The 144,179-nt window shown below is 42.4% G+C and overlaps 2 protein-coding genes and 1 long non-coding RNA gene across 3 annotated transcripts; 1 reads left to right on the top strand and 2 right to left on the bottom strand.

The window, feature by feature from the left end:
- Positions 1-8,469: 8,469 nt before the first annotated feature.
- LOC109900919 (kelch repeat and BTB domain-containing protein 11) lies at positions 8,470-15,410 on the bottom strand. The gene is made up of 2 exons (XM_020496813.2): positions 15,038-15,410; positions 8,470-14,598 (listed from the first exon to the last, which is right to left on the bottom strand). The coding sequence occupies exon 2, from the start codon at positions 13,964-13,966 to the stop codon at positions 11,843-11,845; it is 2,124 nt and encodes a 707-aa protein (XP_020352402.1). The 5' UTR covers positions 13,967-14,598; positions 15,038-15,410; the 3' UTR covers positions 8,470-11,842.
- An 8,171-nt stretch (positions 15,411-23,581) lies between these two features.
- LOC109900918 (uncharacterized) lies at positions 23,582-86,026 on the top strand. Its single transcript, XR_002256662.2, has 3 exons — positions 23,582-24,223; positions 84,167-84,273; positions 85,415-86,026. It is a non-coding gene; the product is annotated as an uncharacterized LOC109900918 (long non-coding RNA).
- Positions 35,835-130,275, bottom strand: LOC109900917 (disks large-associated protein 2). Its single transcript, XM_031837413.1, has 10 exons — positions 129,073-130,275; positions 96,581-96,807; positions 85,534-85,711; positions 84,180-84,399; positions 56,778-57,151; positions 50,915-51,000; positions 48,684-49,102; positions 47,248-47,339; positions 45,109-45,273; positions 35,835-44,841 (listed from the first exon to the last, which is right to left on the bottom strand). The coding sequence occupies exons 1-10, from the start codon at positions 130,204-130,206 to the stop codon at positions 44,626-44,628; spliced, it is 3,111 nt and encodes a 1,036-aa protein (XP_031693273.1). The 5' UTR covers positions 130,207-130,275; the 3' UTR covers positions 35,835-44,625.
- Between the last annotated feature and the right edge of the window lie 13,904 nt (positions 130,276-144,179).

Raw genomic sequence — 144,179 nt, 5'->3', positions numbered from 1 at the left:
TCCAGTGCGTCTCCTCGGCCCGGGTGATATGGCACCAGCCCTACGCACGGTGTCTCCGGTTCGCCAGCACAGCTCAGTGCGGTCTGTTCCACCCCGCCGCACTGGCCGGGCTACGGGGAGTATCCAGCCAGGAAAGGTTGTGCAGGCTCGGTCCTCGAGACCTCCAGTGCGCCTCCACGGTCCGGTCCATCCGGTGCCTCCTCCACGCACCAGACCTCCGGTGGCAGCCCCACGCACCAGGCTGTCTCTCCGTCTCCTCCTCCTCCTCTTCGGGAGCCGCCCTTCACTCCGGTGCTGCCGGAATCGCCCTTCACTCCGGAGCTGCTGGAATTGCCCGTCTGTCCTGAGCTGCCAGAGCCGCCCGTCTGTCAGGAGCTGCCAGAGCCGCCCGTCAGTCAGGAGCTGCCAGAGCCACCCGTCAGTCAGGAGCCGCCCTTCACTCCGGTGCTGCCGGAATCGCCTTTCACTTCGGAGCTGCCAGAATCGCCCTTCACTCCGGCGCTGCCGGAATCTCCCATCTATTTGGGGCCCGCTGCTAGGGTCCCCAGTCCTAGGTTGGCGGCGAGGGTCGCGGCTCTAAAGGCGCCACGGAGGCGGGTAAAGAGGCAGAGAAGGACTATGGTGGAGTGGGGTCCACGTCCCGCGCCAGAGCCGCCACCGCGGACAGACGCCCACCCAGACCCTCCCGTATAGGTTCAGGTTTTGCGGCCGGAGTCCGCACCTTTGGGGGGGAACCTTAGTTCCTTTGTTAATGTCTTTGTTTTAGTATGGTCAGGGAGTGAGTTGGGGTGGGTAGTCTATGTTCTTTTTTCTATGTTGTGTTTATGTGTTTGGCCTGGTATGTTTCTCAATCAGAGGCAGGTGTCGTTCGTTGTCTCTGATTGAGAATCCCACTTAGGAAGCCTTTTCCCACCTGTGTTTTGTGGGTGATTATTTTCTGTTTAGTGTTTTTCGTCACCTTACAGAACTGTTTCGGTTTCGTTTCATTCTCTTTGTTATTTTGTTTAGGGATCTGAGTTTAAATAAATGTATATCATGAACACATGAACACGCTTTGGTCCTCCTCTCCTTCCACCGAAGACAACAGTTACATTTTCACAGCTGGATTGTGCAACATTTGCCCATTACTCTATTCAAAACTCTTTAAGCTCTGTCAAAGTGGTTGTTGATTATTGCTAGAAAACTGCGTTTAGGTCTTGCATATATTTTCAAGTAGATTTAACTCAAAACTTTACCTCGGCCACCCAGGATACTTCTTGGTAGGTAACTTGAGTACTACTTAAGTAGTTTATTTGGGTGTCTGTACTTTACTATTCATATTTTTGACAAATTTGTACTTTTACTTCACTCTATTCCTAAGGAAAACAATGTACTTTGTACTCCATACATTTTCCCTGACACCCAAAAGTATATATCCATTGTGGTCCAATTCACACACTTATCAAGAGAACATCACTGATCATCCCTACTGGCTCTGATCTGGAGGACTCACTAAACACAAATGATTTGTTTGTAAATTATGTCGGAGTGTTTGAGTATGCCCCTGGCAATCTGTAAATTAAAAAATCTACTAGAAAATTGTGCCGTCTGGTTTGCTTAATATTTTCTGGGTGACTTTTACTTGAGTCATTTTCTATGAAGGTATGTTGACAATTGGGTACAATTCCACCACCGCTCAAGTGTATATTTTCCCTTGTTTTTTGAAGTTATTGTCCTGCTGAAAGGTGAATTAATCTCCCAGTGTTTGGTGGAAAGCAGACCGAACCAGGTTTTCCTCTGGGATTTTGTCTTTGCTTAGCTCCATTACGTTTCTTTTTTATCCTGAAAAACTCCCCAGTCCTTAATTATTACAAGCATACCCATAACATGATGCAGCCACCACTATGCTTGAAAATATGGAGAGTGGTAGTCAGTTATGTGTTGTATTAGATTTGCCCCAAACCTAAAACTAGGTGGTGTGCTCTAGCAGGAAGTCTACTGTATGCAGCGCACCCTGCACTAACATAAATAACATGAGCATATTTACTTTTGCTAAGCTTCCCAGTAAAGCAATGAAAACAAGTAAGTATCCCAGGAAAGTGCTCAAAATAGCCCACGTTGACATATGTACAGTAGCTTACGAAACAAGGTTCATGGTATCAATAATTTGCTAGTAAGAGATCTCTGAAACTCACTTAGATAATACCTTTGATGATACAGTGGTAGGTTATAACATTTACAAAAAAGACAGAAATTTCAGTGGTGGACGTGTTGCTGTAGATATTCAGAACCACATTCCTGTAAAGCTTAGAGAGGATCTCATGTTAAATACTGTTGAAGTAATATGGTTACAGGTTCATCTGCTTCACCAAGTCAATTATTGTATGGACCACAAAGTACTAACAGTCAGTATCCGGATAGCATGTGTGAAATGCTTGATAATGTATGTGATATCAACAGAGAGGTATATTTTCTGGGTGATTTAAATATCAAGCTGCCCACTCAAGAAAAAACTTCAAACTGTAACCAGTGCCTGCAACCTGGTTCAGGTTATCAGTCAACCTGCCAGTGTAGTTACAAACAGCACAGGAATGAAATCATCAACATGTAGTTTGCTGTTTCGGTGTCTTTAGATATTTTTGTCAGATGTTACTATGGAATACTGAAGTATAATTACAAGCATTTCATAAGTGTCAAAGGCTTTTATTGACAATAATTACATGAAGTTGATGCAAAGAGTCAATATTTGCCGTGTTGACCCTTCTTTTTTTTCTTTTTCTTTTTTTTACCCCCAATTTCGTGGTATCCAATTGTTAGTAGCTACTATCTTGTCTCATCGCTACAACTCCCATAGGGGCTCGGGAGAGACGAAGGACGAAAGTCATGCGTCCTCCGATACACAACCCAACCAAGCCGCACTGCTTCTTAACACAGCGCGCATCCAGCCTGGAAGCCAGCCGCACCAATGTGTTGGAGGAAACACCATGCATCTGGCGACCTTGGTTAGCGTGCCGGCCCGCCACAGGAGTCACTGGTGCGCGATGAGACAAGGATATCCCTACCGGCCAAACCCTCCCTAACCCGGACGACGCTAGGCCAATTGTGCGTCATCCCACGGAACTCCCGGTCGCGGCCGGTTGTGACAGAGCCTGGGCTCGAACCCAGAGTCTCTGGTGGCCTTTAACCACTGCGCCACCCGGGAGGCTGACCCTTCTTGTTCAAGACCTCTGCAATCCGCCCTGGCATGCTGTCAATTAACTTCTGGGCCACATCCTGACTGATGGCAGCCCATTCTTGCATAAGCAATGCTTGGAGTTTGTCAGAATTTGTGGGTTTTTGTTTGTCCACCCGCCTCTTGAGGATTGACCACAAGTTCTCAATGGGATTAAGGTCTGGGGAGTTTCCTGGCCATGGACCTAAAATATCTATGTTTTGTTCACCGAGCCACTTAGTTATCACTTGCCTTATGGCAAGGTGCTCCATCATGCTGGAAAAGGCATTGTTCATCACCAAACTGTTCCTGGATGGTTGGGAGAAGTTGCTCTCGGAGGACGTGTTGGTACCATTCTTTATTCATGGCTGTGTTCTTAGGTAAAATTGTGAGTGAGCCCACTCCCTTGGCTGAGAAGCAACCCCACACATGAATGGTCTCAGGATGCTTTACTGTTGGCATGACATAGGACTGATGGTAGCACTCACCTTGTCTTCTCCGGACAAGCTTTTTTCCGGATGCCCCAAACAATCGGAAAGGGGATTCATCAGAGAAAATTACTTTATCCCAGTCCTTAGCAGTCCAATCCCTGTACCTTCTGCAGAATGTCACATCTGTCACAGATGTTTTTCCAGGAGAGAAGTGGCTTCTTTGCTGTCCTTCTTGACACCAGGCCATCCTCAAAGTCTTCGCCTCACTGTGCGTGCAAATGCACTCACACCTGCCTGCTGCCATTCCTGAGCAAGCTCTGTCCTGGTGGTGCCCCGATCCCGCATCTGAATCAACTTTAGGAGACGGTCCTGGCGCTTGCTGGGATTTCTTGGGCGCCCTGAAGCCTTCTTCATGGTTGACAGAGGAATAACAATGATTCCAAGCACCACTCTCCTTTTGAAGCTTCCATTCTGTTATTCAAACTCAATCAGCATGACAGAGGGATCTCCAGCCTTGTCCTCGTCAACACTCACACCTGTGTTAATGAGAGAATCACTGACATGATGTCAGCTGGTCCTTTTGTGGCAGGGCTGAAATGCAGTGGAAATGTTTTTGGGCGATTCAGTTCATTTGCATGGCAAAGAAGGACTTTGCAATTAATTGCAATTCATCTGATCACTCTTCATGACATTCTGGAGTAGATGCAAATTGCCATCATACAAACTGAGGCAGCAGACTTTGTGAAAATTAATACTTGTGTCATTCTCAAAACTTTTGGCCACGCCTGTAGATGTGGAAGATGATATTGAGGTTATACAGCCCCTACCAGAACATTTATTAGCACAACAATTAGAATTATTAGCTCTGAAAACAGCTTGTGAATTGGGGGAAGGGAAGGCCCTTAGTGTCTACTCAGACTCAGCATATGCTATTGGGGTTTGTTTGTCCTGGTGTGGGGTTTGGAGAGCAAGAGGGTTTACTAATATCACAGGCACACCTATTAAAAACAGACCTTATGTTGAACAGTTGATTGAAGCTATGTGATAACCTAACAAATTGGCTATTGTTAAGATTGAGGCACACAGGAGTGATTATGCTAGTATTGGTAACAGCATAGCTGATGAGGCGGCCAAATTGGCTGCTTCCTGTTGTCACGCACATGCATTCTATTTTGGGTCGTTTGTGTCATCTGAAACTACTGATCTTGAGAAACGGCAGCAGGCTGTTATTCTCAATCACCAAGTGTGGAGGGAGAGAGGGTGTGCTCTCTGTCCTAGGTCTAGCTTATGGCTACATATTTTGTCTGGCATGCCCTGTTTACCGTCAACCATGATCTCTACTGTTTGCCGATTGGCTCACGGAGTGAGTCACTCGTCAAGGGGGGGATATGGTAGAGAAGATTTCGGCCCAATGGTTTTGCCCAAATTTGAATCAGCACGTAAAACAGTTCATTTATGTTTGTTATATAACATATACAAGGGAACTCCACTGCAACCAGGGAAGTTCCCCACTACAAAATGATATTTTAGTCCACCGTGCTATGGATTTCATAGACATGTTAGAGCGAAAAGAAAGCAAGAGATGCTGCCTGGTGATAATTGGCAGGTTCACCAGGTGGGTGGAAGCGATGCGCGAACAGTTGCAAAATTGCTAGTCAGGGAAATTATACTCAGGTTCGGAGTGCCTGAGGTTTTGTCTGCAGACAATGGCACCCATCTCATAGGAGATGTGGTTGCCCATGTGACCAAAATGATGGGTGTTGACCAGATGTTTGTGTCCATCTATCACCCACGGAGTAACGGGGTTACAGAGATGGCTATTCAAACGATCAAAGGGGGGCTTGCAAAATTCTGCCATTCCACAAAAATTTGCTAGGTGGAATGCTTTCCCCTTGTCCTCATGGAAATGCGCAGCAGACTTAACAAAGGTATGGGGTGTACACCTTATGAGATGTTAACATGATGACCCATGAACACACCAGGTGTTCGACCTATGACTGACCGACAGATAGACATAACTGAGGCACAGTGTGATCACATTGAGTACATGAAAGAACTAACCTCTATTGTCAGGTCTCTCCACTCGTCCCACAAGAAAGCAAATGAGGTTCCCCCAGGTGAAGACCCTGAAGAGCTTCCCATAAATGTTGGAGACTGGGTGAAACTCAGAGTCCACAAACGAAAATGGAACCAACCACGATGGATGGGTCCGTTCCAGGTAACCATGGTAACACCAACAGCCCTGTGAGTGGCGAAGAGGTCTGGCTGGCATCACCTCTCCCACTGAGTGCACCTCCCAGTGGAAGCCATGGATGAGTGACTGGAGGGAGGGAGAGCAGGGCCCCGAGAACATCTGATGGAGGAAGAAGGTTTGAGCCAAAGGACAGAAGCAGAGGACCCAGACCCAGACCGGAAAGAAAGAATGAAGAAGAAGGCTCTAGCCAACGAGCAGAAGAAGGAGACATCATTTCACACTCACACTCAGGTTCTATAACTAGGAAACAGAGACTACACCGGGTGTGGTGGTTTGTTTTCCCCATCATCCTTTCCATGGGTCTTCTTGTCCACCTCAGGAGAGGTGAGTCAGTCTTCACGGTAAGAACTACCCACTGTGTACGTTGTAATTATCCCAGCAGGCACCTGTGGATAGAATTGTTAGGAAATGGAAGCTTGAGCATCAATCCCATACTGACCTCCCGAAGCCTGATGTCACCTCCTGCCCTGTGTCTTTGTAATAATGGGAAGGAAGATATGGGAGATACTTGAGCTTGTCGTGTATATATGGGTCAACTTTACCTCCTGGATTGGGGGGGATGTTGTTATTTGGGGAGAATAGAAATGTACATGTTAAGAATTCCAGTCACCGACCTTTTCAATGAGACAGGTCAAACCAACTCTGGGGAACTGAAGCTCGCCAAACGACTCATCCCAGACAATCAGGAAGCCTATGGTCATGTCCTACACCCGGGTGAGATTTTTGGTATGTCAGTCATAGCCTCCTGGGGTGTGGCTGTCCTGGGAAAGTGGGTAAACAATTTAACCTACTCTTTACAGGCCCATATGAATTTAACGATCTGAGGATTTAGCCAACTCTCATTAAATGTCCAAAATCTGAAAGCAGTTGTCGGCCGCCATGACTTGGCTTTTGATGATCTTTTGGGGAAGGAAGGAGGACACTGTAACGTACTAGGTATTGTTGATCCTGACAATTGTGTTATGCTCCTCCCTGACTCCTCTGAGAATATGACTGCGATAATTGATAAGATTGCTGATCTTATTAAAACGTTCTCAAAATCAGAAAAATCTGTCTTTGACCAAATGCTACATTTGTAAATGTAACGGAGAAAGTTACGTTAACTTTGTTTCCATTGTTTACTCCTTTTCCTTTAGGAGGTTTGGTGATTTGGCTACTGTTTATATTTGTAAGAAAATGACTGGAACTGCTCTTGAACATGCTGGAGTGATGGTGTTGGTGGAAGCTGATGCAAATCGTGCTGAAGGTGAGGCTGGTGCATTTCTGGCTTCTCTTAATCCCATTGTCTATCCAACTCGGGAGGTTCTTCCCAGGACTCAGGAGGGATTGGAATATAGACAAACTCACCCCACCCCACCAGCATTCCAGGAACCTCAGGAGTTGTTTCACCCTTTAGCAGGCCATCCCTGGGATCAAATGGATCCAGGGGATTTGCCAAATGTTTGATTTCAGAGGAGAATATTATGAATGAAGCTGTGAGACTAATTAGTCTCAAAGGGGGGAATGATGGCTTTCACTTTGGGGTCATGATAGGGGCTGCACCAAATGATTGATGTATTATAATAATTGATTATGCTTATGTTGTATTAATAGAAGGGGAAGGGCTATACATACTACATTTATTGGGTCCTGGACCACAGATTAGCAATATACGCATTATAATGTGTAATACTGTTCCACAGTTTCTAGTCTCAGTTTCTAGTCTCTGCCGCTTATAAGAAACGGTCTGAGAGATGTGTGAGCTATTGCAGTCAAAACAGGGTGTCTGTGAGAAAGCGCCTCAAGGCTAAAAGAGACACATAGACACAGAACCCTTCCAATGGAGTAAAGAGACAAGTCAGACATACCACTGTAAATCACATGGGAATGGAAAATTACTTCTGAGCCCTTAGAAAACACTGGACTACTGTTTTCTCCTGCAAGTTTGTATAACTGTATATGCATGGGCGTGGTCTCATGAGTAGAAGGTGTTGACATAGGCAGTTACATCACTAGGGGTTGACTGCAAGCATATTAAAGCAACTTTGACCTTTTTTATTATGCAGAACTTACTCTGAAACATGTGTGCTGTGTTTCCTTTGTCAACTTCTGTCTGCAATTGCTTTCAATAAGCCAATGATTGACAAGGAACCTAACCCAACAGTTCCAAAGGCCTGGGCCTAATATAGTGTATAAGAGGTCATACAATGAGTTTTGTAGTGATTCCTATGTTGTTGATGTAAAGAATATTTGCTGGTCCGTGGTGTGTAATTAGGAGCAAACAGACGCTGCACTTGACACATTTATGAAATTGCTTATTCCAGTTAGTAATACTCATGCACGCATTAAGAAAATGACTATAAAAACGGTTAAATCTCCATGGATTGATGAGTAATTGAAGAATTGTATGGTTGAGAGGTAATGAGGCAGAAGGAATAGCAAATAAGTCTGGCTGCACAACTGATTGGCAAACTTATTGCAAATTGAGAAATCATGTGACGAAACTGAATAAAAAGAAGAAGAAACTACGCTATCAAACAAAGATAAATGACATAAAGAATAATAGTAAAAAGCTTTGGAGCACCTTAAATGACATTTTGTGAAACAAGGCAACCTCAGCTCAATCATTTATTGAATCAAATTCATCACAAAACCAACTGATATTGCCAACTATAATGATTTTTTTAATTGGCAAGATTATTTAGGCATGACATCCCAGCAACAAACGCTGACACTCCACATCCATGTATATATTGGGGTAGGCCGTCATTGTAAATAACCATTTGTTCTTAACTGACTTGCCTAGTTAAATCCCAAAAATATCTGACCAAATTATGAAAGACAAGTATTGTAATTTTGAATTCTGTAAAGTGAGTGTGAAAGAGGTGAAAAAAGTATTGTTGTCTATCAACAATGACAAGCCACCTGAGTCTGACAACTTGGATGGAAAATTACTGAGGATAATAGCAGATGATATTGCCACTCCTGTTTGCCATATTTTCAATTTAAACCTACTAGAAAGTGTGTGCTCCCAGGCCTGGAGGGAAGCAAAAGTAATTCCGCCACAGAAGAATAGTAAAGCCCCCTTTACTGGCTCAAAAAACGGACCAATCAGCCTGTTACCAACCCTTACTAAACTTTTGGAAAAAATTGTGTTTTTGTTAGACTTCAGTGCGACTTTTGACATAACCAATCATAGTCCGCTACTGGAAAAATTTATGTGTTTTGGCTTTACACCCCCTGCTATATTGTGGATAAAGAGTTACCTGTCTAACAGAACACAAACGGTGTTCTTTAATGGAAGCCTCTCCAACATAATCCAGGTAGAATCAGGAATTCCCCTCGTTAGCTATGTAGGCCCCTACCTTTTTTCAATCTTTACTAACGACATGGCACTGACTTTGAGTAAAGCCAGTGTGTCTATGTATGCAGATGACTCAACCCTATTACACGTTAGCTACTACAGTGACTGAAATGTCTGCAACCCTTAACAAAGAGCTGCAGTTAGTTTCAGTGTGGGTGGCAAGGAATAAGTTAGTCCTAAATATTTCTAAAACGAAAAGCATTGTATTTGGGACAAATCATTCACTAAACCCTAAATTAAATATTGTAATAAATAATGTGGAAATTGAGCAAGTTGAGGTGACTAAACTGCTTGGAGAAACCCTGGATTGTACACTGTCATAGTCAAAACATATTGATACAACAGTAGCTAAAATGGGGAGAAGTCTGTCCATAATAAAGCACTGCTCTACCTTCTTAACAGCACTATCAATAAGGCATGTCCTACAGGGCCTTGTTATGTCGCACATGGACTACTGCCCAGTCGTGTGGTTAAGTGCCACAAAAAGGGACTGAGTAAAATTGCAATTCGCTCAGAACAGGGCAGCACAGCTGGCCCTTGGATGTGCACAGAGAGCTAACATTAATAATATGCATGTCAATCTCTCTTGGCTCACTTGTATTTGTGAGAGGTATTGGTGGCCTTTTTTTGTGAGGCATTGGAAAACTTCCCTGGCCTTTGTGGTTGAATCTGTGTATTTGAAATTCCCTGCCCGGCTGAGGGATCTTACAAATAACTGTATGGGGTATAAAGATGAGGTAGTCATTCAAAAATCATGGTAAACTCTGTTATTGCCAACAGTTAGTCCATGCAACTTATTATGAGTCTTGTTAAGGATATTTTTACTTCTGAACCAATTTAGGCTTGCCATAACAAAGGAGCTGAATACTTACTGACGCAACACATTTCAGCTTTTCATTTTTAATTATTTAGTAAAATTATTAATTCCACTTTGACATTATGGGGTATTGTGTGCAGGCCAGTGGCAAAAAAAAAATCTGAGTGTAACTTTTAAATGCAGGCTTTAACACAACAAAATGTGTAAAAACTCTGGGGTGTAAATACTTTCTGAAGGCACTGTATGTGGAAAATGCATTGGATTTGAAAAAAGTCACTGACTGTTGTTTTGAGGATGGAATTTAAAACCACAGGATTATGTCATTATGGTAACCAAATTTAAACATAGACAAACCTTGTATAAAATGTGTTCAATTTGTACCTTTCAGCAATGTCAGATATTCAACATTATAACTTTATTTTATTTATTTATTTGCACAAAAGAAAACAAGTAATAGACAAATATACAGATGAAAACAAATTAAAAAATTAAAACCGGTGTGTGTGTGCAGGTGTGGTTGGAAGCCCAAGGGTTTATATGAAAACCACACCACAAACAAACAATATACAATACATAAGTACAAATATAATAAAGGTTTGTTAAAACAGATTATCCTACTAATTATAAACATACAAATCAACTGATCAGTATAATATCTGCTATCAGAAAAAAATATATAGGCTGGGCGGAACCATAAATCTAAGTTAAAGAATAGGACTAAATCTAATCAAACTTTATTTGAAGTGCATTTAAAGTTTGATTTGATTTAGTCCTACTCTTTAACATAGATTTTTGGTTGAGATGGAGACGTGAATACAACATATCAATTATTAATTTGTTGACAAACTGGGATAAAGCCAGACTAAGTCAGTGGCACTGATGGAACTAACCAAGCAGAAGATTCATCTCCTTCAAATGTTGATATTTGGTTGCGTTGACAACTAAACCCAAAATTGAAATGGAAGAATAGGATTATGACAGTGGCTCGGATGGAACTATCCAAGCAGTAGATAAATATCCTTTAAATGTTGATCATTGGTTGTGTTGTCAACCAAACACAATTCAATATTACTTTTGAAATACAGTAAATAGCCTAAAGTTAAGGCTATTTTACAGACCAATGTAACATTCAATCTTAAAATGAGTAACTCATCCATGGCCACATTTGAGGTTACTGTAACTATAAATGTATTCTTATTTAATTATATAGACCGTGCATGGTCAAGATAGCATGCATACTGTCGGTTGTTGCAGGTCTGCGGAGATCTTCACAATTGCTATAATAATCTGTGCAGAATATCGAACGGCATTGATCACTTGCACCATGTACTTATAATGTAATTTCAACTGCAATCCAACTTTTGTTCTGCTGTTAGAATGAAGCACAGTGATAATACATGAATCTGTTGTATAAATAAACAAAATATCTGATATTGCGTTCCCATTTGAACTTTGCAGCGCTTTTAAATGGTTGAAACGCAGTGATAGCCATTTGGATGGCAACCAAACTAAAAATCAGACATCGTTTTTCCATTGGAATTTGGTTGTGCTTTTAGATGGTTGAAAGCATAGTGAGTGATAACACGTTGGAAATTCAACTCACTTTTGACTGTCTTTTTGAGTGGGTGAATATGGGTTGTAATCTCATTTATCAACTTCTCAACTAAATATTACCCAATTATCCATGTTGAAATGATGTGGTGTGCACTGTGGGTATTTTATCAAACACAACATATTTTGTCCTCATATGACAATTCTGAGGCCACTTTTAGTGAGTCTCCAAAGAGGTCATTATTGTGCATTTGTCTCAGGCTGTCTTGGGAAGAGCCAGGACAAATGGGACAAGGGCACCTTTTGCCTCTACAGGTGATTTGAGTGTCAGTGCCTCAGGCAAAAACTGTTCATTCTCCTCTTCCACAACAAACTGCAATGTTTGGGACTTGTTCACACAGTAAATGGTGTTGCCAATGACAGCACAGCGAAAGGGCAAGGGGTTGGTCTGCTCCAGGGACGCACTGTTGTGCCATATCTTTACCACGGTGTTGTATTTGAACACGTTCACACCGTAGTCACGGTTGACATCAAACCTGTAGATGAAGTTTTTGAATGCCACCATGTCGGTGGATTTCTTCCTGCTGTTGTTGAACGGGCATTCCTCCCAGTCGTCTCTTTTAGTGTCATATCTTAGCAGACGATAAAATAGAGAGCCTCCGGACACGAACATCTCTCCATTACAGGTTGTTGCCTCGTGCGCAATAGCAAAAGCCCCTTTTGGTAGTGGCGCCACTGGGCGCCATCTATCCAGGCGAGGGTCATATTTCTCCACGGTAAAGAGACATTCCCCTCCGATTGCAAACAGGTAGCCGTCCATGGCCACCAGTTTGAGCTGAGACCGACCCTCGGTGAGCGGTCGAATTTCGCTCCAGCTGTCAGTGAGTGGGTTGTAGCAGAACACCTTGTCCGACACTTTGCCTTTGTCCTCCTGCCTTTTGATTCCACCTGCCACGAATAGGTAATTGTACATGGTGCATATCCCAGAGCCCTTTGTGTTGATTTCATCTGGCATCTTCGTCAGCACTTTCCAGTCCTTTGTCTCCTTGTTGTAATAGTAGATCACACGATTCTCATTCAGGGACACTATGGATAGAGGGCTCTGAGGGCGACTGTTCTCACGACTTGTAGGTCTGCTCCCGGCGCCGTCATACACCTCGTTGATTTCAGCCACCATCAACGCCCTCTTTCCCTCCATTCTCCTGGTGATAATTAGTTCTCTCTCCCCTCCGGTCAAACGCCCATAGACACCGGGATCCCGCAGTATTTGCAAGAAATTGTCACTCATGTACTTGTAGGCTTTCTCCTTCAACTCGCTGAGACGTTGCTTTTTGGCTATTGTCAAAATATCATAGCAGTTCTCGGCGGTAATCTGCTCCGACATTGTATCGAGAGCAGCTTGAACCGCGCAGGGGATTTGTAATATTTTAGCTCCGGTGATGACCTCTACAATATTATCCTTACTAACCTCCATTCGGCATGAGTAAATGTAATCCACCAAAATGGTCAAAGTCTTAAAACTCACCCCCTTCACTCGCAATACGTCTCGGCACTGCCGCGCCTTGAAATAGTCACTTTTCTCTGCCAAAACGGCTTTATGCGCTCCAAGTTTCTTTCCAGACACTTCAATCACTAAATCCGTCTCCTCTCTAGAAGCAAAGACTCCGTTTCCATATCCACATCCTTCCTGCCTCGACTGCAGTGCTGAGTTTCCCTGTGTAGCGTCTGGGTCGCTTTCTCCGCACACAGCATTCTGTCCCGCACTGCCTGTCTGTCCGCGCTGATGTATTGTCAGCGCTTCTGCAGCGATACAATAGGTGACAGACGCAGAGCTCCCCTCCTTATGCTCCACCTGGGAACTCGCTTTATCAATCAGACTGTGATACTTCACAGCTCCTCCGCCGACTTCACACACGAAAGGGGTGCTCTGTGCTTGCGTTTCGTCATCCAGGCAGCAGAGGGAATATCCCAGGCTGTGCGCCACGTCAGCCTGTGCGCGGCAATTATCCTCTACCGCATCGCGCTCTATTGAACAGGGCTGCTCTTTGTTGCGCTGTGGGGTATTACAATGTGTTAATGACATATGCTTTTGATCATCATTTGCATTTCCTGAGCCATTCCTTGGTTGGCTACCATTATAAAATCCAAGACCCATCACTCCATTGTCCATTTCAACAAGTGGTCTATTAGTCTCCGTAATACACTGGTACCCAAAGTTTTGATTCTCGTCTGGATCTGTTATCTCGGGTATATTTCCAACGAAGTCCTGCATCAGCAAAGCCATTTTGTCCACCTGCTCTTTCTCGTGACAGGCAGGTGGTGTATCAGCATCAACACTGTGTAGGCACAAGTCTGGGATGCACTGGGCACTGTTATCCATTATCAGAACGCACGGGTTTCTGGTCTATGTATTTTTAAAAATAATATTCTAGTTAAATCAGACAAGTCCAGTATATTGAAATAAAAGGCAATATAAGAGTCAATAGGTTTGATGGCAATCACCACTTAATGATCTCTTCCAGTCCCTTGGGCTAGGCCCACTACAGGCAATACAATTCATCTCCTGCACATCTCTCACTCCAGTGTTTATTTTGCGAAATTGTAATTATTTCGCCACTACGGCCTATTTTTTGCTTTTCTATTGTGTTATTGACTGTACGTTTGTTTATCCCATGTGTAACTCCGTGTTGTTGTTTGTGTCGCCCTGCTTTGCTTTATCTTGGCCAGGTCGCAGTTGTAAATGAGATTTTTTTCTCAACTGGCGTACCTGGTTAAATAAAGGTGAAAAAAATCAAATAAAAAATAAAACTCTGGATTGTCACGTATGCTATCTCCTCTGGTCTCTTATTCATTTTCATTTGATCAGAGGGAAATATAAAAGAAAGGCATTTCCCTTGCAGCAACACGGCGGGTGGATGATGCCACGCAAGGAAACTGGGGATCACCGAGGACACAATCCTGTTTTCCTTTGTCCATCTTCATTTCAGGGTTCAACAGGTGCTGGTGCATCATCTGTGGAGAGGTGGGGAAATTATGCGCATCTGCATCGAGATGTATTTACCTCTTCTAAACATAATATACACAACAGCGACAAATGTTTGAGACAGTGGATTGTGGATGTGGCTATTAGCGTTTTCACCACTGTATTCTGACTTTTAAGAATATACTTATATTGATAATGATCTATTTGAATTATACCATCTAATGTGTGCTATAGGCTATCAGAGGATTTGTGTTGATTGTGTAATGACTTTTGTGCGCCATAATATGTATACTGTGAGCGGCTTCATTTTTATCCATGGAACCACTTCAATAATGAAATACTTTCTTCCTTATCCTATTATTGCAATCAACAATCTAGTTTTGAAACAAACAATACGATTTGTAACGAACTAAAGAACAAACGCATAAACTACAAAACTACAAAAGCCAAAGTTAATGACATACTTACTCGTACAATAGGCTTTACTCCCCAGCTGCAAAATATGGTGCCTGATGCAGTCTGGTTATAGCCTATCTGATGCAGTGTAGTTTTATAAGGGCTTCCCCGATCGCAAAACCGCTTTGCTTGAAGAAAGAGCGAGTCGAGCCCCGAAACCTTAGGCTACTCGCTGCCGCAGACGACCGTGGCCTGTCAGTTTCGGATTGAGATAGGATGAAAGACTATTTTTCACCTTTAATATTCCTTTCAGCATAACTTCGAATCCCATCCAAACCAAATTTGAGAAAGTAAATTAGAAAAACAGTTAATGATTGAAGATTTGCCTTGCTCCTAAACAAATTTTGCGGATGATGTAATATAATGAAGGGATTCTGATTTGTACATTAAACCCTCCCCTTTTTATTAACCCTTCACAGAAGTGTAATCTAAAGTATATCATTTATGACTGGAATGAATGCCAGAGAAATGCACGCAGGTCAAATGGTTTAACCTATACCCCACCCCGTAATACATGTGGCATTGGATTATTGTTCATTTATGACTGCATCCGTAAATTACTATAAGAAAGACAAACACTTACAAAAGAGAAGTGTGGGGATGGATAGCTAAACAAAAACGTAGGAATCAGATTCACACAGTGTACACAGCGCACAGTTTTTCCTTAGCAATCTAGACACAATACCCCCATAATGACTAAACAAAAACAGGTTTTTAGAATAAAAAGAACTACAGAAATACCTTATTTACATAAGTATTCAGAACCTTTGCTATGAAACACGAAATTGAGCTCAGGTGCATCCGGTTTCCATTGACCATCCTTGAGATGTTTCTACGACTTGATTGGAGGCCATGATTTGATAAGGCACACATCTGTCTATATATGGTCCCACTGTTGACAGTGTATGTCATTGTGATTGTGTCGAGACACAGATCTGTGGAAGGATGCCAAAACATTTCTGCAGCATTGGAAGCCCCCAAGAACACAGTGGCCTCCATCATTCATAAATGGAAGACGTTTGGAACCACCAAGACTCTTCCTAGAGCTGGCCACCTGGCCAAACTGAGCAATCAGTCGAGAAGGGCCTTGGTCAGGGAGGTGACCAAGAACCCGATGGTCACTCTGATAGAGGTCTAGAGTTCTTCTGTGGAGTTGAGAGAACCTTCCAGAAGGACTACCATCTCTGCAGCAGTCTACCAATCAGGCCATTATGGTCGAGTGGCCAGATGTAAGCCACTGTAAAAGGCACATGACAGCCCGCTTGAAGTTTGCCAAAAGGCACCTGAAGACTCTCAGACCACGAGAAACAAGATTCTCTGGTCTCATGAAACCAAGATTGAACTCTTTGGCCTGAATGCAAAGTGTCACATCTGAAGGAAACCTGTCACCATCTCTACGGTGAAGCATGGAGGTGGCAGCATCATGCTGTGGGGATGTTTTTCAGCAGCAGAGACTGGGAAACTAGTCACGATTGAGGGAAAGATGAACAGCGCAAAGTACAGAGAGATCCTTGATGAAAATCTGCTCCAGAGCACTCAGGACCTTAGACTGGGTCAAAGGTTCACCTTCCAACAGGACATTGACCGTAAGCATACAGCCAAGACAATACAGCAGTGGCTTCAGGACAAGTCTCTGAATGTCCTTGAGTGGCCTTGAGAGCCTGGATTTGAACTCGGTCAAGCATCTCTGGAGAGACCTGAAAATAGCTGTTTAACAACGCTCCCCATCCAACCTGACAGAGCTTGAGAGAATCTGCAGAGTAGAATGGGAGAAACTCTCCAAATACAGGTGTGTCAAGCTTGTAGCTTTTCAAGGCTTTAATCGCTGCCAAAGGTGCTTCAATAAAGTACTTACTAAAGGGTCTGAATACTTAAAAAATACATCAATTGTATTGAACCTTTATTTAACTAGGCAAGTCAGTTAAAAACAAATTCTTATTTACAATGACGGCCTACCCCGGCCAAACCTGGACGACGCTGGGCCAATTGTGCGCTGCCCAATGGGACTCCCAATTACGACCGGATGTGATGCAGCCTGGATTTACTTGAGTAAATGTGATATTTCAGTTTTTTGTTTTGAATACATTTGCAAACATTTATTAAAACCTGTTTTTGCTTTGTCATTATGGGGTATTGTGTGTAGATTGATGAGGGGAAAAAACAATTGAATCAGTTTTAGAATAAGGCTGTAACGTAACAAGATGTTGGAAAAAGACAAGAGGTCTGAATACTTTCCGAATGCACTGTATATCCAGATTATCCAACTCAATATTGAAGGCACATAAAATGGATCCGTGGTATTGCAATCCCAGAGGAATTAGGCCTACAATATAAATGGGTAAGGGCTATTACATTTTCCTACTCTCCTTCTGCCAAATGTCTTGTTTCATCTCAAACTCAGAAGTGTGTCTTGAATGATCCCCATGTTGATAGCAAGTAGAACAACCAGCAACCGCCAACCAGCACCCAGGCCCTTTAATGAGAGTCTATTTTAATAGACCCTGCCTTATCTTCAGGAGAGAGTGCATGGCTCATGACCAGATAACCGCATGGGAAAAGCCTCCCCTCTGCACAGTTAATCAGAAATAGCTGTTGGCACAGGAAAGCAGAAGGTCATTTTAAACGGCTCAGAAACAATGGTGAGAAAAAGGAGGGAGAGGAGGGCCACAGGAAAGATGAAACCTCAGTTTCGCCGGGCCACAGTCTCTGATAGGATAGATCAATGGTTGCCATCCAGGGGTACTAGGACCCCTGGGGATACTTTGCCAATTCAAAGGGGGTACTTGAGAAGACCCATGAGACCATAGGCCTACTGGTAAAATGCACATGAGTGGGTACTTCAGGGGTACTCCGGTCAGAGCAAAATTAAATTGGTGGCACAGCACCAAACAAGGTTGGGAACCACTGGGATAGACAAAGGAGCATGCAGATGGGGCCCAATGGAGGTCAACACACACACACACACACACACACACACACACACACACACACACACACACACACACACACACACACACACACACACACACACACACACACACACACACACACACACACACACACACACACACACACACACACACACACACACACACACACACACACACACACACAAAGTCCTGCAGTAGTTCACTGATGCCTGACCTCACTCTGACAGCAGAGATGAGCTGGTGAAAAAGGGATATTAGACATTATAAACCCTCTGTCATGATTTATGATGCCACACTGATGGAGAGTGGGCAGCAAGCTAAAGGTCACAAACACGTACTTAATAAGTCTACAGCCATTCTAGTATAAATTGTTGTTATGGGGCATTTATTTCTAATTTACGAATTCTCTTTGTTTATGAGTGGGCAGGATGAAGATGACCTCTTCCCGCAGCTCCATTAGTGTATTTCAGTATCCAGTACACAGACCAGAAGGAGTAGGACTCATTACCAGGGACATACAGCATATACTTCTCCGTGGAGGAGACCACTCCAGAGCAGGCTATATATAGGCCACTGCAGTAGATGCAAGGTAATAATAGCGAAGCAAAAGATGGAATGAGAATAAGAATGAAGATGCAAGGGATGTGATTAGTCCCAGGCTGTATGTTATTTGCATCACTGGGTTTTGTACATGAGAAATAACTTTGAGTGAGATCTCGAGGGTAGTTTTAGCTATAAGTCCCTTGGTATATTCAGTCAGTTTGTCTGTGGGCTTACCTGGATTGTTCTTACCTGGCATGCAAGATCAAAGAATGGTATTTTTTTTACAGCTCTTTATCGTAAAAAGGATCTTGATCTTGATATCTTGCGGATATGTCTTAAAAGGATAGTTCACTCAAATTACAAAATGGCACATTAGTTTCCTTATTCTGTAAGCAGTCCGTGGACAAGGTATGACAACAATCCATACTTTGGATTTACTTCCCTAGCCGTTTTAGCATTTGTGGTACACATCCCATTCGAGTTCTTAGCAATTTTCGCACATCATGCCCAAATCACCCGAAAGTATCTCAAATTGATTGTGAAGCTCAACAAAGTCACTGATAGATGATGTGAACATGAGGCACGGAAAATGCTCATATCTGTCCCATGACGTGAACGGGATTTTTACCACACATGCATTTGGAAACTGTGCCAAGGAAGCGAATCAAAAGCATGGATTGCTGTCATACCTTGTCCATAGACTGCTTACACAGTAAGAGAACCAATATGTCATTTTATAATATGGGTGCACTGTCCCTTTAAGGTTGGACAGGAGGAAGAATAAGGTATCGTCATCATGCATGCAACCCCACTGAAAAGAGAGGTATTTTAATGAATCCCCGTGGCAACTCTACCAGCATGTCTCATTGCTTTGGACATCTGAGATGGAACGCTGAGAAAATCCCATCAAGAAAGACACATCACAAGTTTGAAGTGGGCGTAACATTATTAATGATAATCAATCATCAAGTGGAAACGGAGTTACATCACTGTATGGTTCCCAGTCTTGTGGACAAATAAACAGCAGGCATCTTTTCCTAATTAGGCTTTAATCAGCGCTAATGAATCTTCCAGAGCAAAGCAGCAGACAGTGATGTGAATGAACTCACTGTCCAGTCCCAAGGGACAGCCCACAGTACTGATGATGAAGCCATAGGCAACTTCACTGAGTGACACAGGAAGTTAGACATAACAGCAGTTTATATCTACACCATGCAAAAAAAACCAGTATGCTGTACTGTAGACGTAAGCAGAGTATGTACTATATAGTTGCCAACTATAACCTGGCCGGTTCCCCTCTCTCCACTGGGATTCTCTGCCTCTGGTGCTCTTCCATGCCGTCCCTAGGAGGGGTGCGTCACTTGAGTGGGTTGAGTCACTGACATGGTCTTCCTGTCTGGGTTGCCCCCCCCCCCCCTTGGGTTGTGCCGTGGCGGAGATCTTTGTGGGCTGTACTCGTCCTTGTCTCAGGATGGTAAGTTGGTGTTTGAAGATATCCCTCTAGTGGTGTGGGGGCTGTGCTTTGGCAAAGTGCGTGTGGTTATATCCTCCTGTTTGGTCCTGTCCGGGGGTATCATCGGATGGGGCCACAGTGTCTCCTGACCCCTCCTGTCTCAGCCTCCAGTATTTATGCTGCAGTAGTTTATGTGTCGGGGGGCTAGGGTTAGTCTGTTATATCTGGAGTATTTCTCCTGTCTTATCTGGTGTCCTGTGTCAATTTAAGTATGCTCTCTCTCTTTCTCTCTCTCGAAGGACCTGAGCCCTAGGACCATGCCTCAGGACTACCTGGCATGATGACTCTTTGCTGTCCCCAGTCCACCTGGCTGTGCTTCTACTCCAGTTTCAACTGTTCTTCCTGCGGCTATGGAACCCTGACCTGTTCACCGGATGTGCTACCTGCCCCAGACCTGCTGTTTTCAACTCTCTAGAGACAGCAGGAGCAGTAGAGATAGTCTCAATGATCGGCTATGAAAAGCCAACTGACATTTACTCCTGAGATGCTGACCTGTTGCACCCTCGACAACTACTGTGATTATTATTATTATGAACATTTGACCATCTTGGCCATGTTCTGTTATAATATCCACCTGGCACAGACAGAAGAGGACTGGCCACCCCTCACAGCCTGGTTCCTCTCTAGTTTTCTTCCTAGGTTTTGGCCTTTCTAGGGAGTTTTTCCTAGCCACCCTGCTTCTACACCTGCATTGCTTGCTGTTTGGGGTTTTAGGCTGGGTTTCTGTACAGCACTCAGCTGATGTAAGAAGGGCTATATAAATTAATTTGATTTGATTTCAACTACATAGGGCAAATGTCATAACCCTCCCAATGGAAAGAAAACTCAAAATGGACTCATTATTTCTCTGCAATAGTTTCTCAAGGCTCTGCTTCAAAGCAGACATGGTTGCAGGAACTGTTATGATATGCATGCTCATGACTATCACATAAAGGTTTGACAGATAGCAGCGGAGGAGAGGAGAGCTTTAATTTAAAATATATCTTTCCTGAAAGAGAAACACTGTGCTGGAAATATGAATATGAATCCCAATTCTCTTCTCCATGATGCCATTCATTTGAAGAGTTTGCAAGTGAATTTCCTTTCTTGCTAATGCAGGCAGAATTGCTTGTCTATCTAGCTAGCAGAATCACCTCAAGTGGTTCTTATGTGAAGTAATGTGACTACCTATAAATGGAAGATAAGACATTTTCAGAGAGTAAAACGGATGAAATGTCATATTCACAAGTGAAAAGATGCACGCAAAGCCTCAACAAACATGACAGTGACTCTAACAGTTAACTGGAAGTTGAAGTCGAGCAAATTTACAGTAATTTGCTGAATTGAAGGCAGACTTCTCCAGTACATAGCTTTCGGCCTCATCAGCCACCCTCTTTCCCAGCCCAAGGCAGGACACACTGAAAACACACACACACACACACACACACACACACACACACACACACACACACACACACACACACACACACACACACACACACACACACACACACACACACACACACACACACACACGCCTGCTTACAATATCTTCCACTGCTTCGCATTAAAACCAGACTGCTTACATTTGCCTCTTTAATAAGCAAACTTCTTCCCACTAGTGCCAGAACAAGACTAACCCTAATGTGTATTGACTTTGCGTGGGTCTTTTACCAATGTGAAGAAAGGGGATGCTTGGATTGGTCACGTGTACGTATGTTAAGTGTCTCTCACTGGCCCTGCAACCACGTTCATTACTCATCAAGACAAATATTTGTCACAGGAACGTTCAATACTTAAATGGATGATTGAGGGTCATCGTACAGCAGTCCCACTCTGGTAAAGGATGAGATCTATTGAATGTATTGGTGCTTTTTTTTCACTAGATTCACGCTGATTTTTAACCAGAAGTTGAAACAACCGAGACATTCATTGTGGCAGATACTTCTTCAAGGGCTTTCTAAAGGAGGCCCTTCCAGGAATTCCAAGTGTTCCAAAGACATATTGTGCTGTGCAGAAATCTGCTGCCGTATCTCATTCCACATGGTTAAATATGAGTGAGACGATTACATCTCATCTGGAAATATTTCTCCATGCTCCTTTCCCCAGGGCTGGGGACCCCCCCAGCAGATCACAGAGGAGGGGAAGAAGAGAGAAGAAAACAGAGTGGAAGACTGAAAGAAAGGAAGGAAGCCCCATTGGCCAGTGTTTGTTCCTGTTGTTCCTCTCTCCCTCATATTTCCACCCTAATGAGATCACCATTACCCTGCCTCAGCCACAGCCACCTGCAGGGGAATATGTTCCCAGCTGTCCCAGTAGAATCACAGCTAGCATACCGAATGGCTAAGTTAGCGTCGCTATTGTTTGCTACTGCCTTCCTGACACCTGAAGTACTATCACCCCAAATCCAGAAATACAGTATCTTGGTAGAATCATATCTACAGCTCTGGAGGCTTTAATAGATGCCCACGCCACTCACTCAATGCCTGCAGAACCAAGAAGGAATCCGCTGTGTCCAGGAAGAAAATAACTCGGAAGGATACAAAGTTGTTGCGAATCAATGTCAATGTGTGCGTCACAAATGGCACCCTAATCCTTATGTAGTGCACTACTTTTGACCATGCCCAAAATAGGGCTTTGGTCCAATGTAATGCACTAGGTAGGGAATGGGGTGCCATTTGGGATGTACACACTCCTACTCCTACTCACAATCAATACATCTGCCTATGCACGGCTGAGCCTTTACTCCATGACCCTTACACTCTGAAATGACTGTTACAAGCTGCGCTAGCTAGACTCTCTTTCCTTCTATGTGTCGCTCTTGCCACAGTGATTATATAAATCTCAGGGGTGGATGAGCAGATGTGTAATTACAGAAAACACTTACCAACTGGTCTTGGTGTGTGATTGCAGGAAACCCTTGCCAACTAGCAGGACTTAATAGACCTGATGCATTCCCTATCCCTGAGCTGGCTCAGTGACCAACCACACAGAACGAGACAACCAACGTTAGGGCAGCAAATTGTGTGTCTGCTGCTTCTTTGTCATTTGCGTCACAATATCTTTTGAGAATGTGTATCTTAAAGACACGTTAATCTGAGCTGATGTTGAGTCATACTGAGATATTCTGAAATGTTACAGTGAAGTAACTATACCGTCACCCACTAATATCCTCTTGGGTAATGCTTTGATGCAATTTGGTTCCAAAACCTGTCTACGCATCATACAAGAGGACCGACCGCTCTGATGATAAAATAGCAGGATTGAAAGAGACAGATTGTGGCTTAATGGCCCTACACTTTTGAGGTGAAAGCCAACAAATAGCATCTGAGCTACTTTCAACATAGAGTACAATTCCACGGCCAAACATAATTAACCTGCCGTGGATCAAAGCAGGGAAAAGGCTAGACAGAAACAAAGATGGTACTGTCTATTAGTGATAGGGCATTGACTGTGTCAGTGACATCAACAGTGTTTGTTGTCCTCAGCTGTTGCCACACGGCTCATAGAGTAACAGGCAATGGGAAGGGGAAGACTTTACTTTTAAAGCACACTCACTTCCTCTGCAGCTGTCTTTCTGGCCAGCTGACTTCCTGTGTATAGCTGATGCATCCCTGCTCTGTAGCCTTGTGGTGTCTCAGCCCACCAGAATCATTGGTTCCGGGGCCATGTGGAAAGAAAGCTCATCGCAACCACCCACTAATGGAATTACATTATAGGTGAGACACGACCTACTCAACAGTTAAAATAATCAACAAACGCTTTCGTAGCACTCACGTGGTGTTTTGTTTGGGCAACGGTCAATGAGACATTCTTGAACTTTTGGCACGTTCTGGAAGAACTTTCTCATGTTGTAACATGGCATGTTGTTGTGCTGTACCCACTGATGCCACTCAGTCGCAAAAATTGGACAGTTTGTACATCTTTGTGTGCACAGGCCTCCTCATCCAGTAGGACATTTACTCTGCTCTTATAGCCCTGGAAACCAATCAAAACAAACAGAGAGTATACTGCATGACGCCAACCCTGCCTCTCTGCTTACTTCCTTTAATTGTGACTGAACCACATGGTTGTGCAAAACAGCATGGGGATAGCAGCTTGCAGTTGTTATCTATTGTCACAAAGTGTTATCAACAAAGGAATGAATCCACTGGAAACAAGATAGAAGACACAGCACATATGCCACAGTTTACACAATGGAAAACAGTCATCAAGTCTTTCCAAGTGCATAAGGTAGGCTACTGCATGACAGCAACCGGATGACATTTTTTGTTATCAGAAATATTTTGATGGTGACCGACCAAGTAGAATTTGGTGGTTGTGGATTATGTAAAAATAAAAACAAACTGAGAGATGCAAGAGTTATTTGGGGGAAACTAAGTGTCCATCTCTTCACAGCAGTGGAGGATCCTCAGAGGAAGGACAATTCTCATCAGTGAATTTCATAAAAATGTGAATAGTAAAACATTTAAAAAGTTATCTCTTTTAGAAAAAAACGATACTAAATAAAATCACGTCACCAAGCAATTGATTAAAACACACTATTTTGCAAAGAAGGTCTACTGTAGCCTCAACAGCACTCTGTAGGGTAGCACAATGGTGTAGCCGGAGGTCAGCTGCTTCCGTCCTCCTCTGACTTCAATACAAAACCTAGGAGGGTCATGGTTCTCACCCCCTTCCATAGACTTATACAGTAATTATGACAACTTCCGGAGGACATCCTCCAGCCTATCAGAGCTCTTGCAGCATGAACTGACATGTTGTCCACCCAATCAAAGGATCAGAGTATTGATCTAGTACTGAAAGCAAAAGCTAGAGCTAACTAGCACTGCAGTGTATAAAATGTGGTGAGTAGTTGACGCAAAGAGAGAGAAAGACAATAGTTGAACAGTTTTGAACAAATTCATTTTCTCCAAAATGAACGAGAAGCAAGAGAGATAAATAGAGAGAGAGATTTTGTCATTTCTTTTCACTTTCAGTTTCACTTTCTTAGCTAGCAAATTCAGGTAGCTAGTTTAGCCTACTGAAACACCCTGCTCAAACAGAGGGTTGCTATGTTAGCTAGCTGGCTATGACTATCCAACACAACACTGGAACTCTTCCAATTCAAGGTAAGCTTTTGGTTTTACAAATTTATTGCCACCTTGGCCCGCAGGTGTAACTGCTTATTGACTGTACACTAACGTTATTACATGATTGCAGCGGGTTTACTAACACATTAGTTCTATTAGGTATGCAGACTATGATGTTACTTTAGCTAATATGGTGACAACGATGTAGGCTGTGTGTAGTGGTTATGATATGTTTTGGCTTGGAAACTTTTTTTCGCCTGGTCACATACAGCTGATGTGTTGTGCATTGAAGTCCACAAGCGAAATGTGAGAGGAGGAGAGTGCATAGAAGGAATACAACGTGGCTGCTATGAAAGTGAACTATTTTTTACGCGTGTATTAATTTAGCAGATTCTGTTGAAAAACAGAAGCAAACGGAACAAAACGGGGATAAACATACCTGGCAAGAGTCAAGGCAACATTGAATGTCACTGTCTGTCCATGTGTCACTGTCGGTAGCCTCAAATTTGTCTCTCAAACTGTGTGCACCTACGTTGTAAACTTTCGTTCATAGGCTAGCTTGAAGCAACCTCATGATAGGTAAAGGGAAATTTGAGTATCATGTAGTAGCCTAAACCTATCGCTGTTACATTGAACTGGGTGAATGGAACATGAATGAGAGTCATCCAATATGCTGTAATAGAAAAAAATCATCCTCCCTCATCTTAAATGGCACTGACCGCCACTGCTCCACGGTGACATACAGTACCAGTCAAAAGTGAACATATCCTCTTCCTTTCCTGTGGCGGTCCTCATGAGAGCCAGTTTCATCATAGCGTTTGATGGTTTTTGCGACTGCACTTGAAGAAACTTTCAAAGTTCTTGAAATGGTCTGATTACCTCATGAAGTTTGTTGAGAGAATCCCAATAGTGTGCAACGCTGTCATCAAGGCAAATGGTGGCTACTTTAAAGAATCTCAAATATAACATCTATTTTGATTTGTTTAACACTTTTTTGGTTACTACATGATTCCATATGTGCTATTTCATGTCTTCACTATTATTCTACAATGTAGAAAATAGCAAAAAACTAAGAAAAACACTTGAATGAGTAGGTGTGTCCAAACTTTTGACCGGTACTGTAGGCCTGAAGTTACATTACTCAGAATGCTCTCCGTGGGTTGTGTACACACACACAGGCAGAGGGGCTTGTTAACACTGCTCAAATAAATAAAATAGTTCATTCATTTAAATCACAGTCAAAATGGACAGAGGAAAACTTAAATAGACCACATTAGACATTTTGTTCAGAGGCAGTAGGGGGAGGTTAATAAGGAGTGCCCAAGGTCACTGAAGAGAGCTGCAACCTAGACTCAGGGATAGATGTAAATCATTTAGTATGTTATGTTATGTTTCGTATGGTATGTATTCATCTGTAGATGTTCAACATTCATTTTGTACGATATGTTACGAATTGCAATTTGTACAATATGTTACAAATTTTCTATACGCATGATATGTTATGCATTCCACTTTCCTGTGTCTAATGTTAGCAAAGCTAGTGGTGAGGGTTAAGGTTAGGGTTAGGGTTAAGGTTAAGTTTAAGGTTAGGAGTTAGGGTTAGGGGTTAAGGTTAGGGTTAGAGGAAGGGTTAGCTAACATGCTAAGTAGTTGCAAAGTAGCTGAAAAGTAGTAAGTAGTTGCAAAGTAGCTGAAAAGTAGTAAGTAGTTGCAAAGTTGCTAATTAGCTTAAATGCTCAGGTTGTTAGTGACAGTCGCATAATACGTCCACAAATCCTCCCCTGACCAAACTCCCTCCTTTCGTTTTTTGGCTGAAGTAGCAAATCTGTCTTATGTAACATATCATACTAATTTGAGTTGGTGTCACAGGTTAACATTTCGTATGTCAGAGGCCTTGGCTGGTGGAAAAAGGAAAACCCGAGCCACCTCACTACAGCTTCTGAGAGCTCTGACCTTGACAATAATGATCTACTGTAAGAGAAACATTCCAACCGAACCTTGATTTACTGCAAGGATATAGTGCTGCTTGCAAGTATTTATTTCCAACAGTAAAACACAAACAAAGTGCTCTTGGTTGATATTGGGTGTCCAGGCATTTTTGCTAGGATTTGTGAATCATGTTAACCCTAAGCCTCCCGTTAGATTCAGGTGGTAGAAAAAAAATAGTCACTGACGGATTTCTACCATACAGATGAATGTAAATATGCTTTTCACAGATAATTATTTCTGCAAATGTCCCTTGAGGGCCAAAGAAGCTAAACACTCTCATGTTTTGGCACTAAATAAAACGATGATAACCAAAAGAGCATCAAAGAAGAAGACAGGATAGAGTGTAATAACCTCAACGGATTTAAAGTGATCTTAGGCAAATGTTACTTATAGGAAATTACAGATGTCCCATTGGAAGACTTTGTAATGTTTATACACTCTGATACACCTAACTGTAATTCTGCTTATATGAAGAAACACTTTATTGAGTTAAATTCTATTGTCTGGCCTTTTGTTTTAGTGTCGGGCTGAAAGCAGAAGGGTACGCTGGACTTAAGAACATTTTGACTTCTGTTTCTCCTCATGATGAACAACATCACCAATTCTTCCTCGAAAACATTCCCAGAACCGCAAGTGACAGAGCAACATTCCCAGAACTCTGCGGGAAAGTTATTTTGTAAATAACTAAAGGAGAACTTTTAGGGAATGTTGGGAGTCCTCATTTCTCATTATTCTGTGAATCTTTCCCCAGATCAATAAGACAACAGTTACCCAAACTTATAAAACATTGAGAACACTCTCAATAAATCCTATATTGTCACTCTTCATCATTTCAAAGTATGTACTGATCAATGTTCACAGACAGCAGCCAGATACTAATGACTGTGCCTATCCTGAAAATAGCCTAATTGGCTAATTGATGGATTTTGAGTCAGCAGCAGCAGCACTGTAGATGGATGGGAATTGAATTTGAGGACTGGTTGAGGGAAGGATGTTTATACACAAGGCCAATCAAATCTCTTGATAGCAATGTCTTGAGAACCAGTTAAATGCCAGTTTGGACATGTAGTAAACAGAGGAGGTCCTTCATAATGCATTCTTGGCAGAATTGTGTGGCTTGTCAGCAGAACGAAGTTCATAAGATTATGCAAATCATAGCTGAATGAGCTCTCTCTAGCTTGATGTATTTAGCAACCAGCCTAGGAAACACTTGTGCCTAATATTTAGAAAATGTGTGTGTGTGTGTATGTGCGTGTGCGTGTTTGTGGTTGATGGGGAATTAGGCTTCACAGGGCACCCTTGAGTGACAGATCACAGAGATGTTCAGTGTCAGCCCTCAGTGGGAGTATAGACCAGGGGACACGGAGGGCAATTGGTGTTGGGAGATCCAGGAGAGCTCACCACGCAGCCCTCTTTGTGAGCATCATCGCAGATATGTAGTATGTGCTGTGGCTCCCGTAGAATCTGAGTCAAGGTACCGAAACAGCATCTGTGTGTGTGTCTGTGTGTGTGTGTGTGTGCACACGCATGCGTGCGTATGCTTGTGTAAGGCAGTGTGCACACTTTGACTGGTCTCTCCAGGTGATCCCATGTCACTGGCACATTTCATTAAATCATTCCCCCAAAAATGGTTGAGTGTTTTTGAATATAGTTTTGCTGTTGTCATATTTGTATACCCCCATCCTTAAGTGTTCAGAACAGCATGAGTCAAAATAGACCGCTCATTAGTAAAACCACAGATCCCACTGTCACCCTGACGAAGACCCTGAGGGCCGTCTTGTACAGATGTGTGTTTATTTTGTTCAAAAGGAAACAGCTAGGATGTATGTCATTCTGTCACTGAAATCCCCCTGTCACCCTGTCACTTGAGGTCACGATGTCACTGCACTGTATGTCGACAGGTCACATCTCTATGCACTGAGGTGACAGAAGTGACACAGTACTTTGTTTTCCTTTGGTGGAGATGGCTCCAGAACAGAAAGACACAGAGATTTATGACAACAATACGCCAATCAGGAAGAATCTCTCTCCAGTGAGGTAAAGCATTCAGACAGGACTAGCACATTCCATCAGCATAGGGAGATTTCCTCTTGCAAAAGGTTGCTCAGCTGCTCTGTGAATCAAGGCCAGTACATTCCCCACATACTGCCTGAGGTAGAAAATGGAGGTGGGTTTGGACTAATCGAATGATATAGTATTTTATTGGAGTTATAGAGGGCAGAATTTCCCTGAGAACCGACTGAGGTAAACCTATTTTGATGAAATGCCCGAGGGTATCGATAATTCATTTGGAGGAGACATGACAGCAGACATCAGGTCAGACAATCAGTGGCTCTTGTTGAATGAGGTCATATAACTTTGATAATTCTGCATGTACCTCAGCAGGAAGGTGTATAGGCTATTTACCTCTGCACAGATTTTGCCTACACACCTCAGAGCATAAATAGAAAGCAGACCTACTGCTGCAGCTGTTGTTCTGGGACCATATCTAGTCAGAAATGGAACAGCTCTCATTTCCTCCTCTCTCTCACTCTCTCTGTCTCTCCCTCTCTCTCTCTCTCTCCCTCCCCCACTTTCCAACTGTTTTCTCTTCTACTTTTCTTTTCCTACTGTCTGTTATATGATCACTCTCAGGAGTGTAACAAACTATTCAACTAGTACAGAAACTATTTGTATTGAACAACTATGGAATATCAACAATTAAAAGTCACCCCTCAACTTTCGCTCCTCCTGGGTTGGTACAGACTCAGCACACCCTCCTCGTGCTGACAAAAGACACATCCATTCAGCTCATTTACTGCATTCTTGAGTCTCGGTTAGACACCTGAACAGAATAGTTCACAAATAGGCCAGGGCTCTGTTGATATTATCTCCCAGGCAACCAAAGATGTGAGTGAGAAGCTAGAGTTCTGACCTCCACTCTAACACAAGATGGAGATGTAATCCTATCATGTGAGCCCCAGATCAGTTTACAGTCTGCATTCAATCCCCCAGCTTTTCCTTCACTTCACATTGTTCTTTGTTAATTCATTTGTCATAGATATCTTTATCGAGATTCTTTTGTTGCCGAAAGCTGCAACCACAGCCAACAATTAAAAATCCTTAAGAGTCTATTGACACACCCGTGGGTCAATCTAAATAATAAAACAATCCCCACCTGTCAGTTTGGGCTAGAGATATCAGTTTCTTGCATGGGCTGCGTCAAATGTTATTGGTCACATACACATGGTTAGCAGATGTTACTGTGAGTGTAGTAAAATGCTTGTGCTTCTAGTTCCTACAGTGCAATAATATCTAACAAGTAATCTAACAGTTTCACAACAACTACCTTATACACACAACTGTAAAGGGATGGAATAGGAATATGTACATATAAATATATGGATGAGCGATGGCCGAGCGCCATAGGTAAGATGCAATAGATGGTATAAAATACAGTATATACTGTATATATGAGATGAGTAGTGTAGGACATGTAAACATTTATTAAAGTGGCATTATTTAAAGTGACTAGTGATCCATTTATTAAAGTGGCCAATGATTTGAGTCTGTATGTAGGCAGCAGCCTCACTGTGTTAGTGATGGCTGTTTAACATTCTGATGGCTTTGAGATAGAAGCTGTTTTTCAGTCTCTCGGTCCCAGCTTTGATGCACCTGTACTGATCTCGCCATCTGAATGGTAGCGGGGTGATCATGCAGTGGCTCGGGTGGTTGTTGTCCTTGTTGATCTTTTTGGCCTTCCTGTGACATCGGGTGCTGTAGGTGTCTTGGAGAGCAGGTAGTTTGCCCCCGGTGATGTGTTGTGCAGACCGCACCATCCTCTGGAGGGCCTTGCAGTTGAGGGTGGTGCAGTTGCCGTACCAGGCAGTTATACAGCCCGATGCTCTCAATTGTGTGTCTGTAAAAGTTTGTGAGGGTTTTAGGTGACCAGACAAATTTCTTCAGCCTCCTGAGGTTGAAGAGGCGCTGTTGCGCCTTCTTCACCACACTATCTGTGTGGGTGAACTATTTCAGTTTGTCCGTGATGTGTACGCAGAGGATCTTAAAACTTTCCACCTTCTCCACTAATGTTCCGTCGATGTGGATAGAGGGGCGCTCCCTCTGCTGTTTCCTGAAGTCCAGTCATCTCCTTTGTTTTGTTGACGTTGAGTGAGAAGTTGTTTTCCTGAAACCACACTCTCAGTGCCCTCACCTCCTCCCTGTAGGCTGTTTTGTTGTTGTTAGTAATCAAGCCCACTACTGTTGTGTAATTCACTGCATCCGCTTATGTCGGCCTTATTCATCTGCGGCACAATGTGGTTGAGCTACAACAGTGTTTGTCACTAAAACGTCTGTAACGCCACAAGTGTCATGGGACTCATCTGAAGGTAACCCATACAAACAAATGGAAGTATGGAGGTAGTTTTGTGCCAACAAAAATAAAGGGTTATATATGCATAAAAAATATATATGCATATACAGTTGAAGTCTGAAATGTACATACACCTGAGCCAAATACATTTAAACTCAGTTTTTCACAATTCCTGACATTTAATTGTAGTAAAATTTCCCTGTTTTAGGTCAGTTAGGATCACCACTTTATTTTAAGAATGTGAAATGTCAGAATAACAGTAGAAATAATTATTTATTTCAGGTTTTATTTCTTTCAACACATTCCCAGTGGGTCAGAAGTTTACATACACTCAATTAGAATTTGGGAGCATTGCCTTTAAATTGTTTAACTTGGGTCAAACATTTTGGGTAGCCTTCCACAAGCTTCCCACAATAAGTTGGGTGAATTTTGGCCATTCCTCCTGACAGAGCTGGTGTAACTGAGTCAGGTTTGTAGGCCTCCTTGCTCGCACACGCTTTTTCAGTTCTGCCCACAAATTGAGGTCAGGGCTTTGTGGTGGCCACTCCAATACCTTCACTTTGTTGTCCTTAAGCCATTCTTCCACAACTTTGGAAGTATGCTTGGGGTCATTGTCCATTTGGAAGACCCATTTGCGACCAAGCTTTAACTGATGTCTTGAGATGTTGCTTCAATATATCCACATAATTTTCCCTCTCATGATGCCATCTATTTTGTGAAGTGCACCAGTCCCTCCTGCAGCAAAGCACCCCCACAACATGATACTGCCACCCCGTGCTTCACAGTTGGGATGGTGGTCTTCAGCTTGCAAGCCTCCCCTTTATCCTCCAAAAATAATGATGGTCATTATGGCCAAACAGTTCTATTTTTGTTTCATCAGACCAGAGGACATTTCTCCAAAAAAGTACGATCTTTGTCCCCATGAGCAGTTGCAAAACTTAGTCTGGCTTTTTTATGGCGGTTTTGGAACAGTGGCTTCTTCCTTGCTGAGCGGCCTTTCAAGTTATGTCGATATCGGACTCATTTTACTATGGCTATACTTGTTTCCTACAGAATCTTCACAAGGTCCTTTGCTGATGTTCTAGGATTGATATGCACTTTTCGCACCAAAGTACGTTCATCTCTAGGGAGACCGAACGCGTCTCCTTCCTGAGCGGTATGACGGCTGTGTGGTCCCATGGTGTTTATACTTGCGTACTATTGTTTGTACAGGTGAACGTGGTACCTTCATGCGTTTGGAAATTGTTCCCAAGGATGAACCAGACTTTGTAGAGAGGTCTACAATTGTCTTTCTGAGGTCTTGGCTGATTTATTTTCATTTTCCCATGATGTCAAGCAAAGAGACACTGAGTTTGAAGGTAGGCCTTGAAATACATCCACAGGTACACCTCCAATTGACTCAAATGATGTCATTTAGCCAAACAGAAGCTTCTAAAGCCATGGCATAATTTTCTGGAATTTTCCAAACAGTTTAAAGGCACAGTCAACTTAGTGCATGTAAACTTCTGACCCACTGGAATTGTGATACAGTGAATTATAAGTGAAATAATCTGTTTGTAAACAATTGTTGGAAAAATGACTTGTGTCGTGCACAAAGTAGATGTTTAACCGACTTGCCAAAACTAGAGTTTGTTAAAAGGAAATTTGTGGAGTGGTTGAAAAACAAGTTTTAATGACTCCAACCTAAGTGTATGTGAACTTCTGACTTCAACTGTATATATTTCCTGAGCTTTCTTATATCACCAGTCTTGTTTTTTGTTGCCATTTATGATTGTGTTATTCAATGCCTTTCTATGGGCTATAATAGTAAAGGCCAAATTCAATATTTCATCTAATGTTTTTTTATATGAGAATGACCACATTGTTTTTTACGGGTAAGATAACTGAATGCCTCAAACCGCAAATAAAAGAGTTGAACTCCCGACGTTGACACATTTGTTGCAGTAGAAGCATAGTGCCGGTTCGTGCCGCAGTCTCGACGCATCTTATTGAGATATTTTAAGAAAACATCCATGTCATTGAACAGTCTCAGGAGATAGGCAAACCATGTTTAATATTTTGAAGAATTTGGATTTTTTGCAATTTAGACAGCTGGCTTGTGGGACACTGGCTTGTGGATTATCATTATATGCACCAATACTCTGAGCCAAATATCCAAATGCAAGTCTCCACAGCAGAAACCGAAGTAGCATGACCAATGCTCCTCTCCAATCCCCACACAGTCCTCTACCCTCTGACAAGGGAGACAGACAGTATGCACTGGGGGCTGCCCTGCTGGTAGTCTATAGTAGCCCATTCAAATATCAATATCAAATATTCAATATCAAATATTCAATATATCCTGTACAGTAGAACATAAGTGGTGGGAATAGCTAAATATTGTCCTTGTGCGGCTCTAGATATATATTGGTAAGCTTTGCTGCAACATGTTCAAAGTGTGTGACTGTGCGGTGTTGTGGATTAATGTCTGTAAAGGGCTTAGCCGGTTCCGTTTCAGTCCTACTGCTACTGAGCTGGCAACACAACCAAATCCGCTGCTTCGAACACCACAGACAGAAACCTTTTGAGCTTTTATCTTTAGAAACAGCTGTGGTCCCTTTTACTCCCGGACAGATAAGGCAACCCACAAACATGACACTACTCAATTCTCTTACTCTACCATGAGATTAACTCTACCTACATGTACCCCACTAACCGGTGCCCCCGCACATTGACTCTGTGCCGGCAACCCCCTGTATATATTGTTATTTTACTGCTGCTCTTTAATTACTTGATACTTTTATCTCTTATTCTTATCTGTATCTTTTGGAAACTGTACTGTTGTTTAGGGGCTTGTAAGTAAGAATTTCACCGTAAGTAAGTATTCGGCGTGTGTGACTAATAATGTTTGATTTGATTTAGAAGTTAGCAACTCAGAGCAGATGGTAGTAGATGCCGTGTGTGGTATTGCGTAAGTCTATCATGGCATTAGAGGCAGTATCACTTAATCAAGTGACTTTATTTGTGTAAACTTACCTTCGAAAGTGAATATCAAAATACCCCAAAACATGCTAGAACTCACAAAAGATCTCTAAGCATTAAGTGTTGTATGTGGTTGCATAGGAGTAGCCAGTTGGGCTTTTGAAACATGTTGTTCTAGGATTTTGCTAACTGCTTTAAGTGGGGTAGACTTTCTTTATTCACAGTTTCACAATGGTCTTTCAGATGCAGGAAGGCAGGAGTATGCCCTTTAACCGTTACCATAGAGACCTCTGGGGGCTATTGTGACTTTGGCAGCTAGTGACCACCCTGCAGAGCTGCCTGCAGAAAAAGATTCATGACGAAATACGCTAACCTGCTCCCGTAACCAGGGTTGTCAAACTCATTCCATGGAGGGCCTAGTGTCTGCTGGTCTTTGGTTTTTCCTTTCGATTAAGACCTAGGAGGAGAGTTCCTTGCTAATTAGTGAACTTACTCTTTGTTTTAACAAACGCGTCGTGAGCGGTGGCCATGGCAAGTGTCCACGTAAAAGAAAATGAAAGGGTGTGAAAGAGAGGTTGTCTGTTTTTAAACCAGAGCTTTTTTTATTGGAAGGAGCAAAAACAAGCAGACACTCTGGCCTCTGTGTAATGCCTTTCAGCATGGTTATTTCCATAACATTTTCCTCCTTAAAGAAATGCAGTCTTTTTAATTGCATTTTTAAATCATCACTGTATGTCAAGTGAAGCACTGTGTGTTCATTTCATGAAAATAAAATATATTTTTTTATATTTACATTTATTTCCCCGACCCTCCTTTTGCCATTGAAACGTTGTCTGGTCTTGCAGGCATGTTGATACAAATGAGTCTGCCGCTACAATGTTACCTTGCAAAATGCTCTACATCGATTTGCTCATGTTGCCAAGAGGCATGCTAGAAAGATTAGGAATCACTGATAAATAGGCTTCACCAGACACAAATATGCAATACTGGTACGGGACTGACAGATGAACAATATGGTCACATTTACGTTACATTTCGACAAATTCAATGCTGAGGGACAACACTCATAGCGATGTTGTAAACGTTATGGATGTATACCCTAATTCAAGTAAAGTTTTACCCTGAAAGGTATACTGTCTAAAATGAGGTCAATGGAAGGTTTAGTGTTTTGATGGTCTGTAAAGGTTGAACATGAACCTGAGCAAATACCAAGCTGAGATGTTTCTGGTCTCGGAGTTACACCCTCCGGTCAACACAGTTGGATTTCACATTGGCTGAAAGAACAGGTTATGGCGGCTTAAAAAAAATGGCGGATAGAATAATAACTTCAATGAAGTTAAGGGACTATCCACCTTAATATGCATTGTTTCTTCTCATCATAACACCGACATGTTGCTTTTCTCTCTAAAATTATATATGGATGGAAATATTAAAATACTTTCTCTCCCCAAAAAAACAGAAGCAGTTTTCTTCCAAAAATGTTTATTTGCAGAACTATTTACAAAAGATGGTCATTAGCAATACTTAATTCAAAGAGTCAGATTGATAAGTTATAGCATAAAAATACTGAAGCACATTGATAAAGCAGGAAAATAATCAAATCAAATCAAGAGTTCAAAAACTCTTATTGAGAAAAGAAAGGTTAACAATCATTTCAGATAACCAAATCTATAATTTAAATTGAAATAGTAACTTAAACAGCAAATTAGTCAAATACAAAACAATCTGTAGAATGCTGCAATACTGAACAGCAATGAAACATCAGATAATACATTCATACATACATTTCACTATCAGGCATGCTGTCTTAAGTCCTTGTAAAAAAAAAACAGACAAAGGAAAGTTCAGACAACAAAAACATGGTCGACTCAAGAGCGGAAAATAGTTTAAATTAGGCATGAATTTATATATGTATTTTTGTATATTTCTGTACAAATAATGAATATTTGGCATTATATTCATCCTTATTATTGATGTGATATCTAACAATTCAAAATAGTTTAAGCTAAACATCTACCTTTATCCAATCAAACTCTTTCTTCCATGTTACATTCCAAAACCCATGAGAGGCCATTTATTAAATATACCCACAAAACAATCAATTCTTCACCATAGGTAAGTAAACATACAGTGAAAAGCTATCTCCCCTCGCAAAACATTTAGCAAAAATAAAAAATTGCACAGGTAAATGATGCCCTTTCTTTTCCCTGTGAAAGTTGTATTGGCTTTTAAAGGCTAAAAACACAACGACTGTCAATGTGAACAATGAATTCACATCTGCCCCGAATGTCCATATAGTTGAGTTACAGTGCCTTCAGAAAGTATTCAGACCCCTTCACTTTTCCCACATTTTGTTACGTTACAGCCTTATTCTAAAATGGTTTAAATAAAAACAAGCCTTAGTAATCTAAACATAATACCCCATAATTACAAAGCGAAAACAGACTTTTTGAAATTTAGGAAAATGTATATATATATATATAAAAAAAACAGAAATACCTTAACATAAGTATTCAGACCCTTTGCTATGAGATTAAAAATTGAGCTCAGTTGCATCCTGTTTCCATTTATCATTCTTGAGATGTTTCTACAACTTGATTGGAGTCCACCTGTGGTAAATTCAATTGATAGGACATGATTTGGAAAGTCACATAACTGTCTATATAAGGTCCCACAGTTGACAGTGCATGTCAAAGCAAAAACCAGGCCATGAGGTCGAAGGACAGGACTGTGTCGAAGCACAGATCTGGGGAAGGGTGCCAAAAACATTTCTGCAGCATTGAAGGTCCCCAAGAACACAGTGGCCTCAATGACTCTTAAATGGAAGAAGTTTGGAACCACCAAGACTCTTCCTAGAGCTGGCCACTCGGCCAAACTGAGAAATTGGGGAGAAGGGTTTTGGTCAGGGAGGTGACCAAAAACCCGATGGTCACTGATAGAGCTCCAGAGTTCCTTTGCAGAGATGGGAGACCTTCCAAAAGTACAACAATCGCTGCAGCACTCCACCAAATATTATGGTAGAGTGACCAGACGGAAGCCATTCGTCAGTAAAAGGCAAATGACAGCCCGCTTGGGAGTTTGCCAAAAGGCACCTAAAGGAGTCTCAGACCATGAGAAACAAGATTCTCTGGTCTGATGAAACCAAGATTGAACTCTTTGGCCTGAATGCCAAGCGTCACGTCTGGAGGAAACCTGGCAACATCCCTACGGTGAAGCAAGGTGGTGGCAGCATCATGCTGTGTGGATGTTTTTCAGCAGCGGGGACTGGGAGACTAGTCAGAATCGAGGCAAAGATGAACGGAGGAAGTACAGAGAGATCCTTGATGAAAACCTGCTATATAGCGCTCAGGACCTCAGACTGGGGTGAAGGTTCACCTTCCAACAGGACAAAGACCCTAAGCACACAGCCAAGACAAAGCAGGAGTGGCTTCTGGACAAGTCCCCCAAAAAATGGACAACCTGTTTTTCCTTTGTCATTATGGGGTATTGTGTGCAGATTGATGAGTGGAAAAAAACAATTTAATACATTTTAGAATAAGGCTGTAACATAACAAAATGTGGAAAAAGTCAAGGGGTCTGAATACTTTCCAAAGGCACTGTACATGTAGGCCTAGGTAATTGCAGGGGAATGGGAGACCTTGTAGGCAGAACCCTCCATTGGCATTGACTAAGGAATAAAGTGTTTGGGTGGCAGGTCAAATTAGAAGGCCATACTGTAGATGTTGTGATGTAAAAGCTACAATGCATTGAATGAAGCTTATTGCTAAACGGGCAGTGGGCACATTCAGTCCATGTGGTTTTCAATGTAAAGCAGCTCTGATTCGCTAAAACCTTTTAAAATTAAAATAAAATAACATTGCCTCAAGGAAATTAAGAAAGTGCCCATGGTATTTTGTGGAAGGTCAGTGGCCAAAATCAGTGATAATGATAAAGAACAACACTGTGCTCCTTATTGAATCAAATATTTTATGAGGAGAGAGAGAGACATTCTTAGAGTGCAACTGCACTGGAAAAAAGGAAAAAATTGAAAGAAAAACTCAAGCAAAGTTTACAGGGCCATAGAAAATCGTGTTGGTGTCAAAATACCTCAAGATGAATTGTTCAAAATAAAGAATTTAGGGTGCCATCTTGAGGACATTTTGTCTTACTGCTGTGTAGTGTGTGTGTGCGCGTACCTGTGTTTGTGCGCTGATTGTCAGAATAAACCAATCTCTGTAATTCTTGAGAAAGAAAACAAGAAAAAACAAGTTCAATTAACTTCAGCACCTTTACTGACTTCTTTGAGGTTTATAGCACAACAGCCCACCAAACACATTTGCCCAAGACGATGTAGCAAAAATGTCACTCATGGAACATTGTACGTTTTAGCCCCTAAAAGAGTTCCACACGTAAAAGGGCTGCAGAACAAAATATCACACCAAAGAACTTGGATATGATGCAATTTGTTATTCTAAATGTCTGTTTATATGTGTGTGATTAGCGTTTAAGTCTTGAAGAGCATTAAAAGGAGGATATTTCCAATCGTTAAAATGCAATCAGGAAAGCAATTCATCATGGACATACTGCATATTGAGGGTGATGAGGGTGATGTACCGTGTGTTTAATAGAATACCAAGCTGCATTCAGAATGACCTGGCCAGTAAGTGTGCAAACACCAACGTTTCTGAAGATAGATCAAGATGACTGAAAACGTACTGAGATTTGAACTGTGCACAACAACTCAATTCTTCAACCTCCTTAAGACAATGTCCACTTCCATAAAGATCAGCAAACAAAGATTGATTTCCACTGGGGCCATCATGCGTTAGAGGGAATGTCTGTAGAAATGGGGACATGATGCAGGCTGGCAGGACTACTGCATAGGACACAGGCGTGTGGTGGCCGTGTGTTGTCACTGTAACTGACTCTCAAACCATGAGGTAAATAGCTGTATGTGTGCCTGCCTGTTGTATGAAACACTATTGCACTTTTTAGCAGGTCAAGTTTAGTCAGTCTCTAGTTTGTGGTAACGATAATAAGCCATAAAGCATTGAGAACTGGGACGAGGTTACGATATCATAGCAAGGAAAAATACTCCCTGGGATGTTGTTTTTCTCTGCCATCCCCCTCCGAGCCACACACACACACACGCAGGGCACACACAAATGCAAACACACGTACACACATAACCTATGTTTGCTCCTGTTACATTGATTCAGTTTGATTCTGATAAAAAAATTCTACGCTGCACTTTCTGTTGGTCAAAATAAATCAAAGACCATCAACATACAAGATTTCATGATGATAAATGTGTGTGTACACAGTGTGTACCAATCACGAAGACACTTGCATACCGGTGACATAACGTAAACTTGGGGCATGTACCAATAGATATGAATCACCAAACCTGCAGATTACACCAAAGGTAACATGTCCCCCCCCCCTGATTAATGGGAACAATCTCTACCTGTGAGAATGAATGGATGCCAACAATGACAGATCTTACCAAAAGCATAGTTTAAACAATCACACAAAATGTATCAATTCAATTTTCACATCATCTCATCCTCTTCAATTATCAACTTGTGCTGCAGTCATACAACAGTATAACAATTCAAAATGGTCCAATGCTAATCCAAACTACTAATATCAAGGCATTTGGATGAAAAAAACAACAAGCTAGCTTTCCTCCCAAACAGCCCTTTGAGGTGACATTACAACTCAATCAACACAACCAGAGATGGCCAAGCACTCTGCATGGCATCGTATTCCAACCAAAGACCTCAAACTAAGACATTCATTCATAGATTCTTGTAAGTCTGATTTTAAGGCACCTAAGGATTTTTTTCCCCCATCGTACGTAGTTGCCAAACTTGCAAACCCTCCTTAGATCATGAGAAAGTATACGGTATGGGACAAACATGATAATAGAGTATGTTTGAGATTGGAGAAAGGGCAATTCACTTTCTACGAAGACCCAAAAAATTGCTGTCTCAATTTATGCACCTAATGTAGAGGGCCATACATTATAATATCACACAATATGAATAACTAAAGACTAGGAAACGATAAAGGGGAAAGAAGAACGTGAAGATCAATGAACTATTTGCCTTGGCCAATCTATCATGTTTAATATAATCTTCAATTTGGTGTTATGTATCAGTGTGCAAATTGGTAACTGTGGTGAATAAGTTACGAGTACGTCACTATAGCAGCAGTTGTTGACCCTGTGGTTATGAATCTCTCAGATGAGACCACCACGGGTGTGAAAGTGACGTCATTTCAACGATCATACTCTAATCTAATGGGAACCTCTGACTGTTTAAAAAAAAAATTGAAATCTCTTCATTAAGCTATCAATGTCTCTCACTTTCTGCTGTTACCTCACTTAGACCAGACATGGACTTTGTGTCCACATAGAATCACAATACTGTACTGTTTGCTGTTACACAGCACCTACACATCTCCTATGACCTTTTTGTTGTTGTTGCATTGTTAGTGACTCTACATTCGTATATGATTTTGCTTTCGATGTGTTTAAGGCCGTCTGGTACGTAACGGTTTCATTGAGGTTCACAGCAGAGAGAGGCCGATGTCAGGAAATGAAATTGGAGACGTTGAGTGGTTTACCAGAAGCTATAGAGGAATGAGGGAAGTCCCAGTTTATTCAACTACTTCCCACCCTTTTTTAGCAAAATATCTGGCAACGTATCTGACCAACTGAACTGTTGCTTATTGTGTGTTGCCCTTTCAAAAGGTCGCAATTAAAATGGTCTTAATCTAGGCTATGTGGATATATAACAGCTCACCCTGTTTTTGCATCACATTCTATTGAAAATTCCTAGTCGACCACTGGTGCTAGAAGCTTACAACCCTAACATAACAAGTATATGGGAATAAATGAATTATACTAAAGAAAATCCAATCTACTGTTCATATGGGTAAATGGATATACTATATCAATGACACGCAGTACAACACAAATGCCAGTATATCATGTCATCTAGTATAAGTACAGTCATTTTTTGAAGGAAATATACAGTTTATTGAAACAATAAGCTCCAAGTGTGGTGTTGACGAGCACCGCCAAAGCAACGGAGTGACGTCATAAAAATGTAAATGCCTTGCTCTCTCTCTCACTAGAATTCCCTAGACCTTTGACTATGGCTACTATTACAGCAACCCTCTTAGCTCATGGCAAGATAGGGAGTAGAAATACCTCATCGTATGTATTGTCAATAAACAACTTTTAAGCAAAAATGAACAATGCAAATAGACATTTTGCAAATATGTTTTTTTCTTTCTTCCCGCAAGTCAATAGCCACCATCTTTAATTGCAGATGCTATTGGCACCATTTTAGTAAATCTCTGTTCTTAAAAAGTCCTTGAGTGTGTGTGTGTGTGTGTGTGTGTGTGCGTGCGTGCACATAGGACTGGGTACAACCGTTTCAGGTAAAAAGCAGCACCATTTACTAGTAACTGGATAGTGTTAAAGTGACATTTGCACCTGTCTGTCCCACACTACTTCTGTAAAAAATACTTGATTGTTGTGTGCCGGATGGGATAGAATGTGTGTGATGTGGTCTCTAATAGGTATAAGTCATCTGTCTGTTGGGGCACTGCTCTCTCCACCCCATCGACAGTCATTCTTTCACAGCGTCCACTATGATACAATTCAAGTTCAATGTAGTTTGTGATGTTGGTCATTGGGTATATATGTGATAGATTACATTATTTATCACCATTATTATCATTACAATAGTACTGGACATCAGGGGACACAAAACTCAAGGTGCAGATTGATGCTGTGTATAGAACAGCACCATAGACATATTCAATAGCAAATGTTCCATTTTTTTGTCCTTGCAATTCAACTGCAACAATATCATGTGAGTGTCATTTACTACATTTCCCTTGGAAATACAAACATGAATAGTATATATATAAGGTGCAAAAATGCATTATATCATAGTCAACTTCTTTTTTTTTCATGAAATGTGAAACATTTTTTCCCTTTTAAGTGTTTTACAATAGTGTTGCAATGGAAACATGGATCAGACGAATAAATGCACTGTACAACCCATATCATAACCATGTTTCAACCTTACGACAAAGCCGTTATCGTAACTGAAAATGCATAAATGCAGCCCTAAGGTACTGTCCCAGCTAGCACATTACGTTCTGAGAACCATAAGTTTCTTAGAGCATGGTGACCGGGTGGTTGTCCCATGGTTATTTTGCATTCAACCTTCCCACAACTTTCTGAGAATGGTACAGGATAGTTGCTTGGCTTTGGAACCTTCTCAACACATTTAAGGAACTTGACAAAAAAAAAATTATTTTCTTGTTATTTCATTACTTTAACAGAATGTTTCCTAAAAGTTCAAACATGGTTACATTTAACAAAAAAATGTGTAATGTTAAAGAAATGTTCGTCAACATTGGGAATTATTCTGAAATAGTTCTGAGAACGTTAAGAAACAACGTTATTCTGTGGGAATTTCAGTACTTTAGTGTAAAGTTTTCTGCAGGTTTCCTCACGGTTCTATTTAAAGCCATTGTTTTAAGAACATTAAGAAAATGTTACATAAGAACCACAAGAAAAAACATTGTAGCGTTCAAAGAACATTATAATAATGTTATTTAAAATCTTATACATCTATTCTCAGTGTCAACAAAACTCTCTCTAACCTCTTTCTTCGTAAGTGTGTTGAGGTGTATTGGCTGTCCCCAATAATTGGGCGCCCTGGTCTTAAGGAGTTTCCTTTGAACTGGGGTCCGTTGGAATATACTAAAAATTAACATCTTTGTATGAGTTTAAAAAACATGGCATGCTACTGTAGCGCCATCCTGCTGTCGCAGTGAACTAATTCCATGGACAGAGAACAGAAGATCATAGGTTTGAATCTCACTGACGCTGTGCCAATATAAAAAAAATACATGTGTTTGCATGATTCATTTCCGTGTGTCCTATCTCCTTGGAGTTCAAAACAGTTAACCTAAGCTAGCAGTCTTATTGAAACGTTCAGTGAACGTTTTAAGTGATTAAAAAACCTCAAAATAACCTTAATATTTAGTTCCAAACATTCACAATATTTTGAGAATGTTCTCACAACGTTATTTGATCACCTTCAAATAACCTATAATTTACGTTAATAAAACCTCCCAGGAAAACTTTCAGGGAACCGTAGTAAAAGGTTCTCAGAACCTCCGTGCAACCTAAAAATGTACATTCCCAGAACGTTTTAAAAACGTTCAGTTTTACCGATCAGGAAACTTATGGCTTTGTTCCCAGAATCAGTTGGAAACCAAAAACTTCTGTCCCACAACTTCCAAGGAACTAAATGTGCTAGCTGGGTTACTGCTGCATGTCTTTTTCACATCCCATGTCTCAGCAATGTTAGGCAGTGGCTGCAGCAGCAAGCCTGGTAAAAAGTGGTGTGAGTACGTCCCAAGAATAACAACGGAACTACTATACCCAGGATGCTGTGCGACCATATCAGATGTGATGACTACTCCTTGGTCTCTACCATAGAAATAGAATAGACCCCATAGAAATAGATTTTAATTCTATGTCTATGGTTTTTACCCTAGAGTGCCCACTGCAAGACTGAGGTATTTCAATAGCAGGTGTTGATCAATCGCACTACATATTCCCCCCACTTTGACTGACAACCCACAAACATGGGGGAGACATTTCCAGACTTCTATCTTGACAGTGAGTCATCACCACCTCTGTGCTACCACTGGGGAGTAGTAGTTTCCGCACAGGGTGATTTAGCCCAAGACCACTGATGCTGGTGAGATTCTCCATAGAAAAGTTGCACTTTGTGATTCCTTTTGAACACGGTGGGAAAATACTGATATTACCCTTACTTTACCCAGAGGCTCATAATACATGATGGCAATGCGAAAGCTCTTGGGGGGATGAATACATTTCCAACAAGAGAATTTGTTACAGTATAGAAAATAATCATTTTGCTTGTAATTAGCCAAATATAATTGTGATGGTGGATCAGTTCGGTTAAAGGGGAGGTTGTAGTAGCAGCTCATTATAATGGGGTGGAGGGGTGGTGAATATTACCTCCGTCTTAAAGGGGAGAGGACATCAGAAGAAGGGCAATAGATGGAGAGAAACAGTAAGAAGTGAAAGTGAGACACAGATGAAAAGAAAGGGGGAGGAGGGAGTCTGGGTGACACCCACTGGCTGGGTCTGGGATATGGGGGCCGGAAGGAGGCAGAGCTGGGGTCGGGGTCAGGCTAGAGGGGTAAATGCTTGGACCTCAAAGGCGGGTCTGGGCCTCGGGGATGTAGATCTCGATGCTGTCCGCCCGCTCTGTGGCTGAGTTCTGTCTGAAGGAAGCTGCCCGCTTAGCTGCCATGAGGCGGCGCCGTGCCTCCTGACGCTGGCGGTCCTGCAGGTCCAGAGAGCGCTCCCGCATCACGCCGCCACGCCCCTTCGGAGGCCTCTTTGGCAGCGGGGGAGGCCACTTCCTCTCCTTTATAGAGAGTGAATGGGAGATAAAGAGAATGCGAGCGAGAGGATGAGAGAGAGAGAGAGAGAGAGAGAGAGAGAGAGAGAGAGAGAGAGAGAGAGAGAGAGAATGAGAGATTTGAGCCATGTAATTTTCTGAACAAGGGCAGGATAAAACAATACAAATAAGTAAGAATTGGCCAATACCATTAGACAATACACCTCCACAGTCCAGTTTGCTAGCTGTGAAAAGCTATACAGCTAAGCAAGGGTAACAAATCCATTAACATACCTGTAATGGTGTCTTCTTCTCGGGGCTCTCCACGGGCCTCCACTCGTTGCTCTTGATTTCCTGCAGCTCGTCAAACTTGGCAGTGACGTCGTCGATGGAGAGCTGCAGCAGGTCCCAGAATCCGGCCAGGTCCTGAGAGGTGGGGCGGGGCATGGCGCTGGGGTCCTGAGGGGTGAAGGGTGGCAGGGAAGGGAAGGGGGGGTGACCGGAAAAGTGAAAGGTGGGGGAGGTAGAACATTTTATATAGTTATCAACACCTCAGTGTCCATGAGAACGTATAGTCATAACTGTTATAGACTATAATTGGGATTTTTTACGTGCTTGTGTTACATCACCAGCTATTGCATCTTCCAACACCTGCCTCCACACCCCCTCCTCTAAACTGTCCAACCACTAGATGTCCTCCTTAACTCTTTAAAATAACAGATGCATTTCATGTCCTTTTGCCAGCCATGAGCTCCATTTCATGGAGCAAATCAAGGCTACATCCATGTGGCGTTCTACACTATAAAAGAGCATTCATCACTCCCACTTATCTGTTTGTGTGAACATTCGACGCATAATTACACATAAAGGTCGGCAATGACTCAGCACACAAACGCAACACGGTGTGCTGTATACCTGAACAGGTTCGACATTGACATTTGTGTTACTGACCACTTGCGCTGTCCAGATGACACAAACACGTGCACTTGCACGCACGCGCACACACACACACAACTCCACCTCCTCCACCCCCCCCCCCCTCCCCCACACACACAGTCATTACAGTTGTGATATGGGGTTATGCCAGGGGTAGTGCTCTCTCTCTGGTAGGGTTACTAGTCAGTGGGACACGTTTGAGAGGCTCAGGGCAATCTAAGCCCTGTCACAGTAAATGTGGGACTTCATCCATCATCCCATTATCTCTGGGGGAACGCAGATAGGGAGCCCACGGCCCCTCAGAAAGTGAGCAAAACACCGGCTTTAAGGTATCATAGGCATCAGACACAAAAAAGAATCACGCTACAGCAAAGGAGAAGGGTCATTAAAGCCCCTCCTCTCACAAACCCTTAGCTTTTTTTCAGTTAAGAAATGTCTACATTGTGTGAAGAAATGGCAAGTGAAGCATCATTTGAGCAGTCTCTCTCAAAAAGTAACTTAACAAAGAGGATAGCTCTGGAAACTGTATTTGTGTGTCTTGTGAGACTAGCCCTACAGTAACTAATGCAGGTTGACATCAGGCGGGTAATTAAAATGAGGTCTTACGAAAATGTGAAAACTTCTCGACTACGTTTGGGGTGAGTAACGAGAGAGGGTGGAAGGTTCGTTATTCAAAACCCATTGAAAGTCTGTCTCTCTGTATTAAATGAACGGTGTGAACGTAGACACCTCAGTTTCCTATTTTTATTCTTCTTCCGCTTACTGTGGGGGTGGGGGGGGGGGGGGGGGGGGTCAGTACAAGCAGAAGGCCTGTTTCGATGTCAATTGGGACAGCCAGTCAGTGCAGCTTCAGGCACAGCACTTATCAAGCCCTGTGTGCTGTCAGTAAGTTATCAAGAGTGAGAATGTGAGATATAAGGCGTAATTTCAATACACAACACTGACGTATGCATGCATATGTTCTCACACACACACACACACACACACACACACACACACACACACACACACACACACACACACACACACACACTGTCACGACTTCCGCCAAAGTTGGCTCCCCTGCCTGTTCGGGCGGTGCTCGGCGGTCGTCGTCACCGTCCTACTAGCCACTACCGATCCCTTTTTCGTTTGTCTGTTGGTTTTGTCTTATTAGTTTCACCTGTGTGTATTTTAGTTTAATTAGCGTCCTTATATATAGTAGGTTGTCCCGCCCTTGTTTTGTGCGGGATTGTTTTTGTTACTCTGTTGTATGGTGGTTTTTCGTGTATGTATTCTCCGGACTATTTTGGTCCTGTGTTTTGGGCTGGTTAATTGTATGTGTGTTGGCGTGACCGTTTTGTGCGCCGGAGAATAAATTGACACTCTACTGAACCCTGCTCTCTGCGCCTGATTCCACCCACCACTCCTAGTATCTCGTGACACACACACACACGTCATAGTACACCCATCATGGTACACCCGCCATGGTCTATTATAGTATTATTGGGCACTTACCAGGTTCTGCTGACACAGCCAGTAGAACTGCTGGAATTTTTGAGACATGAGGAGTTGTGCGCTGCCCACGGCACTTCGGATTTTCCCTAGGACTGGAGGACACACACACAGAGAGAGAGAGAGAGAGAGAGAGACAGAGACATAGAGACAGAGAGATAGAGACAGAGAGAGAGACAGAGAGAGAGACAGAGAGACAGAGATAGAGACAGAGAGATAGAGACAGAGAGAGAGACAGAGAGAGAGAGACAGAGAGAGAGAGAGAGAGAGAGAGAGAGAGAGAGAGAGAGAGAGAGAGAGAGAGAGAGAGAGAGAGGGACAGAGAGAGAGAGAGAGAGAGATGTGCATATGGAGTGAGATTAGACTCCTAATTCTGTAAATATAGTCAGGCAAAAAAATATTATAAAATAAATAATACAAATACTGAGCTATATGGTATGCTCCAAAACATTTGAAAATTATATATTTTTTTTCTCTACCATTTCTCAGGGAAAGAGATTTTGTTTAATAAGTAATCTTTGTTTCTCTCAAAACGATAGTGGTGAAATAATTGGCACCCCTGTTTTTAATGTTTTCAATACCTCGCCTTGTAAGGAAAACAGCACTGGAGCTATTTCTAAAATGTTTTATGAGATTGGAGAACACATTGGGAGGGATCTTGGACCATTCCTCCATAAAGAATCCTTCCAGATCCTTGATATATTTTTATCTGCGCTTATGGCCTGCCATCTTCAATTAAAACCACAGGTTTTAAATTGGGTCAGGAGGCCATTTAATGGCCATTTTGATGTGTGCTTGGGGTTATTGCTGGTAGATTCACGCACGACCAAGCTTCAGCCTCCTGGCAGAGGCAACCAGGTTTTTGGCTAAAATGTCCTGGTACTGGGTAAAGTTCATGATGCCGTTGACCTTAACAAGGGCCCCAGGACCAGTGGAAGCAAAGTAGCTCCAAAACATCAAAAATCCACCACCATATTATACAGTATGTATGGGGTTCTCTCCTGCTTATGCATCCTTATTTCGATGCAAAACCCATCACTGGTGTGCGTGGCCAAAGAGCTCTATTTTCAAGTCATCTGACCACAGCACCGGTTACAATTAAATGCCAATGGCGTTTAGCAAACTCCAGGCGTTTACATTTGTTGGATGACATGAAAATAGAGCTCTTTGGCTACGCACCAGTGTTATCTCACTCAAATCTGTCCACTGCATCAAGAATCAAAAACACTGGACAGGTATTCATTAGCAAAGCAAATGTGTCAATAACAACACTTGTAGGTTGTAATACATTTCCATCCACAAACATGACTATGCCCATTCAATTCTAAAGGGTTATCAGTGAATGCATTGAGAAACGAATGCATTAGAATATGAACAGCCCCTGCCTTAGGGACTATAGAGCCAGTACATGCCTCTATGCTGCAGCGTCAGAAACTCACTCTCCTCCGACAGGTCATGCTCTTCCGCCTCCCTCTCCATGTCTTTACACCATCCCTCCATCCTCTTAGTTTCATTATGGAGGAGCTGCATGAACCAGCTGCCGTCCCTGCGGAGGGGGGACACTCGGCCCGTCTCAGCCCCCTCCAGAGAGGGCTCTGTCAGCCATGACTCGGGCTGCGGGCTGGGCGGTCCGCTGGAGGAGCGCTGGTAGTCCTCCCGGTAGCTGAAGAGGCCCTGGGTGCGGACGGTGCGGACAGCCCCGTACTGGGTGGGCGTGCTAGGCTCCGAGTGGCCCCCGCGGAAGCCCAAGCCCCCTCCAAACTGCAGGCCCTTGTCCTCCATGGTGGGGAAGCCCTCTAGTTCCATGTCAGCTTGTACGGCCGTCGTCACGCTGTTGGAGCGCTTGAACCTGCCATGCCTGAGGGAGAATACACACATGCAGACACACACATACAAATATATGTATACAGAGAATAATAAATAGTTTAGAAGAATAATATATGGGTCCAAAGAGAGAGAAAACAAATATATTGATGATATTGATATTGATTCAGAGAATCAATGACTTTTTCCAAATTGTGTTACGTTACAGCCTCTTTCTAAAATTGATTAAATGAAAAAACATCCTCAGAAATCTACACACAATACCACATAATGACAAAGCGAAAACAGTTTTTTTTCCCAAATCTATCTAAAATAAAAACAGAAATACCTTATTTACATAAGAATTCAGACACTTTGCTATGAGACTCAAAATTGAGATTAGGTGCATCCTGTTTCCATTGATCATCCTTGAGATGTCTGTACAACTTGATTGGAAGCCACCTGTGGTAATTTCAATTGATTGGACATGACTTGGAAAGGCTGTCTATAAAGGGTCCCACAGTTGACAGTGCATGTCAGAGAAAAAACCAAGCCATGAGGTCGAAGGAATTCTCGGTAGAGCTCCGAAAAAGAGGCACAGATCTGGGAAAGGGTATCAAAACATTTCTGCAGCATTTGAAGTCCCCAATAACACAGTGCCATCCATCATTCTTAAATGGAATTTGGAGCCAACAACACTCTCTAGAGCTGGCCGCTCGGCCCAAATGAGCAAATGGGGGGAGAAAGGCCTTGGTCAGGGAGGTGACCAAGAACCCGATGGTCACTCTGACAGAGCTCCAGAGTTCCTCTGTGGAGATGGGAGAACCTTCCAGAAGGACAACTATCTGTGCAGCACTATACCAGTCAGGCCTTTATGGTAGAGTGGAAGCCACTCCTCAGTAAAAGGCACATGACAGCCCGCTTGGAGTTTGCCAAAAGATTCTCTGGTCTGATGAAACTAAAGACTCTTAGGCCTGAATGCCAAGGGTCACGTCTGGAAGAAACCTGGCACCATCCCTACAGCGAAGCATGGATAGTGACAGCATCATGCTGTGGGGATGTTTTTCAGCGGTAGAGACTGGGAGACTAGTCAGTATCGAGGCAAAGATGAACGGAGCAAAGTACAGGGAGATCCTCGATGAAAACCTGCTCCAGAGAGCTCAGGACCTCAGACTGGGGTGAAGGTTCACCTTCCAACAGTACAATGACCCGAAGCACACAGCCAAGACAAGTCTCTGAATGTCCTTGAGTGGCCCAGCCAGAGCCTGGACTTGAACCCGGTCAAATGTCTCTGGAGATACTTGAAAATAGCTGTGCCGCGACGCTCCCCATCCAACCTGACAGAGCTTGAGAGGATCTGCAGATAAAAATGGGAGAAACTCCCCAAATACAGGTGTGCCAAGCTTGTAGCGTAATACCCAAGAAGACTCGAAGCTGTAGTTGCTGCCAAAGGTGCTTCAACAAAGTACTGAGTAAAGGGTCTGAATACTTAAGTAAACATAATTTTTCAGTTTTTATTTATTTATTATAAATGAGCAAAAATGTCTAAAAACTTGTTTTTGCTTTGTCATTATGGGATATTGTGTGTAGATTGATGAGGGGAAAAAAACAATGTAATCAATTTTAGAATAAGGCTGTAATGTAACAAAATTTGGAAAAAGTCAAGGGGTCTGAATACTTTCCAAAGGCACTGTATACAAAAAAACTATTCATTCAACAGAACATGTGCAATATAAGTTTCACAATATCGATAAATATTGATTTAGTGCAATCAGGACCCAGAGGGAGATTATCAACTGCTGCTGTAAAAGGTCAGAGGGCAAACTGCAACGGTTGTATTTTCTGTTTCCATTTCCTGCATGCATACCCTTTGTCATCCTCCACCTGGGTGCCCACAGAATGGTACTGAGGAAGCCCTTTGCTCTCCGACTCGGAGTCTGTCGCCGTCTCCACCTGGTAAATACCAATTTGATCATAAACAATAACACACGTCAATGTCAGTAACATCTTTATTACAGTATCAGGGGTGAACTATTTTACTACTACACTAACTGAACATCAATGAGGGTGCTTGGTAAACTATAGTGATCTATACTATACAGTGGGGCAAAAAAGTATTTAGTCAGCCACCAATTGTGCAAGTTCTCCCACTTAAAAGATGAGAGGCCTGTAATTTTCATCATAGGTACACTTCAACTATGACAGACAAAATTAGAAAAAAAATCCAGAAAATCACATTGTAGGATTTTTAATGAATTTATTTGCAAATTATGGTGGAAAATAAGTATTTGGTCACCTACAAATAAGCAAGATTTCTGGCTCTCACAGACCTGTAACTTCTTCTTTAAGAGGCTCCTCTGTCCTCCACTGGTTACCTGTATTAATGGTACCCGTTTGAACATGTTGTCAGTTTAAAAGACACCTGTCCACAACCTCAAACAGTCACACTCCAAACTCCACTATGTCCAAGACCAAAGAGCTGTCAAAGGACACCAGAAACAAAATTGTAGACCTGCACGAGGCTGGGAAGATTGAATCTGCAATAGGTAAGCAGCTTGGTTTGAAGAAATCAACTGTGGGAGCAATTATTAGGAAATGGAAGACATACAAGACCACTGATAATCTCGATCTGGGGCTCCACGCAAGATCTCACCCGTGGGGTCAAAATGATCACAAGAACGGTGAGCAAAAATCCAGGAACCACACGGGGGACCTAGTGAATGACCTGCAGAGAGCTGGGACCAAAGTTACAAAGCCTACCATCAGTAACACACTAAGCCGCCAGGGACTCAAATCCTGCAGTGCCAGACGTGTCCGCCTGCTTAAGCCAGTACATGTCCAGGCCCGTCTGAAGTTTGCTAGAGAGCATTTGGATGATCCAGAAGAAGATTGGGAGAATGTCATATGGTCAGATGAAACCAAAATATAACTTTTTAGTAAAAACTCCAACTCGTCGTGTTTGGAGGACAAAAAATGCTGAGTTGCATCCAAAGAACACCATATCTACTGTGAAGCATGGGGGGGGGGAACATCATGCTTTGGGGCTGTTTTTCTGCAAAGGGACCAGGACGACTGATCCGTGTAAAGGAAAGAATGAATGGGGCCATGTATCTTGAGATTTTGAGCGAAAATCTCCTTCCATCAACAAGGGCATTGAAGATGAAACGTGGCTGGGTCTTTCAGCATGACAATGATCCCAAACACACCGCCCGGGCAATGAAGGAGTGGCTTCGTAAGAAGCATTTCAAGGTCCTGGAGTGGCCTAGCCAGTCTCCAGATCTCAACCCCATAGAAAATCTTTGGAGGGAGTTGAAAGGCCCTGTTGCCCAGCAACAGCCCCAAAACATCACTGCTCTAGAGGAGATCTGCATGGAGGAATGGGCCAAAATACCAGCAACAGTGTGTGAAAACCTTGTGAAGACTTACAGAAAACGTTTGACCTCTGTCATTGCCAACAAAGGGTATATAACAAAGTATTGAGATAAACTTTTGTTATTGACAAAATACTTATTTTCCACCATAATTTGCAAATAAACTCATTAAAAATCCTACAATGTGATTTTCTGGATTTTTTAAAACTAATTTTGTCTGTCATAGTTGAAGTGTACCTATGATGAAAATTACAGGCCTCTCTAATTTTTTGAAGTGGGAGAACTTGCACAATTGGTGGCTGACTAAATACTTTTTTGCCCCACTGTATATACAGAGAGACGAGAGACTGAGAGAGGCCGGTGTTTGTCCCGAGACCCCTATATCCTGAGCAAAGGATTGTCTCCCTGAGAGTGAAGGCGTTTATGGGCCGGTCCCTCTCTATATCCCCAACGCATGGCTCACTTTACACACGCACGCACGCACGCACGCACGCACGCACGCACGCACGCACGCACGCACGCACGCACACACACACACACACACACACACACACACACACACACACACACACACACACACACACACACACAGTCATTTCAACAGTACAGTCCCAGTGCTTAAAAATAATGACGTAGAAAAAGTTGAGTATGGAATATAATTTCAATGAGTACTTCATAGTACATAACTATTCACACCAGATGCGATGACCTGTATTAATATGGTGCTGAACTGGAGGTTATTCTGCTGATATTGATGATGAGGTTGACGAAGACGATGGTGGCGATACATCGGTTTCTAGCAACCCCTTGAGAAACTGCATCGCAAAAGAGAGAATCTTGGCATGAAAGGGAAATGAGCGGTTTCAACGGTCACATTAATGCTATATAACGTGTTTCATATCAAGTCAGAGGCCATGAGAATGTGTAAAACATGTTCACAAGCCGCTGCGGCAGGCGTCCAGAAAATACTTTGAGTCATTAGTAAATGTAATTCCATTTCTTTCATTAGTTTGATTTGTTGCCAGTGTAAAATAGATAACGCGATCAAATTGAATTACACCGATAAACAATCATCATCAACATTTTCGTCTAATGTTATTCTACTCTATTAGTCATCATGAGGTGATATATGTGTGTGTGTGTGTGTGTGTGTGTTATATTGAGCTGAGTGCTGCCTGGGCTCTCTGGGCTGGCCAGTGGCTGTAGAGCTGTGTGGTCATTAATCCTTATTGGTCAGGGTCCCATTGAGTTAGTGTGAGATTCCTATTTTTTTTTTTATTAATTTTTTATTTAACCTTTATTTAACCAGGTAGGCTAGTTGAGAACAAGTTCTCATTTACAACTGCGACCTGGCCAAGATAAAGCAAAGCAGTGCGACACAAACGACAACACAGAGTTACACATGGAATAAACAAGCGTACAGTCAATAACACAATAGGAAAAAAATTAAGTCTATATACAGTGTGTGCAAATGGCGTGAGGAGGTAAGGCAATAAATAGGCCATAGTAGTGAAGTAATTACAGTTTAGCAAATTAACACTGGAGTGATAGATGAGCAGATGATGATGTGCAAGTAGAAATACTGGTGTGCAAAAGAGCAGAAAAGTAAATAAAAACAATATGGGGATGAGGTACTGTAGGTAGATTGGGTGGGCTATTTACAGATGGTCTATGTACAGCTGCAGCGATCGGTAAGCTGCTCAGATAGCTGATGTTTAAAGTTAGTGAGGGAAATATAAGTCTCCAGCTTCAGCAATTTTTGCAATTAGTTCCAGTCATTGGCAGCAGAGAACTGGAAGGAAAGGCGGCCAAAGGAGGTGTTGGCTTTGGGAACGACCAGTGAGATATACAGTGAGGGAAAAAAAGTATTTGATCCCCTGCTGATTTTGTATGTTTGCCCACTGACAAAGAAATTATCAGTCTATAATTTTAATGGTAGGTTATTTTGAACAGTGAGAGACAGAATAACAACAAACAAATCCAGAAAAACGCATGTCAAAAATGTTATAAATTGATTTGCATTTTAATGAGGGAAATAAGTATTTGACCCCTCTACAAAAAATGATTTAGTACTTGGTGGCAAAACCCTTGTTGGCAATCACAGAGGTCAGACGTTTCCTGTAGTTGGCCACCAGGTTTGCACACATCTCAGGAGGGATTTTGTCCAACTACTCTTTGTAGATCTTCTCCAAGTCATTAAGGTTTCGAGGCTGACGTTTGGCAACTCGTACCTTCAGCTCCCTCCACAGATTTTCTATGGGATTAAGTTCTGGAGACTGGCTAGGCCACTCCAGGACCTTAATGTGCTTCTTCCTGAGCCACTCCTTTGTTGCGTTGGCCGTGTGTTTTGGGTCATTGTCATGCTGGAATACCTATCCACGACCCATTTTCAATGCCCTGGCTGAGGGAAGGAGGTCCTCACCCAAGATTTGACGGTACATGGCCCAGTCCATTGACCCTTTGATGCGGTGAAGTTATCCTGTCCCCTTAGCAGAGAAACACCCCCAAAGCATAATGTTTTCCAACTCCATGTTTGACAGTGGGGATGGTATTCTTGGGGTCATAGGCAGCATTCCTTCTCCTCCAAACACGGCGAGTTGAGTTGATGCCAAAGAGCTCCATTTTGGTCTCATCTGACCACAACACTTTCATCCAGTTGTCCTCTGAATCATTCAGATGTTCATTGGCAGACTTCAGACGGGCATGTATATGTGCTTTCTAGAGCAGGGGGACCTTGCCGACACTGCAGGATCAGTCCTTCACGGCGTAGTGTGTTACCAATTGTTTTCTTGGTGACTATGGTCCCAGATGCCTTGAGATCATTGACAAGATCCTCCCGTGTAGTTCTGGGCTGATTCCTCACCGTTCTCATGATCATTGCAACTCCACGAGGTGAGATCTTGCATGGAGCCCCAGGCCGAGGGAGATTGACAGTTCTTTTGTGCTTCTTCCATTTGCGAATAATCGCACCAACTGTTGTCACCTTCTCACCAAGCTGCTTGGTGATGGTCTTGTAGCCCATTCCAGCCTTGTGTAGGTCTACAATCTTGTCCCTGACATCCTAGGGGAGCTCTTTGGTCTTGGCCATTGGTGGAGAGTTTGGAATCTCATTGATTGACTGCTTCTGTGGACAGGTGTCTTTATACAGGTAACAAGCTGAGATTAGGAGCACTCCCTTTAAGAGTGTGCTCCTAATCTCAGCTCGTTACCTGTATAAAAGACACCTGCGAGCCAGAAATCTTTCTGATTGAGAGGGGGTCAAATAATTATTTCCCTAATTTTATAACATTTTTGACATGCGTTTCTCTGGATTCTTTTGTTGTTATTGTCTCTCACTGTTCAAATAGTCTAAAATGATAGACTGATCATTTCTTTGTCAGTGGGCAAACATACAAAATCAGCAGGGGATTACATACTTTCCCCCCTCACTGTACCTGCTGGAGCGCGTGCTACGGGTGGGTGTTGTTATCGTGACCAGTGAGCTGAGATAAGGTGGAGCTTTACCTAGCATATACTTATAGATGACCTGGAGCCAGTGGGTCTGGCGACGAATATGTAGCGAGGGCCAGACGACTAGAGCATACAGGTCGCAGTGGTGGGTGGTATAAGAGGCTTTGGTGACAAAACGGATGGCAGTGATAGACTGCATCCAGTTTGCTGAGTAGAGTATTGGAAGCTATTTTGTAAATGACATCGCCGAAGTCGAGGATCGGTAGGATAGTCAGTTTTACGAGGGTATGTTTGTCTGCGTGAGTGAAGGAGGCTTTGTTGCAAAATAGGAAGCCGATTCTAGATTTAATTTTGGATTGGAGATGTTTATTATGAGTCTGGAAGGAGAATTTACAGTCTAGCCAGACACCTAGGTATTTGTAGTTGTCCACACAAGTCAGAGTAGTGATGCTAGTCGGGCGGGTGGGTGCGGGCAGCGAACAGTTGAAAAGCATGCATTTGGTTTTAATAGTATTTAAGAGCATTTGAAGGCCACAGAAGGAGTGGTGAATGGCATTGAAGCTCGTTTGGAGGTTAGTTAACACCAGATGTATACAGAATGGTGTCGTCTGCGTAGAGGTGGATCAGGGAATCACCCGCAGCAAGAGCGAGATCGTTGTTATAATATATGATATACTTCTCGGTGTGAACGGTTTTGAATGAATATGCATGTGTGCGCGTATGTTTGCGTGTGTCTTTGTCTAACATCAGCTGTCATGGGGAGTGGAGACAGTGACTGGCGGTGTGTTAGTGCGCATCACTGCAGGCACAATGTGCTGTTGTGAAAAAGGATTCACATCCTGTGTGTGTGTATCTAAGCATAATGTGTGTGTGTATGAGCATATGTGTGTATGAATGAACTTGTCTTGCCTGAATCCCTATGGAAGAGCGTGGTGTTTTGAGGTATTCCTCAGCCTTGGACACGAGCACCGCCTTGTCACACGTCTGCACGGAGCTGTGGCTGCCCGTGGAGGCGTTTCGCTTGCCCGCTGCCGTCTCCATGGCCAACGTCACCGCCTTGGCACTGTCCAGGCTGTCAGTGGAGTTGTAGAGGTTTCGACCCGAGCCGCCCAGACCGTCCGGCGCCCACAGGATACTCCCCCGCGGGTGCCTTCCCTCGTGGTAGGCATCCTGGGTGGAATCTGTGCTGCTCTGGGCCGTCACCGAGATGAGGGGCTTGGAGGTGGCGCGAGGTGGCACCGGCGGGGGCGTCTTTGCCTTATAGCTAGGCGTGTGCGTCACCGCTGGAGAGCAAGCAGGGAGAGGAGGGAGAGGAAGAGGAGTTATTGTAAAGCAGAGGTTCTGAAGGGGAGAGAATGGAGGACGATAATATAATAGTGAAAGATGGGGCGAGAGTTCTCACAGCAAGGCGGCCCAGTGCACCTGAGTACGTATGCTACTACAGTGAGTGATGAAAGTGAATGGCGGAGTGATGAGGGGATTATGTTAAATGCATCACAAGGACACTGGGGACACAGAACAGAAGAAAGGGGAAACTCTGAGAGGATTTAAAAAATATTTATTTTTTATTTTTACTGCCACAGAGATGAACACTCGACACTGATGCTTCTTTCTGGTTAATAAGCCCAGTGTTTACAGGCTATAGCTCCTTCTGTGCAGTGGAGGATTATGGGTAGCAACCCTTCTTTCAAGTGCAAATGAGAATGTGATCTTAATCCAGATGGACCTCACAGCAGAAAAGGGCTAGCAGCAAGGAGCTACAGTATGCCTACTTCAGAGGCTGGGCTCAAACAGGTAGAGTACCATTGCTTCAATGATATTAAATGCAGTAGCTTGATATGAACTTCTAATTCTGATAGCCTCATATAATTGTTTAAAAAAAACATAGTTATATCTAACAAGCTATGTTAGACAAAAGGTCAGAAGGTGTTTCTACCAGATTCCTTATGAATTATAACCAGGCTAATTTAGTCGTGAAGAAATATATTAAAAGCCCAATGTTTTATATATATTTCCACACGATGAGGTTGGAATAATACTATAAAGTTGTGAAAATTATGATAATACCCTTTTAATGTAAGACCTGTTTGAACAGCCTGCCTGACATTTCTGCCTGTTTTGGTGGGAGGGAGTTTTGGCCTTCCATGGTGACACCACCATGCGTTAAATGAGTTAATAGACCAATAGGAAAGAGAGTTCCAAACCTCTCTGTTAATAACAGCACATTTTTCAGCACATCCAGAATACAGTACTACAAATAATGACAGTTAACAGGATAAAAGGAACAGCTCATGGGAGTTCTTGTACTGGAGTCCCCAGATACTGCATGCATCATTAAACACACCAGTTACAAAAAGACTGCAGCATGCCGATGGCCCTGTGGACTGTGACATTGACATGCAGAATTTCGAAACCACTATTTTATGAAACTGTTGGATTCATTGAGGGAGTAAAAAAAAAGGCTGTGATTCATTGCCGTGTCAAAAATAGACTTCATCACAAATAGGTTGTGTAACTGGGGAACTCAATAGTCCTCAGGTATATTTATTCAGGCATTCATTTGTTCATGTGTTCATCCACCCACTGAAACATTCACCCATTCAGAAAAATATTGAAAAAACCTCCCTAGTCCTTTTAAGGTCACACATATGCACACACACACACACACATTGTCGGGAGCTGATTGACACATCTTTGACATAATTATACTACTCGTATAAAATCAGGGATAACTTGAACTTAATCCATTTACAATTTTAACAACCACATCATTTGATGGATCTAATTAGTCATTAGATGTGGTACAACTCTGCATATACTCTCACTTTAGATGCATTTATTCCATCTTGAAAGGGTTGTATTTTTTGTTGTCGTCAGTGGGATACCAAATTGAGTAGGATGGGTGACGCAGTCATAGACAGCGTTCAACTTTACATTTCTATCCCTGAGCTTTAATGGTGTGCAGCTTCAAAGCCACTCAAGAAGTGTGAAACTCAATACTTTTTAATAAACAGCCTCCTATTCAAACTGAGTGGATTTGAATACTCTGTAGGCAACAGCCTCTTTTGAAAAAGGACAACAATTGTATCCAGCAAGAGACGCCATATTGCCTCCCTACAGAAAGCAGACAGACAAACCCTGTGTGCCTGGGGACCTTGCACTGCAGCTTGACAGGCAGGAGCTGTGCGAGTCTCTCTCTATATTCGGGTGGTGTGTTATAGCCAACAGCCGGTGGGAAAGGCTGTAGATGGAGTTGCTGGGGTCAGTCAAAGAGTCTGGGTTAGAGAGCTCCTTGAAAGGAGATGACGTGTCTGTCATAGGCCTCTCCTTACATGGCACTCTAAGAAGTAAAGGAGCCTTGAAGAACCCTTTGGGGTTCAAAAGATTGCCACTGTTGGTTCAAAAAGGTTCCTTGAGGAACACCTCTAAAAAGGTTAATCGAGGAACCCCTGTGTAAAGGTTCAAACTGGAACCGCTTTTAGTGATGGGAAGGGCCTCTCAGAAGATTGGAGGGGTTGCTTATTGGCGTGGCGTGAAGATTTATTTGGTCACCCGTGAGATGCTCTACAGATGGTCATACTATCTGTTGATAAACAGCTGATTACTAAGGTTACAGTTAGGGTTAGGTTCAGAATGAGGGTTAGGGTTAAGTTTTGTGCTAGGATAAGGTTTAAGGTTAGGGTTAGGTTTAGAATGAGGGTTAGGGTTAAGTTTTGTGCTAGGATAAGTTTTAAGGTTAGGGTTAGAGCTAGGGTTAGTAGATAGATAAATGTCACTGATAGTCTGTAGAGCAGACTATCTACAGATGTACCATAAATTCAAAGTCTTCCACACGCACCAGCAAAAAGGTCCCTCCAGGAACTCTTTGCTACACTGAATCATTAAAAGGTTCCTCCAAGAACTCTCAATTAACCAAAAGGTGTCAATATGAACCTATTGACTGCAATGGTTCCTTGAGAAACTCCAGGGTTCCTCGGGTCACCCTTAATTCAAAGACTGCCGGTTTCGCAATGTTGGTAAAGGTGATGAGGACTTCTTTTTTACCTGGAGGTGGATTGGCTCGGTCCACACTGCAGGAAGAAGGGAGGCGAAACTGGATACCTGAAAATAGTAGGCAACACACGTTAGTAAGGGAAATGGAGGGACAGGAGAGACTCCTCCACATATAGTTCATCTGACTATAACAGTACCTACCATGCCTCAGGCCAACACTGGTATCAGGATCACAGTCAAGCGAGAGTCACAGACACATTTCACATGATATACACATACATTTCTTCTAATTGATCGTGATATTTGGTCAATCAACGACGAACAAAGACGTGGACATTACAGTGCTGGGATGGTCCACCGTTTTCAACGTTTGCTGTGTTCCCATCCACAACAAGAACATTCACACAGCAGTGTCAGAGATGGTTTTCAGTTATGACTGGTGGAACCACAGGTATTAGACTGTGCTGAACAGTCATGATTACACAGAGGAGAGAAAACATGCGGCATCATCTAATAATCTTGTAGTACATAAAACTATGCCCTGATGCGCACCACATAGACAAATAGGCAAACATGAGAAAGTAAACACAAGAAATGAGGCAGGCTAATTAACATAATCTGGGGCGGCAGGTAGCCAAGTGGTTTGAGCATTGGGCCAGTCGCCGAAAGGTTGCTGGATCGAATCCCTGAGCTGACAAGGTAAAAATTATGTCGTTCTGCCCCTGAACAAGGCAGCTAACCCATGTCATTGTAAATAAGAATTGGTTCTTAACTGACTTGCCTGGTTAAATAAAGGTTACATAAAAAAAAAATGAAATAAATCTAAATCAGATACAAATAAATACATGAGTAAATATACAAATAAACTCAGAGGTAGATTATAGGTAATGAGGAATCTACAAAAAGTTAAATGAGAATGAGCAAATAAAATATAAAATAAGAGAGGGACTAAATAGATGTGTACAAAAACAACAACTTATAATGACGATTACAAATGGAGTTGACTAAACAACAGAAAAATATGTTAGACGGAGGACAAATAAAGAGAATGAAGACAGACATATAAATCAAACAGTCAATTAACTAGTCCACCAGGCAAACACCACATTAACATGAAATTGAATTGGAACGAGATCTGTCAAGAAGTTGCAGTTGTGTTTCGATCTAGAGGGGGCCATGAGGATCAGACCGCAAGGCGATAGAGCAAATTAGACAAAGCGGGCCTGCGAGGACAGAGACCGAGTAGCTCATTTACACCACAGAAAGGTAGCCTGGAAGTCGCAACAAAGGATCTCATTTCTCTATCTGTCTATTAATCTATCCGTCGGTCGGTCAGTCAGTCTCATACTCCCAGGGGCAGCTAACACAACATGGTCAACACATGCTGTGGTGCCTACTGAACAGCGCCTCATGTTAACTTAGCTGAAAGGTTTACATTTTGGGGGAAATGTTCATCATTTTAATCTTCGTATGAGGGCGTGCATTCATAAAACAAGTATCTCATTTCTTTAACCAAAAAGGTCATGAAACATTTACAGTAAATCTACCATTTTCTTGTGGGGGAAATTGTGTTCTTCATTTCCCATGACCTTCCTTATTACATAACATCAAGTGGCAAGGATAAAATGTAATTTAATTAACTCATTGTCTACAGGCGTGTCTATAGTTAGTGTATCAGTGCAAAGTAAAATGACACTCTAGTAAATAGTTACAGGTTAGCTGCAACTTAATGAAAAGTATTTCTTATACAATATCTTGTATTTGTTCTGTCTAGCATATTCTGATTGGTCAGTCTGCCTTTGACTCCTTTTCTCTGTCCAGAGGAACTCTCAGACCTTTTTGTTAGTTTCCTGGTGGTCCATTCACCTCCCTCCATTCGAGCCATTGGCAGTCCCCTGCCATAGCCGTGGAACTATGACTGGCGGTAAGGCTGGAGGGAAGGTTATCTTTCTAAGGTCAGGATGATTCTGGTGTAATGTTATGGGATGACTGACAAGCAACATGAGCATGGGGGGGCAGCAGCTCGAGCAGTGGGCTATGGGTATTCATCATGCTGAATTAATGGGACCAATTCAGATGAGAGAAATGGTGAATAATAAAACACTGCACAGACCTACATACACAATACAATACATGTCATTTGTTCCTAACCTTCACAAAAAAAGGCCAAAAGAGCAGGAAAGTATTGCTTTTCTTACAAAAAGTGTCAAATTAATACTACAGAAATTCAACTAATGGTACACTCAGAAAAAAAGATCCTATCTAGAACCTAAAGGGTCACCATAGGAGAACATAGAATCCTTTCCACACATTCTACATGGAACCCAAAAGAGCTACCTGGAACCGAAAAAGGGTTTTCTTATGGGGACAGCCGAAAAACCCATTTGGAACCCTTTTTTCTAAGAGTGTATATTAGACTGTATGCTAATTGTACTGCATATGATAGGTGCTTTGCCAAAGTGAATGGAGTGGATTAATGAATGGACGGAGGGAAAGATGGATAGATGGTTGGATAGAGGACAGGTTCGAGGATGACAACAGTCCGTTATGGTCCAGCTGACTCCACTACTGTCGGTTTTCTGAGCCAAAGATCTGGTGATTTGGGTCCTCTTTCAGTTGAATGAAGAAAAACAACCATGTTTTCCATAGTCACATACATATATACATACAGTGGTGATGCCCCCATGGATGCAAAGTGGACTAACCATTCGTGTATGGTAAATAACAACAAACCTGTACGAATCAATGGGCTGGATAAGTGTTTCAACAATGTACAATGTACTTGATAAAACCTCCCTAATCTTTGCTTCTGCACTGTAGTACTGCGCTGTGGATACTCTTCAGATTATCCACTTCTCTGTGTCATTTGTAGATTCATATCTTCTGTTCTATCAAGTCCTAGGTAGCAGTCAGTAGCAGTGTAAAGTTAATGCAAATTCAAAAACAATGTTTAAGAAGAGTATAAAGATGCAGGCAAAAGTGATAATTTGCTTTGCATCACCAACAAAGCTTCAGGTTTACAATGTTCACACAGTAGCTAGTTCGCTTTGCAGACGTTATAAAGTGTTGAAATGAAAAGACATTTTCCAATCTGTAATGAATGTACACCAAGGTTATTATAGTTTTGTTTCTATATTCGTTTTTATTTCTATGATTTTTTATTCAGTTACGTTTTAGGTAGTTTTCCAACTTGATTTATTTGTTTTTATTCAGTTTTAGTTTGATATATATGATTTAGTTTCAGTTTTAGTGTTAGGAAGCTAATGCATGGGAGGCTAGTAGCCATGTATGTGTTTTAGGTTCTATTTTTCCCCATTAGCTAGTGATAGCTAGTAGTCTTGGAAATTCCAAACCTACAATAGAGCAACAGCAATAGTTCTGGGGGGGGTGTTGGATTCTCTTGGACATTTTGGAAAATGCAGACAGACAACTCTCCCAACAAATCACGAGTTTGGGTATGCGGGCCAATCCTGAAATATCAAACTCTTTCTCAGAACGTTACGATTTGAAACCAAAGTTTACAAGCAAAACCTTTGCAGTGCTTTTAGTGAAGATAGATAGAACTAGCCACTTGCAAAATGTCCTCATTAAAAATAACCTCGGTGTTCTCCATCTCACTAGCTAGCTACTTTTTTGTGTCCGGCTGGGATGTTGACGCTAGGGCAACAAGCATAACAGGTTGTGACATCACCGGATAAGGTGTTCAATAAAGATGTGTATAGTGGATTCGGGAAAGTATTCAGACCACTGGGCTTTTTCCACATTTTGTAAGCATTATTCCAAAATAAGAATACATGTAAAAAATATTAATCAATTTACACACACTACCCCTTAACGACTAAGCAAAAACAGTTTTTTTGAAATGTTTGCACATGTATTAAATATAAAAACTGAAATATCATATTTACATAAGTATTCAGACCCTTTAATCAGTACTTTGTTGAAGCACCGCTGGCAGAGATTACAGCCTCGAGTCTTCTTGGGTATGACGCTACAAGCTTGGCACCCCTGTATTTGGGGAGTTTCTCCCATTCTTCTCTGCAGATCCTCTCAAGCTCTGTCAAGTTGGGTGCGGAGCGTCGCTGCACAGCTATTTTCACGTCTCTCCAGAGATGTTCAAGTCTAGGCTCTGGCTGGGCCACTCAAGGACATTCAGCGTGAGGTCCTATGAGCAGGTTTTGAGAGCAGATTATCATCAAGGATTTCTCTGTACTTTGCTCCTATTCATATTTCCCTTGATCCTGACTAGTCTCCCAGTCCCTGCCACTGAAAAACATCCACACAGCATGATTATGCCACCTCCATGCTTCACCATAGGGATAGTGCCAGATTTCCTCCAGACGTGCCACTTTGCATTAATTTAATCAGACCAGAGAATCTTGTTTCTCATGGTCTGAGACTTCTTTAGGTGCCTTTCGGCAAACTGCAAGCGGGCTGTCATGTGCCTGTTACTGAGGATTGGCTTACGTCTGGCCACTCTACCATAAAGGCCTGATTGGAGGAGTGCTGCACAGATGGTTGTCCTTCTGGAAGGTTCTCCCATCTCCACAGAGGAACTCTGGAGCTGTCACTCTGTCAGAGTGACCATCGGGTTCTTGGTCACCTCCCTGCACAAGGCCTTTCTCCCCTGATTGCCCAGTTTGGCCTGGCGGCCAGCTCTAGGAAGAGTCTTAGTGGCTTCCATTTAAGAATAATGGAGGCCACTGTGTTCTTGGGGACCTTCAATACTGCAGACATTTTTTGGTACCCTTCCCCAGATCTGGGCCTCGACACAATCTTGTCTCAGAGCTCTACGGACAATTCCTTTGACCTCATGGTTTGCTTTTTGCTCTGACATGCACTGTCAACTGTGGGACCTTATATAGACAGGTGTGTGCCTTTCCAAATCATGTCCAATCAATAGAATTTACCACAGGTGGACTACGATCATGTTGTAAACATCTCAAGTATGGTCAATGGAAACAGGATGCACCTCAAATCAAATCACATTTTATTTGTCACATACACATGGTTAGCAGATGAAAGTGCGAGTGTAGCGAAATGCTTGTGCTTCTAGTTCCGACAATGCAGTAATAACCAACAAGTAATCTAGCTAACAATTCCAAAAATACTACCTTATAGACACAAGTGTAAGGGGATAAAGAATATGTACATAAAGATATATGAGTGATGGTACAGAGCGGCATAGGCAAGATACAGTAGATGGTATTGAGTGCAGTACATACATATGAGATGAGTATGTAAACAAAGTGGCATAGTTAAAGTGGCTAGTGATACATGTATTACATAAGGATGCAGTAGATGATAGGGAGTACAGTATATACGTATACATATGAGATGAATAATGTAGGGTATGTAAACATTATATTAGGTAGCATTGTTTAAAGTGGCTAGTGATATATTTTACATCAATTCCCATCAATTCCCATTATTAAAGTGGCTGGAGTTGAGTCAGTGTGTTGGCAGCAGCCACTCAATGTTAGTGGTGGCTGTTTAACAGTCTGATGGCCTTGAGATAGAAGCTGTTTTTCAGTCTCTCGGTCCCAGCTATGATGCACCTGTACTGACCTCGCCTTCTGGATGATAGCGGGGTGAACAGGCAGTGGCTCGGGTGGTTGCTGTCCTTGATGATCTTTATGGCCTTCCTGTGACATCGGGTGGTGTAGGTGTCCTGGAGGGCAGGTAGTTTGCCCCCGGTGATGCGTTGTGCAGACCTCACTACCCTCTGGAGAGCCTTACGGTTGTGGGCGGAGCAGTTACCGTACCAGGCGGTGATACAGCCCGACAGGATGTTCTCGATTGTGCATCTGTAGAAGTTTGTGAGTGCTTTTGGTGACAAGCCAAATTTCTTCAGCCTCCTGAGGTTGAAGAGGCGCTGCTGCGCCTTCTTCACGATGCTGTCTGTGTGGGTGGACCAATTCAGTTTGTCTGTGATGTGTACGCCGAGGAACTTAAAACTTACTACCCTCTCCACTACTGTTCCATCAATGTGGATAGGGGGGTGTTCCCTCTGCTGTTTCCTGAAGTCCACAATCATCTCCTTAGTTTTGTTGACGTTGAGTGTGAGGTTATTTTCCTGACACCACACTCCGAGGGCCCTCACCTCCTCCCTGTAGGCCGTCTCGTCGTTGTTGGTAATCAAGCCTACCACTGTTGTGTCGTCCGCAAACTTGATGATTGAGTTGGAGGCGTGCGTGGCCACGCAGTCGTGGGTGAACAGGGAGTACAGGAGAGGGCTCAGAACGCACCCTTGTGGGGCCCCAGTGTTGAGGATCAGCGGGGTGGAGATGTTGTTGCCTACCCTCACCACCTGGGGGTGGCCCGTCAGGAAGTCCAGTACCTAGTTGCACAGGGCGGGGTCGAGACCCAGGGTCTCGAGCTTGATGACGAGCTCAATTTCGAGTCTCATAGCAAAGGGTCTAAATACATATGTAAATAAGGTAAACCTGTTTTTGCTTTTTCATTATGAGGTATTGTGTGTAAATTGATGAGGAAAAACATTTATTTAATCCGTTTTAGAATAAGGCTGTAGTGTAACAAAATGTGGAAAAAGTCAAGAGGTCTGAAAACTTTCCGAATGCACTGTATGCCAGTTAGGCTCCACACCCATTGTAAAGAATATTCATGTGATTCATTTTAAGGAGTTATTTGGCCACTTTAGTTGTGATTACAAACCTTATCCAAACATATAGGCCTATGGGCTGGGCTACATGAGGTGTGTGACTATGATTTGAAAAAAATAAGCATCATTCACAAGGGATAATATAACATTCACAAGTGATAGGATAATATTGTCACCCATCAGACTGTTGTTGATTTCATCTTGTCTTTACATATACTAAGTAATATATGTGTGAAATTTGTTTTGATTTATTATGGACTATTATCATGCACCTGTCTCGAAACAGGGGCAGCGGGAGAAAATGCATGTCATCTATGCACTTGGAATTTGACTGCTTTCATGACTCGTGACCGCCGGTGTGACGGTGTTACAGTCACCACAACAGCCCTAGTCCCTAACAGTCCCTCACTGTTAACAGGCTCTATGCGCCAGCAATTCGTGTTTGGGGACGAGGTTAGACGCCATAATGGGACAGTTACAATGTTGCAGTCTCTATTGCCTAGTTAAATAAAGGTTAAAAAAAACGATATATATATATATATATATATATATATATATATATATATATATATATATACACATACATATATACACACATATCTCATTGGCTGGAACATTGTGCGAGGTAACCTGTCTGTCTAGACTAGATACTGTAGCTAGTGACAGTGATGCATGAGTTAGGCCTGTTTGAAACATCACAATATCCTGGAAGCTTGAAAATACTTTAGAAAAAAACTTCAAAACCTCATTAGATTTTTGCCCAATGTTAAGGGAAAACACTAAAACTGAACATAATTTATGATGCTCTTTATTTTATTTAGTTTTGGAAACAAAGACAATAGTTTCATTATAGTTTTCATTTTTCAAACGGGTTTCTTAAATGATTTATTTATTATGATTATTTTTTAGTTTTAGTTTCAGTTTTAGATTACTATAATGACCTTGGTGTACACCTAAAAAAAAAGACCAGGAATGGTGTAGGCATACTTGTAAGGGATATGTATTACTGTGTTTAATCCTATCTACTGGCAACAAAGATTTATCACTTGTTTGCCTTGCTGCGGATCAGCATCTCATGAGGATTTGATTACTTGCTTTTCATAAAATGGCCTTGCGATAGACTAGCGCCCTGTCCGGGCAGTGTACTTGTACATAAGCTGCCTCGTGCAAAAGAAATAGGATATAGGCTCTTGCGCCTACGAGTCGTTCCGGCTCTCAAGGCTACTTACTTACGAAGACACTTTTCATTCAATAAAATAAAAACATTTAGGCAAACTGAAATAAATATTGATTGAATCAAGAAGAGATTCAGGTAAAACACAAATGCCAATACTATGATGTTAATAAGAAAGCTAACAATGCTAATGTTAATTCTAATGCAAAGTCAAACTCGATTGGTACCAATAGTGGTAGTAGTAGCAGTAATAATAATAATAAAAGGTATAATAAACAATTAAGGGCATGCTTAAATAACAAACAAATGAAAGCAAAATGTGTGGCTATTGTATAAAAACTATAATAAAAAATGTAGGGACTTTTTCTGGGTTACATGCACATCTCAAGTATGTTTTGAATGTGAAAACGATGTGTGTAAGACAACTCAAATGCAATGATAGTTTATGTTTTGTATCTTATAAAAGGTACCATGCAGGCACCATGTAATAGAAAAAATATTTAAGTAAAAGAAAATAGTATTTGTGTCAACACTAACCAACTGTGCTATTTTGTGTGTTTTTCCGCATTGTCCGTAACTTATTTTGTACATAATGTTGCTGCTTCCGTCTCTTGTGACTGAAAAAAGCTTCTGGATATCAGAAAAGCGATTACCTACCTCGAACTGAACAAAGATTTTTTTCTTTAATGAGTCCGACACGAAGGATATACTGTTTCTCTGAGACTAGGCCCCAAATCCCCATCATTCGCGTGAAGAAAAGATGGAGGTACAGGGGGCGGAGATCGGGGAGCCTTGTGAGAATTCGTTGGCAGTGGGTAACCCGCCTCTACCATCCGTTCTATTGGTCAACGTGCAATAACTGGAGAATAAAATAGATAAGATCCGTTCGAGACTATCAAAACTGTAATATCTTATGTTTCACTGAGTCGTGGCTGAACGACGACACGGATAATATACAGTTGGCTGGGTTTTCCGTGCATCAGCAGGACAGAACTGCTACTTCCGGTAAGACGAGGGGTGGTGGTGTGTGTCCATTTGTCAATAACAGCTGGTGCGCGATGTCTAATATTAAGGAAGTCTTGAGGTACTGCTCGTCTGAGGTACCTCATGATAAGCTGTTGACGACACTATCAGTAAAGTTATCAATATTTTTCGTAGCCGTCTATTTACCACCACAAACCGATGCTGGCACCAAGACCTCAATCAACGAGCTGTATAAGGCCATAAGCAAACAAGAAAATTCTCATCCAGAAGCGGGGCTCCTAGTGGCCAGGGACTTTAATGCAGGCAAACTTAAATCTAATTTTACCTCATTTCTACCAGCATGTCACATGTGCAACCAGAGTTAAAAATCTCAGAGGCGCATACAAAGCTCTCCCAAGCCCTCCATTTGGCAAATAATTCATAATTCTATCTTCACACGAATGACAATAATTCGATCCTCCTGATTCCTGCTTACAAGCAAAAACTAAAGCAGGAAGTACCAGTGACTCGCTCAATAGGGAAGTGGTCAGATGATGTGGATTACACACTACAGGACTGTTTTGCTAGCACAGACTGGAATATGTTCCCGCGATTCATCCAAGACATTGAGGAGTATACCACCTCAGTCACCGGCTTCATCAATAAATGCACTGACGATGTCGTCCCCACAGTGACAGTACGTACATATCCCAACTAGAAGCCATGGATTACAGGCAACATCTGCACCGAGCTAAAGGCTAGAGCTGCCGCTTCCAAGAATAGGGACACAAATCCGGATGCTTATTAGAAATCCTGCTATGCCTTAAGACGAACCATCAAACAGACAAAGTGTCAATACAGGACTAAGATTGAATCCTACTATACCGGCTCTGAAGCTCGTCGGATGTGTCAGGGCTTGCAAACTATTATGAACTACAAAGGGAAAAACAGCCGTGAAATGCCCAGTGATGCGAGCCTATCAGACTGGCTATATGCCTTTAATGCTCGCTTCGAGGCAAGCAACACAGAAGCATGCATGAGAGCACCAGCTGTTCGGGATGACTGTGGCATCACTCTCTCCAGAGCTGATGTGAGCAAGACCTTTAAACAGGTCAACATTCACAAGGCCGGGGGCCAGACGGATTACCAGGACGTGTACTCAAAGCATGCGCGGACCAACTAGCAAGTGTCTTCACTGACATTTTAAACCTCTCCCTGACTGAGTCTGTAAAACGTACATGTTTCAAGCAGACCAGTCCCTGTGCCGATGAAAGCGAAGATAACCTGCCTAAATGGCTACCACCCCGTAGCACTCACGTCGGTAGCCATGAAATGCTTTGAAAGGCTGATCATGGCTCACATCAACACCATTATCCCGGAAAACCTAGACCCACTCCAATTCGCATACCGCCACAACAGTTCCACAGATGACACAATCTCAATCGCACTCCACACTGCCCTTTCCCACCTGGACAAAAGGAACACCTACGTGAGACTGCTGTTCATTGACTACAGCTCAACATGAGCAAGACAAAGGAGATGATCATGGACTACAGGAAAAGGAGGGCCGAACACACCCCCATTCACATCTAAGGGGCTGTAGTGGAGCGGGTCGAGAGTTAAGTTCCTTGGTGTCCACATCACCAACAAACTATCATGGTCCAAACACACCAAGAAAGTTGTGAAGAGGGCACGACAACACCTTTCCCCCCTCAGGAGACTGAAAAGATTTGGCATGGTTGCCCAGATCCTCAAAAAGTTATACAGCTGCACCACGGTCTTGACCGGTTGCATCACCGCCTGGTATGCAACTGCTCAACATCTGACTGTAAGGCACTACAGAGGGTAGTGAGTACAGCCCAGTACATCACTGGGACCAAGCTTCCTGCCAGCCATGACCCATATACTAGGCGATTTAATAGGAAGGCCCAAAACCCCCCAAAATAGTCAAAGACTTCAGTCACCTAAGTCGTAGACTGTTCTCTCTGCTATCGCACGGCAAGCGGTACCGGAGCGCCAAGTCTTGGACCAAAAGGATGCTTAACAGCTTCTACCCCCAAGCCATAAGACTGCTGAACAATGAATCAAATGGCCACCTGGACTATTTACATTGACACCTTCCCCCCTTTGTTTTTACACTGCTGCTACTCGCTGTTTATTATGTATGCATAGTCACTTTACCCCTACGTACATGTACAAATTACCTCGACTAACCTGTACCCTCGCACATTGACTCGGTACCGGTACCCCCTGTATATATCGTCGTTAATGTTATTTAATTTGGTATCTTTTTTATTTTATATTTTACTGTAGTTTATAAATATTTAGTAAATATTTACCTAACTCTATTTCTTGAACTGCATTGTTGGTTAATGGCTTGTAAGTAAGCACTTCACGGTAAGGTTTGACAAATTGACACTTTGACTTGATTTGATTAGTAGTGACATTAGTAAATGAATTTGTAACTTTGGAAAAGCAGAAAAATAATATTGATTATTTTTTAAATGAAATGTAATCAAATTTGTGAAAAGCAATATGATGACATTACTGACAAAGAGTTGGAGAGCAATGATTTTTACATTAAAAGGTGGGACAAAAATGGTGTAAACGAATATATTGACATAGAAAAAAAGGATAATAAAATGGTGCCCTACCAGACCTACCGTACGCTCTACGCCCCCCAGCTAAGCTACGGGTTCCTATAATAAAAAAAAAGGTGATAGCTTAGTACAAAAATATAACATAGAGAGAGGATCAAAGAAATAGATACTTTGCCTGGCCCATGCTGTGTGTGGATTATGGTAACTGTTGTGTGCCGTTTCCTGGATCATTGAAATTTTATGAGATGTGCTTTATGAATTCATCGTATACTTAGTTGGACCTTTACACAAAGAAATTAACTTTAACATTTGCAATGACGTTTGACTCTTTCTTCAGTAAAAACAAATGAGATATTTTGATTGCCCATTGTAAAGCTATGATCCCCATAGAAATTGTGAATATACTACACAACCATTTAAAACATCTTCAAGATCATCACAAATCGTGTCATCATTTTTTTTAGATTGATTTACGAAAAAATACTAAAGGCAAATATTACAGAAAATTCACAATTAAAGATCAGAATTAGAAAAAAAAAGACAAATAAATAATATACAGTGCATTTGGAAAGTATTCAGACACCTCCACATTTTGTTACATTACAGCCTTATTCAAAAATATATTCAATTGTTTTTCCCCCTCATCAATCTACGCACAATACCCTATAATGAGAAAGCAAAAAATATAGATTTTCTATTTTTGCAATGGTATTACATAGAATTTTTTATATATATCACATTTACATAAGTATTCAGACCCTTTAGTCAGTATTTTGTTGAAGCACCTTTGGCAGCGATTACAACCTCAAGTCTTCTTGGGTATGACGCTACAGGCTTGGCACACCTGTATTTGGGGAGGTTCTCCCATTCTTCTCTGCAGATCCTCTGTCAGGTTGGATGGGGAGTGTCGCTTCACAGCTATTTTCAGGTCTCTCCAGAGATGTTAGATCAGGTTCAAGTCCGGGCTCTGGCTGGGCCACTCAAGGACATTCAGAGACTTGTCCTGAAGCCACTCCAGCATTGTATTGGCTGTTTGCTTAGGGTCATTGTCCTGTTGGAAGGTGATCCTCTCTGGAGCAGATCAAGGATCTCTCTGCACTTTGCTCCGTTTATCTTTCCCTTTCCCTTGAACTCTCCCAGTCCCTGCTGCTGAAAAAAATCCCCACTGCATGAGGCTGCCACCACCAGGCTTCGTAGGTATGGTGCCAGGTTTCCTCCAGACGTGACACTTTGCATTCAGGCCAAAGAGTTCAATCTTGCTTTCATCAGACCAGAGAATCTTGTTTCTCATGGTCTGCGAGTCTTTTCAGTGCCTTTTGGCAAACTCCAAGTGGACTGTTATTTGCCTTTCACTGAGGAGAGGTTTCTGTCTGGCCACTCTACCATAAAGGCCTGATTGGTGGAGTGCTGCAGAGATGGTTGTCCTTCTGGAAGTTTCTCCCATCTCCACAGAAGAACTCTTGAGCTCTGTCAGAGTGGCCATCGGGTTCTTGTTTACCTCCCTGACCAAGGCCCTTCTCCTCCGATTGCTCCATTTGGCCGGGCGGCCAGCTCTAAGAAGAGTCTTGGTGGTTCCAAACTTCTTCCATTTAAAAATGGAGGCCACTGTGATATTGGGGACCTTCACTGCTGCAGACATTTTTGGTACCCTTCCCCAGATCTGTGCCTCAAAACAATTCTGTCTTGGAGCTCTACAGACAATTCCTTCAACCTCATGGCTTAGTTTTTGATCTGACACGAACTGTCAACTGTGGGACCTTATATTGACAGGTGTGTGCCTTGCCAAATCATGTCCAATCAATTGAATTTACAACAGGTGGACTACAATCAAGTCATAGAAACATCTCAAGGATGACCAATGGAAACAGAATGCACCTGAGCTCAATTTCAAGTCTCATAGCAAAGGATCTGAATAGATAGGTAAATAAGGGATTTCTGTTTTTTTACTTTTAATACATTTGCAAAAATTTCTAAAAACCTGTTTTCACTTTGGCATTATGGGGTATTGGGTGTAGATTGAAGAGAGAAAAAAAAGTATTTAATCCATTTTAGAATAAGGCTGTAACGTAAGAACATTTGGAAAAAGGGAAGTGGTCTGAATACTTTCTGAATGCACTGTATACTGTAAGTATTATCTAAAATTAAATACAATGATATATAATTATAAAAAGCAATATCTTTAATTAGCAGTGGTCAACCCTTAGCAAATAGGTATGAAACTTGGACTAGTATATTTATGATACCTCAAACCCTTTCAACATTTAAATAAAACATGATGAACCTGTTGCCTCAGCCTGGTCTCATAGAAAACATAAATCTGGGACACTGAAATTAGTATGATATGTTACGTTTGGTATGGTTACATAAGATAGATCGTTACTTAAGGCAGAAATGAAAGTATGGTGGTTTAGTCGGGCGTATAAGGCGAACGTCTAGCAACCCAAACGTTACGAGTTCGAATCTCATCATGGAAAACTTTTGCAATTTAGCAACTTTTCAACTAGTTACTACTTTTTTTTAAATCTACTTTTCAACTACTTAGCATGTTAGCTAAACCTTCCCCTAACTCTAACCTTAATCCTTTAACCTAAATGTAAACCTAACATTAAATCTAACTCCTAACCCTAAACCCTAGCCTAGCTAATGTTAGTCAGCTAGCGTTAACCACCTAACTATAATTTGTACCATATAATACGAATTCTAATTCATGCATACCATAAGAAATGTAACATATCGTACAAAAAGGAGTGTCTCGGATTTAAGCACAGAATAATACGAAATGCTCATTTGGCAGGTTGGTTACCTGCCAAATGTACTAGGCTGTAATAAAGAATCAAACATTAGGAGGACCTTTGAAAGTGCCATTAAAGCTTTTGCTCGTTATATTATACTTAAAGAAATGTGTTTGTTTTCTTAAAAAAATTATAAATACAGGAGAGGAAATCTCTTGATGGGTAGAAAATGAATTTGTATTCAAGCAGTGTTACAGTCTATTTGATCATTTTTTAAATTGAACTACGATCAGATTCCAATCCAAACCAGTGGACTCCAAGATGGGCAGCACAGTATTTGTGTCAGATCTCTGTATAGCAATAAGACGTTAAAAGAAAATATCTCAGGGGTCCATTAAATAATTATCAACATGAAACTGGAAATACATAGACCAGATTTGACATACAGTATAATTAATATGGTCCCATTACTCAAAAGAGTTAACGGTAAGATTTCATAATACAAACAACATTTGTAAGCCATGCCTCTACCAACATATTTTGACTTTTCTTTTTTGTAATCGACGTACATTTCTTTTCCCAATGTTCTTCTGACCAAATATAAATATTATCCTCGGCATATTGCTACATTTCAAGTTGTTCTGGGGGTAATGTTGTAATTTCTGCAATAATTGTGAAGCATGTTTTACACCTTTCTAGCTAACTGATATGACTTTATATCAATAGTTGACAATGATAATAAAATAAAAACATTTGTGTGTCAAGATCTTAAAGAAGCAACTAAATGAATAGCATTGCCTGAGTTTCATGCAACATTATTCTCCACCATTAATGTCTCTGCTCAATCCATTTGTTCATGATACATATTTTCCAGTGTTAAAAGACTTGTATGAGGGGAACAAACCTAAAGACCTAATAACAACTACAAAAACGGAACGTAGCCTGAAACGATACAACAGAAAATGACAAAGGACTTGCATAGAATGAATGAATGTAGTTCTGAGACATCAATAATTCACCTGCCCCATCATAGATTAAGCACCTTTATATAAGTTAATTCTCCCCGGGCTGGGAAGGATGCATTCTCTCCTCTTTGTCATTCCAAGTGAAAAGAGGAAAATGTGAATGTTAGGGTTTCTTAGACCATTCTGTTATATATTTTTTATTGAAATAAATTAATATATTTAAACGGTTGATTTGTGTGATGCTCTCACATTCTTATTTTTTCCTCCGAAACGACTGGAAATGTCAGCCAACTGGTACAGTAGCTGTTTAAGTATGGATGACACATTCAGAGAACATTCAATATCCTTTTTTGTTTTGGAAATCTGGATCTATAACAACAAAAGTGGTATTCCTGTATTGCAAATATATATATTTTTTATAGTTACAGTAGAACTCCTTCAGCCAAACTGTCCTATATATGTCCATTTGGTGATATGGTACTGTACCACATGTCGAGAGCAAAAACCAATCCACTGCAAGGCGAAATAACTTGGGCCCATTGAGTTACAGTAACCAGGTGGGGAAATAATTTAACTGCCAGGTCAGAATTTTTGTGCCTGTTTTCTTTTCATCTTTCTTTTTGTGGTACACTTCGTGTCAATGTCTTCTTTCCAAAGTGCCACTTGTTTCTCAAGTAATGTATTTTGGTCCTGCACCCCCCAACCCCCTCCCCCCCCCAAAAAAGTAAGAGGTCTTTATGTTGAACCATCTCATGCGTAGAAAGTATTTGAGCGATTTAAGTTAAGAGTTGTGATTCGCACATGCCTCTGTAACATTATGGTCTGGAGGGTATAACATCCTGTCCTGGAGGGTATAACATCCTGTCCTGGAGGGTATAACATCCTGTTCTGGAGGGTATAACCACAGACAGGTGCGCTGTGGAACTTGGAGCTGTTTCAGGTGGGCCCCATTTCCATGGGTCCCAGCCGTGACTTTGGTACGCCATGTTGGTATGATGTGACGATGAAGGAGATGAGCAGTTCGGGGTACCATTTGACTTGTTCAAATGCTTCTTTTTTTAGGAACACTCAAACGAAGTTAATTGGGGACTCAACCTTTTAAGGTTTCTATAGAGCTAGTAAAGGCGGTGTTAGTACATTGAGGGGTACAATACTACCTTGTGCCTCTGGAAACATTGAGGCAGCGGTAGGGGACTATGCCCTCTGATTGTCTTATAGACGAGAACTATCTATGAGATGTTTGTGACATATAACACACAGGACAGTGATTGCATTTGAGTAATGAATGAAACAACATGAGGGTAAATGGTTTGATTTAGAACCATGTAGGAGTTTCGAGCTTAGCTTGTGTTAACCCCTCATATTGGGATAATGAAAGAAAACAGAATGGTCACAATGAATTAGATAAACTTGGAATATATGCCATCATTTTCAGTCTATATAAAACTATTACATTTCCAAAACCATATAGAGGTTAAACATGTAACATAGATTGTGCTTGAATGAACTTAAGCTTATACATTGGCATAGATATTGCCAAACCCTGACTATTTATAGTTTTTCTTTGTTGGACACTGGAATTAAATTGTAAGATATATGTTCATTCATTTTGAGAGTTAATTTTAGATAAATATGGGGTAAACCACACTTGTTAGGCTATTCAACTTAAAAATACTAGTTAGTAACAATGCAACTAATATTGAGTTAACATAACTCTAAAGCATTTTAAGGTAACTGGGTAACTAAAATGTAGGAGTTACCTTGCAACTTAAAATGTTAAGAAGTCAAATCAGGAAATATTTTTCAATGAAACTACACTTTAAGTGTAAATTGTATAATCTATGTGAGATATTATACAGTAATATAACTGACTTAAATGATCATTATCTCTTATTTTGTTGCAAATTCTGAGAATCATTTAAATATGATTGTTTATATTATTCTCCACTAAAACTAAAGTTGTATACAGCTTTGGCATGTTCTATGTGTTCATTTTAACTCCAAACACAATCCGATTTACGGCTTTCATTTTCATTAACTAACTACCCAAAAATGAACAGAAAAATATACATTTGTATGATGACACAGGGAATGATTACAGTGCTCACAGTATAATTTCAATATAAAATGGTGTTTTCGGTTTCTACATGAGAAGAAACTGGAATGAATAAGGTTGGGAAACAAGCCACTAAATCACTGGAATTTCATGGACTTAAGATTTAAGTTTCATGACCATTTTCTCTCTCAAATTTAGTTGTATGCAAATTTGCATTGTCTTTTATCTCTGTTATCTGTTGCCCGGTTTCATAAAGGTTCTTAGCCCCTTTACCCAGCTCCTATTTTTTAGTTTTTCTGAGATCTGAAAGGATATGATTGGTGTAAGCAAAGGGACGGGATAGGACCTAGGATTAGAGGCGGGAAACTGGAAAGAAACGGGGCTGTTATATTCAATTCATATATTACATTTCCCCCCAAATGACCATTTTGTGCATTCAATTAGTCTTAATGGTATCAATGATTTTATGCCACACCTCATGGAGTGGCAACATTCTATAGGCTACCTTACCAACAAGATAAGACAGTCGAGAGTGCACATTCACTGTCACGTCTATTTATGGTGGCTTGAGCAACATCTTCCTCACCTATTGATTGTAAAACAGTCAAATTTGTGACTAAGTGTTACAAAAAGTATAAACTCAGTTAACACAGAACTAAAGTCTTAAGTAATTGGTCAGATTCTCAATTAAGGTCTGGGTCTATATGTGTTAAGAGAAGAGATTGGAACCAGAACAAAGTGCTCAACCCTCTGTCTTTGCAAGTTAAGGGCAAGTCTATGGGACAAAAGTCCCCTCCACTTTCCCGAAATTCGAAAGATGCTAACACCTGCAAAATCGTGATTTGTCCAAAGCACCAGAACTAATGCTGCTCGGCATGCATCACATTGTATCATGACATATCTACGGTACCATTTAAGTTGACGTAGTCTGTCCACGAGAGATTACATACAGTAAGAAACTATTTGAAAAATATATTTGATACACAGTAGCCTAGTTAGGGATGGAGGGGGGGGGGTGCTGAAAGTCACTCTGTGGTGCTTATGGAACAAGACATTCCAAAGTATTCAACACATCCCATTATAATTGCCGTACTGGTCCCTTATTATTGATTAGTTCAATGTTCAATAGTTCACTAGTTCAAAATCTACAGTGTCTTCAGAAAGAATTCATACCCCTTGATATTCCGCATTTTGTTGTGTTACAGCCTGAATTCAAAATGGATGAAATAGATATTTTTTCTCACCCATCTACACACAATACTCCATAATTACAAAGTGAACACGTTTTTAGACATTTTTGCAAATGTATTGAAATGTATATATAACACTAAATTGAGCTCAGGTGCATCCAATTTCGTTTGATCATCCTTGAGATGTCACTACAACTTGATTGGAGTCCACCTGTGGCCAATGAAATAATTTGGACATATTTAGAAAGAAACACACCTGTCTATTTAAGGTCCCACAGTTGACAGTGCATGTCAGAGCAGAAACTATACCATGAAGTCCAAAGAACTGTCCATAGATCTCTGAGATCTGTGATGAGGCATATATCTGGGTAAGGGTATAAAACAATTTGTTGAAAGTTTTCAAGAGCACAGTGTTCTCCATCATTGGGAAACTGAATATGGGAAAAGAATATGGAACTACCCAGACCCAGCCTAGAGCTGGCCGTCCGACCAAACTGAGCAACCGGGCAAGAAGGACCTTGATCAGAGAGGTGACCAAGAACCCAATGAACTACAGAGTTCCTTGGCTGAGATAGGAGAACCTGCCAGAAGGACAACAGTCTTCACAGTAGTTCACCATTCTGGGCTTTATGGGAGTGGCTAGACGGAAGCCACTCCTGAGAAAAAGGCACATGACAGTTGAAGTTTGCAAAAAGGCACGTGAAAGACTCTGAGATCATAAGGCAAACGATTCTGTGGTCTGATGAGACAAAAATGGAACTCTTTGGCCTGAATGCAAAGCACAATGTGGATGCTTTTCAGAGGCAGGGACTGGGAGACCGCTAAGGATAGAAGGAACAATTAATGGAGTGAAATACAAGCAAATCCTCGATGAGAACCTGCTTCAGAGTGCAATTGACCTTAATGTCCCCAAGCATACAGCCAAAGCAACGCTGGAATGGCTTCAGAACAAGAATGTGAAAGTTCGTGAGCTGCCTAGCCAAAGCCCATTGAAAAGCTGTGGAAAATCTTGAAGATTGCTGTTCACCGTTGCTCCCCATCTATCTAAACAGAGCTTGAGAAAATCTGAAAGGAAGAATCAGCAAAGCTGATACAAACATAGTCGAGACAACTAAAGGTTGAAGCCGCCAAAGGTGCTTCCACAAACTATTGACTTAGGGGTGTGATTACTTATGTAAATGAGATATTTCTGTATTGAATTTTCAATACATTTTCATTGTGTGAAATAAAATCTGTTTAATCCATTTTGAATTCAGGCTGTAACACAACAAAATGTGGAATACGTCAAGGGTTATGAATACTTTCTGAAGGCCCTGTAGATCTCTACATAAGTAAATGGGGTTTTTGGCTCCGGCTCTGGTTCTCTAGGGGTTGTTATCAAGGGGAAACCCATGTGTTTTGTTTCATTTGGGTTGTATGGGAATGATTAGAATGACATTGACAGGTATGACATGGGCCCACTGGTGTACTTCCTACTCCACAGTTCCAGACTGGCACTCCTGCGGCCACCGCCCAAAGAGCGCTTGCGGGTCTTCTGCTTCTTGTTGTCCCATGTTGCGGAATTGTCCGATGGCTGGGAGCTAGCAGGGCTGCTCGCTCCCTCCTCTGGCGTTGAGTCCCCAGCTATCTCAATGCGGGGAGGGTCCATCAGGTCTGTGATGCTAAAAGCAGCTGGTTCCGGCTGGCACATGACAGACTTGTCCTCTGTGTTCTGCCTGATGAGCCCGCTGGTGCCAGCCTGGATGCCCACAGACACCCGGTCCCCGGTCTGTGTTGAGCCGTCACTTGCGCTCTCACGGCACAGCGTCCACATGTTGTAGCACTGGGTGAAATTGAAGAAGTTGCTGTTGAAGGTCTTGAGCTCGCCGCACACGTCCCTGCGCAGCTCGGCCAGTTCGTAGCGCATGGCCGAAATCTCGTCTTTCCACTGCATGTTGAAGGCGGCCACCATGTTGGCAGACTCTTTAAAGGCCTGGATGGCCTGAGGTATGGGGGGATCGGGGGCGGCAATGGAGGGGGCAGCAGGGATCTGGTAGGCAGGTGGTGAAGTCGGGGGGACAGAGATGGCTGTTACAGTGGAGCTTGTGCTGTGCTGGCTGCGAGCTACAGCGTTCTCCCTCTCCAGACGTTCCAACTCCACATAGGCCGAGGAGCTGGCCCCATCGTCGTCTTCTATCATGTCCTCGTTTAGCAAAGAAGTGCCTTCCAGCACATCATATCCCTCTGGAAGACAAATTTGAATATGCAAATAGAGGGAGATTCAAAGGGAGGGAACAGCTGGAGTGTTATGTAACTGTGATGCCCAAATGTTCCAACCTAGAGTGGGCATACATATACCTACAATATGAATACAGTATGTGAGTAAAATACCACAACTACCCTATCATTCCAATGGATATATCAGATAAAATAAAATATCGTTGGAACAAGGATTTTGACTGGTTGCATTGAGAATATAGAAAAAGGGGTGAACAGCTAGATGATTTGTTGATCATCAATCTCCTGCGAATATGATTACCCTTTTATCAAATTATGCATTTGTGATCCCTTTATCAGATGCATTTGTGATTGTTGAAACTCGAAAAAGAGACAATGTAAAACTTAATGAAGAGGTGCTCTTCAGACACTGAAGTGGTCTCCAGAATTAGAATGCTCTCTAACACAGCTCTATCTGGCATACTAAAATACGGAAAGGAATTATTCAGCCAGGTACACTGAGCCACTTGAGCGATGCATTTTGACTCACATACTGCAGGCTTTTCATGGTGTTTTTACACTGCCTTCTCACTCATCTGAATGAACATCAACCCTCCACAGTCTTTCCATCTTTTCACTGCACTGCACCATGGGAAGCGGAACCCCGTTGGTTCCTAGCATAAGCCATCATTACCAATCAGTTTCAAATGAAAATACCATTCTCTGAATTAAATCAAAGCATGGTTCCCCCCCCAAAAAAAATCTTAAGTGTTTTCCGATTGTTTCCTTTTCCTTTTTTTTTGTGCAACAGAAAAGATGAAAAGGCAATGAAAAATCACAACTCAAGTCATTGGGCCGAGAAGCAGTTATGAACCCTATTGAACATATCAGGTCCCTCACCATGAGGTTGATTGGACCATGTGGAGTTCCCAGTGGCGGGTAAACCCCCCCCCCCCCCTACAGGGCTGCACCAGGGAGGGGCTGCAATCCCACAGTCAAAGACAGCTGATAACTTCCAGGCCAAGGGTCAACCCAGCCACATGTGGCCTTTACAGAGGTTGACTTTCATAGGAAGAAAAAACCCCACAAAACTACTATCACAAATGCTCTCATTGTCACTGACTGTTGACAGTGACAATGTGATAACATTCAGTGCTATTTCATGGCTGAGGTACGAACACACTATGTGTTAGACTGGAAAGTACAGCTTTATCATATAGTTCCACCAATGAGTCGCTTTTAGAGCACTTGAAAATAGAGACACTTCAAACAACTCGCAAAAGCCAGTGAGGCACCATCATCACATATACCATATAATTCTGGAATATTAATGCATATGAACAAGGAATTCAAGGACTCTGAGTTTTGTGAGTTGTTCGGACCCCTGTTGGTTTCTCATTGTGTTTAAATCAGATTTTTCTATCCTGCTGTTATATCAAAGTGGTCATTTTTTATCTATTGCTGAGAAGGCAGTGCAAAAAAACACACACATATATATATATATATAGATATATGTATGCGTGTTGTCATTAAAATACCTGTGACAGGCATCCAGCTGTTCTGTCCCCCTGGTTATCCTTCCAGAGATGCATGGCTGGTCAGATTGGGAGGGGGTGTTGCTCTTCATCCCAATGGGGCATCATAGGATCCCTTCCCCACTCAAGGGCCCCCGCTAGCCTCGACATTCTTGCGTTTTGGTTGGTAAGCGATTTAGAATTCAGATCTCATTTCCGAATTGTATAAGTCAGTGGCATGGCCAGTCAAATACTGTGGATCATTCACTTCATTTCAAGGCCACTATTCCCTCAAAAATGACACCAAATGGTCGATACCATGTAAAAAAATATTTGCAATATGGCTTGAGATGGAGGCATCAGATCACAGCCAATTATTTCCCTGAGGATCACTAACATATCCTGTTCCATAGCCCAGTCGGATGTGACTGTATTTGGAGAGAAAAAAGTCCTAGAGAACTACTCATTAAAAAAATACAAATATATACAGGAAACGCTGGGAATAACCAACACCCATTTGAGAGCCAATTTAGTGAGCCAATTGTGAAGCAGACAATTTGACCAGAGAGCTTATTGGGTGAAAGGAGTTCAGCAGGTAAGACGGTGGGATTGGAGGACTTCCTTGATCCTCAGTACTTCAGTCACATCGTAGGCTGAGGGGATTCTGACTGTGCAACCCAATTGAGCATGACAAGATAAACAAACAAAAAAACTCCAGATTGTACAAGAAAACAGGTAAACCAACAGAAAACAAACAAATGCAGAGGTCTAATACAATTGATTTGATAAAATGTATTAAAATCCCGGTCATAATATTGTCAAATGAAAAACGTCATATGAAATGATAGTATTTCAATAGGGTTCATAGCTTTACTCTTCCAGGCATACACCAAATGTACTAGATCAATTAGGTTAGAGGCAGCAGTGGTTCTGTTTGCACAAAGAACCAGATATGTTGATGTTTTTGATGATGACATTGTGTGTACAATGTTGCACAAAACCTTCAAATCCCTGAATGTTTAATATCAAAACAGCAAATACTACAACAAATTGACTTGGTGTCCTCACAATTACTAAGACGATGTTTACATTATTCTACATTGACATTTTTGTCATTTAGCAGACACACTTACAGGAGCAATTAGGGTTAAGTGCCTTGCTCAACAGCACACCGACAGATGTTTTCACCTAAGAGGTCATCTAAATGTGAGATTTAGGACAATGAGAAAGTGTCTAATACGTTGGCCCTACAGGGTAAAGTAGCTTTTGACATTTATTTTGCGAGATCGCTACTGTAGTCAAACCCTCTTCGAACCGTGTCAAACTTCAGGTCAACTGATCAATCTCCCTGAAACACATGATTGCCAGACTACCTGATGAAATACCATTGAATATTATCTTCTGATCTGGCTACATCAAAAATGATCACTATTCCAAATGAAAGCTTCATTTATATAATATCTCCAAATGTGGTTTTATGCAACACAATACAACAATATAGAATAACGTAATATATTTTATGCACTCTGAATTGACTTTACTAGTAAGTTCCTTTGTGCAACCAGTACCCTATCTGAGTTTGTTGACTTACCGTATGTCGGTTACAAGTTTTTGCTGTCTTGTGTTCTGTGGGCTTATAAGCCAAGATCAGTTAGAGACGCTAGTGTAATGAACTGGTCAAACAAAGCATGGATGGGGGAAACCGAAGACCTCTCGAGCAGACTATGAGCCTTCCTAACACTCTCTAGAGGTCTTTACAGCCCTCCTCCAACCACTGTTCTGTTTCACACTTAACCCTTCCCTACCCGACTCACACTCTCTACACACAACACATATATCAATGAGATTATCATGCTCGATACAAGGCCTGTTTCTCTTACACATGCCAAGTGCTGTGAGTGTGACTGTCGTGTGTCGTGGGTTTAACTTCTCATTGGGCTGGTTTGAATGAGTCCCCCTCCCATCCTCTACTCCGGGTCCAGCTTTGCCACCGCCACACGTGACGAATCAGAAAGCGAATCAGAAAGCTAAAGCTAAGGGTAATGATGTATATGGACTGTGCAAAGCAACACGCTTGCAAGCAAATCCCTCAGAACACTCAGGATATGCAGAGGCAAGACAAACAAGAGACACACAACAGTGACAGTAGCCAAAAGGAAACGACCGGAATCATTCAACCCAGCATCTCTTCAAGCTCAAGGGTACCCCCCACTGTACATATGTAGGTATGTACGCATGTTATAGAATGTATGAGGAGTATGTTTTCTAAGCCTTCTCTCATTTTTCTTTTGAGGTCGTACTGTTACCTGTTGTGGATCTGAGAGTTGAAGTGACAGTGGAGGATGTCATTGAAGGCAAGCAGTCGTCGTCTTGGGAATACCCAGCCTGAATTGCACGCAGGTAACTGTGGCTTCGAGTGCGGAACGAGCCAGGCAGGTCCAAGGCCTCCATGGCCTGGGATTCTACTTCGCTAAAAACGGACTCGCAAACTGACTCAAACTGGCCATTGACCTCAGTCTCACTCACCTGAGAGACAAAAACAGGAATAGCAGTCCTTAATTTTTCCTCTTCCTTTCTCTTTCTCACTTTGACTCTTCCCCTTTAGCACAGTAAATATGAAGGAGTGTTAGCATGGGAAAGAATAAACAAGCAGATAAAAACCAGCAAATGAAAAACAACAAAAACAATGCATCATTTTGGTATACCGTTTCAAGACGTACTATTCCACTGCAGGTCATCGTCACAGACGTACATACGTTACTACTGTGACAAAGGGGAAAGCAGGTGTCCTTTCAAGAACCTATTCAAAGGCAGAGATGACGGTGCAACACAGTAAAAAAAACTACATGCGGTTAACGGAATTTCAATGTTGCGAATATATACATTTCCATCGCAATGCACCCAATATAACGGCAGGCGGGAAGCCGTACTAACGTCATCTGTGTGAGGCGATTTTTTTTTTTTAATAGCACCAAGGTTGGTTGAGATATTGTGCCAAACGTGTATTAAAATCCATCTAGTCTATATTACGCAGTGCATAAAAGCCTGCTACTATGTAATAAAAATGACTGCAAAGAATGTATTAAATCATTGTATCTTGTACCTAATATTCAGTTGCAACGGATAAAAAGCTTTATAGTATAACTCCTGCTGTTCCAACATAAAACATGGTCTAGACCGACTGAGCAGTTCAACACAACTTCTAGTAGTGTGCATGAACTTACTTAACGGGTAACTTGAACTTGTAATGGAATAAATATTCAAGTGAACAGATATGTACAGTATGGTACTGCTTGTTTATGCAACGTCACCAATAGCAAATCTATGGACTTCACACGCGTAGTTCTGAAGATGTGCACTGAACATAGTCAAAATAGGATTCAATGTAAATAAGCATTACCAATGACAACTCAACCTATCAATAAAACCTAATCCTGCAGACAATAACAGCTAAACATCTCATGGAGTGGGGGGGGGGGGGGATCAGGTTGTGACTAATGTATTTCTGTAAATAACTATATTATTTTTGCCACCCCTTTAGCAAACAACAGAAGGTTCCACCCACTCTACCAACATGGTGGCATCTACAGTATCTCTCAATCCTCCTACTCCTCCAGGGCTCCTGGTGTTCCCCCTGTGAGGGGCCTGCGTGGGACTCACCTGGCTGACGCAGCTTGCCTGACTGAGGGTGCTAACCGCGCGCATGTAGCTCTGGTTCCGGGATCGGAACTGAGGGCCGAGGGGTATATGGTGTTGGGGGTAGTTGGTGGCTGGGTCCAGGGTGACACTGGGATGGGGCCGCATCATGTCTCGGGTGGTTTGCAAGTGGTAGCTCTGACTGTACAGAGAGAGAGAGAGAGAGAGAGAGAGTGGATAGACAAATATGAGAGGCATTGTGAGTCAGACACAGGGCTGTGGTGGTCATGAAATTTTGTCAACCGGTTATAGTCATGCAAAAGACTGCCGGTCTCACGATAATTGACTGTTAATTAACAAACACGTTTAGCATCTCCAGGCCTCCACACATATTGTACAAGCCGCTGATGTGCGCCTTTGGAACATCTACATTCAAAAAAGTATAATGAATAAATGCAATATATATCATCGCAATAAATCTCTTATTTATTCTAAACATGATGATATTAAGAAAATATATTTCAGAATATGAGTTGGCCTATTATTTCTTATCTGGCTATGCACCATACATTGGTTGTAGGCTTGTTCACTTAGCAGACAAGATACAAGTCCCGTGCCACTATTTTATAGAGGATGTTTCGACATTTTGTTACGTTACAACCTTATTCTAAAATGGATTAAATAAAAACATTTACTCAGTAATCTACACACAATACCCCATAATGACAAAGTGAAAACAGGTTTTTAGATTTTTTTGCAAATTAATTAAAAATCAAAAACAGAAATAACTTATTTATATACAGTGCATTCGGAAAGTATTTAGACCCCTTAACTTTTTCCATATTGTTACGTTATAGCCTTATTCTAAAATTGATCAAATAGTTTTTTCCCTCATCAATTTACACACAATACCCCATAATGGCAAAGTGTGTAGATTGGTGAGGAAAAAATCCATTGAATCAATTTTAGAATAAGGCTGTAATAACAAAATGTGGGAAAAGTCAAAGGGTCTGAATACGTTTTGGAAGGACAATGACCTTTTATAGTAAGAATGTCATTTAACTTAGCTGAATAAAATAGAAAGGATATTTTTCCCATTCCAGAGCGAATATGCATATGAAATGGCTATGTGGAGCTTAAAAGTGATCATTTGAAACACATCCTATACACTAGATTTAGAGGTTTTTGTCAAATGTGGTTGTTAATGATACACACCTTAGAATGTCTTAGAAATCAAAACATATTTGGGCTGCATGATGCGACTACAGGCTGTTGACGATTTGCGATTTGCAGAAAAATGTCGCGCCGTAATCCTTGCCCTCAGGCTGCACACGCTGTTCTCTCATCAAGTGATCATATTAACATCTGTCAGACTATTCTCAATTTAAATCGGGTCTTCACTTATGTCAAATTAGTTTAGATTAGAATTGCCCATTCTCAAATGGGCAGGAACAGGGACAGGGGTAAAAATACATGTCATCCGTATGCACTCGAATAGCGAATGGAGGCTGCCTTCCCGCCGGTTCACTTTTCAATCGTGGATAGGCTGCTCCCATTTCATAGCAGAACATGTGATTAATATGAGCATCTGAGAAATAAATATAGTAGCAGCTGAGCTCCTTCTCTTTTTAACATTGAGCGCTGTTGCCTTCAAGTAGCATCGGCCTCCGATTCCAGAAGTTGCAAGTTCAAATCCAGCGATAGAATGTTTTTTCGGTTACATTTCTTTTAAGTCTATCCCAAATCTTAACCCTTACCTTAACCATTCGGAGGTAATGCCTAACCTTAAAAATTCAGAGTTAATGCCTAAACTTAACCTTAAACACATAGAAATGTTATATTTGGAAGAAGTCGAAATTTGACTTTGAGAAACATGGGCGAACGTCTAATTTTGTCGTGAGACTAAGAGCTGCTTGAATAATACAGGCCACACTCAAAAGCTATTACTGGAATTAGTTTAATTTTGGAGTAGAGGCTAGACCAATTATGTACCAAATAAAACATTTATTGTTTTTCTGCCATGCCTTATATGGGGTAGGTTATGTATTGTATAATAGCACCATCATTATTTTAATTCATGGGGTTTTGTATGCACAAGTGTATGCATAAACCTAATATGTGTAATGGCTGTTGGTGGAAGAAGGTGAGGACCAAGGTGCAGCGTGGTACGTGTTCATCCTTTTATTAATGGAACTGAACACTGATTAACAAAACAACAAAGAGAACAACCGAAACAGGTCTGTCTGGTGCAGACACACAAAAACAGAAAACAACTACCCACAAAACTCAGGTGGGGAAGGCTACCTAAGTATGGTTCTCAATCAGAGACAACGATAGACAGCTGCCTCTGATTGAGAACCATACCCGGCCAAACAACAAAGAAATCAAAAACGTAGAATGCCCACCCTAGTCACACCCTGGCCTAACCAAAATGGCCAGGGCGTGACAATATGCGTATGTGTTTTGAATGAATCATCACCTTAGAAAGCTCTGTCTATTTCGTTGTTAGGCTTTAAAACAACATCCACAGCGACCATATTTCCACTCAGTTTCAACCTGTTGTTGAACTTCTTTCTTCAAGTTGATCGATGAGGTGAGTTTTAAAAGCATGACACTGTTTTGAAGATAAGTGGTTTGATGTGATTTTTTATTGCATTTGCATTGATGTCAGAGTGGTAAGAGGGACAATAGAGCCCTGAGTACCAGGCCATTAGGACCTGATGCTCGTTAGTGAGTTGGGTACCACCAACGCATGTCCAGAGTTCATAAAAGGAGATTACCGTGACTCAAAGGTCACGTGGAATTTTACTGTGGTCATATCTTATGACTTCCGGTGTGGCGGTAATACGCTCACCACAACAGTCCTAGTCAGACATCCCTGGAAAATGCTCAGGGCTAAAGACCCAACAATGTCACATACTGTTAAACAGGTAACCTGGCTTACATGTAGTACATATGTATCCAGGTTATGTTGTGTTGTGACCAGCAGGGTATTGGTGTGTCCAGCTTATATCGCTCACTGAATATAACACTGTGCTTGCGGCAACAGTGACTCATCCTCCTACAACATTAGCAGCATTATTGCAATCAACTCTAAACTATGATGACACGTGCAGATATCGCAAGCCCCAAAAACACAGGTGACTCGCTAGCCCAACAATTACAGTTTGCACATCCCACCTACACCTCCCATTAGTAAAATATAAGCTTCTCAGAGCTTCAGTAATAATGGAGCGTGGAAACGAGGCTTAATGTGTGTCTGTGTGTGTGGGACAAAAGCAGGAAGTGAGACAAAAGCAGGAAGTGAGTAGATTCCCAGTGATATGACGATTAAGCCGTGGGTGATAAAAGGATAGGGAGTCTGAGCGTCACACAGGACTGATACATGCAGGGCACCTCACCAGGTTCTCTCTCTGTGTGTGTGTGTGTGTGTGTGTGTGTGTGAGTGCATGCGTACGGGCGTGAGTGCGGGTAGACCTCCAGAACACAAGCAACTGTCCTGTTCTGGAAGGGTGATTTTCAAAGCCAGCTTAGAATAACAATAAACTAAGACACATCTCAGGGGGAGAGCCGATGCATCCTCTGGGTCACAATCAGGAGGGGAAGATATTCTGCTCTGACGCATTCAACAGTACAAGGTAACAAAAATGTTATCGTAACCATCCTTACTGCTTCCATCATCCCCTGCCAAGCCATGCTACATATCTAGCTGTACATTCTTTTGCTGGTGTCTTTCATTTTCTGTCCAATCATTCTATTATTTGTATTACAAAATCACTCTGTACCACTGTCCTTCTTCCTATAGCTTACCTAAAGCGTATTTATCTATGAATCTATGGAGTGTTGCTTGTCAGTGCAAACAGGCACTGTACAGTTAGGTCCAAAATTATTGGCACCTTTGATAAACATGAGCAAAAGAGACTATAAAATAAATAATACAAATACTGAGTTATGTTGTGCATTTATAATAGTGGGGCAAAAAAGTATTTAGTCAGCCACCAATTGTGCAAGTTCTCCCACTTAAAAAGATGAGAGGCCTGTAATTTTCATCATAGGTACACTTCAACTATGACAGACAAAATGAAAAAAAAAATCCAGAAAATCACATTGTAGGATTTTTAATGAATTTATTTGCAAATTATGGTGGAAAATAAGTATTATTGCACAATAAGACTTGCACAATTGATGGCTGACTAAATACTTTTTTTGCCCCACTGTATTTTATGCTAATATAATTGCTCAGATGCAGAGATTTTGTTTAACAAATAATACTTTTCCCAAAAAACAATAAGAGGTCTAAATGATTGCCACCCCTGTTTTTAATACCTTTCAATAGCTCACCTTGCAAGGATAACACTGAACCTTTTTCTAAAATGTTTCATGAGATTGGGAGGGATCTTGGACCATTCCTCCATACAGAATCTTTCCAGATACTTGATATGGACTGCCCTCTTCAATTCAAACCAAACAACAGGTTTTCAATGGGGTTCACATCCGGAGACTGAGATGGCCATTGCAAAATGTTGATTTTGTGGTCAATTAACCATTTCTTTTGTGGATTTTGATAAGTGCTTAGGGATACTGTCTTGCTGGAAACTTGCGGCAAAGTTTCAGCCTCCTGGGAGAGGCAATCAGGATTTTGGCTAAAATGTCCTGGTATTTGTGTAAAGTTCATGATGCCGGTGACCTTAACCAGGACCAGTGGAATCAAAATAGCCCCATAATATCAAAGATCCACCCCCATAGTTTACAGTAGGGGTTCTGTTCTGCATATCCATCTTGCTTTGTACGCAAAACCCACCATCGGTGTGCATGCCTCTATTTTCATGTCATCGGACCACAACACCGGTTCTAATCCAAGTGCCAATGCTGTTTAGCAAACTCCAGGTGTTTACATTTGTTGGATGAAATGAAAATGGAGCTCTTTGGTAACACACACCAGTGGTGGGTTTTGCATCAAAAGAAAGATTAGCATTTTTTTTTTTGCTTACAATTTGTATTTATTAATTTATTTTATACAGTCTTTTTGCTCATCTTTATCAAGGGTGCCAATAACTATGAATCTGACTATATGTGCTGAGTGAGACATATCAATTTCTCCTTTATGAAGACATTCAAATAAATAAGAGATTTTATTGTCAGACAATTTATTTTCATGTTTAAAAACCTTGTCCCTTGACTATGACATTGGAGAGAAGTGACAGGGTTGCCATAGCCTTGTCAACAGTGCTGTGATAACATGATGCACAATTCCTCTGTAAGGTGAATATTGAAATAGCAGTTGAAAAACGTCAGATACACCTGCATTGGTCTGTGACACTCACCAGCTAGAATACTTATTTTATATCAGAGCTGATGAACAGAACTGGGTTGCAATTACTAAACAAAGGCAGTGAAGTGGCTGCAAACCAATTGGCCAAACAAATGTAGCAAAGCTCTTAGTCATGCATTTACACAGGTTGTTGATGCACTGGGGTAGAATAGGAACATGTCACAGCCAATCGTAACCAAGGAGTTATTCTTCCTCTGTTGCCCAGCAACATCGAATGACATGTCTAAATCATGCATGCTCCCCCCAGAATGTCCCACTGCAGACAGAGGTCACAGAGACATGAAATGGATATAACAGCCAGGTAAAATAATGTCATTGCTTTAGCAAGCGAGAGGTGTATACAGTATAACTACTGTAGGAGAGTTACTGTAAAACAAACAGGCAGGAGGGACACAAAAATGACAAAAACATTGTTGGCAGTGTCTGACTTTGATGAAATTCAACGATGAAAGCCGGGGGTTAGGGTTGAAAACAGCTTGCAAAAAGCCTAGAGCTAGGGTCAAGTTTTTTTTTAATGGCGTGTCGAAAAAGGCGGAAGCCGTGTTCAGGGTTTTGAAAGGGGGTCAAAGATCCAGTCAAGATAAAGGTCAGAGCTTCTGCATTATTTACGGTAATCCATGAGCCACTATCGGAGCGAAAATATCATTTTAAATCCTGCCATCCAATCTAATGTCCAAACCAAGATTATGAGCACAGTTATTTAAGGTATTCAGTAATTATTCAGTAATGCAGCCAAATGTTTACCCAAAGCCGTGTCAGTAATGCTGTGTAATACATCATTCACACCCGACTGTCATTCCTGTAACAATTCATAAACAATTGTTGCCTTGTCTGTAACAATCCCAAAATATATGACAGTATATTCTAGAGGTCGCCCGATTATGATTTTTCAACGCCGATACCAATTATTGGAGGACCAAAAAAAGCCGATACCGATTAATCGGACGATTTAAAAAATACACTTTAAAAAAAAAATGTATTTGTAATAATGACAATTACATCGATATTGAATGAATACTTATTTGAACTTAATATAATACATCAATAAAATCTATTTAGCCTCAAATAAATAATGAAACATGTTCAATTTGGTTTAAATAATGCAAAAACAAAGTGTGGGAGAAGAAAGTAAAAGTGCAATATGTGCCATGTAAGAAAGCTAACGTTTAAGTTCCTTGCTCAGAACATTAGAACATATCAAAGCTGGTGGTTCCTTTTACCATGGGTCTTCAATATTACCAGGTAAGAAGTTTTAGGTTGTAGTTATTATAGGAATTATAGGACTATTTCTCTCTATACCATTTGCATTTCATTAACCTTTGACTATTGGTTGTTCTTATAGGCACTTTAGTATTGCCAGTGTAACAGTATAGCTTTTGTCCCTCTCCTCACCAGGAACCTGGAACACAATGACAACAGCCACTCTCGAAGCAGCATTACCCATGCAGAGCAAGGGGAACAACTACTTCAAGTCTCAGAGCGAGTGACATTTGAAACGCTATTAGCGCGCACCCCGCTAACTAGCTAGCCATTTGACATTGGTTACACCAGCCTCATCTCGGGAGTTGATAGGCTTGAAGTCATAAACAGAGCAATGCTTGGCGCACAATGAAGAGATGCTGGCAAAAAACACGAAAGTGCTGTTTGAATGAATGCTTACGAGCATGCTGCTGCCTACCACCGCTCAGTCAGACTGCTCTATCAAATCATAGACTTAGTTATAACATAATAACACACAGAAATACGAGCCTTAAGTCATTAACATGGTCGAATCCGGAAACTATCATCTTGAAAACAAGATGTTTATTCTGTCAGTGAAATACGGAACCGTTCCAAATTGTATCTAAGGGGTGGCATCCATTAGTCTAAATATTCCTGTTACATTGCACAACCTTCAATGTTATGTCTTAATTATGTAAAATTCTGGCAAATTAGGTGGCCCAAACTGTTGCATATACACTGACTCTGCGTGCAATGAATGCAAGAGAAGTGACACAATTTCACTTGGTTAATATTGCCTGCTAACCTGGATTTCTTTTAGCTAAATATGCAGGTTAAAAAATATATACTTCTGTGTATTGATTTTAGGAAAGGCATTGATGTTCATGGTTAGGTACACATTGGAGCAACGATACGCACCGCATCGATTATATGCAACGCAGGACACGCTAGATAAACTAGTAATATCATCAAACATGTGTAGTTAACTAGTGATTATGATTGATTGTTTTTTATAAGATAAGTTTAATGCTAGCTAGTAACTTACCTTGGCTTACTGCATTCGCGTAACAGGCAGTCTCCTCGTGGAGTGCAATGAGAGGCAGGTGGTTAGAGCGTTGGACTAGTTAACTGTAAGGTTGCAAGATTGAATCCCCCGAGCTGACAAGGTAAACATCTGTCGTTCTGCCCCTGAATAAGGCAGTTAACCCACCGTTCCTAGGCCGTCATTGAAAATAAGAATGTGTTCTAAAACTGACTTTCGTAAAGATTAAATGAAGGTGTAATTTATTTATTTTTTAAGCGGCCAAATCGGTGTCCAAAAATAATCAGCCATTCCGATTAATCGGTCGACCTCTAGTATATTCATCTCTCACACTCCACACTTGCACTAGTTTGGTTTAAACATACCCTGGTAATGATAACCAGTACAGTGTCCATTTTAGAACATCCTCAGCCTCAAGCAGGAGTGATGTATGTGGCTGAGGGTGTCCTGAAACAGACACAGTGTCACGCCTTGGTCATAGTATTTTGTGTTTTCGTTATATGTTTGGTCAGGCCAGGGTGTGACATGGGTTTATATGTTGTGGTTCGTATTGAGGTTTTTGTATTATTGGGATTATGGCTGAGTAGGGGTGTTGCATAGGTTTGGCTGCCTGAGGCGTTTCTCAATCAGAGTCAGGTGATTCTCGTTGTCTCTGATTGGGAACCGTATTTAGGTAGCCTGGGTTTCGCTTTGTATTTCGTGGGTGATTGTTCCTGTCTTTGTGTAGTGTTCACCAGATAGGCTGTATTAGGTTTCTCGTTCCGTTTGTTGTTTTCGTATTTAAGAGTTATTTCATGTATCGTCATTCATTCATTAAAGAACATGAGTAACCATCACGCTGCATTCCGGTCCTCTCTTTCAACAAACGAAGAACGCCGTTACAGAATCACCCACCACACTCGGACCGAGCAGCGTGTTAACAGGCAGCAGCGAAGGGAGGACGTTATGGACAGCAGAGGCTTTGAGTATACGACGTGGGAAGAAATAGACAGGTGGGCGGCCGACCCAGAGAGAGTGCCTGAGCCCGCCTGGGATTCGCTGGAGCAGTGCGAAGAGGGCTATAGACGAATGGAGTCGAAAAGAAAGACACGGCGGCACGGAGAAAAAAACGAAAAGCAGCCCCAAAAATTTATTGGGGGGGGGGGCTCAGAGGGAGAGTGGCTGAGTCAGGAGATAGACCTGAGCCAACTCTCCCTGTTTATCGTGAGGAGCCAAGGAGGAGACCAGAACCAGAGCCGGTGTTGGAGGTGAGCGAAACAGAGACTGCGAAGGAGTTAATGGGGAAATTGGAGGAGAGAGAAATGAGGGAGTTGCTGTGTTGGTGCTTTTTGCATGGGATTCACCCGACGGAACGTGTTGGGGATTTGATGGCACCTGGGTTAGCGCTCCATACTCGTCCTGAGGTGCGTGTTAGTCGGCTGGTGAAGTTGGTGCCAGCCTCACGCACCAGGCCTCCTGTGCACATCCCTAGCCTTGCACGTCCTGTGCCAACACTGCTCTCAAGATCTCCAGTACGCCTTCACGGTCTAGCCCATCCTGTGCCACCTCCACACTCCAGTCCTCCGGTAGCAGCTCCCCGCACCAGGCTTCCTGTGCGTGTCCTCGATCCAGTTCCAGCACCACGCATCAGGCCTACAGTGCGCCTCGCCTCTCCTGCGCTGTCGGAGTCTCCCGCCTGTTCAGCGCTATCAGAGCCTTCCTTCCCTCCTGCTCTGTCGGAGTCTCCCGCCTGTTCAGCGCTGTCGGAGCCTTTCTCCTCTCCTGCGCTACTGGTGTCTCCTGTCTGTTCAGCGCTATCAGAGCCTTCCTTCCCTCCTGCGCTGTCGGAGTCTCCCGCCTGTTCAGCGCTATCAGAGCCTTCCTCCTCTACAGCGCTGCCGGAGCCTCCTGCCTGTTCGGAGCAGCCTGTGCTGTCAGTCTGCAAGGAGCTGCCAGTCTGCAAGGAGCTGCTAGTCTGCAAGGAGCTGCCAGCCTGCATGGAGCAATCAGAGCTGTCAGCCTGCATGGAGCAGTCAGAGCTGTCAGTCTGCATGAAGCAGCCTGAGCTGCCAGTCTGCAGGGAGCTGTCAGTATGCATGAGGCAGCCAGAGCTGTCAGTCTGCAAAGAGCTGCCAGTCTGCAAGGAGCTGTCAGTCTGCAAGGAGCTGTCAGCCTGCATGGAGCAGTCAGAGCTGTCAGTCTGCAAGGAGCTGTCAGCCTGCATGGAGCAGTCAGAGCTGTCAGTCTGCAAGGAGCTGCCAGTCTGCAAAGAGCTGCCAGTCTGCAAGGAGCTGTCAGCCTTCATGGAGCAGTCAGAGCTGTCAGTCTGCATAGAGCAGCTAGAACCACCAGTCAGCCATGATCTTCTAGATCTGCCAGTCAACCAGATTCTTCCAGATCAGCCTGTCAACCACAATCTTCCAGATCTGCTAGTCCACCAGAATCTTCCAGATCTGCTAGTCAACCAGAATCTTCCAGATCCGCCAGCCATCCAGGATCTACCGGAGCCTACTACCTACCTGAGCTTCATCTCAGTACTGGGCTTCCTCTCAGTACTGGGCTTCCTCTCAGTTCCGGGCTGCCCCTCAGTTCCGGGCTGCCCCTCAGTCCCGAGCTGCCCCTCAGTCCCGAGCTGCCCCTCAGTCCCGAGCTGCCTCAGTCCCGAGCTGCCCCTCAGTCCCGAGCTGCCCCTCAGTCCCGAGCTGCCCCTCAGTCCCGAGCTGCCCCTCAGTCCCGAGCTGTCCCTCAGTCCCGAGATGCCCCTCAGTCACGAGCTGCTCCTCAGTTCTGTGGGGTTCTGGGTGAGGACTATTAGGCCATGGTCGGCGGCGAGGGTGGATTATCCCAGGACGCGAAGGGGAGGAACTATGACATTTATGGAGTGGGGTCCACGTCCCTAGCCGGAGCCGCCACCATGGACAGACCCCCACCCGGACCCTCCCTATGGTTTTGAGGTGCGTCCGGGAGTCCGCACCTTGGGGGGGGGGGGGGGTTCTGTCACGCCTTGGTCATAGTATTTTGTGTTTTCGTTATATGTTTGGTCAGGCCAGGGTGTGACATGGGTTTATATGTTGTGGTTCGTATTGAGGTTTTTGTATTATTGGGATTACGGCTGAGTAGGGGTGTTGCATAGGTTTGGCTGCCTGAGGCGTTTCTCAATCAGAGTCAGGTGATTCTCGTTGTCTCTGATTGGGAACCGTATTTAGGTAGCCTGGGTTTCGCTTTGTATTTCGTGGGTGATTGTTCCTGTCTTTGTGTAGTGTTCACCAGATAGGCTGTATTAGGTTTCTCGTTCCGTTTGTTGTTTTCGTATTTAAGAGTTATTTCATGTATCGTCATTCATTCATTAAAGAACATGAGTAACCACCACGCTGCATTTCGGTCCTCTCTTTCAAGAAACGAAGAACGCCGTTACACACAGTAACCAGGATGTAGTGACAATTCATTATTGAAAACCAGACGTACAGTAGCTCTAGTCGAGACATTAATGGGCCTACCTTTGGGGTTCTATGTGGGGTCTCTGCATAGCTGATTTGAGGACGAGGGCGTCGGGTCGGATGGCCTTCTGGGGTGAGGTCTTGGGGCTGCCATCAGATTCGCCACCAGAGTCGTTGTCTTCTTCTCCCATGGCTTTGACGTAGCTGCTGCTGCGCATCCGCCGACACGGGATCTCCTCGTCCTGGTCTCCATCCTCTGGGTATCCACTCCACTCATCCTGAGGCACCTGTGGCAGAGAGTAGGGTTGAATATTTTTACATGGCTTAAATAATTCAACATTCAACAAAAACAGTTCTGTAGGAATGAGGTTTGGGAATTAGGCCTAATACATTATCACAGCATATTGGCTATACACTTGGCCTGCCAATATTGTACTACCCAGACCATATTATATTGAGCTTTGATAACAAAATAGATCAGTTGGTGTAACACTTGCTAGGCAAGTGTTTAAGCGGAGCTTAAATTGAAATAATTCGCTTTTATTTTATTGGACTGAGCTCGGAACTCAAAAATCTCCAACTTCAGCGTATTCAAAACAACTGGGAACTGGGAAAAAAACGATCATCCAACTCGGAATTCCTTCTAGAGCTCCGACTTTTCGAACTGAAGATCACTGATGTCATGATTTGACCTCGTATTTTTCAAGTTGTTTTGAAAGCAGTATTAGTCTCAGTGGAGGGAAAGAGCAGCATAGGGTCTGCCTCAGGGTCCCTGCTCCCCCCTTCCTTTCCTTTGGTGAGACTGACCAGAGAGAGGGGACACTGTCTTCTAACTGATGGCGAAACTCGAGTCGTACCGCATCTGCCTCATACACAAATTCATGTTGTTCCTATGAACACAAAAAGTGAAATATTCCTAGATATTAAAATAGACAGCTGCTAATAATAGCCTAATAAAAACGCAGGGCTATTGATACACGTGGCTACTCATTCATTGCACCTGCAGCGCAAGTGAAAGTAGCCTACTGAGTAGCTCGTTTTATGTTTTGTAATAGTGTTAAAAACAGTGTTGACAGTGCTGAATAAACATGAACTCACTCATAAAAATAGCAGCTCTTTGCTGTGTTCTTTGGCGGTCTCTGTGGTCATGGTTTTAAAAGTTGTGAAGTCCTACGTAGGGTCGTATCAAACATACTCGATTTTAGCCACAGATCTACTGGTCCGCCGGGTAGGACAAATGAAATAGTTCAAAACAGGAACACTCTGGCAACCCGGTGTGCAGAGCTTCTGAATCAAGCAAACCTACCGCCAGCAGTCCAACACGAATAATAATAGAAAAGGAGAAATGTTTGGTGATCGACTATGAATGCCTTGAAGATTGCGATCGGCCGGTTGGCAACCACCGCAGTACTCCATTGTAATTATGACCTTATTACACACCTCATTCAAACCATCAAACTGGGAGAGAACATGCAAAGATGGTGCAGGACATGCGGCCTACAAAGTTACAATTAAAGTCTAGCAAATTGATTGAATTTGGACATATAACAGGGCCTATTTTACATTTGTATAATTAGTAGGCAGACGCATAAGTCGCCTACCTTTCACAATATGTCCCCTGGTAATTTGTAACGTGAGCGTAATTTGTAACGTAGTTCGTCTTTCTGTCTCTAATGTTGCTTCATTCCCCTCCTCATTTTCGACAGTGAAGTTTCGTTGTCCTCATCTTCTTCATAGTAATGGCATGCTTGAATCATTTAGGACTAGAATAAGACGCAGACGGCTTTCACTTCTCTTCACGAAGATTGAAGGGTATGGGTGACGGGTACAAAATAAATAACTGATTAGCCTACCGCCATCACCCATTCTCTCTCCTCCCCGTTAGTTCTATTGGCTGCTGTATATAACATTCAGCAAATAAGAGCTTGTATCCCTCTTCCAATAGTCTGTTGGTAAGCTATACGAAATGCAAACAAACAAAATCCAGTACACTATTTAGGTCTAGTTTTTCATGGGACTCGAAGAGCGAAGGAGCGTTTTTTAATTGCCAGCGGTGCACAGGTGCGTAATGCACAAGAGACAGAGGCTATACACTTTTGCATAACCCATCATTCATTAGATATATGGCTTACACTGCATTGAATTTATTACCTGAAAATGATTATCTATTTTGGATGCAATTTGAAGGGAATTGATGCAGAGAGAGAGAAAGACGGTGAGAGCGTCCTCGCGTATGTACTGATTTAAAGCAACGATATTCAAGTGATAGGCTGCAAAAAACATGTATATCTAATGTACAATTAATAAATAAGGGGAACACCGAAAGCCAGAAGGAGATGTATAAATTAGACGTGCATTCAGTCCTTATATTACTGTAACATAGGCCATGCTGCAGCAAATGTAGGCCTACCTGTCACAAGAACCGTGATGAGATCATACATGCATTGTGAACTGCCCTCCTCCTGATATGCAATTTCTGGCCCCACCCTGAGCGTTGATGATTGATTATGCAGATAGCAGAGAGGCCATAGAGAAGCCAGATTTAGACATCTTGTATATACTGAACAAAAATAAAAACGAATGTTTCATGAGCTGAAATAAAAGATCCCAGAAATTGTCCATTTGCACAAAAAGCTTATTTCTATCATATTTTGTGCACCAATTTGTTTACATCCCTGTTAGTGAACATTTATCCTTTGCCAAGACAATCCATCCACCTGACAGGTGTGGCATATCAAGAAGTTGATTAAACAGCATGATCATTACGCAGCTGCACCTTGTGCTGGGAACAATAAGGTCACTCTAAAATGTGCAGTTTTGTCACACAACACAATACCACAGATGTCTCAAGTTTTGAGGGAGCGTGCAATTGGAATGCTGACTGCAGGAATGTCCCCCAGAGCTTTATTTCTCTAAAATGCATGTTTATTTCTCTACCATAAGCCAACTCCAATGTCGTTTTAAAGAATTTGGCGGTAGGTTCAACCGGCCTCACAAACGTAGACCACGTGTAACCACGCCAGCCCAGGATCTCCACATCCGGCTTCTTCACCTGCGGGATCGTCTGAGGCCAGCCTCCCAGATAACTGATGAAACTGAGGAGTATTTCTGTCTGTAATAAATCTGTTTTGTGGGGAAAAACTAATTCTGGTTGGCTGGCACCGCAGTGGGTAGGCCTGGTTCCCAAGCCTATTGCTGCGCCCCTGCCAAGTCGTGTGAAATTCATAGATTAGGGCCAAATGTATTTATTTCAATTGACTGATTTCCTTATATGAACTGTAACTCAGTAAAATCATTGAAATTGTTGCACGTTATGTTTACATTTTTGTTCCATTTCACCTCATAATTGACAGTTTTCTCATAATTATCTATCCCAGGAAAAGGGAATGGGTTTGGGCGGGAAATCTTGGTGTATCTCAGTAACCCATTTTCTGGTATTCAACCCTAGCAGAGAGCCCACCTCTGTCAGTCACATAGATCCAACTTGTCTGCACAGGTGAATATGTAGGATTGTACTGTATTGTATGTCTTTGTATCACACACACACACACCTCAGCCTTGTATGCCTGCTCTCTTAGCAGTTCCTTTATTTGCAGGGACAATGGGGGCCAATTAGCCAAAGGATTGGGAGAGCTGACTCCGGCCAGAAAGAGTTTTCCCCAAACACACACAGGGACTCACTGAAGCAGAATGATCCCCATTCCCAGCCTCTGTTCTCCCCTCAGATTCCCCCCTCGCTCCCCAAAGGTCTAGCTACTCTAAATCTCCAGTCTCATTCCTCTCTCCTACTCCAAAGCCCTTTTTGTAATATTCATCTTTCTCTAACATTAAACATCTTGTATTTTAGCCAAAGATCTTTGAACCAGAACAATGGACAGTACGTGTGTGTATAGGCAGCTGAATAACAGCATGAAATATTTTACAGAAACAACTCAAAAGAAATGATCCTGGTGGCAAGATAATATTCTCTGTATGATAAGCGACAATTATCTCCAAAAACATTATATGATACAAATGTCCAAAGCACTTAAGTACTAAAATACACAAGAAATGTAGCAAAATATACTTTTTGTAAAGATGTTGTACCGCAGGCACCCAATTCCCTTTCCACTTGGACTCCCATCTTGTACAGAAGGGTTATGAATACGACCCCCCATTGAGGCCCACTTGTGTATAGCATGGCTCTGAAGTCAGCACAGAGTGGAGTCAAACTTCCTAGGGAATGGAACTGTGGATTGCAGAATTCCAGCCCATTCCAGATTCCAAACAGGGAATGACACCACAAGCGCCTGTCGGAGTGGCGGGTCCCGGTGAGATGGGCTCAGTGTGATGAAAGGAGGGGTGTGAAAGGAGTGAGAAATAAAGGCATTGCAATCTGTCACCAAATGGCTTGTTTCATCTACAGGGAGGCTCTGTGGACTAGCTCCACTGTGCCCTGTTAAAACGTTGGGGGACAGACAGACAATCAATTCTTACATTCTTGTGACACAGGACCAATATGATTTCTCATACAATGCCGGTTTAAGCACAGTGTGGGTTTGATTGAACCCTACCTACAGTGGCTGCCATTCATTCACCTGAGGCTGTGCTCATTACTTTTACGTTGACACAGTGTAGTTAATAACAAATTATTAATTCAAGCAGCAGACAAGTTAAGTGGCAAATAATCTTGGTACTATTATTAAGTTTCAATGTCAGTAATTGTTCTGGACAATGTGATTTAAAGTACCCTCTTTTTTTTACATACAATATTTACATATACATATTTTTACATACATACATACAAAAGCATATACAGTGCCTTGCGAAAGTATTCGGCCCCCTTGAACTTTGCGACCTTTTGCCACATTTCAGGCTTCAAACATAAAGATATAAAACTGTATTTTTTTGTGAAGAATCAACAACAAGTGGGACACAATCATGAAGTGGAACGACATTTATTGGATATTTCAAACTTTTTGAACAAATCAAAAACTGAAAAATTGGGCGTGCAAAATTATTCAGCCCCCTTAAGTTAATACTTTGTAGCGCCACCTTTTGCTGCGATTACAGCTGTAAGTCGCTTGGGGTATGTCTCTATCAGTTTTGCACATCGAGAGACTGACATTTTTTCCCATTCCTCCTTGCAAAACAGCTCGAGCTCAGTGAGGTTGGATGGAGAGCATTTGTGAACAGCAGTTTTCAGTTCTTTCCACAGATTCTCGATTGGATTCAGGTCTGGACTTTGACTTGGCCATTCTAACACCTGGATATGTTTATTTTTGAACCATTCCATTGTAGATTTTGCTTTATGTTTTGGATCATTGTCTTGTTGGAAGACAAATCTCCGTCCCAGTCTCAGGTCTTTTGCAGACTCCATCAGGTTTTCTTCCAGAATGGTCCTGTATTTAGCTCCATCCATCTTCCCATCAATTTTAACCATCTTCCCTGTCCCTGCTGAAGAAAAGCAGGCCCAAACCATGATGCTGCCACCACCATGTTTGACAGTGGGGATGGTGTGTTCAGGGTGATGAGCTGTGTTGCTTTTACGCCAAACATAACGTTTTGCATTGTTGCCAAAAAGTTCAATTTTGGTTTCATCTGACCAGAGCACCTTCTTCCACATGTTTGGTGTGTCTCCCAGGTGGCTTGTGGCAAACTTTAAATGACACTTTTTATGGATATCTTTAAGAAATGGCTTTCTTCTTGCCACTCTTCCATAAAGGCCAGATTTGTGCAATATACGACTGATTGTTGTCCTATGGACAGATTCTCCCACCTCAGCTGTAGATCTCTGCAGTTCATCCAGAGTGATCAGGGGCCTCTTGGCTGCATCTCTGATCAGTCTTCTCCTTGTATGAGCTGAAAGTTTAGAGGGACGGCCAGGTCTTGGTAGATTTGCAGTGGTCTGATACTCCTTCCATTTCAATATTATCGCTTGCACAGTGCTCCTTGGGATGTTTAAAGCTTGGGAAATCTTTTTGTATCCAAATCCGGCTTTAAACTTCTTCACAACAGTATCTCGGACCTGCCTGGGATGTTCCTTGTTCTTCATGATGCTCTCTGCGCTTTTAACGGACCTCTGAGACTATCACAGTGCAGGTGCATTTATACGGAGACTCGATTACACACAGGTGGATTGTATTTATCATCATTAGTCATTTAGGTCAACATTGGATCATTCAGAGATCCTCACTGAACTTCTGGAGAGAGTTTGCTGCACTGAAAGTAAAGGGGCTGAATAATTTTGCACGCCCAATTTTTCAGTTTTTGATATGTTCAAAAAGTTTGAAATATACAATAAATGTCGTTCCACTTCATGATTGTGTCCCACTTGTTGTTGATTCTTCACAAAAAAATACAGTTTTATATCTTTATGTTTGAAGCCTGAAATGTGGCAAAAGGTCGCAAAGTTCAAGGGGGCCGAATACTTTCGCAAGGCACTGTAGCTTTAGGTACTGCAGTGTACATCAACAAAAAATTAAACTCCACTGATTATAGGAACTATTGCTATGCAGTATCTAAGATAATGAGGACTTGTCCAGCGATTGACTTTCCCATGGGCCCCAACAGCAGTTAACAAGCCTAGACAAGCGGTGCATCTCAGTAAATGAATGTCCTGTTGTAGTAAATTTGAAACTTATACTGTAAATTCACACGTCTCAGGGTCTGCCCTAGGGAGAAGAGTGTTACACAGCATAGTGAGTCAGGGGAGAAATAAAGTAATGGATTCCTCCTGAATCCTACAGTATGTCCTTTTACTCCTCCAGATTCATTTGAAGGGGAATGTACTGTAGGCAAGTGTGTAGGTTGCAGCCATAGCAACTGGAGATGAACAAGCGACATTAACACATCATGCATATGCAACAGCGTAGCCTCGACTGTAAAGGGAAAAAAGGGGCCTGCTTCGACGAACAGCAGCACAATTAATAGCGATTAAGAGATTAAGGTTAATTACATAGTGGTGTATGGTGTAAACGAACGCTTTGCCGTAAACATACACCAAAACAAAGTGGCTTGTGTTTTACTGTACGAGTGGCTCTAATTGGTGAAGTCAAAGAAGGCCCAGTAACAGTCAAAATTATTTTTTCCCTGTGTTTTATATCACATTGTACAACAGCTGATGAAACTATCACTGTAAAAATGGGACAGTTAAACGTATGTATTCCTTTACGGGTAGTGTGATGCGTAAGACACACATTTTACTGGAAGTCATTAGTGGCTGTTAAAATGCATGATCCTTTCTCTCTCTTTCATTCTGTCGGAATATAACAGGATATAATGACTACATGGAATGTGTTTCTCTGCTGATAGGAATGTAACAGGATATAATAAGGACTACGTGGAATGTGTCTCTCTGCCGACAGGATAATAACAGGATATAATAAGGACTACGTGGAATGTGTCTCTCTGCCGACAGAATCATAACAGGATATAATAAGGACTACGTGGAATGTGTCTCTCTGCCGACAGAATCATAACAGGATATAATAAGGACTACGTGGAATGTGTCTCTTTGCCGACAGGATAATAACAGGATATAATAAGGACTACGTGGAATGTGTCTCTCTGCCGACAGGATAATAACAGGATATAATAAGGACTACGTGGAATGTGTCTCTCTGCCGACAGGATAATAACAGGATATAATAAGGACTAGGTGGAATGTGTCTCTGCCGACAGGATAATAACAGGATATAATAAGGACTACGTGGAATGTGTCTCTCTACCGACAGGATTATAACAGAATATTATAAGGACTACGTGGACTGTGTCGTGCATGTAATGGACATAAAGAACTGGTCTTGCGAAATTTATAGAAGGTATTTTTCTCTTAATTTTTTTCGAACAATTGGATCCATTGAACTGAGCAGGCTTGGCTGACATGCTTATAGCCTTTGCTAGTACCTTAATATCAGCAGAAATCTATAATACCGTGCTGTAATTTTTTTCTATTAATATTATCTATTATTATTATAGAATGTTTCTGGCTGTTTTCCATGTTAATTGGTTAGTTCTCTTTTTAAAAACACCCTTATAGACATGCAGTAGACTTATGGGGATTTGAATGTTTGAGTGAAGGGTGGCAGTATTGAATTATGTTGTCATGGGACTGCCCATATTTCCATTTAGCCTACGCCAATTGGTGGCCAAAGGTTTGCCTTAGGATATGCAACGGTGTGTCATGCGTCAGGGAGATAGTCTGATGGTCTTAGTGACAGCATACCTCCCAGATATAGGGGGAGGTTTTAGTGGGTGGAATATTAGGGCAAAATAGTTGATTGACTTCTGTCCGCATAACGTAGGCACAGTCGATCCCCTTATTGTATGGGACACTTTCAAATGTACTTTTAAAGGCCATTCAAATTAATACTCGGCATTAAAACAAAATCAGTTTGTCAAAAGAGATTAGACTAAAAGGAAATATAGGAAATGACAGCACAGTTGGCAATAAAAAAAAACTGTACTATAGAGGCCCATTATTATTATACTATTATTATTATTATAATTTTTTGTGATTTTTTTTCACCTTTATTTAACCAGGTAGGCTAGTTGAGGAGAAGTTCTCATTTGCAACTGCGACCTGGCCAAGATAAAGCATACCAGTGTGAACAGACAACAACACAGAGTTACACATGGAGTAAACAATTAACAAGTCAATAACACAGTAGAAAAAAAAGAGAGTCTATATACATTGTGTGCAAAAGGCATGAGGAGGTAGGCAAATATTACAATTTTGCAGATTAACACTGGAGTGATAAATGATCAGATGGTCATGTACAGGTAGAGATATTGGTGTGCAAAAGAGCAGAAAAGTAAATAAATATAAACAGTATGGGGAAGAGGTAGGTCAAATTGGGTGGGCTATTTACCGATAGACTATGTACAGCTGCAGCGATCGGTTAGCTGCTCAGATAGCAGATGTTTGAAGTTGGTGAGGGAGATAAAAGTCTCCAACTCCAGTACTGGGCCGAGGACACGCACCTCAGGGCGAGTGCAGGGAGGAGGAACAGGACGTACTGGACTGCCGAGGCGCACTATAGGCCTGCTGCGTGGTGCCGGCACTGGTGGTACCGGGCTGGTGACACGCACCTCAGGGTGAGTGCGGGGAGGAGGAACAGGGCATACAGGACTCTGGAGACGCACAGGAAGCCTGGTGCGTGGTGTTGGCACTGGTGGCACTGGGCCGAGGACACGCACCTCAGGGTGAGTGCGGGGAGGAGGAACAGGGCGTACTGGACTGCCGAGGCACACTATAGGCCTGGTATGTGGTGCCGGCACTGGTGGTACCGGGCCGAGGACACGCACCTCAGGATGAGTGCGAAAAGCAGGAACAAGACACACCGGGTTGTGAAGGTGTACTGGAGACCTGGTGTGTATAGCCGGCATCAAATCTTCCGGAACTTTAACACAAGTTTCAAGCTGAGTACAAGGAACTGACACAGGTGGCATCGGACAGCTAACACACTCCTCAGGGCGAATGTTGTGCATACTACACCAAACCAACAGCTCTCTCTTCACACTCCTCCAATTTCGTGAACTCCTCAAATGTCTCATAATCTCCCCTCAACTTCACTGACTGCTCCAAGTGCTCCCCCCCCAATAGATGCCTCTCGGGCTTCCAGCCACGCTGCCGTGCTGCCTCCTCATACCGGCGCCTCTCTGCTTTCGCTGCCTCCAGCTCTGCCTTGGGGCGGCGATATTTCCCTGGTTGTGCCCAGGGTCCTCCGCCGTCCAGAATTTCCTCCCAAGTCCATGAGTCCTGCGATCGCTGCTGCTGCCTTTTACCAAGCTGCTTGGTCCTTTGTTGGTGGGTTATTCTGTCACAAACGTCATAGTGAGACCAAATCGCAGCGTGATGTGAATCCATTATTTTAATGAAAGACGAAAATAACAAAGTACACTAAACAAACTAACCACTATAACCACTATAACCACTATAACCACTATAACCACTATAACCACTATAACCACTATAACCACTATAACCACTATAACCACTATAACCACTATAACCACTATAACCACTATAACCACTATAACCACTAAGGGCAAACATGCAACATCACATAGACCCACAAAACACCCAAAGAAGATGGCTGCCTAAATATGGTTTCCAATCAGAGACAACGATAAACAGCTGCCTCTAATTGAGAACCAATCTAGGCAACCATAGACATACATAAACTACTAGATGGTAAACAACCCCATAAACCTACAAAACCCCTAGACAGTACAAAAACACATACATCACCCATGTCACACCGCGACCTAACCAAAAAATATAACGAAAACAAAGAATACTCAAGTCAGGGTGTGACACTGTTTGTGTGCTTGAGCATGAAGACTGTGAATAAATACAGCTGCGCCTTACAGGTTGCAAAAGTAAACCCGAAGAGATTTTCGATGTACTGATTCTATGGCACATGGTATATGAACTCACAAAAAACAACACTTGATTCTACACTTAAAGTTTTTTTAATACAAAATATCAATTTATTTTGATCTCAGATGCTTGAATCATATTTATCTTATACATCCTTATTTCACTGCAGATTCATTGTTATTGAGATTTACATGAAATGAACCATCAATGGCCAATCAAATAAATGCTCCAGTCAACCTTAGCAGAGTTGCCAACAACCGGATGCATCTGGTTTTCAGGAATAGAGCTATCTTCAACCTAGCTTCCTTTTCCGCTGAGAACCAGATATGGGAACTCCGCTCAAGCGTTTCTTTTACACCTGCTACATTAGCTTGCACAGTGAGTAATCTGTTTCTTTCCTCTTCCTGGACCTTGGAGCTGGCAATCTAAAGCTGCGTGATGTCGCACATGTTGTAGTGTCCAGTATATTGATCAGGTGTATGTACTGTATGTATAACATAACATTCCATTACGCTGCTCATGCTGTACTCTGAGTGGAAAAGGGGAGCTGCGGTTCTTAGAACAACAGCCCAGGGCACTAGTGGTCTCTCTCTCCCTCTGCCAGTTACTCACTCCAACCAATCATGGGCCCTCCCAAGCTATTTCCTCTCAACAGTCCCAGTCCCTGGGCTGCTATCAGAAAGAGCAAAGCGGATTATTGTTTTTTTCTTTTCCTGGAGGAATGGTTAGATCTCTCCCTTTCTTTCTCTCGTTAGCTTTCACCCCGTAATGACAAAGCAAAAACAGGTTGTTCGAGAGAAAAAAACTGAAATATAACGTTTACATAAGTATTCAGACCCTTTACTCAGTACTTTGTTGAAGCACCTTTGGCAGCGATTACACTAGATTGTTCTTGGGTATGATGCTACAAGCTTGGCAAACCTGTATTTGGGGAGTTTCTCCTATTCTTCTCTGCAGATCATCTCAAGCTCTGTCAACTTGGATGGGAAGCGTTACTGCACAGCTATTTTCAGGTCTCTCCAAAGATGTTTGATTGGGTTCAAGTCCGGGCTCTGGCTGGGCCACTCAATGACATTCAGAGAATTGTCCCATGCCACTCCTGCATTCTCTTGGCTCTGTGCTTAGGGTTGTTGTCCTGTTGGAAGGTAAACCTGCAACCCAGTCTGAGGTCCTGAGAGTTCTGGAGCAGGTTTTCATCAAGGTTCTATGTGTACTTTGCTCCGTTCATCTTTCACTCGATCCTGACTAGTCAACTAGTCCCTGCCGCTGAAAAACATCCCCACAGAATGATGCTGGCAGCATGCAGACCAGAAAATATTTTTAGGGGCCTTCTGGCAAACTCCAAGTGGGCTGTCATGTGCCTTTTACTGAGGAGTGGCATCGGTCTGGCCACTCTACCATAAAGGCCTGATTGGTGGAGTGCTGCAGAGATGGTTGTCCTTCTGGAAGGTTCTCCCATCTCCACAGAGGAACTCTGGAACTCTGTCAAAGTGACTATCGGGTTTTTGGTCACCTCCCTGACCAAGGTCCTTCTCCTCCGATTGCTCAGTTTGGCCGGTCCGCCAGCTCTAGGAAGTCTTGGTGGTTCCAGACTTCTTCCATTTAGGAATGATCGAGGCTACTGTATTCTTGTGGACCTTCAATGCATCAGAAATGTTTTGTTACTCTTCCCCAGATCTGTGCAATCAGATCTGACACAATCCAGTCTCTGAGCTCTACGGACAATTACTTCAACCTCATAGCTTAGTTCATAGCTTAGTTCTTGCTCCGTGGGACCTTATATAGACAGGTGTGTGCCTTTCCAAAGCATGCCCAATCAGTTGAATTTACCACAGTTGGACTCCAATCAAGTTGTAGAAACATCTCAAGGATGATAAATGGAAACAGGACGCACCTGAGCTCAATTTCGAGTCTGAATGCTAATTATTTTTATTTTTTGCAAACATTTCTAAAAACATGTCTTCTATTTGTCATTATGGGGTATTGTGTGTAGATTACTGAGGAAAAACTTTTATAAAATCCATTTTAGAATACGGCTGTAACGTAACAAAATGTGGAAAAAAGGGAAGGGGTTTGAATACTTTTGGAATGCACTGTGTGTCATGGAAAGAGTTTCACATTTTTTTGTACACTCCGTTTGCATACACTGAAAGAAAATAACAGTTCATATAAGGAAATCAGTCAATTAAAATATATTAATTAGGCCCTAATCTGGGAACATAGATATGCATCTGTTGGTCACAGATACATTACCTTAAATAAAAGTAGGGGCATGGACCAGAAAACCAGTCAGTAGCTAGTGTGACCACCATTAGCCTCATGTAGCGTGACACATCTACTTTGCATAGAGTTGATCAGGCTGTTGATTGTGGCCTGTGGAATGTTGTCCCATTCCTCTTCAATTGCTGTGCGAAGGTGCTGGATATTTTGGGGAACTGGAACATCCCGAATATGCGTCATCTCAAATATGGGTGACAAGTATGGTGAGGATTCAAGTCAAGGAAGAACTTGGATATTTTCAGCTTCCAGGAACTTTCTAAAGATCCATTCAACATGTGGCTGTGCATTATGATGCTGAAACATCAAATCTAATTCTATTTGTCACATACACATGTTTAGCAGATGTTACTGCGAGTGTAGCGAAATGCCCCAAAACATCTTGTGTACCAGAAAAAAAACTCCCCAAAGTCCAAAACAAGCAAAAACGTCACAAAATGTCATCATAATATAAACACAAACTATATCGATCTGTTTCGGCTGGGAAGCATGCGGACGACTTAACAGGGATGTAAACAAATATGCACACACAATTTGAGAAAAATAAGCTTTTTGTGCCTGTGGAACATTTTCAGCTCATGAAACATGAGATCAACACTTATGGTACATGTTGTGTTTATATTTCATAGTCATTTATGTTGAGTGTATTTCCTTAAACATCCTGTGTCGTTGTCACGGATCCCTCTGGAACTTTGATTACGCACACCTGGTCCCTATTCCCAGTAATTAGTAACTGTATATGTGTGCCCTTGGTTTACCAGTGTCCTGTCGATTATTGTTACAATGTCCGTTGGTTTGTGTGAATACCTGTGCTGTGTGTTTTGGCTTTCGTGTCATTGTGGATTGCGCAGATGATTACGGGTCTCGTTCCCGTGTGTTAATCATTGTGCGCTTGTGTTGTTTAATCGAGGTACTCCTCGCTCTTTTGTTTGGGTTTCTACCCTGTGTTTTGTATAGTGTTTGTTTAGTCTTCAGTCCCCGCGCCTTTACACGGCATGCCGTAATTTGGGTGTAATAAAAAACCCTATTACGCATTCTTGCGCCTGTCTCCAAATCCTTTGTACCAGCGTGACAGTTGTGTGTGTGCTTATTATTTTACTAGGTACTGCAGGAATGTCTACCAATGGCATGCCCATCTTTTCGTGAGAAATTTCACTCGTCACTCATAACATTATTCATAAGTATTTATAAAGTATGAATAGCCCTCACTTTAGATTAGGGAATGCAAAAATACTTTACTAATGATTAGTCAATTGTTTAGAAATGTAGGAATTTTAAAATACATTTGACCTTTATTTAACTAGGCAAGATTTATACCTTGTCAGCCCGGGGATTTGAACTTGCAACCTTCCGGTTACTAGTCCAACACTAACCACTAGGCTACCCTGCCGCCCCAAAAGTCTGAATGGCGAATGAACACTTCCTAAAACAATGCAAAGCCAGGTTGGGTCACAATGCAATTGACAGACAGACTGCTATTGTGGCCTAAGAGGACACCGTTAGGTGTGTCATCCCGCTTAACAGAGCAGAGATGCTAAGCTTCCCAAAACACTCAAATCTCCTCACCAATGCCTGACTTGGCAAGTCAACATGATAATTAGCTGGCTCGCTTATATCTTTGCTTCAAAGCTCTATCAGCAAAACTATCACGCACACTAAATTGCTGTTTGTGCATTTCTCTGTTCCCACATGAGAGCATTGAAAAAAAGCACAGGGATTGTATGGAAACTAAATTAATCAGGCTAAAGACAGCAATAAAGGAAAGGAATAATTTTAAATAATTTTCCTTCTAATGCGTCATCTTTGAGCAGCTGGCTAGGGCAGTGGTTAACAAGGCAGGCGTCATTCATGTGAGCCCAGCGCTAGCTCGTTAGCATTCCCCTATCTCTTCTCTGAGCGGGTGTTATTATACCTGAAAGAAGAGGTACCAATGTGCCACTGGGTCCAACTACGCTAGCAAAGTTTTGGCATCATTAGTTTCTTCAGATTTCAGCCATTACAATGAGCCCGACCTCCTCATTTCTATTTACACCAGCCTCCACTGATCATATATTGTACGTCAATGAGGATGTTTTGAGATGTTATAGCCTGCAGTTATGCTGTATCAACAGCCCATCAACAAGCGAGATAAAAGTTGATACGAGGCTAAAATTGACTATATTTATTGAACTTTACTAAAGTCAGTTAAGAACAAATTCTTATTTACCAAAAGACAAAATGCCTCCTGCGGGGATGAGGGCTGGGATTAAAAATTAAATATAGGACAAAACACACATCACAAGAGACACCACAACACTACATAAAGAGAGACCTAAGACAACAACATAGCATGGCAGCAATACATAACAACACATCATAGTAGCAAAACAACATGACAACAACGTAGTAGCAACACTACATGGTAGGAACACAACATGGCAGCAAAACAACATGGTAGCAGAACAAAACATGGTACAAAGATTATTGGGCAAAGACAACAGCACAAAGGGCAAGTAGGTAGAAACAACAATACATCAGGTGAGCAGCCATAACTGTCAGTACGAGTGTCCATGATTGAGTCTTTGATTGAAGAGAAGGAGATAAAACTGTCCTGTTTGAGTGTTTGTTGCAGCTCGTTCCAGTCGCTAGCTGCAGCGAACTGAAAATAGGAGCAACCCAGGGATCTGTGTGCTTTGGGGACCTTTAACAGAATGTGACTGGCAGAATGGGTGTTGTATGTGGAGGATGAGGGCTGAAGGAAATATCTCAGATAGGGGGAGTGAGGCCGAAGAGGGTTTTATAAATAAGCATCAACCAGTGGGTCTTGCGACAGGTACAGTATACAGAGATGACCAGTTTACAGAGGAGTATAGAGTGCAGTGATGTGTCCTATAAGGAGCATTGGTGGCAAATCTGATGGCGGAATGGTAAAGAACATCTAGCCGCTCCAGTGCACCCTTACCTGCCGATCTATAAATTATGTCTCCGTAATCTAGCATGGGTAGGATGGTCATCTGAATAAGGGTTAGCTTGGCAGCTGGGGTGAAAGAGAAGCGATTACGATAGAGGAAACCAAGTCTAGATTTAACCTTAGACTGCAGCTTTGATATGTGCTGAGAGAAGGACAGGGCCCCATCTAGCCATACTCCCAAGTACTTGTATGAGGGGACTACCTCAAGCTCTAAACCCTCAGAGGGAGAGGGGAATTAACACCGGTAGGGAGAGGTGCATTCTTCTTACCAAACCACATGATCTTTGTTTTGGTGGTGTTCGGAACAAGGTTAAGAGCAGAGAAAGCTTGTTGGACACTAAGAAAGCTTGTTGTAGAGCGATTATCACAAAATCCGGGGAGGGGCCAGCTGAGTATAAGACTGTATCATCTGCATATAAATGGATGAGAGAGCTTCCTACTGCCTGAGCTATGTTGTTGATGTATATTGAGAAGAGCGTGGGGCCTAGGATCAAGCCTTGGTGTACTCCCTTGGTGACAGGTTAGTGTCTGAGACAGCAGATGTTCTGAGTTTATACACTGCACTCTTTGAGAGAGATAGTTAGCACACCAGGCCAAAGACCCCTCAGAGACACCAATACTACTTACAGTAGCTGGCCCACAAGAATGGAATGGTGTACCGTATCAAAAGCTTTGGCCAAGTCAATAACAATAGCAGCACAACATTGCTTTGAATCAAGGGCAATGGTGATATCATTGAGGACCTTTAAGGTTGCAGTGACACATCCATAACCTGAGCAGAAACCAGATTGCATACCAGAGAGAATACTATAGACATCAAGAAAGCCAGTCAGTTGATTATTGACAAGTTTGTCCAATGCTTTTGATAAACAGGACAAAATAGAAATTGGCCTGTAACAGCTAGGATCAGCTTGATCTCCCCCTTTAAATAAAGTGTGCATTGTGGCTGCCTTCCAAGCAATAGGAACCTCCCCAGAGAGGAGAGACAGGGGCATCAACCTTAAATAAGAAAGACTCTTAACCATCTGACCCAGATGTTTTTTTGGAGTCAAGTGAGTTCCTTTATCACCTCGGACTCAGTGACTGCCTGCAGGGAGAAACTTTGTTGTGACAACCACATCATCAACATTAAGGGACATGGGCAACTGTGAGGAGGAGGGTTTATTCTCCAGGTCTCGAGAACTTCTTGGTGTTTGACCCACAGAGAGATAACTGCTCCTTAATGTAACTAACTTTGTCCTTCCAGATAGCCTGAGTGCACTTATTTCTGAACGAGAGCCAGTCATCCTGAGTATCCATGTGCCTTTCGCCAAATGGAATTCTTGAGGTGGAGTAACTCAACCAGATCATGATTGAAATGGGGGCTGAACCTGTTTTTAAATCTCATTTTCTTTTTGAGGGCGTGTTTGTTAACAATACCAGTGAAAATAACAAAAAAGAATGTCCAAGCGTCTTTGACAGGAGTGAACATTTAATAACCACGGACAGGAATAGAATACGGACAGCGTCTGGACAGGGGAAATGGAAATGACAATAATGCTGACACTGGGATGAAACAGAGGAAACAGACCCATGTAGGGAAGGCAATAAAAAAGTGAAGAGGTCCAGGTGAGTCCAATGAGTGCTGATGCATGTAATGACGGTGACAGGTGTGCGTAATGAAAGGAAGCCTGGCGCCCTCAAGTGCCAGAGAGTGAGAGAGGGAGCAGGAGTGACAGACAGACAGAGGGGATCAAGCTGATTCTATACCAACTAACAGAGACCAGGTCATGAAGGGAGGCTTTCTCATTAAAGTGTTTTAGCAAGCGTCTATGACAAATCAGCACAGGTCATTTCACTGAGCAGCCATTACAAACACAGGCTGTAAAACAGTGATCACTAAGGTCAAACACCAGACTGATACCTATCAGGATTATTTAGTGAGGATAACATAAAGGAGAATAGCCTTTTCTGGGTGTTTGGAGTCATACTTTGTAGGATTGGTAATAATCTGAGAAAGATTTAGGGAGTTCCATTGCTTTAGGACTTGGTCAGATGGTTTAAGCATGTCCCAGTTTAGGTCAGCTAGCAGGACAAATTCAGACTTTGTGTAAGGGGCCAGGAGAGAGCTTAGAGAATTTAGGGTACAGGCAGGTGCTTATGGTGGACAATAACACCCAGCAAGAGTCAACAAAGAGCTATTTAAAAGTTGAATGCTTAAAACCAGCAAATCAAATTGTTTGGGGACAGACTTGGTGGAGACAACCAAACATTGAACGTTTTCCTTGGTTAAGATTGCCATACCACCACCTTTGGAAGATATGTCTTGCCAAAAAAGGTTATAACCAGAACGGTTAACAGCAGAAATCAGTGAAGCAGATAACAGAGCACAAGTCAGAATTGGGGCTAGCAACAGTAGATGGGCTAGGGTGCATGCACATTTCCAGATATCATCAGCAGTAATACAATCAGGTCATGGTAGAGGACAGGCAGAGCTCTGCAGTGTTGATTTATGACATTTGAATGTACATTAGATGGCAACAAGATCATATCGTACAGCAGCTTCATCAGGTAACATGAATACAAAGCCGGCTATAGGTGGTTAGAATAGGATTGGGGGCCATGAGTCCGTGTAACCAATAGAGTCAAAGTCCCGAGTGTGTGAACAACATAGTCTTTCCCACGGTCGGGTAAACAAGCAAGTTCATAGTCAACAAAGCCAGCAGGTTTCATGAGGCAAATAGCATAAAACATAAGAAAAAAATATACGACTAGGGGCTAGCCATTGTAAGTTCAGAGTCACTTGCCCCAACAGTGCGTGTGTGCTGGAGGCGAACAAAAGCTCGGAAGAGAGGTGGGAGTGTGGCGGGGATACCTATACCAGACAGGGGGAGACAGGCCAGGTCAGACGGTGAACAGATCGCCAGGTGAAATCCAAGCAGCAGTGCAGCAGGCAACATGAGTAGGTGTCACACTCACATGGGAGAAGCTGTTTTGGGGATGCAGATTCCTTATAGAAAATCCCAGCTAGCTAGCTAACGTAGTAAGCAGGTCCATCGTTTTTGTCCACATGGTAAAGGAGGTCGTTAGCTAGCTACATCTCTTCAGTTTCGACAAATGGTCCTTTACGACGTCCAAACAAAGTTGTCCTGTGGCTGTTATATTTTGGAGATTGTGAGGAGGATATCTTCTGATGTGATCAAAGCAACAATATTGTTTCTTATTGCTGTAATTTACAATTGAAGTGTCCTGGCTGCACATCAGTTCAAAATAGAGGTGAATCAAATCAAATTCAAATTGTATTAGTCACATGTGCCCGAATACCTAGACCTTACAGTGAAAGGCTTACTTAAAAACCCCTAACCAACGATGCAGTTTAAAAATATATGGATAAGAATAAGAAATAAAAGTGACAAGTAATTAAAGAGCAGCAGTAAAATAACAATAGTGGGGCTACTGTATTGTAATGACCTCTGCGCAGATCCAGAAGGCTTCAAAGGCCTTTGAATTTGGGTGATGGAGGCTGTAAAACTATCCTGCCATTGTTGGGCTCAAGGGCTTTGATACCTCTCACTTCACATCTCAGTGCTCATTGATCTGATCTGTTCTGTCCAAGCATGCTTGGTAGCCTTAACTTAGCATTCAACCCTTATAAAGTAAAATATATCATTGTAATTTAAAAAATATATATATTTAATTTTTATGTTTGGAGTTTTGATTTGGGGTGAAGGTTATGTTTTGGAGGGTAATATCCTTGCGGAAAAATCTAAGTTTATTTAACTCTAAATCTATCTTTTTGTAAAAACATACTGAAAAATGCTGGAGCCCATCTGCTCATGATTTCCCTCTCTCTCTCTCTCTCTCTCTCTCTCTCTCTCTCTCTCTCTCTCTCTCTCTCTCTCTCTCTCTCTCTCTCTCTCTCTCTCTCTCTCTCTCTCTCTCTCTCTCTCTCTCTCTCTCATTCAAAATGCTGGGAATAGTTTGAGTGTTGCGAGCAGATAGCCCAGCCAGCGAGTGCTCAGGAAAAAAAAATATATGTGAGGCCTGAGTCTTGACAGCTTATTCATTACAATTACTGGGTGCATGTGATTACTGGGTGCATGTGAGGCGGCCAGATGTTGAACCATGCCCCTCAGACAGGGACGTAGACCATTACCCTAATCCGTCTCCATAACGCTTCATGGCACACACGTACACATACATGTACCTTTTTCCTCTCTCAAAAACACACACACAGACTGGGGACAGGTCTGTCACAGTCTCTAAACATATGGAGGCCGGGGTGTTTAGGTCCTGGGAACATAATTTGTTACAATGACTGGTACAAATCATCCGGGGGACACATGGCCATGACCTTCAGATGTGTTACTGTCTAAATCTAACTTCAAATGCCATGTGGATGGACGGATATGAAAATGACGTCTGCTAGGGACAGAAGGCTGACAGATTCAGCCCAGTCTACTTCTCCATTAGGCTCCAGACTATCCAGGCTCCAGACTATCCCATGAAAAACACATTGGTCATATGATAAAAGAACAGTTGAATGTTTCACCTCTTGTTTCTTGATTTTTATTGCCTTACGAAATTAACAGATGCAAACATTGCTGTGTAATGTAATCATCTAATCTGGCCCTATAGTAGATATACCTGTATGTAAACAGTCCTCATAAGCAAGGGCAGGACCAGAATAATTAACATACTGACGGATGGGTAACTGGAGTGACAGTAAGGCCTTGAGTGATATTAATGCAATCAAACTCTCTCCTTTGCAGTGGTGTAAAGTACTTACCTAAAAATACTTAAGTCGTTTTTTGGGGTATCTGTACATTACTATTTATATTTTTAACAATTTTTACTTCACTACATTACTAAGTACAAAATATTGTACTTTTTACTCCATACATTTTCCCTTACAACCAAAAGTACTGGTTACATTTTGAACGCTTAGCAGGACAGGAAAGGGTCAAATTCAAGCACTTATCAAGAAAACACGTGGCCATCCCTGCTGTCTCTGGCCTGGCGGACTCATTAAAACACAAATACATATTTTTTAAATAATGTCTGACTTGCAGTGTGCCCCTGGCTATTACATACATTTTAAAAACAAGAAAATGGTGCCATCTGCTTTGCTTAATTTCAGGAATTTTAAATTATTTATACGTTTACTTTTGATACTTAAGTATATTTCAGCAATTACATTTACTTTTGATAATTAAGATGATTTAAAACCAAATACTTTTAGACTTTTAATCAAGTATGACAATTGGGTACTTTTTCCACCACTGCTCATTTGGCCTGAATGCAACACTTTATTACACTACTGGCCTCACCATAGTCTTGACGTGGCCACACTGTTTCTAAAGCAGGTGCAGCAGAGGCTAATTGGATATCATTATCATAATGACTTTGCCTGAAAGATGCAGGTGAGACTAATAACATATCATTAAGAGCCCAGCATCGCTCAATCACTGTCCTCCCTCTAAAGTCCCGTGCATTTACCAGGCTTAGGTCACTGAATGTAGAGTAGACCAGAGCCATGTATTTAGAGAGTTGGGCCAACTTTTCGAATTTTGAATGTTTTTTTTTTCTTTCTAGACATTCAGTTCCATAGCATTAAGTAAATCAGGGTTAGGCAACTTTGATGAGGGTGGGGTCCACAAAAAAATCTGAACTCATCATGAGGGGCCTCAGTGGCTCACTGGTCTGTAACCAACAGCCAGCAGCATACCACCTTGCATACCACTGCTGGCTTGCTTCTGAAGCTAAGCAGGGTTGGTCCTGGTCAGTCCCTGGATGGGAGACCAGATTCTGCTGGAAGTGGTGTTGGAGGGCCAGTAGGAAGCATTATTTCCTCTGGTCTAAAAAAAATTGGGGGACACTTCCCTGTGTAGGGTGCTGTCTTTTGGATGGGACGTTAAACCCCAAACCATCACGGTCACTTAATAATCCCCAGTTGTAAATGACAACGTGTTCTCAGTCAACATACCTGGTAAAATAACAGATAAATAAATACAAATCCATTCCCACACATGCACTGAGAGCTGGGCCCTAAGCAAAATGTTTTTTTGTTTTTAATATGATATCTGAGTGAGAGTGACTAACAGAATCAATGGGGATCTCCCGATCGGTAATTTGACCATGATTATTGCAAGTTTAGATAGCTGACCGCTCTACTCCCTGATTGCTATAAGTTTAGATTTCTGTCTGCTAGACTAACTTACCAACCTAAAACATTATAGGTGACATGGGCTAACTGAGTGACTGTCAGCGACAGACATAAGAGAACAACTGCTGATGAACAACCACATTTAGAAAGTGCACCTTGTATATTCTACAAGGTAGATCCGTGGGCCTACAAAAAGGAGGTAGACCACCAGCTGCCCAACCCTGATATAAATATTCCCCATGTCATGTTAATGGGGTGCTAACATGGCTGCCATATAATTTTGAAGTGTCATGTAAATGCATTATAATGCTTATTTTCTACATTATATTCCCCATGTAATGTTAAATTGGGAGCTAACATGGCTGACATAGAAGGTTATATTGTCATACAAATGCACCATAATGCAGATACCTCAAAGGCCACACTCTCTAAATACATGGCTCTGGAGTAGACCAACCTGCATCTACCAGGCCTAGGTCACAACATATAGACCAACCTGCATCTACCAGGCCTAGGTCACAACATATAGACCAACCTGCATCTACCAGGCCTAGGTCACTGCATATAGACCAACCTGCATCTACCAGGCCTAGGTCACAACATATAGACCAACCTGCATCTACCAGGCCTAGGTCACAACATATAGACCAACCTGCATCTACCAGGCCTAGGTCACTGCATATAGACCAACCTACATCTACCGGGCTTAGGTCACTGCATGGAGAGTACACCAACCTACAAATGAAATAAAATCAAAGTTTATTTTGTCCCGTGCGCCAAATAAATTTCACCTTACAGTGAAATACTTATAATTACAGGCTCTAACCAATGGTGCGGGAAAAAAAGGTATGTGTGTGTGTGTGTGTGTGTGTGTGTGTGTGTAGGTAAGTAAAGAAATAAAACAACAGTAAAAAAACATTTGACAAAAGAGTAGCAAGGCTGTATACAGACACCTGTTTGTCAGGCTTATTGAGGTAGTATGTAGGTATCGTTAAAGTGACTATGCATATATGATGAACAGAGAGTAGCAGAAGCATAAAAAGAGGGGTTGGCGGGTGTTGGGACACAATGCAGATAGCCTTGTTAGCCAATGTGCAGGAGCACTGGTAGGTCGGGCCATTTAGGTAGTATGTACATGAATGTATAGTTAAAGTGACTATGCATATAAGATAAACAGAGAGTAGCAGCAGCGTAAAAGAGGGGTTGGGGAGGCACACAATGCAAATAGTACGGGTTCAGTTCAGGAGTCTTTTGGCTTGGGGGTAAAAACTGTTGAGAAGCCTTTTTGTCCTAGACTTGGCACTCCGGTACCGCTTGACATGCGGTAGTAGAGAGGACAGTCTATGACTGGGGTGGCTGGGGCCTTCCTCTGACACCGCCTGGTGTAGAGGTCCTGGATGGCAGGCATCTTTGCCCCAGTGATGTACTGGGCCGTACGCACTACATTCTGAAGTGCCTTGTGGTCGGACGCCAACCAATTGCCGTAACAGGCAGTGATGCAACCAGGATGCTCTCGATATTGCAGCTGTATAACCTTTTGAGGATCTCAGGACCCATGCCAAATCTTTTTAGTATCCTGAGGGGGAATAGGCTTTGTCGTGCCCTCTTCACGACTGTCTTGGTGTGCTAGGACCAATCTAGTTTGTTGTTGATGTGGACTTGCAAACTTAATGATGGTGTTGGAGTCGTGCCTGGCCATGCAGTCGTGGGTGAACAGGGAGTACAGGAGGGGACTGAGCACGCACCCCTGGAGAGCTCCAGTGTTGAGGATCAGCATGGCAGATATGTTGCTACCTACCCTCACCACCTGGGGGCGGCCTGTCAGGAAGTCCAGGATCCAGTTGCAGAGGGAGGTGTTTAGTCCCAGGATCCTTAGCTTGGTGATGAGCTTTGAGGGTACTATGGTGTTGAACGCTGAGCTGTAGTCAATTAATAGCATTCTCATATAAGTGTTCCTTTTGTCCAGGTGGGATAGGGCAGTGTTGAGTGCAATAGAGATTGCATAATCTGTGGATCTGTTTGGACAGTATGCAAATTGGAGTGGGTCTAGGGTTTCTGGGATAATGGTGTTGATGTGAGTCATTACCAGCCTTTCAAAGCACTTCATGGCTACGGACGTGAGTGCTACAGGTCTGTAGTCATTTAGGCAGGTTGCCTTTGTGTTCTTGGGCACAGGGACTATGGTGGTCTGCTTGAAGTATGTTGGTATTACAGACTCAATCAGGGACATGTTGAAAATGTCAGTGAAGACACCTGCCAGTTGGTCAGCACATGCCCAGAGCACACGTCCTGGTAATCCATCTGGCCCCGCAGCCTTGTGTATGTTGACCCTTTTAAAGGTCTTACTCACGTTGGCTACGGAGAGCGTGATCACACAGTCATCCGGAACAGCTGATGCTCTCATGCATGCCTCAGTGTTGCTTGCATCGAAGCGAGCATAGAAGTGATTTAGCTCGTCTGGTAGGCTCGTGTCACTGGGCAGCTCGCGGCTGTGCTTCCCTTTGTAGTCTGTAATAGTTTGCAAGCCCTGCCACATCCGACGAGCGTCGGAGCCGGTGTAGTATGATTCAATCTTAACCCTTTATTGACGCTTTGCCTGTTTGATGGTTCATCGCAGGGCATAGCAGGATTTCTTGTAAGCTTCCGGGTTAGAGTTCCGCACCTTGAAGGCGGCAGCTCTACCCTTTAGCTCAGTGCGGATGTTGCCTGTAATCCATGGCTTCTGGTTTGTGTATGTACGTACAGTCACTGTGGGGACGACGTCCTCAATGCATTTATTGATAAAGCCAGTGACTGATGTGGTGTATTCCTCGATGTCATCGGAAGAATCCCGGAACATGTTCCAGTCTGTGATAGCAAAGCAGTCCTGTAGTTTAGCATCTGCTTCATCTGACCATTTTTTTATAGACCGAGTCACTGGTGCTTCCTGCTTTAATTGTTGCTTGTAAGCAGGAATCAGGAGGATGGAGTTGTGGTCGGATTTACCAAATGGAGGGTGAGGGAGAGCTTTATACGTGTCTCTGTGTGTGGAGTACAGGTGATCTAGAATTTTTTTCCCTCTGGTTGCACATTTAACATGTTGATAGAGATTTGGTGGAACTGATTTAAGTTTCTCTGCATTAAAGTCTCCAGCCACTAGGAGCGCCGCCTCTGCATGAGTGGTTTCCTGTTTGCTTATTTCCTCATACAGCTGACTAAGTGCGGTCTTAGTGCCAGCATCTGTCTGTGGTGGTAAATAAACAGCCACGAAAAGTATAGCTGAGAACTCTCTAGGCAAGTAGTGTGGCCTGCAGTTTATCACAATATACTCTATTTCAGGCGAGCAAAATCTAGAGACTTCCTTAGATTTCGTGCACCAGCTGTTGTTTACAAATATGCACAGACCGCCCCCCTCGTCTTACTGTGTGCTGTTCTATCTTGCCGGTGCAGTGTGTATCCCGCTAGCTGAATATCCATGTCGTCATTCAGCCACGATTCCGTGAAGCATAGGATATTACAGTTTTTGATGTCCCGTTGGTAGGATATTCGTGATCGTACCTCGTCTAGTTTATTGTCCAATGATTGCACGTTGGCGAGTAATATTGACGGTAACGGCAGCTTTCCTAGTTGTCTTCTGCAGGTCCGGACGAGACATCAGGCTCTTCGTCCTCTGCGTCGCTTCCTTTTGTGAATAAGTGGGATGTCTGCCCTGGGGGGTGTTTGGAGAATATCGTGTGAGTCCTGCTTGTTGTTGTTGTTGAAGAAATCTTCGTCTAATCCGAGGTGAGTGATCGCTGTCCTGATATGCAGAAGCTCTTTTCTTCCGTAAGATACGGTTGCAGAAACATTATGTGAAAAATTATTTACAAATATCTTGAAAACCCCCCACAAAATAGCACAATTGGTTAGGAGACGGTAAAACGGTGGCCATCTCCTCCGGCGCCATTTCATGTTACATCTACCAGGCTTAGGTCACTTCATATAGACCAACCTACAGTACTGTTCAAAAGTTTGGGTCACTTAGAAATGTCCTTGTTTTCCATGAAAACATACATAAATGAGTAACAAAATGAATAGGAAATATAGTCAGGACATTGACAAGGTTATAAATAGTGATTTTTAATTGAAATATTAATTCAAACTTTCCTTTCGTCAAAGAATCCTCCATTTGCAGCAATTACACCCTTGCAGACCTTTGACATTCTATTTCTCAATTTGTTGAGATAATATGAAGATATTTCACCACATGCGTCCTGAAGCACCTCCCACAAGTTGGATTGGCTTGATGGGCACTTCTTACGTACCATACGGTCAAGCTGCTCCCACAACAGCTCAATAGGGTTGAGATCCAGTGACTGTGCTGGCCACTCCATTATAGACAGAATACCAGCTGACTGCTTCTTCCTGAAATAGTTATTGCATTGTTCTGTGCTTTGGGTCATTGTCCTGTTGTAGAAGGAAATTGGCTCCAATTAAGTGCCGTCCACATGGTATGGCATGGCGTTGCAAAATGGAGTGATAGACTTCCTTTTTTAAGATCCCTTTTACCCTGTTCAAATCTCCCACTTTACCACTACCAAAGCACCCCCAGACCATCACATTGCCTCCACCATGCTTGACAGATGGCATGAAGAATTCCTCCAGCGTCTTTAAAGTTTTTCTGCTCACAAATGTTCTTCTTTGTGTTTGGAACACCTCAAACTTAGATTCCTCTGTCTATAAGACTTTTTTCCCCCAATCTTTCTCTGTCCAGTGTCTGTGTTCTTTTGCCCATCCTAATCTTGAATTTTTATTGGCCAGTCTAAGATATGTTTTTTTTTCTTTGCAACTCTGCCTAGAATGCCAGCATCCCGGAGTCACCTCTTCACTGTTGACGTTGAGACTGTGTGTTTTGCGGGTACTATTTAATGAAGCTTCCAGTTGAGGACTTGTGAGGCGTCTGTTTTAGAGGTTGACCGATTAATCAGCTTGAACAATTAATTAGGGCCGATTTCAAGTGTTCATAACAATCGGTAATTGGCCTTTATGGACGCTGATTATGGCTGAATACATTGCAATCCAAGAGGAGACTGCGTGGCAGGCTTGACCACCTGTTACGTGAGTGCAGCATCAAAAGGATCTTGTGGCTGCAAGGAGCCAAGGAAAGTTGCTAGCTAGCATTAAACGTATCTTATAAAAAACAATAAATCTTCACATAATCACTAGTTAACTACACATGGTTGATGATATTACTAGGTTAACTAGCTTCAGTGCAAGCAGAGTCGGGGTGTATGCAATAGTTGCAAACTGTGTGAAGACCATTTGTTCCTAACAAAGACCGTAATTCATTTGCCAGAATTTTACATAATTATGACATAACATTGAAGGTTGTGCAATGTAATAGCAATATTTAGACTTAGGGTTGCCACCCGTTCGATAAAATACAGAACGGTTCAGTATTTCACTGAAAGAATAAACGTTTTGTTTTCGAAATGACAGTTTCCGGATTTGACCATATTAAGGACCAAAGGCTTGTATTTCTGTGTGTTTACAATTAAGTCAATGATTTGATAGAGCAGTCTGACTGAGCGGTGGTAGGCAGCAGCAGGCTCGTAAGCATTCATTCAAACAGCACTTTACTACGTTTGCCAGCAGCTCTTAGCAATGCTTGAAACACAGCGCTGTTTAAACTTTGCAAGGACATTTCTAAGTGACCCCAAACTTTTCAACGGTAGTGTACATCTACCAGGCTTAGTTCAACGCATATAAAGCAACCTGCATGCAAACACCTCCGGTCCTACAATACTTTATTTATGTGTTAGAAATTCAATTTGCTGACTTTGCAAGACTATAATTCGGGATATAGTGGTAAAACAAATGTGACTAGGTGCTTTTCACAAAATAAAAGGACAAGTACAGTAAACACCATTTGTGCATCTTTTTATTTTGTTCATAGTGTTTACCCTCCACTATATTCCTAATTATCTTAGAATACAGTAACATGGCTCAGAAGATTGTTAGTGTTTAACAAAGCAAAAGAGCTATATTGAACAATAACATCTATCTCGACTTCCATTCAAGTGTACTGTACACAGCTCCCAGATACTATATCAGAACAAGGCAGTGTTAGACATTTTTGCAATTTTGTTGTTGCAATTCAGTTGAAAGCCACAGACCTTTAATGTGTCAGTAGGTTAATAAACAGTCAGATACCCCAAATCTGTCAAACATGGGAATTACATAATTTATTGCCAGTGTGTGTAATGTCATTTTACTTTCTATATACACTGTATAGAGTGGGGCAAAAAAGTATTTAGTCAGCCACCAATTATGCAAGTTCTCCCACTTAAAAATATGAGAGAGGCCTGTCATTTTCATCATAGGTACACTTCAACTATGACAGACAAAATGAGAAATAAAATCCATAAAATCACATTGTAGGATTTTTTATGAATTTATTTGCAAATTATGGTGGAAAATAAGTATTTGGTCAATAACAAAAGTTTATCTCAATAGTTTGTTACATACCCTTTGTTGGCAATGACAGAGGTCAAACATTTTCTGTAAGTCTTCACAAGGTTTTCACACACTGTTGCTGGTATTTTGGCTCATTCCTCCATGCAGATCTCCTCTAGAGCAGTGATGTTTTGGGGCTGTTGCTGGGCAACACGGACTTTCAACACCCTCCAAAAATGTTCTATGGGGTTGAGATCTGGAGACTGGCTAGGCCACTGCAGGACCTTGAAATGCTTCTTACGAAGCCACTCCTTTGTTGCCAGGGCAGTGTGTTTGGGATCATTGTCATGCTGAAAGACCCAGCCATGTTTCATCTTCAATGCCCTTGCTGATGGAAGGAGGTTTTCTTTGTCCTCCAAACACGACGAGTTGAGTTTTTACCAAAAAGTTATATTTTGGTTTGATCTGACCATATGACATTCTCCCAATCTTCTTCTGGATCATCCAAATGCTCTCTAGCAAACTTCAGACGGACCTGGACATGTACTGGCTTAAGCAGAGGGACACGTCTGGAACTGCAGGATTTGAGTCCCTGGCGGCTACTGATGGTAGGCTTTGTTACTTTGGTCCCAGCTCCCTGCAGGTCATTCACTAGGTCCCCCCATGTGGTTCTGGGATTTTTGCTCACCGTTCTTGTGATCATTTTGACCCCACGGGGTGAGATCTTGTGTGGAGCCCCAGATCGAGGGAGATTATCAGTGGTCTTGTATGTCTTCCATTTCCTAATAATTGCTCCCACAGTTGATTTCTTCAAACCAAGCTGCTTACTTATTGCAGATTCAGTCTTCCCAGCCTGGTGCAGGTCTACAATTTTGTTTCTGGTGTCCTTTGACAGCTCTTTGGTCTTGGCCATAGTGGAGTTTGGAGTGTGACTGTTTGAGGTTGTGGACAGGTGTCTTTTATACTGATAACAAGTTCAAACAGGTGCCATTAATACAGGTAACGAGTGGAGGACAGAGGACCCCTTAAAGAAGAAGTTACAGGTCTGTGAGAGCCAGAAATCTTGCTTGTTTGTAGGTGACCAAATACTTATTTTCCACCATCATTTGCAAATAAATGAATTAAAAATCCTACAATGTGATTTTCTGTTTTTTTTCTTCTCATTTTGTCTGTCATAGTTGAAGTGTACCTATGATGAAAATTACAGGCCTCTCTCATCTTTTAAGTGGGGGAACTTTTAATGACTTTTAATACTTTTTTTGCCCCACTGTATACATAAAAGTATAAGGACATCCCCTTCAAATGAGTCGATTCGACTATTTCAGCCACACCCATTGCTGACAGGTGTATAAAATCGAGCACACAACCATGCAATCTCCATAGACACACATTGGCAGTAAAATGGCCTTACTGAAGAGCTCAGTGACTTTCAACGTGGCACCGTCATAGGATGACACCTTTCCAACAAGTCAGTTCGTAAAATATCTGCCCTGCTAGAGCTGCCCCGGTCAACTGTAAGTGCTGTTATTGTGAAGTGGAAATGTCAAGGAGAAAAACAACGGCTCAGGCGCGAAGTGGTAGGCCCCACAAGCTCACAGAACAGGACCGCCGAGTGCTGAAGTGCATAGCTTGTAAAAATTGTTTGTCCTCGGCTGAAACACTCACTACCGAGTTCCAAACTGCCTCTGGAAGCAATGTCAGCACAAGAACTGTCGAACACAAGTCTAAGATCACCATGAGCAATGCCAAGTGTCAGCTGGAGTGGTGTAAAGCTTGCTGCCATTGGACGCTGGAGCACTGGAAATGCGTTCTCTGGAGTGATGAATCACGTTTCACCATCTGGCAGTCCAACGGACAAATCTGGGTTTGGCAGATGCAAAGAGAATGCTACCTGCCCGAATGCATAGTGCCAACTGTAAAGTTTGGTGAGGAGGAATAATGGTCTGAGGCTGTTTTCATGGTTTGGGCTAGGCCCCTTAGTTCCAGTGAAGGGAAATCTTGACACTACAGCATACAAAGACATTATAGACAATTCTGTGCTTTTGAACTTTGTGGCAACAGTTTGGGGAAGTATCTTTCCTGTTTCAGCATGGCAATGCCCCGCGCATAAAGCGAGATCCATACTGAAATGGTTTGTCAAGATTGGTGTGGAAGAAGTTGACTGACCTGAACAGTGCCCTGACCACAACCTGATCGAACACCTTTGGGATGAATTAGAACGCCGACTGCGAGCCAGGTCTAATCGCCCAACATCATTGCCTGACCTCAATAATGCTCTTGTGGCTGAATGGAAGCAAGTCCCCGTAGCAATGTTCCAACATCTAGTGGAAAGTCTTCCCAGAAGAGTGGAAGCTGTTATAGGAGCAAAGGGGTGACCAACTCCATGTTAATGCCCATGATTTTGGAATGAGATGTTCAACAACCAGGTGTCCACATACTTTTGAGCATGTAGTGTGTGTGTATACATGTGTGTGCGTGTGCGTGTGCGTGTGTGTGTGTGTGTGTGCGCGTGCGCACATGCATGTACATTTGTGTGTGTGTGTTTGAAAACGTGCATGGTGTCTGAAAAACAGCAGAAGTGGCCCACAAGATAGAAACCCTGTGGCAGGTTATCCAAGTCAGCTTCCGTCCTTATTATTGATTCCCTCAATTGATTCCCTCAATTGATCGCGCCATCTAAATACACAATAGCTCTCCCAGGTAGCACACAATAGGGAATCACAGATAAAGGCTATAGCCTCACACATAAAGGAGCTGGGATTTTTCCTTTGAAAATAGCAAAGGACAGGTTTGTTTAAGGAGTTTTTACTGACTGGGCTCCCTGATCGATGCGTTCATCATTATGTTTTTCTCGGGAAGGCCTTTCCAAGAATCAATGAAATCAATGGTTGTTATTGTTTGTAATATACAGGTAACTGCTAAAATAAAGGAAACATGAGAGATATAGAGTATATAGAAAGCAGGTGCTTCCACACAGGTGTGGTTCCCTTGAAAGAGGGGTCTCAAAGGAGTATAGATTGACCTTTTCACGAATGAGTTCCAAATATCTGTAACGGTCGTCCCAGCATGAGTTTATTTATGCGGGTGATGTCAGAAAGCACTCCCTGTTCCAACATTGTTACGCAACAGGACAGTTACACTGTTTCAACTTGTCAATTTCAAATTATTTTCTAACAACAGATTGAATTAATTGAGTTGTGTTCCTCCTTCTCATTAATTCACATAAGAAGTAGCCCTTTTCACTGTTGCGGACAATTTATGTTTGACGCTTTACTAAGCCAGACAAACTTCTTTCTTTGAGGAGAGCCCAAGCTCTTCCCCGGTATTTCCCCCAGATCAAGTATGAAGACATTGCGCATCTCTAGCCAGACCAAGCCTTGCACAAACTTTGTCCCCTCGGCACATTTTATAGGTGGCACTTGCCTTCATTGTTGTTTTCCTTACAAATAATAACTTTGGACATGTGTGCGTTCAAAGTTAGTGCCTTATTTTCTATATATCGTCTTGTCGTTTCTTCTGTAGCATACCGTATGTATGTATGGAGCAAAATATTTTTATTTTCTGTTTCATTTAGGTTTTCAAGTACTGGTGACAAATCATGCATTCCAAATCTTGCATACATTGTAATGGACACATATGCTGTCTGTAAAACTACTTTTTTGAAGGTTGTACTGAGCTAATGCTAAGCTATTTGTGGTGTTATGTTGGTTGACATCATACAATGCATTCTGGTTGTCTTCTGAGTTCCCAGTTGTCTTGAATGCACTGAAATTGAAAGTCAGAGATTTCCGATTTCCCAGTTTCCAGTTGTTTTGAACACGACATCAGATTGTAACTTTGGTACCTCAGAGTTGCCACCTCAGACCCCCCTTTCCAGGAGTTGTATTTTTATTTAGCGTATAAACTTCTGTGTTTGCCACAGATTTATTGAGAAATAGCCCATCATAGTAACATTTCCTGCATCATAACCCCCCACGATACCTTCCCCCATTTCTACCCCCGATGGGCTCCTAGAATGGTTTCATCCATGCTTAGCTTTCACACTATGGTTTGGCTAGGCCGTAGACTTGTATTTGGTGTGATGATCTGTGAGGTGGTAACACAAATACCCTCGAACTAAAGCTGTCAGTCTGCACTTTAACCTCATAGTAATCCAATCCAAAGAGTTTGAGTACAGAGCCAAAACAACAACAAAATTGTCACTGTCCCAATACATTTAGAGCTCACTCTATGTGAGATTAAAGCATTTCTCATCCATATGAGAGAATCAAATTAGGCCTACCTGGGTAATGAAGCACATAACACAAAAGTTACTGTAAGCTTTGTGCAACATTCAGAGTAACATCTACATTACGGTGGCGCACACACACACACACCACAGAACACAGACCACCACTGACCTGTAGGTAGTGACAGGCCCGTAGCGAGGGCTTGAGGTCTGTGTGCATCATGGGTTTCTCGAGGTTGAGGGAGGACTTCCTGTAGGCCTCCTTGGCCTGGCTGACGGTCAGCGTGGACCAGGAGCTCCTCTTCATAAACTTCCCCTCCGGAGTCATGGCCATGCTCTCACATGCTGAGCACTTGACATCGTTGTTGCTCTTGGAGGTCTTGAGGGACAGGTCCCCAAAGTGACTGTGGTGCATGGAGTCCGGGTAGCAGTGGGCGGCATGGGCATGGTCGCCATGGTGACGGCTCATGACACTGGGCGTGCGGTAGGTGCTGTCGCTGTCCAGGTTGTCGTCGGAACTCCAGAAGCCGCCCGCTCCCCCCGAGCGGTGCGTCTTGCGCTCTTTGCTCTTACTTCGCTTGCTGCCATGCTTGGAGCCTCCGTGGTGGCTGTGTTGGGAGCCGCCGTGGTGTCCCCCTCCTCCACCATCACCTTTGGTTCCGTTCATCTTGGATGAGCCCTCCAGGGAATGGGACTTGGTGAAGAGCTTCTGGACGGAGTGGACAAGGTGGCGGATGCGTCCGGGGCTCTCGCTGCGTTGCTCCGTGGTGGTGGTGGTGGACGTCCTCTGGTACTGCAGTGTGTGGAAGCCGTCACGGTGCAGTGGCAGCTGCTTCTCAAACTGGTCAAGCAGGTTTGCCGGGATGCGGTTGCTCTTGCCGCTGCCCTGGTACTGCAAGGCTGAAGTGGTGGGGGCAGCAGCAACATGGGAGGTGGCGGAGGCGGTGATGGCGGCGCAGTCATCCCGCGTGGCCGAGTCATAGTACTGGGAGCTGTAGTGCATTCTGGGGAAGGTGCTGCTGGAGATGTGGTCAATGGCTGCGCCGCCACCAACACCCGACGAGGGTGCCATGATGACGGGGGACATCATCATGCAGTCAGAGTGGATGGAGCTGCGTGGTGAGTAGCGGTGGTGGTAGTCCATTGGGCAGCTCTCGGTGGGGCTGAGCAGGTAGGAGGAGTGGCGCGACTCAGAGGCTCCGCCATGGTGGCCCATGCCATGGAAGTCTTGAGGATGGTCAAACTGGTCTAGCCCATGGGGCGAGGGGATCTGGTGCTGGGAGCGGCCACCCGATAAGCCCTTCATGTTCCTGGCTGGGGGGACAGGGAGGCGTCTGTCTTCATCGAAGTGTCAAGACGGGGACCAAGGGGAATACTGCTGGTCTGTCAGAGATACACAGAGGGAGAGGAATAAGATTAATGCTCAGACTGGTGTAAATGCATTCAGTGACCTTACGTAAGTACAGTAAGTGATCACTCGAAATCTCCATTAAAACAAGAGCTGCTGTTTCAGCTGCTTTCAAAAACAGCAGCAAGGTAGCTGGCAAATTGTTCCTTTAATAAAATTCTCATGAAATCTAATAAAGATTTTGATCATTTACTTTGAAGATCTACTATCGCACATGTGTCAAACTCATTTCATATTGGGCTTTGATATGCAGGTTTTTAGCTCCACCCATGTATTTGATTGATTAATTAAGGTCACTAATTAGTAAGGAAATATCGTTTTTATCTATACTTTTCATTGCTGTCTATTTACCACCAGAAACCAACGCTGGCACTAAGACCACACTCAATGAGCTGTACAGGGCCATAAAGCAAACAAGAAAATGTTCATTCAGAACCTGCACTCCTAGTGGCCAGTGAATTTAGTGCAGGAAAACTGAAATCTGTCTTACCTAATTTCTACCAGCATGTCATCTGTCCATAACTCTATCCTCCTGATTCCTGCTTACAAGCAAAAACTCAAACAGGAAGTACCAGTGATGTGATTAATACAGAAGTGGTCCGATGAAGTGGATGCTAAGCTACAGGACTTTTGATGGCATTGAGGAGTTTACTACATCAGTCACCGGCTACATGAATAAGTGTTTCGATGATGTCGTCCCCATACTGATCGTACATACATATCCCAACCAGAACCCATGGATTACAGGCAACATCTGCACTGAGCTAAAGGTTAGAATTGCTGCTTTCAAGGAGCGGGACACTAACCCAGACGCTTATAAGAAATCCCGCTACGCCCTCCAACAAACCATCAAACAGGCAAAGTATCAATACAGGACTAAGATCAAATCCTAGTACACCCTCTCTGATGCTCGTCGGTGTCATGACGTTGGCCTGGGGATAGGTTTATGACAGTCATAAATACCTCTCCCCCATTTTCCTCTCACTACCCTACTGATGTTTTATTTGAAAACCCCTTGGTTAACATAGAGATTCTAGGAACATCAGAAGGTGGGGGAAATGAACAATATTCTGGTAATCCGACCAATTGAACATATGCAGTGGTACTTAACGAATATGATGTCAGTTTGGTTGTCATCTGAGACATTCTCATCAATGATAAGATTACATAAACTCTACTGTGTAAAGTCTACACATCAGAGTTATCGAATTCACATGGAATTGTTGTTCAATGTAAATGTTTGAATAGTAAATTATTCGTGATGGGATGAAATGTGATTTTAGCTTCTAAAATGTGAGAATTGGGTTTTCATGAGTGAATTGGGCCTGACTCAATGGCCCGCCCACGTGAAGAGACATAGGTTGTAAACTATGAAACACACCCCTTTTCTCCCTCCACTATATAAGCCCTTGACAAAAATGTAACCTCCTGTTCCGAGGATGTGAGGACGACGGTCCTATGTCAGAATGGTTCAGATAATAACTACAGAACGAAGCCAACATCAGCGTGAGCTTTGGTTGCGAATGGTATGAACTTTGAACTCTTATTCACTACAGAAGTGATACCTCCTAGCCGTTGAGTTAGCAACAGCAGCTGCAAACAAGGGTTAGGAAGGAACAGACAGAGTATTCTGTCTATCACACAACGACGTTACTACAATGTATCCAATTGACCACCAGAGACATTCTTCAAAGGACAAAGGACTTGGTTTGGCAACACGGCCTTCCATCTACCACCAACCTACCGAAGTCCAGCTCAGAGGAAATATTTATTGCATTTTCCTTTTCCAAATGGGCGGTAATTTGGAATGCATAAGATACTGTATTTACGATAGCACAGCTTCTCCCTTTGTCCCTCAGTCTTCCCGCTCTTTCAATCAAACCCAACCCTTTTCTTTTGTGTAACCAGCCGTCATATATGTTCCGTCCGCTAGGGATGTTTTCCTTTATGACATTATTTGTAATCAAGGTATAATTCATTCTTTGTATATGTAATTCTGTGTGATTAGTTGGGTATTTAGTAAATAAATAATTAAACCCAATTTTGTATTGCGGATTCAACTTGTTAGCCAGGGTTCGTAAAGATAACCAAGAATTTACAACTTTCAGATGAGACTGAATTTAAGGTGACGATTAATATTGACTGCTATTGATGTAAAATATTACTAGGTCTTTAACTTCTTATGGCTGACATCCCGTTAACAGGATAATTGTCATCAACAACCGCTGAAATGCATAGAGCACATTCAAATAATATTACTAAAAATATTTATATTCATGAAATCACAAGTGCAATATAGCAAAACACAGCTTAGCCTATTGTTAATCCACCTGTCGTGTCAGATTTTGAAAATATGCTTTACAGCGAAAGCAATCCAAGTGTTTGTGTAAGTTTATCGATCGCTCGACAAAGTATTATGTACACCTAGCATCAAGTAGCTTGGTCACGAAAATCAGAAAAGCAATCAAATTAATCGTTTACCTTTGATGATCTTCGGATGTTTTCACTAACAAGACTCCCAGTTACACAATAAATGTTCCTTTTGTTCCATAAAGATGGCTGCCCAAATTCTGTTACGCATACAAAACACTGCTGGCACCCAGCCATACAATGACGCAATGTTATCTTTCTCGCTCATTTTTCAAAATAAAAGCTTGAAACTATGTCTAAAGACTGTTGACACCTTGAGGAAGAGATAGGAAATGAATCTGGTTGATATCCCTTTAAATGGAGCAAAGGCAGGCTATGGAACATGGAGTTCCATCCAGCCACTTCCTGGTTTGATTTTCCTCAGGGTTTCGCCTGCAATATCAGTTCTGTTATACTCACAGACAATATTTTGACAGTTTTGGAAACTTTAGTGTTTTCTATCCAATACTAATAATAATATGCATATATTAGCAACTGCGACTGAGGAGCAGGCCATTTAGTTTGGGCAACTTATTCATCCAAGCTACTCAATACTGCACTAACAGCATGCGCTGACCAGCTTGCATGTTTGTCTTCACTGACATTTTCAACCATAAGAAGTTAAGAGTTTATTCGGAAGATAACAGCTCTATAAATATTATTTATTGGTGCCCCGACGCTCTAGTTAATTACATTTACATGATTAGCCCAATCAGGTAATATTAATTACGGATAAATAATTTTATAGAATAGCATGTCATATCATAGCCAAAGACACGGCATCGGTGTGGCAGGGCTTGCAAACTATCACAGACTACAAACGGAAATCCAGCCACGAGTTGCCCAGTGACAAGCCTACCAGATGAGCTATAAATGCCATCGATGCTTTGAGGCAAGCAACACTGAACGATGCACAAGAGCACCAGTTGTTCTGGACAACTGTGTGATCATGCTCTCCATAGCCAATGTGAGTAAGACTTTTAAACAGGTTAAAATTCAGAACGTTGCAGGACCAGACGGATTACCAGGACGCGCACTAGCATGCGCTGACCAGCTGGCATGTTTGTCTTCACTGACATTTTCAACTTCTCCCTGACCCAGTCTGTAATACCTACATGTTTCAAGCAGACCAGCATAGTACCTCTAGCAAAAACGCCAAGGTAACTAGTCTAAATGACTATTTCCCAGTAGCACTCGCATCTGTAGCCATGACATGCTTTCAAATCAAATAAAATAAAATGTTATTGTTCACATGCAATGTTAATGTGAGTGTAGCGAAATGCTTGTGCTTCTAGTTTCGACAGTGCAGTAATGTCTAACAAGTAATCTAACAATTACACAACAACCACATTATACACACAAATGTAAAGGGATGGAATAAAAATATGTACATATAAATATATGGATGAGTGATGGCCGAGCGGCATAGGCAAGATGGAATAGAGGATATAAAATACAGTATAAACATATGAAATTAGTAGTGTAAGATAGGTAAACATTATTTAAGTGGCATTATTTTTGAAAGGCTGTTCATGACTCACAACAACACCATCATCCCTGACACCCTTTCACCCACTCCAATTTGCATACAGCCCCAAAAAATCCACAGATGTCGCAATCTCTATTGCGCTCCATACTGCCCATTCCGACTTAAGACAAAAATAACACCTACGTGAGAATGCTGTTCATTGATTACAGCATTCAGCACCATAGTGCCATCCAAGCTCATCACTAAGCTAAGGACCCTGGGACTGAACACCTCCCTCTGCACCTGGATCCTGGACTTCCTGATGGGACGCCACCAGGTGGTGAGGGTAAGCAACAACACTTCTGCCACGGTCACCCTCAAAACGGTGGCCCCTCAGGGCTGTGTGCTTAGTCTCCTCCTGTACTACCTGTTAACCCACAACTGCTTGGCCACTCACGACTCCAACACCATCATTAAGTTTGCCGACGACACAGTGATGGTAGGCTTGATCACCGACGATGATGATACAGCCTATAGGGAGGAGGTCAGAGACCTGGCAGTGAGGTGCCAGGACAACAACCTCTCCCTCATCAGCAAGACAAAGGAGCTGATCGTGGACTACAGGAAATGGAGGGCCGAGCACGCCCCCATTCACATTGACGGGCTGTAGTGGAGCGGGTCGAGAGCTTCAAGTTCCTCGTGTCCACATCACTAAGGATCTGTCATGGTCCAAACACACCAACACAGTCGCTAAGAGGGCACGACGACGCCTCTCCCTCAAGAGGCTTACAAGATTTGGCATGGGCCCTCAGATCCTCAAGAAGTTCTACAGCTGCCATTCATGACCTCTATATCAGGTAGTGTCAGATGAAGGCATTAAAAATGGTCTCCAGCCACCCAAGTCATAGAATGTTTTCTCTGGTACCGCACGGCAAGCGGTACCAATGCACCAAGTCTGGAACCAACAAGAGCCTGAACAACTTCTATCCCTACAGACCCGTAGCACTCATGTCCGTAGCCATGAAGTGTTTTGAAATGTTGGTAATGGCTCACATCAACATCATTATCCCAGAAACCCTATACCCACTCCAATCTGCATACCGCCCAAACAGATCCACAGATGATGCAATCTCTATTGCACTCCACGCTGCCCTATCCCACCTGGACAAAAGGAACACTTATATGAGAATGCTATTAATTGACTACAGCTCAGCGTTCAATACCATAGTACCCTCAAAGCTCATCACTAAGCTAAGGATCCTGGGACTAAACACCTCCCTCTGCAACTGGAACCTGGACTTCCTGACGGGGCCGCCCCCAGGTGGTGAGGGTAGGTAGCAACACATCTGCCACACTGATCCTTAACACTGGAGCTCCACAGGGGTACTTGCTCAATCCCCTCCTGTACTCCCTGTACACCCATGACTGCATGGCCAGGCACGACCGGGTGGTGCCAGAATAACAACCTATCCCTCAACGTAACCAAGACTAAGGAGATGATTGTGGACTACAGGAAAAGGAGGACCAAGCATGCCCCCATTCTCATCAACGGGGCTATAGTGGAGCAGGTTGAGAGCTTCAAGTTTCTTGGTGTCCACATCAACAGCAAACTATAATGGTCCAAACACACCAAGACAGTCGTGAAGAGGGCATGATAAAGCCTATTCCCCCTAAGGAAACTAAAAAGATTTGGCATGGATCCTGAGATCCTCAAAAGGTTCTACAGCTGCACCATCGAGAGCATGGTTGCATCACTGCCTGGTATGGGAATTGCTCGGCCTCTGACCGCAAGGCACTACAGAGGGTAGTGCGTATGGCCCAGTACATCACTGGAGCTAAGCTGCCTGCCATCCAGGACCTCTACACCAGGTGGTGTCAGAGGAAGGCCCTAAAAATTGTCAAAGACCCCAGCCGCCCCAGTCATAGACTGTTCTCTCTACTACCGCATGGCAAGCAGTACCGGAGAGCCAAGCTAGGACAAAAAGGCTTCTCAACAGTTTTCACCCCCAAGCCATAAGACTCCCGAACAGATAATCAAATGGCTACCCAGACTATTTGCATTGTGTGCCCACCCCAACCCCTCTTGTTATGCTGCTGTTACTCTCTGTTTTTCATATATACATAGTCACTTTAACTATACATTCATGTACTTACTACTTCAATTGGGCCGACCAACCAGTGCTCCAGCACATTGGCTAACCGGGCTATCTGCATTGTGTCCCACCACCCACCATCCGCCAACCCCTCTTTTATGCTACTGCTACTCTTTGTTCATCACATATGCATAGTCACTTCACCATATCTACATGTACATACTACCTCAATCAGCCTGACTAACCTGTCTGTATGTAGACTCGCTACTTTTATAGCCTCGCCACTGTATATAGCCTGGCTTTTAACTGTTGTTTTATTTCTTTACTTACCTGTTGTTTACCTAACACATTTTTTGTACTATTGGTTAGAGCCTGTAAGTAAGCATTTCACTGAAAGGTGAAACACCTGTTGCATTCGGCGCACGTGACAAATAAACGTTGATTTGATTTGACTATCTGCATTGACCGTTTGCACAAATTCTGACTCATCATTTATGCTGTTGCTACTGTTTACTATCTGTCACATTAATCCCAGTTATATGTACATATAGTATCTACAGTTGAAGTCGGAAGTTTACATACACCTTAGCCAAATACATTTAAACTCAGTTTTTCACAATTCTGGACATTTAATCCTAGTAAAAATTCCCTGTTTTAGGTCAGTTCGGATCACCACTTTATTTTAAGAATTTGAAATGTCAGAATAATAGTAGAGAGAATGAATTACTTCAGATTTAATTTATTTCATCACATTCCCAGTGGGTCAGAAGTTTACATACACTCAATTAGTATTTGGTAGCATTGCCTTTAAATTGTTTATCTTGGGTCAAACGTTTTGGGTAGCCTTCCACAAGCTTCCCACAATAAGTTGGGTGAATTTTTGGCGATTCCTCCTGACAGAGCTGGTGTAACTGAGTCAGGTTTGTAGGCCTCCTTGCTCGAAACACGCATTTTCAGTTCTGCCCACAAATTTTCTATGGGATTGATGTCAGGGCTTTGTGGTGGCCACTCCAATACCTTGACTTTGTCATCCTTAAGCCATTTTGCCACACCTTTGGAAGTATGCTTGGGGGCATTGTCCATTTGGAAGACCCATTTGCGACCAAACTTTAACTTCCTGACTGATGTCTTGAGATGTTGCTTCAATATATCCACATAATATTCCTGCCATCTATTTTTTTGAAGTGCAGCAGTCCCTACTGCAGGAAAGCACCCCCACAACATGATGCTGCCATAGTGGAGTTTGGAGTGTGACTGTTTGAGGTTGTGGACAGGTGTCTTTTATACTGATAACAAGTTCAAACAGGTGCCATTAATACAGGTAACGAGTGGAGGACAGAGGAGCCTCTTAAAGAAGAAGTTACAGGTCTGTGAGAGACAGAAATCGTGCTTGTTTGTAGGTAACCAAATACTTATTTTCCACCATAATTTGCAAATAAATTCATAAAAAATCCTACAATGTGCTTTTCTGGATTTTTTTTCCCTCATTTTGTCTGTCATAGTTGAAGTGTACCTATGATGAAAATTACAGGCCTCTCTCATCTTTTTAAGTGGGAGAACTTGCACAATTGGTGGCTGACTAAATACTTTTTTTTTGCCCCACTGTATAAGTGAAATAATCTGTCTGTCAACAATTTTTGGAAAAAGTACTTTTTAACAAACTATTGTTTGTTAACAATAAATTTGTGGAAAAACGAAAAAAAAACGAGTTTTAATGACTCCAACCTAAGTGTATGTAAACTTCCGACTGTACCTCAATTACCTCGTACCCATGCACATCAACTCGATACGGGCCCCCTTTGTATATAGCCAAGTTATCAATACTCATTGTGTATTTATTATTACTTTTATTATTACGAGTTTAACTCTTCTAATTTTTCTAAATGTTAATTCTCTCTGCATTGTTGCTAAGGGCCGTCAGTAAGCATTTCACTGTTTAGTCCACACATGCTTGCTTACAAAGCATGTGATGAATAACATTTGTTTTTAATCGGGTGTGCTAGCTCTGGAATGTATCTAATACATGGAGCGGTTGGGGGACCCCGAGGACAGGTTTGAAAACCTCTGATCTAAGGGATCCCCCTAACATAGCGTACCTGTGTGCGGGCGTGCATTATTGTACTGAACATATTCACCAAACGTGCACTCTCCACTTCATGTTTCCACAATCCACACCCAGCAGCACACGTTAAATCACGGTGCTCTGAAGGAGGGTCTAAAGAACAGGGGTCAAACTCATTCCACCAAGGGCCGAGTGTCTGCGGGCTTTCGCTCCTCCCCTTGTACTTGATTGATGAATTAAGGTCACAAATTAGTAAGGAACTCCCCACACCTGGTTGTCTAGGGCTTAATTGAAAGGAAAAAACAAAAACCTGCAGACACTAGGCCTTCCATGGAATGAGTTTGACACCCCTGGTCTAAAGTCTCATGAGGAGAACATGGTGAGTGCAAGTTATTACTTATCAAAATGACAATAGTTCCACTCATATCTCAGGCTGACAAAGAAGTAATTGAAGCTGTATAGGAACCTGCAGTGCCCCCCCCCCCTCCCCTCCCCCCCCTCCCCTCCCCCCCCCTGTGTCAAGTCTATTTAAAACAGATGACAGGCTGTTCCGTCTCTGCCACCAGTGCAGCACAGCTCCGTGAAGGCTGGTTGTGCCCGGCTGACAGGCTCAGGCTAATCATTCTCTAGGCTTTACCGGATCTGGAGAGGCCCACAGGAATGTTTTATCTCTTCTATTTCTCCTCTCATCTCCTCTCCTCTCCCTTCCATAAGACTCCTTAAGAGTCCTCCATAAACAAAACCATTGTACTCTACATCAGTTCCTGTTCCACTTCTAGTACTATACCTTGGAGCTTAGGATTAAAGACATCTTCCATTCTGACAGATGAAAGGCAGTTGCACTAGCAATACACTAACATGAGTATGTACTTGCAACATTTCATTTTGATACAAACTGTTTGCAACAATCCCTTATCAACACACCCCCCAAAAATATTTGGGAATATTCATTAACCAAATATTGTTAAACTGGATGGGAAATTGGCAAGGAATGTCATTTGAACAAAATTATAAACAATATTGAACAAGAACCCCAAACCAGATGATGAGGAGTATCGGAATTAACTTGTTATTTAATCCTTCTCCTGCTGCAGGAAACCCCTGTCATTAATACATTCACAATCTTACATACTGTTAGGGACTCTGATCCCTCCACACTGTATCAAAAGAGCCTGAAATAAAATGCACAGTTGTCATGGCAACCACTGCTGAAAACTGAAAAACATAATAGGATTTTCACATCTGTTCAGGAGGACCCTATCTTAAAAGAAAATTGTGCGATGTGATACACGTACACTTCCGTTCAAAAGTTTGGTGTTTTTGAATGAAATGCAAAAGAAAAATTGGTCCATTAAAATAACATCAAATGGATTAGAAATACAGCATAAACATGTAATGTTGTAAATGAATGTTGTAGCTGGAAACGGCAGATGTGTTTATAGAATATCTACATAGGCGTACAGAGGCCCATTATCAGCAATCATCATTCCTATGTTCCAATGGCACGTTGAGTTAGCTTATCCAAGTTTATCATTTTAAAAGGCTAATTGATCATTAGAAAACCCTTTTGCAATTATGTTCGCAGAGCTGAGAACTGTTGTTTTGATTAAAAAAGCAATAAAACTGGCCTTCTTTAGACTAGTTGAGTATATGGAGCTTCGGGATTTGTGGGTTCGATTATAGGCTCAAAATGGCCTGAAACAAAGGACTTTCTTGTGGAACTCGTCACTCTATTCTTGTTCTGAGAAATTAAGGCTATTCCATGCGTGAAATTGACAAGAAACTGAAGATCTCGTACAACGCTGTGTACTACTCCCTTCACAGAACAGCACAAACTGGCCCTAACCAGAATAGAAAGAGGAGTGGGAGGCTTTTCTTTCAAAAATTCCAAACTAAGTGACCCCAAACTTTTGAACGGTAGTGTGTATATACTTATACACAATTGTCAGGGTGGTGTACGGCATGTTCCAAGGATTCGTGGAAGTATTGCAGGGGGACCAATTATTATTTTGGAGATTTTCTAAAATATTTTTTATAAAAAAATGTTTATGAATTTCGCAGGCTACAACAAAATACCACTGTGGATAACATTTGTATTTCTCTACGTCCAGTAGAAAGGAACTTTAGCTTTAGCACAATGACTGCAATGACTAACTAGCGTTAAAAGGTATGTTAACGCAATGACTAAGTCTACATGGACAGTTAGCATGCTAGCTGTTCCTGTTCATCAAAGTCTGGGGAAGTAGATAAATGGCTTAATTTGCTGAATTTAATTTGCTTTAATTTAATTAAATCTCAAACTATGATTTTAATATGGAGGAAATTAGAGTCATTGGAGCTAATTACAGTTTTTTTTCTGTATAGAAAATACCTAGGTGGGCCATCTAAGTGGTAATTTTCAGCATGGAAAAACAGTTTAAACTTACACAACACACTGTTAAAATGAAGTGCTTTGTAACTCAAAACTAGTGGCAACTTTACTGCCAGCAACTTGAAGGAGATGAAACTCTAACTTTGCTGGAGTATTGAAACACATCATCCTGAGATGTTATGAAACATTACATCATGCATTGTAACATCACTTAATAAAGCGTTGTGCAACACCTCGCCAGGGACTGGGAACACTACCGGAAGAGGTTGAAAACACTATTTTGGTGTTTCAAGTCTGTTTAGTGCAGAATTAGGTAGCTTCTCTTTGGGTGTCATTTTCTCTCTCTAAACTTCTAAACACTATTATGGTGTTTCAAATCCTGTCTAGTGCAGAACTAAATCACTTCTGGGGTATTTTCATTGATTAATGTATCTGATCATTGACAGGCGTTGTTGATAAGTGCTCAATCTGCCAGCAGTAACTAGAGGCTTCACAGCAAGCATAGCAAGATCCTTTATCTCTCTCTACCATTAAAGTTGGAAATGGTAATGGGTCTTCTCATCATTGAACGCCATTTTGCCTGATAGTTTTGATAACCGTTCTTCATGATCCATTAGGCCAACACCTCATGGCACAACAAGCTGCTTAATACAAATATAGAAGTATACTTTTTTCTTCAAACATGCATACAACATTGTGTAAAATAATCACAAAGTCGACAAAAATGTAATTACAATCCTCTAAAAATAGAGCCAAGTGGAAGGAGATTAAAACCAGACTTCTAATTAGTTAAATTACTAAATTGTCTCTATCGTTGTTTATCTTATAAAATATACTTAGGCCAACATTTTCAGAAACATGTTAAATTGGATTTATTTAAATTAAATTATCAAATCATTGAAACGACTTACATTTTTTATCAAGTACATGTTTAAAAAAAACTTTTACCCCTTTTTCTCCCCAATTGGTAGTTACAGTCTTGTCCCATTGCTGCAACTCCGGTAAGGAGAGGGGAAGTTTGAGAAACATGCGTCCTTTGAAACAAGTCAGTGCCAAACCACAGTTGCTTCTTGACACACTGCTCGCTTAACACGGAAGCCAGCCGCACTTATGTGTCAGAGGAAGCACTGTACAGCTGGTGACCAGAGTCAGCCTGCAGGCATCTGGCCTGCCACAAGGAGTCTCGAGAGTGCGATGGACAAGGACATACCGGCTGGCCAAACTCTCCCCTAACCCGGAACAATTGTGCGCTGCCTCATGGGTCTCCCAGTCACAGCCGGCTGTGACACAGCCTGGGATCAAACCCGGGTCTGTAGTGATGCCTCAAGCACTGCGTTGCAGTGTCTTAGACCACTGCACCACTCGGGAGGCCCTTGTTGGTTGTTTTTTGAGTCAATTTCAATTCACCCGAGAATACCATTTTTGTTTGTGTGGTCGAGTGTGTAAAATTCCAATGACATGTACCGTTTTACTTCCCCAGAAGTCAGGGGTCCAATTCCCACTTCCACCTGTCCCACATTCACCCCTTCTCTCTTATCGGACTAAATAAAGCAATTCAAAAATGAATGTGGAATTCCACAAAAATATTCTTCATAGGACCTTATTATCAATCAATATTTAGGCAACAAACCATTTGCATTTCTTAACCAATTGACTATATAAGAGACATATAAGAGCCTTTTACATGCACTGAAAGCCCCCAAAATAGTTTTTACAACACTCTTCAAAGCACCAATATTCAGATTGAAGAACCTCTTTGGGTGTTTCAGAGCACATTTATGATTTTTTTTAAAAGCACTTTCCGTGTATCAAAACACTTACATTTTAGTTTACATTCAAACACCCTCCAAACACCAGATCTCAGGTTAGATGCACTACTTGTCATGGTTCCTTTACACCTATCATGGTGTATTTGAGTCTTTCTATTTTTACACTGCAGTCAGGGAGAAAATAACATTCCAAAGACTGGCCATTCAGGGCACATGTCCATTGATTGTGTTATAATGTTTGAGCAGTGGAATACAACATTAGCCATGTTAAAATGTATAGAATTGCTTTTACACTGCAACGTTTACTCTCAGCTCCATGCCAAACAGTAGAATTGCTGGAAATTAGCTTCAAAACTGCAACATTTTCTCTACGCTGCCTTGATACCTTTCTAGCTAATAGACACAAAGTATACCCTTTTTTTTGCTAAGATATGATGGGGGACCCTGGGCCGCAGGTTTGCCTGGGTCGGTGGTCCCGTACAGAAACATTTGAAAGCCCCTGCTTTATGTGATAAATGTCTTCTAACTTCACACACACATGCAGGCACACGCACACCTGTAGAACTCACCAGGTCCTCTGACAGACCATCATAGCAATCATGCCTGACCCTTACCTGCCTGGCTTGATCCCAACCTGTCCAGTCTCTGACCACCCGGTCCAGTCTCTGACCTTTCCCTACCCAGAGGAGACCTGCTTCCCTGTGACTTCTCTACATGTGACCAACCTACTGAGACCTCCACCTGTGACCTGCTGGCTCCTGGATCTGCCCCTTTCTGTTCTGTCCCGGCCCCCTGCCAAAGCAGAATAATGCTACAACGGCCCCATAGTTATCAATGAAGAGAAAGAGAAAACGACTGGGTCAGTAGAGTAGAGGCAGGGATCAGCCCAGTGAAACTCATCAGACAGGCTTGGCAGCGCAATAAATCAGCCTTAGCGAGTCGCTAACCCCTAACATGCAGACGATATGACAGGTCCATCTTGTACTCTACGTACATATGAGGGAGAACCAGGAGGATAGGAGGACAAGGGCAGTACTGCTGGATGGCTGCCAGCCATGGGGGGAAAAAAGTCACTGTACATACTGCACCTGCAGTATAACAATTAAAACCGTAGCCATCTCACTCTCGTTCTCGCTTTCTCTCCCTCTCCCTCTCCCTACAATGCAGCACACAGCAAAGCAGATGAGATGGACTGTGTGGTTGCCAAGGCAACTACGTGTCAAAATGAGGCAAGCAAGCAGTAGTCATACATGTATAGAGCACTGTACACATTGCACATATATAGTACAACGTGTGCACTTACAGTACACACAAACATGCACACACACACACACACACACACACACACACAAGCACGCAGACACACACACAAACGCATGCAAACACGTGCACACTCAGGTTGACAAACACAATTGAATGTCAACAGAAAATTAACCCACAGCGGTCTAGTATACAGTATTTCCACATGGGCAGGGACCAAGGAGTCATTAACTAGTGTAATCGAAACACTTTCTGCTCTGCAGGCTGGAATAAGAATGAGATACACCACCCACACATAAGGGCCTTAGTCGTACATCATGTTTTTTTTCTCCAGGAAACTCTCTGCATTCTCTGGATATCAAATCAAAGTTTATTTGTCACATGCACCGGATACAACAGGTATAAACAATACATTGAAATGCTTACTTGCAAGCTCTTC

Source organism: Oncorhynchus kisutch, linkage group LG12, assembly GCF_002021735.2.
Source record: "Oncorhynchus kisutch isolate 150728-3 linkage group LG12, Okis_V2, whole genome shotgun sequence".
Classification (NCBI taxonomy): Eukaryota; Metazoa; Chordata; class Actinopteri; order Salmoniformes; family Salmonidae; genus Oncorhynchus; species Oncorhynchus kisutch.
Note: the sequence above shows the minus strand (reverse complement) of the source record. Positions and strands in the feature narration are given on the sequence as shown.

Coding starts and splice junctions, on each gene's coding strand:
- LOC109900917 (XM_031837413.1), bottom strand. CDS start 130,206: ATGAAGGGCTTATCGGGTGGCCGCTCCCAGCACCAGATCCCCTCGCCC. Junction 47,340..48,683: donor GCATGACCTGTCGGAGGAGA/GTGAGTTTCTGA, acceptor TGTGTCCTCCAG/TCCTAGGGAAAATCCGAAGT. Junction 44,842..45,108: donor AGAAGAAGACACCATTACAG/GTATGTTAATGG, acceptor CTCTCTATAAAG/GAGAGGAAGTGGCCTCCCCC.
- LOC109900919 (XM_020496813.2), bottom strand. CDS start 13,966: ATGGATAACAGTGCCCAGTGCATCCCAGACTTGTGCCTACACAGTGTT.